General features: G+C 36.5%; 5 protein-coding genes and 3 pseudogenes across 7 annotated transcripts; 3 read left to right on the top strand and 5 right to left on the bottom strand.

Moving 5' to 3' along the window:
• Positions 1 to 5,819: 5,819 nt before the first annotated feature.
• Positions 5,820 to 6,585, bottom strand: LOC143630805 (protein DOG1-like 3; annotated as a pseudogene).
• A 6,246-nt stretch (positions 6,586 to 12,831) lies between these two features.
• LOC143634960 (cyclin-dependent kinase E-1-like) lies at positions 12,832 to 20,535 on the bottom strand. Its single transcript, XM_077102899.1, has 16 exons — positions 20,187 to 20,535; positions 19,424 to 19,534; positions 17,722 to 17,825; positions 17,602 to 17,644; positions 17,434 to 17,532; positions 17,280 to 17,349; positions 17,107 to 17,201; positions 17,000 to 17,033; positions 16,299 to 16,383; positions 16,123 to 16,200; positions 15,733 to 15,780; positions 15,156 to 15,188; positions 14,939 to 15,047; positions 13,987 to 14,220; positions 13,246 to 13,309; positions 12,832 to 13,079 (listed from the first exon to the last, which is right to left on the bottom strand). The coding sequence occupies exons 1-15, from the start codon at positions 20,415 to 20,417 to the stop codon at positions 13,247 to 13,249; spliced, it is 1,437 nt and encodes a 478-aa protein (XP_076959014.1). The 5' UTR covers positions 20,418 to 20,535; the 3' UTR covers positions 12,832 to 13,079; position 13,246.
• A 16,032-nt stretch (positions 20,536 to 36,567) lies between these two features.
• On the bottom strand, positions 36,568 to 38,788 carry LOC143634929 (pentatricopeptide repeat-containing protein At1g09410, mitochondrial pseudogene; annotated as a pseudogene).
• A 1,839-nt stretch (positions 38,789 to 40,627) lies between these two features.
• On the top strand, positions 40,628 to 41,252 carry LOC143630796 (CENP-B homolog protein 2-like; annotated as a pseudogene).
• A 6,765-nt stretch (positions 41,253 to 48,017) lies between these two features.
• LOC143634939 (filament-like plant protein 3) lies at positions 48,018 to 53,221 on the bottom strand. Of its 2 annotated transcripts, XM_077102895.1 has the most exons (5): positions 52,686 to 53,221; positions 52,307 to 52,602; positions 51,573 to 51,753; positions 48,505 to 50,024; positions 48,018 to 48,293 (listed from the first exon to the last, which is right to left on the bottom strand). In XM_077102895.1, exons 2-5 carry the CDS (start codon positions 52,418 to 52,420, stop codon positions 48,156 to 48,158), a joined length of 1,953 nt encoding a protein of 650 aa, XP_076959010.1. In that variant the 5' UTR covers positions 52,421 to 52,602; positions 52,686 to 53,221; the 3' UTR covers positions 48,018 to 48,155. The 2 variants fall into 2 exon arrangements, with proteins under 2 accessions (XP_076959010.1, XP_076959007.1); XM_077102892.1 differs by having other exon boundaries at positions 52,307 to 53,221.
• Positions 53,222 to 65,121: 11,900 nt separating this feature from the next.
• On the top strand, positions 65,122 to 65,968 carry LOC143630786 (uncharacterized). Its single transcript, XM_077099705.1, has 2 exons — positions 65,122 to 65,217; positions 65,279 to 65,968. Exons 1-2 carry the CDS (start codon positions 65,122 to 65,124, stop codon positions 65,966 to 65,968), a joined length of 786 nt encoding a protein of 261 aa, XP_076955820.1.
• A 5,067-nt stretch (positions 65,969 to 71,035) lies between these two features.
• On the bottom strand, positions 71,036 to 74,123 carry LOC143631991 (protein OPAQUE10-like). 2 transcript variants are annotated; one of them, XM_077100603.1, is made up of 7 exons: positions 73,986 to 74,123; positions 73,808 to 73,872; positions 72,786 to 72,877; positions 72,555 to 72,702; positions 72,338 to 72,469; positions 71,877 to 72,017; positions 71,036 to 71,551 (listed from the first exon to the last, which is right to left on the bottom strand). In XM_077100603.1, exons 2-7 carry the CDS (start codon positions 73,868 to 73,870, stop codon positions 71,528 to 71,530), a joined length of 600 nt encoding a protein of 199 aa, XP_076956718.1. In that variant the 5' UTR covers positions 73,871 to 73,872; positions 73,986 to 74,123; the 3' UTR covers positions 71,036 to 71,527. The 2 variants fall into 2 exon arrangements, with proteins under 2 accessions (XP_076956718.1, XP_076956711.1); XM_077100596.1 differs by lacking the exon at positions 73,986 to 74,123 and having other exon boundaries at positions 73,808 to 73,938.
• A 14,389-nt stretch (positions 74,124 to 88,512) lies between these two features.
• LOC143630776 (ubinuclein-2-like) lies at positions 88,513 to 95,674 on the top strand. The gene is made up of 11 exons (XM_077099694.1): positions 88,513 to 88,623; positions 90,162 to 90,238; positions 90,537 to 90,699; positions 91,629 to 91,728; positions 92,447 to 92,544; positions 92,642 to 92,728; positions 93,322 to 93,438; positions 93,753 to 93,863; positions 93,948 to 93,995; positions 94,111 to 94,209; positions 95,116 to 95,674. The coding sequence occupies exons 1-11, from the start codon at positions 88,513 to 88,515 to the stop codon at positions 95,353 to 95,355; spliced, it is 1,251 nt and encodes a 416-aa protein (XP_076955809.1). The 3' UTR covers positions 95,356 to 95,674.
• The last annotated feature ends 23,302 nt before the right edge of the window (positions 95,675 to 118,976 follow it).

The raw sequence follows: 118,976 nt of genomic DNA, 5'->3' as shown, positions 1-118,976 counted from the left end.
AAGCCCGCACTAGTTACAATTACTCCAAGAAATTTTCCTTCTTCCATTCCAAACGAACATTTAGCTGGATTCAGCTTCATGTTGATACTCCTCAAAGTTTCGAATGTCTCTTTGATGTCTCTCAACATTTGATCTTCTTCAATGCTTTTGATTACAAGGTCATCCATATAAACCTCCAAATTTCGACCAATCTGATTCTTGAATGCTATGTCCATCAATCGTTGATATGTGGCCCCCGCATTTTTTAGACCAAATGGCATCATTTTATAGCAAATGTGCCTTGATCTGTTCGAAATGAAATTTTGTCTTCATCTCCCGCTGCCATGCGGATTTGATGATAACCTTTGTAAGCATCTAAAAAGCATTTGAACTTAAATGGAGCCACTGCGTCAACTTTCAGGTCAATTTCCGGCAATGGATAACAGTCCTTGGGACAGGCCTTGTTTAGATCCTTGAAATCTGTGCATATCCGCCATGTCCCATTGCTTTTAGGGACAATAACCGGATTGGCGACCCAAGTCTGATATCGTATTGGACGTATAATTCCTGCATGTAAGAGGTCTTGAACTTACTCATTCATCGCTTTTGTTTGCTCCGGACCCATCTTACGCTTTTTCTGGACGATTGGTGTGAACATCGGGTTGACCCTCAGTTTATGTTCCGCAATGGTTCGCGGGACACCAGTCATGTCCGCGGTTGCCAAGCAAAGACATCAACGTTCTTTGTTAATAACTGTTTCAAAAAGGTCCTCGCTATCTCAGAGAGAGCATGTCCAATTGTTACAGTTTGTTCTGGGAATTTCTTGTTTAACACCCATTTCTCAGGTTCAGTCCGTCGAGTTTGTTTCAAAATCTTGCTAGGCTTAGAACATTCCGTCGCGAAACAATGGCGATTGACATGAATGATAGCCACTCCGGTACGAGTTGGAATTTCAACTGCGCCGTGTGCTGTGGAAGGATGAGCATTGAAATCTCCGATCGCTTCACGCCCCAAAATGATGTCATGTTTTGAAGTTGCTGGTAAAACTAAAAATTCGACTTCCTCAGTTCTTGAGTGGATTCTGTCACTTAGAGTGACCGGGAAGGAAATTACCCCTCGCGAGTGCATTACCTCTCCTCGAAATCAAGATACAGGAGCATGAATGGGCTTCAATCTCTCCTTATCCTCCTCGTCGAGTTGCTCAAAACACTGTTTGTACATGATGTCAGATGTACTACCAGTGTCAAAGAAAACATATTGGCAGCGATAGTAGCCGAAAAGAGCAGTGATGATTAAGGGGTTCTTGTTATTGGGACCCCCTTTAATTCACGGAAAAATCACTGGCTCATTTTTCCACTCTTCATCATCGGACTCTCGTCTCTTTCCTCTAACCCTATATCCGCCTTGGATCATATAAACGTTTAAGTCCTTGACTTGCTTTTTTGGCTGGCCTTGGTTATCTTGCATGGGAGCCTTACCAGTCCCGGGTTTTCCCCCTTTCACCAAATGTCGAAGTTTTCCGAACTTTATAGACGCCTCAATCTCACTTTTTAATGCATTACATTCGTTCGTGTTGTGGTCGATGTCATCATGGAACGAACAATGTTTTTTGGCATCGAGGAACGACCTCCTTGTGAGTGGCTGTGGTTTTCTGAAAGTCAAATTTTCTGTGTTGAGGATTTCGGCAGGAGCAATCCAATTTTTGGGACCTCGACTCGAGGGTCCCGCTTTGTTTTTGTTGCCAATGAGAGACCTTGCATCGAATGGCTTCGATACCTCTGTGTTCGGCTGCAATCTTGACCAGATTGGTCCCTTTGCCTTTTTTGTTGAGTCGTGGAGTTTGGAACTCTACTTTAAACTTTGGCTTTGAATTATTATACCCCAATGTTTTTTCAGTTCTGGCAAACCGCTTTGCCGCGGTCATGATATCATCTCATTCTTTGGCATTCCATCTCTTCCAGTTAGTGTGCGGATCAACGCATCACACTTGACATATTTGCGGAAGGCACCGCGAAGCATGTCCTTGCTTATTCCGCCGATGTTTAGACTCTCGTCATTGAATATGGTAATAAAATCTTCCACGGACTCATTATCTCGGCGGACAACATCCAAAATTTCTGTCTGGTCACGGTTATGCTTCTTTTGCTGGCTAAACTGTTGAGAAAATTTTTTCACCAGGTCATTCCAAATGGTAATTTGACCATCATGTAACTTTTCAAACCATTCCCGCGCTACCCCTGTTAGTGTCAATGCGAACATGTGACACCAATAAGGGAGCGTCCATCCACTAACACCACCCACCGCCACAAAATTTTGAAGATGATCACTCGGATCAGTCATTCCATTATATTTACCCACCGATGTAGGTATCTTAGCATTGACGGGGAAAGGTGCTGTAGAGATGCTTGCTATGAACTTTGATTTTTCGGCAAAGGACGTTGGGCGATACATTTTAGTGAAATCTTTTTCCGCATCACTATGGTACACATTATGACGGACTACATCCTGCAGGTGACTGCTTCTCTCCCACGGACGCATCCTGCTATCACCAGTATAAAAACTGAAGTCTCCTGGGTGATAAGTCTAATCATAGCTATCATACTCATCTACATAAGATGGTATCCGCATGTCCATTCGAGGACGAGGGCGTAGCCTCCGTACTTCACCAAACTCTTGCTCCGTCTGTTGACTATAACGGATCTGACTTCCTCTCACTGTTGGTGGAGGAGAAAGAGATCTCCGGGGAGATTCTTCATAAGTCAGAGTGCGGGCATGAAAGCGTTCGTTACGCACTCTACGCTCATATTCAGCTGCCAAACTTTCTTGTTGTACGCGGAGCCATTCCTCCGGGGATAGTGGTCCTCTAGATCTGGAATTATGTCGATGCGCTCTTGCCAACTCAGAATCGGCTGAATCATCCTCCAGATCCAACACTGAATGATTTCGGCGAGTGTCTCTCATAATTCGTCCGAGGTCACCCAAATTTGAACCTTCTGGTGTCATAACGTGCCCCAAATTAGTGGGAGTAGGTCCAGTTGGTGCTGTGACACGCTCGAGGGTACGACCACCTGGTGTTACATCGGTGACTCGTGAACCCGGAGTTGTGACACGTGCAAAAATATTTGAAACAAAACCTTCCGGTACTTCCGTGTTAGTAACACGTAAAGTAGGTGCAGGAGTTCCTGTCGGCCCTTCAAGAAGTTTTCTCATATTGAACGAACCAAAAAACCAACAAAACTTATGCAATTCTAACACCAAAACGGATGGCGCCAATGAAGAAACACGGATCCAATCCCCTAGTCGGGTCCTGGATCCAAAGGGTAGGATATGATAACAACTAACACAATATGAGTACCACTTCCCAAAGTCCAATGACCAGAACCTGCAAAACAGACACCGTCGGGAAGGACAAGAGGGGGGTCTTCCCGTAACCACCCTCCGGCGTGAGAATCAGTACAGTTCTAAAGAGAGAAAATACTAAAGTAAACAAAGTAAGTACAGCGAGAATATATGTTAGTGAATATGTGAGTGAATGAATACCTCATGTAGTTTGACGAGGTATTTATAGCCGAAGGATGTGAGAAGGTGATTGGGCCAGCTGTCCCTTTCTAGAGGATCTCAATAACCGTCTGGACGCGTGTCCCTTTGTGATAGGTTGAGCTATACGTCCTATGTTTATGGGTATAACAACCTTGACACGTGTCACCATTTGATAGGACGGATAAAACCCTGGCCATGTGCGCGGTTATAACAACCTGGCCATATGTCCTTCATTCATTGGCTGACAAGTCTCGTATTGCCCAAGGGAAACCTTCTGGAAGGTAATTAGTAAATGACAGCTGTCCGGAGGTATTGCCTCCTGGTCATCTCGTGCAGACGAATACTTATTCCCGCGGATGACTTCTGAGGGTGTCAGGATGCTTCCGCATGTGTCATGTGGGTGTTTCTCCCTTAGACAATTAAGCGGGTGGTATATGAGGGGTTCCTCTCCTACTCACGAATGGTACTTAAGGGAATTTGGACCTTTTTGATACCCTACCTCTATACAAGGGAAGTATCCCTAAAGGGAGGAAGGCTCCTCAATTGACGATAAAACCCTGTGGCTGTGCGTGACATAAACTTTTTTTCTTGAATTATATTTTCTAATAACAAAAGGGGTATCTAAATTCTTGTTTATAAAATGATATCTTATTCAACTCTTGAGTTGTCTAATTTATTTTACAAAAAAAATTTACATTGCGTAATAAATAACCGAGTACCAATTGTTGATCATACGTCATGACTTTCTTTAACAAACTTTCAACACAAGCAACAAAATCGTGAGTAGGAACTTAAACCAGTTGCAAATTTTTAAGGCAACAAAAAGTAATAACAACATGGTAAGACGTATAACCCACCAAAAATCCCATTTGCAAGAAACTTAATAAACCAAAGCATGCCATGTATGAGTTGTTAAAGTGGACGACATAAAAGTACTTATTAACACTAAACTGATGTCTTTCACGTATAACCAAACAGGACCTATCATGACAAATGCAAACAAAACACATGAAAAAACTATGGATGAGCAAACGGATCTGGGTACAGTTTCCGATGTACCAATCTCGAAAATCGTCAAAAATGGGTACTGCAACTAACACCAAAAATGCTTGCCACGATACGGTATATGAAGGAAGAAAATCGGTTTATGTCGGTGCCATACCGATCTTGAAACCTCAAAAGGTGGGTACCGAAAATAGTTGGTATGGTATCAGTTACCCGGTACCGGTACCGATACCATTTGCTTATCCCTATAAAAAACTTGAACTATACAGTTTTCAAAACCAGGAAACTTAATTTTCGATTTTGGTTCGGTTTGTGCCCAAAACCAATCCATGTCGACCAATTGGCACCCCTATCATCGTAAGCATGTTCTCTATGGTGGGGATATTGAAGCCCCTCCACGGTGCCATGTCAGCGCCAAGTGGGCACTGGGGACATCGAAGCCTTTCTCCATAACACATTCTGTGGTTTAACGCCCCTTGAGCGTCCCAATATATATATACACATATGTATGTATATGTGTGTATGAGAGAGGGCGAGTGAGATAGAGGGAATAAAAAGCTTGATGGCGCCGGTAGTTCCAAAGCCGCCCAGTACCCCCTCCCCCCCCCCCCCTCACACACAAACACACAAAGATGCCCCTCTATGGTGTTCCCCTCCAATAATACCCCTAAAAAGCCCTTCAAAGGCGCCCATAGCGTGAAGCCTAAGGGTGGAAGGAACGCCCTCGGATAGTGGCTTGGATTCGGCAATACCGCTTCAAGTGAATCGGGTTGGGGGTTGGGTTCACGAACCCGGAGTAGAAGCTGATGATTTGTGTTGAAAAGTATGTAGGGGTACTTTTGGATAATTCGGGACCACCACCGCAACCCTCTAAGTGAAAATGAGATGACACCGCATGGTTTATATTGGTTACTTTAAGTAAAAGTTAGGAGCATTGCAATTCTAATTCCTTAATTTTCCCTTGTAATTCATATGCTAAATGCACGTTAGTAAACATTACTTCCTCCGTCCCATTATAAGTGTCTATATTTAAAGAACACGAAGTTTAAGGTGGATTGAATGATTCATTTTTTTTATTACCAAATGACAATAATGCCCTTAAAAAATGGGTCCATCAATATTGTTTATTAATGTTAGTTGTGTGTGTTTAAGGGTAAACTTGAAAATTTACCAATAAATGATGAAAGTTAACACTTGTAATGAGACAAATAAAAAAGGAAATGTGGACACTTATAATGGAACGGAGGGATTATTACTTATTTAAAGCAAATGGTAATCAAAGTTACTGATCTTCAGATCAAAACTAAAATGAGTTATGATTAAATTATATACAAACATATAATCGAAATCAATATCATACACAATCAAATTCATAAATTATTAAATAAAAAGCAAACAATCTAAATCCAACAAATCACTCAAAAAATAACCAAAAGAATAATAATATCACGCAGAGTCACTCCTCACTATGTCACCTCTTCTTCCCCCATTCATGTAACCGGAGATGCAACTCGGCCGCAGCGATCAAAAAATACACCGCCTGAATCGGCGTCAACACCTCAATCAACGCCTTCAACGTCTCCATTCTCAACTCATCCGCCATATGCATCAACTCCTCCACATCCTCATTCTTCAATTCCAACACTCGCCTCACTCACACTTTCTCCCTCACTGTCGCTCTCTCCACTCCGCATCAGCTCCGACACCGCATTCGACAGCTCCACCATCGACCTGTCCGCCACCGACTCCTGCAGCTTCGCCAGCTTCTCCGTCAACACTCTCTCTTCATGTACCGTCTTCTTATGCAACTCATCAATTCGTTCCATCTGATTTGGCGCCAAATCTCCTAGATCGCCGGTGGATATGCCGCGAATTTGGTCTCCGAGTTTAGCTTCGAGCTGTAATCCGGATTTGGAGTAGAGTAAATGAATGGCTAAACTACTCCGCCATGCTGGAGTTAGCATCGAGATCGCGTCTCGTGTCTCCCATACGGATTTCTCTTGGTAGTACTGCTCGTAATGCTTTCTGGATTAACGGAACCAGTTGTTTTCCGTTTTCGGTTTGATTATGTATTTGTTAGCGGCGGTTACGAGTGGTAGTTGTTTTGTTCGGAGATTCAGTTCTGGAAGAATGTGTTGAATGATTCGTTGTTGGTAGTATCGGAAGAAGTGGTAGTAGGATTAATATTATGAGCTTCCGCCATGGAAAGCGATAGGTAGTGTGTAATTAGTTAGTTAGTTACATGGTGAGTGAATTTATTTATTTGTGATAGTTGAAAAGAGTAGAGAGGATTTGATTTTGTTGTGAGTGCAGTGCAAGAAGAATTGATTGGGGGCTGCAAGTTGAACACTTGTGCCCCCGAGTCTTATCCGCTAGCATGAATCCGGTGAAACCATGGGCGAAAGCTGTTTCTCAAGTTAACAACTGTTTTGGTCCTTTCATGGAATTTTCAAACCGTATGAGCCTCAGTTTTGGTCTTTTTTGCCCTCTATATGACACTGAATTTGTATGGATTTATGATTTATTCTTTTTGAATTAATATGTAATTGTTTATTTGTTAAAGTCGTTAATGTTTGATTATTCATTAATATTTGTTAGTGTTAATTTGTTCATTAGTGTTCCTTTATAGTAACGAACGAACACAAACGGACACGGACAAACTCAATTCCTTAATGAACGGACGCGGACAAAATTTTCGTTTGGTATAGTGTTCGTGAAGCCGTGAACCGTCCGACAAAAGCTTAACGGACGAACACGAACAAGATCTCGTCTGACTCGGTTCAGTCCGCTTACAGCCCTACTCCCATCCATCTCAGCTTCTAACCATGCTCCAAAGCACATCTCTAGGTGTCACTCCTCGCCTCCTCCTTTAGCTAACCAGGTAACACCCAATAGGCTAAAATAGATGGGTCCATTCACATTTGTAGTCAATCATATTTTTATTTATTTATTTTTGGATTTTTTTTAATATCTAGTTATAACACAACACTTGTTATAGAATCGGGTACATAGTTAAAGACTTAAAGCTTCTCTTGCTATAGAATTGGGTAGTTAAAGACTTAAAGTTTAGTCCTTTACATGACAGTAACATAATGCTTTGACCTACAAAACCAAAACAACAATCGAAATTTTAACAATAGTTATATCCAGTAAATCTCAAACCATAGTGAAGTTATTGATAAGGTCTAGAAAGAGTTGTCATCAAACTTTTAAATACCTTTTTAGCCCCCTCAACTTTAGAATGGAACTTTTATTATTTCAACTTTTGTCACAATACTTTTAGTTATACAATTTTCGTAACACAAACTTTTACCATAACAAATCGAACTGATACCAACCAAGTACCCGCTACAATACATGAAATCTTTTGAATTTGTAACATATTTAATGCGTTCTACCGCAACAAACGAGTAGATATGCTTGTTTATATAAAGTAATATTATAAATATATATATATATATATATATATATATGGGATGGTTCATGTGAGAAGTGATATTACATCGAGAAGTGCGAGAAGTAAGTGCGAGAAGTAAATCTCATCTATTGAATTTGTTTGATCAATGGTCATTACTCAACATGGCATTCTTGTAATTTAAGTATCCTCATTTTTAATGAAATTTAATACCAAAAGGGTAATTTAGTATTTTTTGTGTACCATCATTCAAAACAAACATGTAACTCATAAAGACAATTAAATCCCATGATTATAAGTTATAACCTCAATATGACACTCGTCAACACTCTCTTCCGAATTAATTACTTAAAACATATGCCATAAACAATTTTATTAATTAAAATGCATTTATTGTTTAAAACACAACTAATTACTACACAACATAATAATCAAAAAGAGTTATATTATTTCAAACAAGGAGAAATAATGTATACATACATAACTAATAATATTTTTCCTCCATAATAAACATAACATCATGCGTCACAAATAATTCTCATACACGGTTTCATAGTTACCACCTACACGACCAATAAAAATCCCTACACAACTGCATAGTTACTACGCTACACAACAAATCATAATAATAATCCCACACGGTGTAAAGTAATGACGTATATACTAAATGTGTAGGGACATATATACTAACTGTGTAGGGGTATCTTCTAAAATAAGGTGTAGGAATTCAAGATATTTGTGTATGTAAGTAAGCCTACATAAGTAAACCTGTGTATATACTAAATGTGTATGGATGTAAATACTAACTGTGTAGGGATATCTTCTACAACACGGTGTAGGAATTGAAGATATTTTTGTATGTAAACCTACGTAAATACACTTGTAGGAATTTATTACTTAAAACATATGCCATGAACAATTTTATTAATTAAAATGCATTTATTGTTTAAACACAACTAATTGCTACACAACATAATATTCAAAAAGAGTTATATTATTTCAAACAAGGAGAAATAATGTATACATACATAACTAATAATATTTTTGCTCCGTAATAAACATAACATCATGCGTCACAAATAATTCTCATATACAGTTTCATAGTTACCACCTACACGACCAATAAAAATCTCTACACAGCTGCATAGTTACTACGCTACACAACAAATAATAGTAATAATCCCACGCGGTGTAAAGTAATGACGTATATACTAAATGTGTAGGGACATATATACTAACTGTGTATGGGTATCTTCTACAATAAGGCGTAGGAATTCAAGATATTTGTGAATGTAAGCCTACATAAATACACTTGTGTATATACTAAATGTGTATGGACATATATACTAACTATGTAGGGATATCTTCTACAACACGGTGTAGGAATTGAAGATATTTTTGTATGTAAACCTACATAAGTACACTTGTGTATGAAACTTATTGTTATGTAGGATGTCATGATTATTATAGAGTATATATATTACTTTTTTAGTATTGTGTGAGATTATTATTGTTGTATAAGGTAATAACTATGTAGTTGTGCAAGAAATATTATTGGTTGTGTAGATAGTAACTATAAAATTGTGTATCAAACTTATTTGTGATGTACGATGTTATGTTTATGGTGGAGGACAAATAATACTTATGTATATTTATAACTTCATTTGGTTTTTTGAATGATCAAAAATATCAAAATTAAAATACGGATTTATATATAAAATAAAACAAATACATTGAACGTTTTATTAAAGCTTGATTTATTTAGTATAATTCAAAAATATTGAACTTGCCGATAAATATCATTTTGATAGTGTTCATAGAATCAGTAATTAGTTTTGAAAATATTTCTTAAATAATTAACAATGCTAATAAAACATTAAAAAATTAGTAATTAGTAACTTCTTATTAACAATAATTAGTTACCAAAATAACAAAACTAGTTAAGTTACTGATATACCCTTGTGATTAAATAAACTACAAATAAAAAAGGAAAATTTGTAATTGGTTGAAATGACTTCCCGCACTTCTCGTACTAAGAACACTTCTCGTATGAACCTAATCCTATATATATATATATATATATATATATATATATATATATATATATAGGGTAAGGATCCTAAGAGAACCCTTTGCAAATTGAGAACTTTGAGAACCATTTTGGACCACTAAAAACACCTTTGCAAAAAATATTTTAAAAAATCATAAAACAAAAATAATAAAAATTTTAAAAAAGTAAAAAAACCAAAATTCTTATATTTCATTCCGGTATCATTAAAAAAATAAAAATAAAATAAAAAAAATAAAAAAAACGTCGTATTATACACTTATGCTAATTTTATTTAATCTTTAGTTACGTAATATACACATATGTACAGTGTCACTTATCTTAAATTATACACATGTGTATAAAAAATCATGTAAATGTACATATATGTATATATTATACATATTTGTATATAATTTGGCTAAACCGAGTTTTTTTTAATGAAACCGGGATGTTAAAATAAGAATTTTGGTTTTTCATTTTTGTGTTTTTTTTTTATTCTATGAATTTTTTTATTTTTGGGTTTTTTGTGGTCCAAAATGGTAATCATGGTTCTCAATTTCAAAAAAGTTATCTCATGATCCTGATCATATATATATATATATATTGAACATATGGTAGTGAATAAGTATAATTCAAAACTTAAGCATTGTTATTGGAAGAAGCATAAAACATGAATCGAATTAAAAAACCGATGTATTAGAGACAAATCGACATTTATATTTGAAGTTGATAGAAAAGGTTAATTTTGATTGCAAGTGGTCCTTTTTTCATGGACACATGCATTATATTTCTAGTTTTGTCATAAGGAACGGCTATTTTGTATTATCTATGAACATATATATATATATATATATATATTATTTTAAGTTTTAAATATAATATATTGTCAACTCCAACCTGTATTAGTCTGGGATGCAATTTTTCCTTTTTCATCTTACGAAAGTTGATAGTAATTTTCTTTAGAGAATACGTACATGTATTATCTTGATAATAAAATTTTATAATTATATTGATTTGTATATAAACTTAGTTTAAACGATATTTATTTGACACTTACAAACTTAGTTTAAAGGATATAAGTTTGCAAATTGTATTTTTCTTAACCTATCTTAATTTTTTAAAGGCTCCTAATCTGTAGTGGAAAAAAACATATAACAATGCATGCAAAACATCTTCTAATAGCATATACATTTTTCCAATTACATGAAATATTATATTCATATAAGAGGACAAATTTGGTATAGAAGTATGTATAATTTATATATATGGGTGGATATGATATGGGTAATGGGGGTCCATTTGCGTTGGAAAAGGATAATTTAATAGCTTTGGTAACAAGAATCGAATCAATGTATTTGAAGTTGAAACTCAGAAAATAGCTCAACTTCAGATTTTGTCTCACGTGTGTGGGTGGATGGGTATATACTAACCACTATTCCTAAATTCAAAACCAACTACGTTAATAAATTATTATATCATTTTTGTTCCCCAGTCTCATTTAATGAGGGAAGAGAAAGAAAAAGAAAGGGAAATTATAACAGGAAAGAAAGATGGGGAAGGTAAATATGTGATTTTATTTCGTGTTCCTGAAAAATAAAGGAAAAGAAATTAAATATTTTAGGTGTTCCTGAGTTAAAAGGAAAAAAAAGATACATATCCTCTTTTTCTTTCCCTTCCATTGTTAAATGAGACGTGGGAACACTATTATATAAAATTAAACTCACTTTAATCACTAATACATGATTAGTTATTTGATTGTCAGTAGGAGTTATATCACCACAAAAATAAACAGTCTACTTGGCGGTTTCTTTGAGACCATAATGATGGATATTCCGTCGGTGATCCGTCGCCAGTGTTCGTTTATATACTAGAACATACTTTTTTTTAGATTAAAGGGACTTTAATGAAACGATAAGAGTGAGTCCCCACTAGCTACTTTATGTGTGTGTGCGCGCACACACACAAAAATGAAAATACTTAGATGAGGCCAATATTTTCATGACATATGCTTCCCAGTTTATAAAATCAAGTCATAGCTTAACAAATGAAAGATCAAGCACCAAAATTATCAACGGGGCAACCAACAGCTGTATGGTCGGTCCACAGCTAGACCAGGGGATCAATAGCGAAGTCACTTCCCAAAATCGACCAAATCACTCTTAGGTCCAACACTCACGGTCGTTGGTACCGTACCCCTTCCGAATGATCTTTTAACTTAAAATCAGCACTCAATTAAGCCAAGTACAATATAACTCAAGATCTGGATTTGGCATGGAATATATCGCTCATAAACATATTTTATAAACAAAAATATAAAAAACCATATTGTATAACTATAAATAAATCGAAAATTTTTAATCCAAAACTCAATCAAGTCAAGTGATTTATCAGAAATCGTAGAACATGGTGATTTTGTAGATAACATGTTGCATGATTTAGAAGAAAGTTGTAGATGTTTCATTTTCAACAACCATTAGACAAAAATAGATATTTCAATGTTTTTTATCATCTGAGGATGTTTATGAGATCCAACTTTCTCTTTCAACTAGTTGTCCCATGTGCTTCATGCTGGCTTATTCATACTTTCTTCAGTAACACCCTTCTATCAATTTGGCCTTCTAGCCTTTCCTCAACTTTAGTATTATCTTTTTAGTTATTATGTAATTTTTATAGTTACTAACGAAAATCATTTATCGGAGTAACATTTATTTTATTACTTACATACTTTTAAAATAAAGAACTATTATTTGTATTTAAAAAATAAAAATGACGTAGCAACGGAAACAATGTAAGCATCGGAAACCCAGTGAAGACGTGGTGCTGATGTGGCATGTTTTAAGTCATAAATGGATGAGCTTTTAAAGCATTTTAATACTTTGTAAAATGTAGAATGCTAACAAAAACAAAAACAAAAACAAGAAAAAGATGACGGCTAATGCTTTTAAATAGCGAACCCGAAAAAATGGGTGAGGAATTTACAACAGTGTCTTTATAAATAACATGACAACAGTATGTTTATAAATAATATGCAGTCTTGCATTATACAAGATCCAGCTAAAAAGTCAAGTCACTTGATAGATTTCATATTCCCTGCATAACCAACAGTCCAACACCAATAAGAAACATTCTTTTTACCATTTTACAAAGATACAGGCAGAATTGGACTTTTTTTTTTTTTTTTTGCATAAACTTCATCTCTGTTTGCACCATAGCCACAGTAATATAGTGATAGAAATAAATTGTAAGAAAATAATACCTTAAAAACGCCTTGATTTCTGTTGTGGATATCCAGGCATACCCATTCCATCCTTCCTTCTTAACTAGTTTCATAAGTAAACATAGAATAAATAATAATACATAACAAGATTGCATAAAATTAGTGAGGGCAATTTCATATACACACGTATAAACTTTGAAAATATCATACATACTCGTACAAAACTTAAATATCATATATGCCCCATACAAACGAGTTAATATATCAAGTACACTCAATTTGCTAAAAAAACGTAATAAATGACCACCCTTAGTTTTCTAAAACTTTAAAAACTCAAAAATGGCCATAATTAACTTCAAAAAAAAAAAATTATTTACCCATTTTTAGCTTCTTTTGTTTTTTTAGCCGTTTTTAAATTAACTTCTTTTTTTTTATTTTTACCCATAAACAATAGGTTTAAACAAAATATCATTGATGTTGATCAAAATTCAAATAAGAAATGTTTAAACAAATTTAATGGAAAGGGGTAGAATGGTCATTAAGGTATGAACGATATTTTCAGTTTTGATTGGATATGTATGAAAATTTTCACGTTTGTAATGACATATATGAAACTAATCCTTAGTTATGTTAAGCCCACGGGCCAAGTTTAGGTTTTAAGGTTTCTAGTTTATTTCCTATATGTAAGAGGTTCTCTATTGTATCAAATTGAATTCAATAATATTATTCCACCCTCTTGAAAACGAAGACAAATGACTTTTTTTGAAATATTAATAAAACCTGCTGCTGTTGTTGGTGGGGTTGGGCAGCAACACCCCGCTGCATAGGAATATTCGAGGGGTTCATTGCACCACCACTGCCCATAGCCGCCTGTGAGGCAAGATTATAGGCGGCCATATTTTGCTGCTGCTGCTGTTGTTGTTGCATCCTCATCCCACCAACCATATGGACCGGACGTCCAACGTTTCTACTCGCCATTACATGTGCACCCCCTGACATTTGGTTTCCTGACGCCTAATGAATAAAACACATAACATATTCACTCTTTTCTCTGCGTGTGAAGTTAAACAGAGATTATTGAAATATTAAAATGTAACAGTCTACCATTGTTTAAATAGAGAAAATATGAAACCCTAATCCTAAATGAGCCAAACTCTAATGGTGACTAACCCTGTAATGGCTAAGGTTAATATATTCTGACACTGCTCAATGTAGCTATTAATTTAACAACCATTCTTGATACACGTATCCCAAATGCTATATAATAAGCGAGAATAATGCTCAAAAACACTTGGTCTAAATACCTATTTGTTTAGACTAAAGTTTGATGCAAGAATAACTGGAAAAATGTTTTTCTGACATGACAGAATGCCCATTTAAAGAGCACATATTTATCTCTAGTGTAAATATATCTTTTTTTGAAAAAAAAAAGTTCATGATTTCCAATATGAAAGAGAGAGAACTGCGATAACCGAATAAACACCTGTACATATTGCCTTAAATGTGATGCATAAGACGATTATCTAATGTGAACGTATTTTTAAATTTAACTATCTACCAAAAAAAATGCCTTGAAAAGGAGTTAAATAGTTATTAAGGCATGCTCAAGCAAGTCAACAAAATAGAATGAAGGGTAATGCAGTCTTATATTCTAGTTAACAAGCAAATGTATTGCAACTGATTAATATTATATTATTATGTGTCACAAGAAAGAAACGTCGTATAAGCATACCTGTTGAGCAGGCTGAAGACTTGCTGTGCCCTCGAAATCTGTATTGGTGTCGACTGGACGAATGGGATAATTTACGACTTTCTCCCCAGGTTGAGGTGATACCAGTGAACTGACCAATTAAATAAATTTGCATTAACATGACAGCTACCAAACTATGAAACTGTTTGTCTTGATGAATATATATATATAGAAAGTTATTTTGAGGAAGATAATTTACTTGCGTCCTGGTAATGGTTCCATACGAAAATACCTACATGTAAGAAGTCAACAGATTTAACAAGAAAAAAAAGTAATAATGATGCCACAAACTAACAGCAAAAACAAAAATAAAAAGAAAGTATATTTTTCTTCAATTGAGCACAGTTACAAATAAATTAACTTAGTAGTAATTTAGTGTCATACTTTATCAAGATAAATAAGTTAAATGCACCTGTTTTTTACATTAATTATATAGGTACCACTGCCTTTAAATTTCATCAAGTAGATCTGAGGTCTAAATTTCATCAAGTAGGATACGTGTATGGTGAGAAGCTTTGACAAGGTATTGGTTTCACTAACTTTGTAACTTTAATTCATAATTTTACATTTTGTGGATTCATGGAATGTGAACTAAATGCACAAATTTTTTACTTTGATACAGAACTTTGTAGATATGAGACCAAGACAAATATAATTATTTCACATATAAAAACTGTGTATCAAAGTAACATATTTAGTGAATCAAAAAGTTATGGCCCCTTTTCACACGCGTGTGCGTGCACACGCAGAGAGAAAGAGAGAGAGAGAGGGCTCACTCGTGTTCAAGAGCTTGCACTGCTGTTATACGTTTCCGGGGATCATATCTGCAACGTAATAATTGACAAAAAGAATAGTAAACATATTTGAAAAGAAAGATTAACTGAATAAATAGGTATGCATTTAAAGCACACAAACATGTTAAAAATGAAAGTACACAACATAATAAAGAATGTCAACAACAATTAACTGAGACAGAAGTTACAGTAAAGTATTAGTAATGTTTATGCATGTGAAAACAAAAATTACAAATTGCCTCTAGCTTGCAATCATTTTGGCAAGTGCATATTAACAAGGTGTCAAGGTGTTAACAAAATACACATTTTAATATAAAATGAAGCATATTTCATTAAATGGAAATGTCATAAATTTTGAGAGATGTCACATACTCCAACATTTTACAGAGAAGATCATATGCAGGATTTTTTGGAGAGAGATGAACAACACTGTAAAGACCAGGACTGTCACTGTAAGAAACATAGATGCATGACACGTGTAAGATGGTGATCAGAATAAATAACATTATTCACTAACTCATGAAAATAATAGATAAGGAGGAACATACTATTTGTGCCCTTGAATATGCTGCTGATCTGACTGCCAATGTGGAAGGTTAGCAAGTGTTGGCCACTTGTCTACCGTTGGATGGCCTGAAATTATGATTGTAGCTTAGTATATACAAATACAAAAGAGAAACTATCAAAAGAAGAGGTATGGGTCAATAAAATCATCATCCAAATCAAATAAAGTAGGGATGTTCACAGTTCAGTTTGGCTGGTTTTAACAGAAATTTTGGGCTGAACCGCTTAGTACAGAACCGGCCAAAACCGTTCAGTTTTGGCGCTTTGCCCCGTTTTACAGGATCATACCATTAGATCTTCAAAATTCAGCAATACAGATTTAGAAAAAAAGATGACACGCTTTATTGTTTCAGTAATAATATAGTGTGAAATTGGTTAAACTAATAAATATACGTATTATAATCAAATATGCTTTAACGTATTATAATTGTTAGATTCTTATATGTGAAATAACTATTGTATTTTTATTAAAATTACATAGATGATTAAAAAAATTAATTTTATTACTATTTCGTCCGGGCCAGTTTACCCGGCAGGTTCCAAACCGTAAACCGAACCATGAAAAACCCAGTTTTCCAAACCATAAGTGAGCATATGCAGAATGACATCTTGTCCGAATTTGGATTCAGAACTTTAAAACGCTTTAGTGGGCTGTATCAGTTTACAATTTCATCTTTTTCCTTACCTAAAACCTTGAAAATTTTGTCGAGTTGATCAAGCTGAAGAAGCAACAACCCCTATTAGGAAAACACAATATTGATAAATTCTAGTGAGCATAGGTATGTATGTCACCTGGAAAGGATTTGGTGTGGCCTTTACTTCCTGTCCTTGGAATAATGGCTTCAACGTCAGAAGCTCCGCAAATATACAGCCAACAGCCCACATATCTAATAATAATCATATCAAAATATGCATCATAAATATCATAAAGCCAGTAACTTAGAAACTGCAGCAATGTTCCATACCAACAGCACTAGTATAGTGCTTTGCCCCAAGAAGCAACTCTGGTGCACGATACCATATGGTTACAACAACCTGCAAATAATATTCACACAAAGCACCATATTAGAACTAGATATTACAAATAAAATTAGAAAATAAGTATATTTCAAATCTTACCCCGTTATCAGACAACGGTTTTAGTGGTGCCTGATATATTCTAGCAAGTCCAAAATCAGCTATTTTTACAATCCCTTGTTCTTCTCCATCACCCATAACCTAATTTCTCCATTAAATTAAACAGTTAGAAATAATATATCAGTGGTGACAATATACACACATTCTTACCAAAATATTTGAGGGTTTAAGGTCACGATGCATAATCCAATTGCTGCATTTTTTTATTAAATGTAAGTGCTTTATCTATGGAGATTATGCATATTGAACAGACTCAAAAGTTTTATTTACCTGTGAAGATAATTCAGTCCATTAAGTAACTGCCATAATATTGACTTCACTGTGTATTGGTTGATCGCTTGGTTGACTTTGTCCCTGTGATGCCTAATAATTTCCTAATGTTTTCACACACAAAAAAGAAAACGAACTAGTTAGATGTCAAGCAGTTAATGTGACAGTAGTAGAAATCGCCATAAGTTTATCCAACGCAATTAGATCATACTTTTTACTATGGCTAAGAAACAATATTTTTGCAGCATCCATTTTATTAAATATATGTGTTGGCCACCAAGTATTCAATTTTTCACAAAGACCAATTATATATTGAAACTATTTTATAGAACTTGGTATATATAAACAAAAACAGCTGTACCCAGTAAATCCCACAAATAGCAAAAGCTATTGGTGGGGTGTGGGAAGAGTGTGATGTAGGCGGATAGAGAGGCTGCTTCCAGAGAGACCCACGGCTCCAAGGCAGGACTTGGTATTTATATGTACATGAATTCATTTATACCAATTCCATTAAAAAAAATGCTTGACGAGAAAAATGAACAATTTTACCTAAAACACCTTGACACCTCATCAAATTAAGAGTCTTTTCAACACTATTAAAGGCCTTATCAGCATTCAACATGTGTTTGGCTGGAATTGATATAAATGAGAATGTAAATATAGAGTTAGAGATCAAATCAAATTTCTATGTTTTCTTATGTACTATTAAATAAAATCAAACTTCATTTCTTATCAGTCCTGATATGAGCTTTGTTTAATGTAGAGTCTGAACATAGGCTATGGTAAGAAGTCTAGGGTGTAAACAAGCCGAGCCTGAGCTCCACTAGACTCCAGCTCGGCTCGTTTAACTTACAAATAGCTTGAGTGACAGCTCGTTTTGAGCTCTATTTCTAAATTTCAAACTCGGCCCGTGGGTAATTTTTGAAGCTCGAGCTTGGCTAGTTTCCTATTAATTAAATATTATATATATATATATATATATATATATATATATATTTATAAATTATAATTATTTAAATATACTAATAAATACTAATATATTACATTCAAATTACATAAATAATAGGCTCACGAGCGGCTTGGCTCATTTACACCCCTAGTAAGATTCACTTGTGATCATATATGGGTTTGAAACCTACTTTGTAAATTTGTTTTGTTCGGTAAAAACCAATAAAATTGCAATGTAAATATGTAACAATGAATGATTTGGGATTCCATAAAAGGACAAAAGAATGGAACAACTATGACTCCCTGTGTTAGAACTAATTTGTCAGATATCTTGACAAAAACGTTACATGGGAATTGAATTAATTATATAAGTAACTATCATGTCTGATCACTATATATGCTCAACCTACAGGGAAAACAGAAAGGGGGGGGGGGTTAATTGTAAATATAGAGTCTGGTGACTCAGGTTCAATACTATAAAGGGTAACTTAACTTGTATCAGGGATACAAGTCTATAACTACCTTGTAATACAATGATTTCTTTTGTACAATCAATGAATATCGTTTTGTCGTCTATTGCTCTTAAATACGCATATATGGCTGCCTTAGTAAAAAAAAAGTTGAATATTTGGTGCCATTACATACATAATCACTCAAGAGATACATGTATGATCACAATCAGAAAATATACAATACTTCAACATAAATAACGAAAAATAAGGCAGTAAAGATAAGTAGGTAAATAAACGCTCACATAGAGGTCATGCTCAGCGTAACTGAATGCCAGATATAGAGACATATCTATATGATTGATGTGCACATTCACCAACTTCACCACGTTCTCATGTGATATTTCCCTAAGCAGCTGCATTCACATTTTAACATGTTCATCAAAACATGAAAGTATATACAAAATATTATAATCAAAGAGCTGGTTACATTTACAGACTACTGTTTCATTGGGCGGGCATCCACATTAACTAATATAACAACTTGTAAACTTTGGATGTGAGGTGATTTCACAAATAGTAAAATGCTACAAAACATGAAGAAGCATGGACAAGTAGACAACTCAAAAGGCAACTTTGACTACCTTTATCATAAACTCATAATATTTGTTTTTCTTTAATATTATAACTAATTTTGAGCATTTTTTTTTCTCTTATAAACTTTTAAAATATAATGTTTTACAAAATTCCGAATACACCATTGTAATGTCCTTTTTTTCATCTACGTTTCAGCATAAATTTTATAACTTTCAGTATAAACTTTATTCAAAACCGAGCTCCCGCAGCACATGGCAAAACGCACAAGCCAGGCCAGATACAATACTAGTTTTTACTACAACTACCGGTGCGACATGCTTATTTCAGCTACATTCCAATATAAATTCTAATAAAAACCACTAATTTGGAAAGTATTAGAAAACCTAACTCAAGAAGTGTACAAACAAATCAACAACACGACTGATATGAAAATAATAATAATAACAATAATAATAATAATGTGAAATTGACCATGATTTCTCGAATTGCAGTGGGCGAAACGCCATCGCCGTCTTTGGACTGCTTGAATTTCTTAATGGCGATGCATTTGCTCCGATTGGACTTGATTTTGGCTAAGAAGACGAGTCCGTAAGTTCCTTCGCCGATTTTACCGATGAGATCGTACTGCTGCAACCACTCCGGCCGATTAGGGGAATTATTGGTGTTACTGTTACTATTATTATTATTTCCTCTGTTGCTCATTATTTTGAAAAGCCCTAATTTGATTGATTTAGGGCTGGTTTCGCGGGCTAATGGTTTTGTTTGCAGACAGACAAATCAATCGATGGGAAGAAGAATATTGTTATTGTTATGTTGTTATTTTGGGTAGGTGATACTTTTAAGTGTATGCTATATATGTGTCACTACGCATTCGGGTAGCCTTCACGGGTTATGGTTGCCTATGATTTAGTGATGAATTTGGTGAAATAGTTGGATGCTTAATGGCTATAAGTTGTTTAAAGGAGAGAATGGTTATTTTGTTTAACGTTTTGGTCTAAATTTTTCGAGTTAACATTCCTCAACGTGCGTATGAGGTTTAACGTTTTTACCTTTATTTTTCTTGTCTAATGGTTGTGTTTTGCTTTACGTATCAGTCTAACTTTTGTGCATTAACAGACCCAACGGACGTGCATGTTGAAACACGTTTACGTATGTTTTTCGTTTCTTATTTCTTATGTTTTACGAGTTTTTCTAGTGTTGGTGGTCGTTGGTGACAGTGTCATTGATGCTACTTGGCAAACCCCCCCCCCCCCTTCTTGCGTTGTTAAATGAGAAAAGTGAAAGTGTATTAACAAAAAAAATGCTTATTTAGTTTACTTGAAAAGTGTGACACAAATAAACATGGGTTAAGGTAGTTGATGGAAAAGTGAGCTGGTAGTGCATGATTGACGAAGTTACAGTATTTTAGAGGAACACCCCTAATGCCCTTATATGTGTTAAGCATAACGATCTACGAGTTAACAGGTTAAATCTGACACGAACACGACATATTTAGCCTGAAAAAAGAATTTTATTGGAAAGAAAGTTAGCATTAACCTTTTGAATCAAACGAAACAAAAGCAAGCTTACGTTGGCTCACTTATAAATTGAGTCATCTCAGCTTTTTAAACTAGTTTTTTTTTTCTAATGAAACATGAATCTTTGAGAAAAATTATATGATAGAGTATAATCATGTCACATTATTACATAAAAAAAGAAGGTAAATTTATCTAATATGATGTTTTTTTAACAACTCATACACTCTCTCTCACTCTACAAAACCTCATTCAGGAGATACAAAACCTTATTCAACACTTTGATACTGGCAGGCTTAAGACCCTTTGAATAATATAATGTTAATTATTACATCCACTTATTAATTGTTAATCTTTTTTTAAAACGCTAACTCACTCACTCTCTAACTCTTCTTTCTACTATCTAAATTGCAATATTTTTTCTACACCAAGAGACTTGAATCCACACCCCTTGTACACACTAAACATAGCCGATTCCAACATGTTAATTCCGCTAGACCAAATATCATTTCAGGTAGGATGGTGTAGATGGAAGGCAGCCACAAGTATATTATGCGACAAGAGTTTCCCAACTAAACTAAAGGGGAAATTTTATAGGGTAGCAGTTAGACCTGCAATGCTATATGGAACAGATTGTTGGGCCATCAAGAAGGCACAAGTGCGGATAATGGAGGTAGCAGAGATGAGAATGTTACGCTGGATGTGTGGGCACACAAGGTTAGACCGGATAAGAAACGTTGTGTTTCGACAGAGATTAGGGGTAGCTAACATATCAGACAAGATAAGAGAGTGGAGATTGAGATGATTTGGACATGTGAAGAGAAGACAGACGACGAACCCGGTTAGATCCGTAGAAAACATTACTATAGAGGGGAGGAGGGGTAGAGGACGACCTAAGTTGACGTGGGATGAGAGAATTAGGCATGATTTGATAGACCTAAATCTCTCAGAGGACATTGTTAGGGATAGGAATTATTGGAGAAGTAAAATTAAAGTTTAAGGACTTTTAGGGAGAAATGAATACCTTAGGGGCCTATATTTACCTTATTTTTGTCACACACCATTATGGTATTTTTTTTCTTCATATATATATATATATGTGTATATATATATAGTATTATCATTTTTTTACTACGTGCTACTATGAATTATACTATAGTTGAACTTCGATTTCCTTTTATATTGCCGCATACATATGTAGTCAAGAGCCGAGGGTCTCTCTGAAAGCCACCTCTCTATCCAGTTGGATAGAGGTACGGTGTGCCTACATCCCAGACTCTACTTACAGCTTTGCTGTTAGTGGGACTACACTGGGTATAATTGATATAGTATAAATCTAATGGTAGTAAATGTAACTATTAAAATATAATTAAATACTATATAACTTGCACTTAACGATAGTATTTATTAAAATAAATACAATTACCAAAGACCTTTAGTCTGATGGTATCTTGGTGTGTGAATGGTTCCCTTTTTTTCATTCAAGGGTCGAGTCCTATTGTTAAAGAAAATACTAATTGTAAATTAAGTATGTTGTCTTTTTGCACTTCAATATATAACTAACAACAATGAGAATTAAATGTTGGTATTTCATATATTATTATATATATTACGTAGATTAGATAGGTGTGTAAGTTGGTATTATAAAACATACTAATTGCAAATTAAGGTATCATGTCTTTTTGCACTTGAATATATAACTAACAACAATGAGAATTAAATGTTGGTATTTCATATATTATATATATAAGGTAGGAAGAAATAAAACATTCATACAATTATAATAGAATTAAGTTTCATTGAAAATGGCAATCTTCCTTATGTTATTGATTTTTACTTCAGGTAATTAACTGAAGAAGCGTGGATCGACTCACTGGTAGACGATCTACTTTCCTCGGGTATGATTATACTATTTCACCGATGGTTTTCTTGGATCTGGGTTCTTCCACCTACAAAATGAACAGCACCGTCAACTTACCCCTCAGAAAGGGACAGAGGGGTCCTCTTTGGGGTAACCCTCCGGTGTGAGAATAAGTATTTGTGGGAGAAGATAATAATATGTGAGAGTAAGGAATTTGGAATGTATTGCTTAATAGCTGAATACTCTGTAATTGGATGTTATATGATATGATTGAATGTAATTGAATATGATTGAATGTCTCTCCTTGTGGAGTTGATGCTGTATTTATAGTGCTAGGGTTTCCACTGATTTGGCTCAGCCTTGTTGGCCTCCTCCAATTGCTCTGCGCCACGTGTCCTCTGGGACACCTGGTGCTTTCTCATTGGTTATAATCACGTGGTAGCACATAGGTTTTGCTGAGTTGTCCACCTTTCATTGGCAGCTGTCAACATCAGCATATTCTTATTCCTTAAAAAGATACCTTCTGGAAGGTTGTCTGACGTGCACAATCAAGGTTGCCCTAATCCTGATTTGGATAAGGACGAGGTTGATTATGTGCATGTGTGATATGCGCCAATCCTGAGGATGCGCGAGGTCTTCTCTTTATTCTCACGCGCAGATGTTTCATGCGCAGATGTGATATGCACGAGCATGTGATATGCGCCGCGCGCTGATACGCCACGCGCATATGTGATATGCGTGAGCATATGTGATGCCTGGGCATATGATGCCTGAGCATGTGTGGTGCCTGGGCATATGATGCCTGAGCATGTGTGGTGCCTGGGCATATGATGCTTGAGCATGTGATGCATGAGCATATGTGATATGCGCCATGCGCATAGGTTTTGGCTTTGTGCCTTCATAGTGTCTTGATTTCAAGCCTCTTGTCTATATCTTGTGGGTTGACCCGCCTTGCTCGGTGTTGAGGCGGGTACATACCTCTTCAAGCCCCCCAGTCTAATGTGTGTCTTGTCTCGCGCGAGCGAGGAAAGATAGATATTGGACTTTAGTTTGTTCTTTTAGTAGGGGTTTGTCTTTTTCTTCTTATTATTCATCGTTGCGCGAAATTCTATCCTTTTGGTTGCAAACGAATCGTCCCTATACGTAGTTGGTTGTTGCTGACGTGGGCCAGTGATGGAGACGTGTCAGACTTTTCGTGTGCTCGAGGTGCTACAGTTGCCTTTCGTGTCCCCTCACATGCTGTCAGGGACACGTGTCGCGCTCGCGTTGGTCCGTTCCTGCGAGTGGTGGCGCGTGAATTCTGGCAGCAGCTGTACAGTTTCTTTTCGTGTCCCCTCACACAGTGTCATGTACACGTGTCGCGCTCCCGTTGGCTTACACCTGCGAGTGGGGGCGCGTGAAGTCCGATCAGCACCAATTCTTCTCTCTCCTGGGCCTATAAAAGCCAGCCCTTTGAGTTTTTTATCCTTCATCTTCTTGTTTATTATTCAGAGTTCATTTCTTTCTTTCCTTGTCTTCTGCTTACCTTTGTTCTGCTTCCAGGTCCCTGTTCTTCAGACCATCCTTTGTTCGTTGTCACAGTTGTATGTCTGATAGCTCAGACAACACAATCTCCCCCATCCATTGCCGTAGGAAATCGTTAGTAATGTCTACATTGAAGAAGACCGGCAAGGGGAAGAAGGCTGCTGAGGTCTCATCGGAGGAGGTAGGGAGGACCAAGGCCGTGAAGAGGTGGAATGAAATCCCCTGCAAATTGAGGCAGGCTGATCTTGACAGCCTTATCGCCTCTCAGGGTTTTCTCCCTGTGTTTGGCTGCATGTTGCCTGGGGCCGGGCAAACGGCGGCGGACCCGCCTACCGGCTATATATCCCTTTATAGCCATTTTTTCACCCACTGCAACCTTCGTCTCCCGATGACAAGGTTTGTGGGTGCACTGCTTAGGTTCTATGGGATTCATATATCCCAAGTCCATCCGTTTGGACTTGTGCGCATGACTCATTTTGAGTTCATGTGCAAATCTCAGCGCTAGGAGCCCACCCCTCGGCGCTTTCAGTTTTTTTACAAGCCCAAGATCCAAGACTCTTGGTTCTCTTTTGTTCCTCGCAGTCAGAAGGTGAAGTGCTCCACTGTTTCATTCAAGAGCCTTCATGACTGGTCTGAGAGGTTTTTCTATATAAGGGCTGGTGTGATCCCCATCCGCATGACCATGCGCGCGATTTCTTCTGCGCCTGCGGATGTGGGTGTCCTCAAGAACCCAACTGGCACCTGGGTTAATAAGTTGACCACTGAACCATCCCCTGCCAAGAACATTTGTGAGGATGCGCTGGTGGGGGTTGGTATGAGCAGGAGGTGGGCGGATAGCGCGCTTGAGCCCGTTATCCAAGTCGACGGGTTGTGTAAGTTAATCTCATTGCTTTACTTCTGCGCGATTATAATTCCTTTTGCTGATATCATTCGACTTGTTTTGTGCAGTCACCAAGGAGTATATCCACGCCGCATATGATGAGCATATGGAGGGTGGCTCCGTCGCGCTCGGCGCTGGGGAGGTTGGTTTCCCCGATCGCTTCGATGACATGTTCATCCCTGTTGATCTGGGATTTGTCTTCGACAGCGATGCGCGTGGTAAGCCTTTGTACTTATGCATTTTCCTTTATAATACCAAATTTTGCTAACACTTCTGTTGCGTGTATTGTAGATGCGCTCGAAAACTACGAGCTGGAGCTCGCGGAAGAGGAGGAGGAAGAGGAGGCGCCCCAACTAAAGCGTAAAGCTAAGGGGAAAACTGGCGCAGGGGCCAGTAAGAAACAGAAGAAAGATGTTGCCCCTGTTGTTCAGGATCCTCCTACTCAGGCGGGGGGATTTGGGAAAACCCAGGAGTTTACCACCAAGGTTTCCTTGTCTTCCCTGCCTCAAAACGTGGGCAGACCTCCTGTCCACCTGAGGCATGGTGCCACTACCTCCTCCCTTCGCGCGGCGGAAAAGGGAAGCGGTGTTGCGCCTTCGACAGGTATACTTTGCTTATCCTTTAAGTCTCTATGAGCGCGATTCTGATAGAATTACTAATGAATCTTTGCTCACTCAAATGTTTGTAGAGCCGGCGACAGCGCCACAAGATGCCGGGGCTGCGCCGGAGGTCGCTTCGAAGTCCCCTGTTTTACCCTCAAAGAAGGGTAGAATGGACTTCATGGCGATGTTCGCTTCGCGAACGGAGTTGCGCCAAGGTACGTATTGCGCTCTTATTTTCTGACTTTCTTTTAGATCAAGTCATGAACCATTTATTTTTGTTGATTTTTTCATAGAAGCCGTAGCTGGCGTACAAGCTGCTGGCGGCACTCCTGGCGCCGGTGCCAGCGCCGTTGGCTCTGCTCCTGCTCCTGCAAGCGATGAATCTCCCCTAATCGGGATTACTAAGGAGCAGGAGGCCGTTTTGCGCGCCGACCTGGCGGCGTCGAGACCTCCCTCACCTCCTCCTGCGCACAGCCCTCCTCGCGAGACCGATTTTGGCTCTAGGTCGCAGGAGAAAAGGCCTGTTTCCGAGGAGAATGAGGAGTTTGAAGTTGAAGACTCCGACCGCGATCGCGCCAGTCCTGCCGCGCCACGAGGCTTCGCGGCGGAGCCTTCTCGTGGGGCTGGCGCTGACTTTTCTGCTTCATCCCCGCAGGTATTTGTTCTTTTTTGCTCCGCTGCGCGGAGTTCCATCTTAATGTTTTGATGACTTAGATAATTGCTTTGTTTTTGCAGGAAGCCGATCACATTTACCGCCCGAGATGGAATATTACTGAAGACAGCACATTTCAGTCCATGGGTGTGTGTGCGGAATTCTGGGCTCATGCTGTGCCTCCATCTGAAAGGAGGTTTCAGGATGACCGCGCTCGCGACGACCTGCTCAACGATCATATGTTTGCTGGGTCGGCTTTCTTTGCTGCCTCCCAAGAGCTTCGCAATGATTACGTAAAAGTACGTGATGCTCTTGCGGAAGCCAAACAAGAGGCTAAGGTGTCTGCTTGGCATCTTTCTGATGCTCGCGAGAGAGCTGAGAAGCTCCAAGCAGAGCTCAGTGAGAACAGAGCCAGTGCCAACAGCGCCTTCGTGAAGCGCGGTCATGAGCTTCAGGCTGCGCGGGAGAAGCTTTTGGCGGCGGAGGCGGACGCGGCCAAGTACTCGCGCAGAGCGCGCGACTTGGAGCTGGAGGCGGAGGCGCGTGACCAAGCTCTTGTCCAGTCTATCACTGAAAAATTATCACTGGAGAGTGAGGTTGCGCGCCTGAAGAAGGAACTGGCGTCCGCGCAGGCCGAGAAGGATGAAGCCTTGGCGATGGCAGCGTCTAGCCAGGAAGCACTTGATTCTGCGCGGGCGGAAAAGGAAGAAGTCCTGGCGGCAGCAGCGTCCGACAAAGAGGAGCTAAAACAGACTAAGGAAACTGTTGAGTTATTAAACTCTCAGGTTCCTGCCCTCGAGACGTCTGTTGCTGGCCTCGCGCAGGATCGCCAATGGCTGATCTCACAGGGCATGACTCGTTGCGCTTACGCGATGAAATACTCAGACGAGTTTCAGGCCCTGGTGATAGATTGCAACGCTGCCGCGCGCTTGGTGGGCCGAGCTGAAGGGTTCACGGATGGTTATGAATATGGCATGTTGAAGAAGAACCCATCCGAGTACCCTTATCAGAGCGACGTTGCCTGCGCGGACATGGCCGCGATGGGGGAGAAGTATATGAATACTCCCATTCCCATCCTTGCGCAGGTATTTTATCCTTAATGAGATTACCTTGATTTATTTTCCAAGTCTTTTTGTACTCATATTTTTCCATATGATTTGCAGATATCCGCGCTTGCTGACCAGCCCGATCTCGCCGCGCTAAAGAAATTACTTGACGAGTGCGAAGGGGCTGGTGGCGGCGAAGATGGCGCGGGGAATGCTGGCGTTGCTAGCGGCTCTGGCGTGGCCAAAGGATCCGCTCCTGACACTGTTGTGCTAGAAGACTCCATTCAAGATGAACAACTTGACTATGGTCAGTTTGGAGATGATGAGGAGCAGGCTGCGCCAGATGCTGAGGGCGATGATGAGGATTATGAAGAGGCTGACGTCGACGTGGAGACTTGAGAAGCCCTTCATGTTTTTTATTTTTATTTGTAATCTGTATCTTATCTTGTAAACTTGTAAATTTCAATGGAATGAAATTTTGTTCTTCCCTTCTTCGCATCTTGCGCATTCCCCATTCATCTCTTTATATTGCCTGTTTGCTTTGTTGAATATAAGATATGCTTGCACGTTGAAATACTTAATCCTTGTCATATTGTAAGTGATTTTGACATATTGATTATGTTGACACGCGCCTTGGCTTTTTCATTATTCCTCTTTTGCGCGACGTTATCGCGCATGGAATTATGAGTTTTTTAGCCTTTACGTGTCAGTACGTGTTACTCAGATATCCATTACAGTTTCATGCGCGACCTCGACCTGAGACCTTAACAACTATGTTTTGGCATTCGGTTTGCCTTAGTTGTGCTTAGGTATTTTTATGGTCAGTCTGCGCAGCATGTAGGATGGATGTTGTGAGTGATTTGAGCTAAGGCTCACATTATTGGGCTAAGGCCCTGACGTTTTAGAGTTAAGACTCATTAACGCGTTTGAGCTTGAAGCTCGCGCATGTATGTTTTACTTCGTTTTATTTCTTTTTGATGTCAATACCATGTTGTCATATTGCTCAAAATTAATAAAGGGAAGTGTGAAACATGTATGCAAAAGGTAATAGAATTGGGCTAAGGCCCTGACGTTTTAGAGTTAATACTCGTTAACGCGTTTGAGCTTGCAGCTCGCGCATGTATGTTTTACTTCGTTTTATTTTGTTTTGATGTCAATACGGTGTTGTCATATTGCTCAAAATTGATAAATGGAAGTGTGAAACATGTATGCAAAAGGTAATAGATTCCACATTAAGAGAAGATAGCGCGTATCATTATTCATAATGGCTTAAAAAGCCTTGATTACAAACTTGACATTTTTACATGAAACATTTTCTAAGCTGTGCCGCGTTCCATGCGCGCGGGATCTTCTTTCCATTCAAATCTTTTAAAGCATATGCGCCTTTTCCCAATTCTTCTGAGATTTGATAAGGTCCCTCCCAATTGGGGGACATTTTTCCCGGGGGTATCGCGCGGCTAGCTTCATTGTTTCGAATGACAAAATCATTTTTCTTGAAGTGGCATTCTTTCACGCGCTGGTTGTAATATTTTTCCAGTTTTTTCTTGTATTTGGCTTCACTGATGATAGCCGCCTCTCTGCGCCCTTCAAGTAAGTTGAGATCCAACCTTCTTTCGCGCTCGTTATCAATCTTGCTCATCATGAGCACTCTATGGGATGGGCACCCAATTTCTGCTGGAATCATTGCCTCTGTTCCATAGGTTAGGCTGAACGGGGATTCGCCATTGCTGGTTTTGCTTAATGTCCTGTGTGCCCACAGGACATTAGGTAGCTCTTCGACCCAAGAATGGGATTCTCCCTCTAACCTTTTCTTCAGCCCATTCAGCAAGCTTTGGTTAGCGCGTTCCACTTGGCCATTCCCCTGAGGGTGATAAACTGAAGTGAAAATTTGGTTGATGCGCAATTCCTTGAGCCAGCTGGATATCTTCTTGTCAGTGAATTGCTTGCCATTATCGCTCACAATTTCCATGGGCAAGCCAAAACGGCATATGATGTGGCTCCATATAAACTGCTTCATCGCTTCGGCTGTGATTTTTGCTAGTGGCTTGGCTTCAACCCATTTTGTGAAATAGTCTACTGCCACTACCAAAAATTTTACTCGCCCTTGCGCTTGCGGTAGGGGACCCACAATGTCGATTGCCCATTTGTGGAAAGGCCATGCGGAGGTCACCGGAATCAAGTTGTTCTTTGGCCGCATGGTGTTTGGCGCATAGCTCTGACATGCTTTGCATTTTTGGATCTCCTTTAGAGCGTCCAAGTACATGCCAGGCCAATAGTAACCTGCGCTCATTGCCTTGGCAACCACCATGCGCGGGCCAGCATGTATTCCACAGATTCCTTCGTGTATCTCTCTGATCACGTAACTTGCTTCCTCAGCATCTAGGCATTTCATGAGCGGCCCAAGATAAGAGCGTCGATATAATGTGCCATCAAGGAGTTCATAGTTCTGCGACTTGTGTCTTATCTTCCTCGCCTGTGCGCGATCATCTGGTACCTTTCCCTCATTCAAGAATTCCATTATTGGAGTTATCCATGATGAAGGGGTTGTATGAGTTACAAGGACAGACTTCGCTACCACCGACGGGTTGCTCATTACTTCTACCCTGACATCTTTGCCAAAGTGATCAAAACTGGTTGATGCCATCTTACTCAGCGCGTCAGCAAATTTGTTTTCACTGCGCGGAATATGAATGATTCTGAAGCAGTCAAATTGTTCGATGAGCTTTTTCGCCTGCTCTAGATACAGAGGCATGGTGTTCTCATTGGCATCATAAAGGCCATTGACCTGTGCTGCTACCAAGTATGAATCAACATGGGCCTCCAGCTTTTTAACTCCGAATTTGTGCGCGATGCGCAGGCCAGCCAGCAGGGCTTCATATTCAGCTTCATTGTTGGTGCTTTTGAAGTCCAACCTGATGGCGTAAGTATATTCATGATTCTCTGGATCTACAAGTTTTAGGCCTGCGCCGGACCCTTCGTTGTTTGAAGCTCCATCAGTGAACAATCTCCAAACATTTTCTTCATCATTTGCCCGCGGAGGGTCTACCTCGCGCTGAGCTTCTTCAATTTTTCCTTCTGGAATTTCGGCGATGAAATCAGCTAAAATTTGTCCCTTTATTGCTGGACGGGGCTTATAGGAGATCGTGTGCTCTCCTAATTCCAGCGCCCACTTTGTCAGTCTTCCTGAGAGCGCGGGACGCCGCAAGACTTGCTGGATGTTGTAACCAGTCAGAACTTCAATGGGATGACCATTGAAATATCTATGAAGCTTGCGCGACGCGTGTGTTAGTGACAAAACTAACCTTTCCATGATGGAATAGCGCGTCTCCGGATCTGTCAGCACCCGACTCACATAGTATATTGGCGTTTGGATTCCCTTGTGATCCACCAATAATACTGCGCCGATGGCGCGCTCTCCTGCTGATAGGTATAATGTCAAAGTTTAACCAGGAAGTGGAGCTGTGAGCGCGGGCAGATTTATCAAACATTCTTTGATCTCACTGAAAGCTTGCTCGGCCTCAGGAGTCCATTTGAACTGACTTTTCTTTAAGCAGTTTCTCAATGTATTGACAAATGGGGTAGATTTGGTTGCATGGTTCGCTAGGAACCTGTTGATTGATACCAATCTACCATTCAGTTTCTGAACTTCTTTCATGGTGGATGGCGAGGGCATGTCAAGGATGGCCTCCACCTTCTCAGGGTTCACCTTGAAACCATCCTTGGTGACCATTACACCTAGAAATTTTCCCTCTAGTACGCCGAAAGTACATTTGCTCGGATTGAGCTTCATGTTAACTTCCTTTAGGCGCCCAAGGGTTTCTTCGATGTCTTTGAGCATTTGTTTCTCCTCCCTGCTCTTGATCACCAAATCATCCACATAGACTTCTAGGTTTCTTCCGATTTGCTCGCTGAAAACGGCATCCATAAGTCTTTGGTAGGTGGCGCCCGCATTCTTCAAACCGAAGGGCATTTTTGTGTAGCAAAAAACACCCTTGTCGGTTCTAAATGCGGTCTTGTCCTCATCTTGTGGTGCCATTTGAATCTGGTGATAGCCTTTGTAGGCATCCAGGAAACATTTGAGCTTGAATGGCGCCACGGAGTCCACCTTTGCATCGATGTTTGGGAGGGGGTAACAATCTTTTGGGCACGCTTTGTTGAGGTCTTTGAAGTCAATGCACATCCTCCACGACCCGTTACTTTTCTTTACCATCACAGGATTGGCTACCCACGTCTGGTATCGTATCGGGCGGATGATGTTTGCGCGCAGTAAATCCTCAACCTGCTCATTCATGGCCCTCGCTTTCTCATCCCCCATGACTCTCTTCTTTTGAGCAATTGGCTCTACAGACTTGAACGTGTTGAGAGAATGTTGTGCTAGGTCTCGCGGAACCCCAGTCATATCAGAGTGTTGCCACGCGAAGACCGACATATATGCTGTGAGCAACCTTTTCATTCTCAATCTCGTGTCGTCTGATATCGTAGCGCCAATTGTGATTTTTTGCTCCGGGAATTTCAGGTTGAGAATCCATTCCTCTGGCGCGTTTTCTGCCATTGGATTTTTCATTCTCCCCTCCCGCGGAGTACTTGTCACTGCGCACAAATGATCTCGGTATACAAAAGTTACACCTGTTGGTGTTGGGAACCCCAACGCGCCGTGCGCTGGTGACGGTATGGCGTTGAATTGGGTAATCGTTCCCCTACCCAAGATCATATTGTGGCAAGAAGTGGTGGGCAAGACCAAGAAGTTAACAACTTCGGCTCGCTTGTGTTTCTCATCCCCCATAGTTAGCTCAAATTGTATTTGACCTAGGGGATGAATGATTTCATTTGAAACACCAGAGATTGGTGCATTCACAATTTCAAGCCTCGCTTGGTCTGCCGGATCCAGTTTCCTGAAACATTGCTCATACATGATATCTGACTCGCTGCCAGTGTCCACCAGGACTTTTGACACTTCGTAATGAGCAATGTGTGTAGTGATGACCAGAGGACTGCTAATTGAAGGGCCTCCCCTGATTTTTGGGAAGATTACTTGTTGCTCGCGCCAATCTCCTTGGATTTGCGCGCTTCTTTTTCTTGAGGTTTGCCCTTGCCTTCCTCCCTCGGCTACACAGATTCTTTTGTACTTTTTGCTGGCAGAGGCTCCTTCTGGTTGTTCATTTTCTGGTCTTGAGTTTTTTACCAGGTGAGCCAGCTTGCCTGATTTCACATCCTTTTCAATTGCATCCTTCAAGTGGTGGCATGCATCAGTGTTGTGTCTTGTGGACTTGTGAAACTCACAGTACTTGCCACTGTCTGATGGTCCCTTGTAGTGTAGTGGCTTGGGGCTTTTGAATTGGACATTCTCAGTGGTTAACACCTGTGAAGGCGTTTTAGTGAGGGGAGTCCATATTCTTGGCAGAGGTCTGTTAGGATCTCTGCCGCCTTCCCTCTTGTCACCCTCCCCGCAATTACGAACATCTTTTTGGGGCTGGGGTGAGCTTGGTTGCGCCTGCTTTTCTGCGGAAGAAAAACTGGTTGGTTGCAACCTGGACCATACAGAGTTCTGTTTGCCCCTTTTTTTCTTTGCTGCGCGGTGACTCAGCTTGATGTGCTCTTTCTCTTGCCCTATCTTGGGCAATTTGTTTTTCATTTCTCGCGAAAACTCGCGATGCTTCCATTAACTTGGCCCATGTGGTGGGCATGCCATCTCTGCTTACGAGAGCTCGGCGGAGTTGATCACTGCGCGCGCCTTGTATAAAGGCCACGCGCAATAGTTGCTCAGTGATACCTCCGATTGCCAGAGACTCCTGATTGAAACGAGTGATGTAGTCTTCAATCGTTTCATCATTCCTGCGCACGCAGTGCATGATGTCATCAGGGTCGCGTGTGTGTCTGCGCTGCTGTACGAAGTGGGCTTGGAACTTTTCCAATAGTTCCTCGAACCCATCAATTTGCCCCGTCGGCAAGCTCTCGAACCAGACACGCGCCGCGCCCGTGAGGCAGCGAGCAAACATGTGACACCATGTTGGCATCGTCCAGCTCTCTAGGTTTCCCGTGTTGTAAAAACCTTGCAAGAAATCGTCTGGATCTGTTGTGCCGTCATATTTGCCCAAACCACTCGGCATCTTGGTTTTGTGCTGGATGGGAGCCTTCGCGATGCGCTCAGTGAACTTTGAATGTTTCACCAAGATGGCTGGTCTGTACGGTGTGGTTACGTCCACTTGCCCTCTAACTGGTGGGCTGTACGGTATTTGCAGATCCAGATCGGCTCTGGCTCCAGGCGCCATGTTCACGTGCGCGCGGAGCTGTGAGCCTCCTGCATGAGTATCTCGCGTCTTCCTCATGCTGTGTACTTCTTCATCACTGAACTCAGTGTGTGCAGTGTGAACAGAATGTCCTTCTTCCGGCGCGCGCGGCCTTTTTGTTCCATGAACAGTTTGCTTATCAAACGCTTGCCTTTGTGTTAAGTCGGCTAGCTTTTTCTGTTTGACCATCTCATTGTACTTGTCCATTAGACGCCGCTGCTCGTTTATGAGCCATTCTTTAGGATCATTTGTTTCATCTTCTGGACCCATTGGTCCTTTTTGTTTCGCGCCGGCAAGATTTTGTAACGTGAGATCGTCTGGAGGAGTTTCAGTCTGGCCGTGAGGAGTTGTGATGAAGGGACGGTTACTGGTGGTGCGCGTAGAATCACGCGGCCCCCTCAGAAACTGCTGTCCCTCATTAACATCCTCACGTTCAATATCCTCCAGAACTTGATCGACGTTACGAGCACCAGAAACCATGGTGAAAATTTGTTTTTATATATAGATCTGATGAGATCTGATTGCCGTTGTAACAGTGGATGGCGCCAATGAAGAAGCGTGGATCGACTCACTGGTAGACGATCTACTTTCCTCGGGTATGATTATACTATTTCACCGATGGTTTTCTTGGATCTGGGTTCTTCCACCTACAAAATGAACAACACCGTCAACTTACCCCTCAGAAAGGGACAGAGGGGTCCTCTTTGGGGTAACCCTCCGGTGTGAGAATAAGTATTTGTGGGAGAAGATAATAATATGTGAGAGTAAGGAATTTGGAATGTATTGCTTAATAGCTGAATACTCTGTAATTGGATGTTATCTGATATGATTGAATGTAATTGAATATGATTGAATGTCTCTCCTTGTGGAGTTGATGTTGTATTTATAGTGCTAGGGTTTCCACTGATTTGGCTCAGCCTTGTTGGCCTCCTCCAATTGCTCTGCGCCACGTGTCCTCTGGGACACCTGGTGCTTTCTCATTGGTTATAATCACGTGGTAGCACATAGGTTTTGCTGAGTTGTCCACCTTTCATTGGCAGTTGTCAACATCAGCATATTCTTATTCCTTAAAAAGATACCTTCTGGAAGGTTGTCTGACGTGCACAATCAAGGTTGCCCTAATCCTGATTTGGATAAGGACGAGGTTGATTATGTGCATGTGTGATATGCGCCAATCCTGAGGATGCGCGAGGTCTTCTCTTTATTCTCACGCGCAGATGTTTCATGCGCAGATGTGATATGCACGAGCATGTGATATGCGCCGCGCGCTGATACGCCACGCGCATATGTGATATGCGTGAGCATATGTGATGCCTGGGCATATGATGCCTGAGCATGTGTGGTGCCTGGGCATATGATGCCTGAGCATGTGATGCATGAGCATATGTGATATGCGCCATGCGCATAGGTTTTGGCTTTGTGCCTTCATAGTGTCTTGATTTCAAGCCTCTTGTCTATATCTTGTGGGTTGACCCGCCTTGCTCGGTGTTGAGGCGGGTACATACCTCTTCATTAACAATAACTCACTGTTACATATATTCATTTTTCTTTCGGTGTATTTTGTAGAATATTGCTCATTTCTTTTAATTGTTTCAGGTATTATGAACTTTCCTCAAACAACGCGTGCCCGTTGTGGGTGCCACCATGACTGGGAATGTAGAGGGATCGGCTGCCCGCGACATCATCCAGCTTTGTGTATGTTGTGTTCTTGTTTTTGTGCTGGAGCAAAGACACTACCGGGTGGTACCAATAAAAACACAAATAATGATGGCAACAATCAGCAAATCCAAATTCAATCCTAGTACACATGTTAAATGTTATACATGAGATCCATCACTGATAAAGATCGATGTATGCATTAAAATAATAAAGAGTGTTTTTACAATAACATTTTCACATAATTCTTCTTTGCTTTTTATAAAGACAATGGTTAATTGACAACCAAAAGTCAAAATTAAACCAAAAGTCAAAATTAAACCAAAAATGTTAATGTTATTTACTAGAAATGATTTGCATATTTATAAGTTATCAGTTAAAAACCAGCATTAACAAGGGATTAATTGAAAACAAATGGTAAAGTTAAAAATTACGATTGGTTTTAAGTTTTTGATAACTAAAACCACTTTCGCTGAAAAATCAACTACTTGATTTTTTGAAGGATTGATCGTGAACAGTAAATCACATACATGTTTTTTGAATTTATGGTTTTAACTTTGAAGTATTATTTTATGATTTCCTGGGTTTGGCGTTTATGAGTATGTAGTTCAACGAGAATATGAATTTTGATATTTAAATTTGAAAGTTGCCATTTACTATAAACAAGTTTGAGATCTTGCTCGTTGAGACGACTCGAACTTGATTCTCAAAGGAATTACTTCAGCTTCTTGCTAGAAGTGTTTTGTTAATTTTAATGTCGTTCCAAAAAAATAATAAAATAAATAGTCGATAATAAAGTAATGAAGATAATAAAGTAATGAAGAGCGCTATAATATACAAATAACAACAATTAGAATGTCTTAAAATACCCAAAACTGTGCACCCCAACAATTAATATTTCCTACCTATTTAACCCAACCAAATTCAACCAAAAATGAAACAATCCAAACTCATCATTTGTTACCAGTAATCCCTGCAAGAACAGAACCCATCTTTAAAATGATGGAACCTATTCGCATCCCTCAAAACAATCTCCCGACCCATCACTCGCGATATCAACTTAATAGCCGAATGACAATCCCCACAAACCCTCAGATTCTTCATCACCCTAATGGGCATCCCTTGTGGCACCTTCACCAGCCCATAAGCCACAGCTAGTTTCTCACTATGATACCCCAAACTATGCACTTTTTCCTCATCCTCCACATCATGCAACACAAAACTCTCATCAGGACAATAACAGGCTTCTTTCAACAACCCGCTTAAGTATTCCAACATCCCCATTATCAGCTGTTGCTCACGGTGGGGCCCGCTCTCCCCGCCTCTAAACATATGCACTTCATTCTCTATCACTATCCAACTGCATCCAGGTGATTTCTTTACATCATGTGCTCTCATTGATCTCCTTAGCTCTGCAACCGCACCCCATTTCCCTTTTGATGCATAAATGTTTGACAGCAACACGTATGGGCCTGCGTTCCAAGGCTCGAGCTGCAAAAGCTTCTTAGCTGCCACCTCAGCCATCTCAAGATTCATATGGGTTCGACAAGCACCCATTAACGATCCCCATATGATAGCATCTGCTTCCATTGGCATGTTATTGATTAACTCCATTGCCTCCTCTAACCGACCACCTCGACCCAGCAGATCCACCATGCAAGCGTAGTGAACGGTTTTCGGGTCAACCTGATACTTTGACTTCATTGACTCGAATATTTCACGCCCCTCGTTAATCTTTCCAGTGTAGCTGCAAGCTGAGAGAACTCCAATGAAGGTGACATCATCTGGTCGAATGTTTGAAGAGGATAGCTTTTGAAAGATTTCCAAAGCTTCTTCTGCTAAACCGTGTTGTGTGTACCCTGTAATGATGGAATTCCACATAACTATATCTTTAGTGGGAGATCGTTCGAATACGCGTTTCGCTTTAGACAAATCGCCACATTTTACATACATTGTAATTAATACGGAACCGACATACACGTCAGCATCAAACAAAGCTTTGACTAATTGACCATGAATTTGTCTACCATGATCAAGACTGGCCAAACTGGAACATACCGAAAGGATACTGATCAAACAAGGGAAATTTGGTTTGACTCCTTGCGTTTGCATCAACGAAAACAAACTCAAGGCTTCGAGTTCAAACCCTTTTCGTTCATACGGCTTGATCATTGCACTCCATGTTCCAACATCCTTCTCACTCATCTGATCGAATATCGATCTCGCTTTAACGACATCGCCATTCTGGCCCAACCCGAGTATCATGGCATTGCACGAAACCACAGACTTGTAAGGCATGCTTTAAAAAGCTCCACAGCTTCATCCATTCTTCCACTCTGCGTGTATCCCATCAACATTGCGGTCCACGACACCTCGTTTTTATTTGGCATCACCTCAAACAGTTTCCTCGCAACATCGACACGGTTGTTCTGGACATACCCAGAAATCATGGTGGTCCAAGTGATCACATTCTTGTCATTCATTTCATCAAACAATTGACGCGCTTCGTTCAAACGACCCGTCTGACAGTACCCACCAACCATACTGGTTTTCGCAACCACGTCTTTTACAGGCATCGCATCAAAAAGACTCCGGGCCTTGTCTATTTGATTGTCTTGAATAAGCCCACCCAACATGACCGTCCACGACACCACGTTTCTTTCGGGCATCCGCCAGAACAACGACTCCGCCTTTGAGACCAAACCCTCTTCGACGTAACCTCGAATCATTGCGGTCCAGGAAACGACGTTTCTGTCGGGCATTTGATCGAACACACACCAGGCTTCCTTTAACATCCTATTCTTGACATACCCAGAAACCAGACCGTTCCAGGAAACAGTGGTTCGTTCAGGCATTTCGTCGAACAGCTGGCGTGCTTCATTGGGTTGGTTGTTGTTGAAGTAACAGGCAACCATTGAGTTCCATGAGACAATGTTCTTGTCATGTAATCGATCAAATTATTTGACCAAGGCGTCCATAGCGTGTAATCTGAGAATTGGCGGCAACATTTGAGCAGTAGTGACGTCTACACAACAGAATAATACTAAGCATTGTGGATGTATGAGTCTCTTTGTAAAGTCGAACTATCCGAACCCAAAAATACATTAACGGGTTAAACAGATCTACCCGTGAACTCAACAGGTGGACACGGATACGGATACGACAAGTTTAGCTAAATGTGTGAGGATTCGAGCCAAACCTAAATTACAACTCATCATGATGTTCTTCGATACAAGGAAATTGGTTTTTAAACCTTTGGCATGAAATAGTTAAAAGCTCGAATACAATTATTAATAGAACTTACACCCAGAGAACATAAGAAATACATAAAATGAAACTTAAATATGCTAAGGAAACCATCCCTTGATAGTGTCAAAGTCGTCAAAATGTGGAAATTCATGAAGCATTAGTGAAGGCTCACTTATTACTTCGTAGTATCAAGTATGAGTCATATCATACTTCACTCAACTCTACCATCTTTCACAAAATTATGGAAATTGTCACCAATTCATCACTTTCCTTCATTTTCAAATAAAATAATAATATTTATATAACTAATTTCATTTAATATAACTAAGATTAATTTAACACAACTAAATTAAACTTAAATAAAAATAAAGTTGCATTCATTGAAAAAATACAAGAAATATAAATTACTTAATTTAAAACATAAAATAAGGAAAAAATTACTTAATTTAAAACATAAATTATTTAAATAAAAATAATAGTATACTCATTATAATTTAATGCTACACAAAAATTACCAACTCAAATTAGTTAAAAACATTAGTTAATAATTAAAAAAGAGTATGCATGTTAAATAAAAAAAGTATTAAACTTCGAGTATCCATTGTTGTTGGATAATCAAAAACATAAATATATTCAACAAATTTACCGGTCCAAGCATATGTTAAAGTTGTTTATGAGTCTAATAAAAATATTTGTTTTCAAAAACAAATCTGTTTTTATTAAAATTTATACCGAGATGTTCATTTAAAAAAAATTATACAAACCTGTGTATTTAGTTTTATCAAAAAATTAATAAAAACAAGTTATTGACTAAAATTAGTTAACCCACTTAAATAATTATGAAAAGTAAAAAAAAACATTACAATTAAATTATTAAATTAAAAAACATCACGCACACTTTCTTCTCAACTTCCATTGACCCATATTTCTTTGCAACTTTCTCATCTTTTCATCCTCGTCTTCTTCTTCTTCTTCTTCTTCTTCTTGCTTTTGTAATTTCTCCAAATTTAAGCTTGGATTTTTTGTATTTGGAGTTTGATAAGTAAACAGATTGTTGAATATATTAAAACTGGAATTTTTTTTATTGAAAAATGGGTATAGTTGAGCGGTGTTCTTATCGGCGAAAATTCCACAACAAAACTGCCGTTGGGCGGCACCAACAACACCGGGGCGGTGTTTGCCGCCGCCGGTGCCGCTAGCCATGTCATCACTTGAGCGGCATTTCGATGCCCACACCTAACAACCTTAGGTTGTAGTTGAACGTTCTATGTAGTCTGTGTTGCTGTTGAACAGTCAACCTACAGTAGAAACTCTATAAAATAATACACTTGGTACCACCAAAATTTATTAATTAAAAGAGTTATTAATTAATCGATAAATTAATAATTATTAATTTATATATTAATTAATATTTTATTAATTTATAGTAGAATACTTAGTTTACAAACACCTTTCAAGCTTCCACTTAATTATTGTATACAATGCAGTATATCAAATGAACGACCCAATTTGAAAGAAACCTTCAATCTCCCACCTTATTATGCTTCTTGTGTTCAATGTATCACTTTATGGACATTAAAAATATTTTCTATATAAATACAGGATCAAAATAGGTTAACACAAACAAATCATATACACAACATGGCTTCCCATCTTAAAGGTGTGAAAAAAACAACAATGACAGACGAGATTCGAAGAGCATTATGCAAGCACAACAAGGATAATCCAAGTCTCACTCAAAAGCAATTGCAAGAATGGGTTCATAGTAACTATGGTTTGCAGGTGAGTCAAGCGACAGTATCGAATACAGTTAAGCGGTCTTTCGAGTATCTCTCACTTGCTCCCGAAAGAGGTGATGTTAAGCGATACAAACCGGCAAAATTTCCTGACCTAGAAAAATCTCTCTATGAATGGATTCTTCAATATCAAGAACATGTGAATATGACGGATGAACTAATAATCGAGAAGGCGAAAAAGTTCATGAAAGATATGTGTCCAGTGGATACTCCAGACTTACTTTTTCTATTGGTTGGCTTGGAAAGTTCAAAGCAAGATATGGAATTAAAAATTTCCGGCGTTTTGGAGAGAGTGGATCTGTTGAAATGGAGGGCATGGAGAACAAATTAAAATCCATAAGAGACAAAGTTGATCAGTTTGAAATGAAATACATCTTTAATATGGATGAAATAGGTTTGTTTTTTATCATTTTATTTTATATTTTGTACTTTAGTGATGTAATTACATGTTTTGATCTGAAACAGGTTAGGTCTTACCATGCTAAGGAAAATTAGAGACGAGATTTAAATCAATACAATTCATCCACATGTCCTTCTACTAGTTTGTCCACCTAGGCCTCCAACTCACCATGTTTCCATTCTCATAGTGTCTATTATGCTGTCACATGTCATTGACCACACACCAAAAAAACTTATTTAAACCTTAACATTTTTCCACCATAATCATTTAATATTTCTCTCTCTCTCTCTCTCTCTCTCTCTCTGCTTACTAACTCCACCATTTTCAATATTCCAGTAATGTAGATCAAGATTAATCGTTTTCCGGTAACGTTATATATTATACTCTACTGGCCAACAATGTTATATGATTTTCCGGCAAGGTTATATATTTTTTTCCCGTAACATCATATTTTCTTCCGGTTATTGTATATCTAACCTTTTTATCTTTATTTTCATTGTTAACTGGTATTTTTAAATCAGTTTAGGTTCTAAATCAAAAACGACGATGAAGCTAATATTTCTACTTATTTACGTTTTTCCGGTAAGCATTGACGATAAGTTTTTCCAGTTATGCGTTATACCTATAACAATGATTGTTTTATATTTGTTTGAAGTTTTATATTTTCGTGTTTTTTTTTGTTTTACATGTTATTCTAGGTTCTAGATGAAAATTCGGTTCATCCATCGACGGTATCATTATTTCGTTTTTCCGGTAAGCTACATTTAAATTATGCGGTTATAAATTATAATTATAATCTTCCATAATATCAATGTTCTAACACAACTTTCTTATTTCAGGTTATTTACCCGATTGATTTACCGAAGATTTCATTTTACTTTGTTAATCAAAATCGAAGATACCATGGTTATTATCATTATTTGTTATTTTCCGGTAAGACATTCAAATTTTCTGGTTAGAAATTAAATATCAAATGCTCAATAATATCAACATTAATATTCTACTTTATAATTTCAGGTCAACATCCAGACTGATACAAGATCATTTCTCTTTAAATTCTACAAAAAAATCCAAGATACCATGGTCATTCTCACAATTTCGTTTTTCCGGTAACACCTTTAAAATTTTCCGGCTATTAATTATAATTCAAAAATCCATAATATCAATATTAATTTTCGATTTTATTATTTCAAGTTATTGTCCGACTCATATAATATAATTTCACGGATCGAGCATGACTTTATAAGATGTATATATATATATTGATGTATATTTACTTTTTTGAATATTCATGTATATTCAATTTCATAAATTTTAGTTAATTGTAAATATTCATGTATATCGGAGATACTTTGATGTATATTTTTTTTCCGGCGCGTTAATAAATGACTCAATTAAGTATCCCATTAATACAATTTAGTTAGTTTGACTTTTCTAATTTGTTTAAATAACCTAATTAACATGAATATTGTAACTTATTTGATTGATTGATTTGTTAGATGAGATTGAGAGTTATAGATGGTCAAATTCAAATTCAAATAAGTTATGATGGTCAAACTCATATTTATAGTATTTTGTTACTGCCATTTATAATATAATTATTGTATTTCAAGTCAAATTTTACCCAAGTTAAATTTAATCAATCTTAACGAATTATAAATTAATTTAAAATCATTTCACCCAAGTCAAATTTAATATGAGTTTACCGTAATTATATATAGTTTTTTATATCATAACAACTTAATTTGAAAATAATTAGTCATAATTTACATAATAATAAGTTCTCTAAAATTAATGGTTCATAATCGATACATAATAATAAGTTGACTAATTTATATTTTACATAATTAAGTAAATGAAGATCTCGAATTTGTCTATGGTATTTCTCTACAATTTTGGTATATGATTTAAATTTGAATTTCTTATTAATGTCTTATAAATTGTTTGACTAACATTTACATGGAATATATATCAATAGGTTTCCTATTTAAACCGTATTTTTATTTGATGAAGTTGTCCTGTTTATACATAAATCGTATTTTTATTTGGAATATATATGTTTGACTAACATATTAATGTCCTGTATATACTTTCTGACATTTTTGTATATCCAACTGTTTTTCCAATATTATATTTATGTGAACAAAAAATTCTAATTCAGATTATGTTAAATTTACAAATTATTAAAATTATAGTTTACAAGTATGCTATTATTTATATTTTTGTTATAAAATTGCAACTTAGCGTTCATACTATTACAAATTCAATTTTCGTTCTAAATATTTTAAAAGTACTACTTTCTAAAATAAATTCACGAAACAGAATAAGATTTCAACATCTATTATGCAATGCAAATCAAATTTTGCATATAATTTAACCTTTAATTTATAAGTAATGATTCATAATAATGATTTGACTAACATTTAAATGGAATATATATTCTTTTTACAATAATAACTTATAGGGTCAAGTTATTCTACAAAGGGGATAAAAAATGAGAAGTGTGAGAAGGATTATCAACCATTGGATCAAATCTCAACAAAATCAATGGTTTAAAAAAGGGCGGTGGCAGTTTTGTAATATTAGAGAAAAACAAGGGAAAACGCTTAAACCTCAAAATCAGAATACAAACGGTTCCATCCATAGTTCTTCATCACTTCTTCTACCATTTTCTTCATCTTTTCCTCTGAACATAAACCGTTCCATCTCCATTCTCCGATTGAAATCTCAACTGAACCTCCTTCACGAATCAATGGCTTCATCTCCGACGGCGCCAATCGAACCTCCGACTGAATCACCGTCATCGGAGGCGACACTTCATAATTCGTTGCTCGAAAAAACAACCTATTGACACTGAAAAGAGAAAGGAAACAAGCAAAAATGTTCCAAAGAAGCGAAATACAACTTCAAACAACGACGATACATATTAGGTATTATTTTTCATTGTGTCTAACGTGTCTTATTGTGTTATTGTGTAATATAAAATCATTTGTGTGAGTGTATAAACATTATTATGTCATTGTTCAGTTAGACTATTGTGTTATTGTGTGATATACGATCATTTGTGTGAGTGTATAAACATTATTGTGTCATTATGCAGTTAGACTATTGTGTTATTGTGTGATATAAGATCATTTGTGTGAGTGTATAAACATTATCGTGTCATTATGCAGTTAGACTATTGTGTTATTGTGCCATATAAGATATTTATGTGAGTGTATAAGCATTATTGTGCCATTGTGCGGCTAGACTATTGTGTGAATATGACACAATGGAAACAGAGTCTGGTAAATATAAAACAGTGGAAACAGAGTCTGGTAAATATAACACAATGGAAACTGAGTCTGGTAAATATAACACAATGGAGATAGAGTCTGAAACAACATTATTGTATCATTATGCAGTTAGACTATTGTGTTATTGTGCATAAGATGAGTCATGTGAATATGACACAATGGAAACAGAGTATGGTAAATATATGGTAAATATAACATAATGGAAACACAGTCTGGTAAATATAACACAATGGAGACAGAGTCTGGTAAATATAACACAATGGAGACATAGTGTGGTAAATATAACACAATGGAGACAGAGTCTGAAACAACATTATTGTGTCATTGTGCAGTTAGACTATTGTGTTATTGTGCATAAGATGAGTCATGTGAATATGACACAATAGAAACAAAGTATGGTAAATATAACACAATGGAAACACAGTCTGGTAAATATAACACAATGAAAACAAAGTCTGGTAAATATAACACAATGGAGACAGAGTGAAACAACATTATCGTGTCATTGTGCAGTTAAACTATTGTGTTATTGTGCATAAGATGAGTCATGTGAATATGACACAATGGAAACAGAGTCTGGTAAATATAACACAATGGATACAGAGTCTGGTAAATATAACACAATGGAAACAGAGTCTGGTAAATATAACACAATGGAGACAACATATTACACAATGTCACAATGAACAATAAAAAAACACAATTAAAAAAACCCACTAATTTTTTTTTATTTTTATATAGCAATATGATACTCATATTAAAGATAAAAAACGCTTATTATTATGATAAATTTTTTTTAAAAAAATAATGTCGTATGGAAAAGTTATGAACATTTTAAAATGATGGGGGAATTGACATGTGCCTTGCATGTGGAGAGAGAAAGTCAACAAATATGGGTTATTACCTTAATGCCCTTTTCATCAATTTTTATTTATTAAAATTTATCTCAGCCATTCAAATTCAAATCTAAGATCAATAGACTATATTCATTCTCACCATTCTCATTTTTGTTGTCATTTGTATTTTAACTTTACCCATAACTTATATACATTTAAATTTTGATTATAGTGTTAAGGATGGTATTTGACTAACTTTATTAATGTTCAACTGTTACTCATTATTAAATATGTTATTATGGTATATTTAATTTGTATACTATTGTTTTATTATATTTTCAGGTGGCGAAGTAAAATGAGTTTCTTTTGATAGAATGTTTGAAGAAGTTGGTGGTGGTTTAATATGAAAGAACATGTTTAAGTCTTTTGTTGATGTTTTTTGGTTGTTCGATTTACATCAACTTATTGTAACTTTTAACTTTTAATATCTAGACAATGTAAATTGTTAACGTTTTGGTCCGAAAGTTTGAAGAATTTTTGTGTTGCTTGAATTTGTTGTTTAAATTTATTATGTTTATTGATATGTTTTTCACCCGTATGTAACACGGGCTATACCATAGTTATAAAATAAGAGAAAACTAAATTATAAAATATTAGGCAATACCAATATGGAGAATTGTTCCCATCGGGAGTAGAATCCAAAAAATACTTAGAAAAAAAATACAAATGTACCGTGGGGAATAGGGTTCAAACCAAGGCCATATGGATTATATGTGAGTTATTTTTCTAGTAGAGCACGGTTATATTGTGTGCATTCAAAATCAAATTAAGACTTTTATATAAATTTTATATAGCTTTTCTAAAATTTGGGGCTTTAAAATTTATGGGCCTACCTTTAGTTTGTAACACATTTGGGCCGGCCCGGGGCGGAGAACAGTGGTTCGTAGATGAATGCAAATTGAACATTTTGATCTAGCCAATATTTGAGTCTCTCTTTGCCCTCTTTATTGAGCATGTTAAAGTAGGATATCCCCACCCTCGGGCTACATAAAATAATAGTGGTGTAACATTTGTTGTTTAAAATAAAAAATCTACAATTATTAAATTATGATGCAATTTAGCATATAAAACATTAGCTCAAATGGCCGAGAACATGATGGATGACCCGGATATCCCGGTTTTGAATCCTGATTCCGACCGGATTTTACCAGAGCATTAGAGCATTAAAACCTGTCGTGCTTTCAGGCAGGGTGAGCCAACTGAGTTTTACCAAGAACGCCAAGCCAAACTCGGATGCCAGCGTGGATCCCGATTATGTCAACATAGTTGGCTTGAGTGGGGTGGCGGAACGCGACGTGTTCGTGCAGTGAGATAGCTTAACTGTGAAATTCACCGTTCGAAAAAAAAACCTTCATGTTTCATTGTTGCGTATGAATAGATGGCATCAATTTGATTATACAAGTCCAAGTCTCTTGTAACTTCAAACTGTAGGGATCATGTGCAAAATTGGAGCTTTTGTGTAATTGTGTACGTATCATGCTAGATGAGTTAGATATGGTGTAATGGCATAATATAACATCAATAATTTTGGTTGAAAATCGGCATAACTATTCAAATTTATGTGCTCGGATGTCTTTAATAAGGCGTTGATGTAGAAGCAACTAAGCGAGTAAGAGGAGGTTCATATGTTTGTATGTTGATGTTGTTGGGATTAGAACTTGTCCTGTTAATAGGTTATATGTTAACGAGTCAGAAACAGGCTGGAAATTAGAGATTTAGTGTACAACAAAGAGGGTAGCGTAGGCTATGCTACACGGTTAACATTGAACCAGCGTACATTACACCAGTCTGTCGTAGCATATGATGGACCCTGTTTTTGTGTGATAAGTTGCTTCTCTTACACACATTTTCATTGCCAGGATTACACTAATATACTAACATTTCCATTTTGTCATGGTTTAGAAAAAGCTACGCAATGACAAATGTGTCCATGATCAAGATCTCTAGTCGTATACTAACGAAGGGCAAACTTTTGTAATCCACTTATGTCTGTTTGGCAATATAGCATTGAATTAATAAGAGGTTTGACTGTAGCCTCTGAATCATACAACATGTCTTGAAAACTTAACCATTAAGAGGCTCAATGAGACATTAAGCGATGTAACCAAACACACTCTACTTCTTACTAATTAAGAGGTAGTCTCTTAATGGAATTATTAAGAGGCTACCAAACTCGTACTATGTTTTGTATAGTTATTATCAAGTATAAACTAGACTTGAAATGTATTTTTTTAAACTATTAAATTGTAACTTGAAATATATTTTTAAATATTTCTTCTACAGACCGAGCCGAGCCCGGAGCTCAAATTTTCAGGCAAGTTTCAAAACTGAGCCGAGACCAAATTTTCAAGTCAGTTTCAAAACTGAGTCAAGCCCGAGCTTGGCCGGGCTCGTGAACAAACCCTACACAAAACACATTTTGAAAAGAATGAGCTCTAATTCCAATTTCAAAGAATTTCACAAACCAAACGGTCCTCCGATATTCCAATTCATGTTAACTTCTCACAAAAGACCCTTTTGGACGACGGGTGCGAACCAAAGCTATATAAAAGACAACCTGGTTCGAACGTTAAGTAAACACCAAAAATGGCCATGAAATGAAATCTTATCTATGAATAACAAATCTTTTGAAATACTTTTCGTATATGGATGAATACAACGTCAATTTACAAATCTTAATATTTGATATTTTGTATATAAAAGTAAACAACTAAACCAAACAAACCAAAACATGTTTACTTACCATCATTTTGCTGGTTGAAATTCTTGCAGTCTTTTAACTTAAATAAGTCTACTGAATTCATTTGTGTCTATCAGGAAGTCTTCAAGCGTTGCAAGCGTTTTTAGTTGACGATTAAGAGACGCGATTGTCTTCTGGCAATCGGCAAATTTAGTACCAGCCAATGCTAGCTCGTTATCCTGTGTCAAAATATTAATAACCATAAATCTAGAGTTAGTTAAATTGTTAAAAGTAGTAAACTCGCATATTTCTTTAAAAATTTTGCGACATAATTAGAACGTATATGAATCTTGGTTAATATTTAATGATTATTCAAAACTTGATAAATTGACCCCTACATATTTAGAAACACTCCAAATAATGTTACACTTGCTTATCAAGTAAACTGACCTGTTTTATCATGAACTCGGAATCTCGTATCGCGGGTTTTGGGGGCTGATTTTCACGTTGTAATCGTGAAATCTCACCTTCTAATTCCCGAGCTTTAACTCCCAATTTATTTGATAACGTGCGCTCATTCTCGACCTCCGTTTCTAAAGAACCAACTTTCATATTTAAAGATTCCAACTCGGTTTCTAATTCTCGACACCTGGCACTCATCTTTCCCGACAAAGCCCGCTCGTTTTCCGTCTCGGTTTCTAAATAATCAACTTTCCGAATCAACGATTCCAACTCGGTTTCTAATGCCCGACATTTGGCCCGTTCCGTTCCGATCTCGGTTTCTAATGTTGTCACACGCGATTCTGCCTCAGTTTTCTTATTATTGAGTTGACTTAGTTGACTTTTCAATTCCGTCACCTCCAGATCGGACCTTTTTATCCGTTCTTGTAACACATTGACTGTTCCTTTGACCGATTCAAGTTCTTTCTCGGTTATTTCTCTCGCATCATTCGCATTGACCAACAAAGCTTCAAGTTTGACCAACTTTGACTTTGCAACTCTGACCTCGTTTCTCGAAGTTTCGAGCTCGTTTTCACGCTCACCCAAAACAATCTCCATTTTTTTAGTGTCGAGTTGACTTTTTAACTCTGCCATCTCTAGATCGGACCTTTTTACCCTTTCTCGCAACACATTGACTGTTGCTTTGACCGATTCAAGTTCTTTCTCGGCTGTTTCTCTTGCATCATTCGCGTTGACCAACTTTGACTTGGCAACTTTGAGCTCATTTCTTAACGTTTTGAGCTCGTTTTCACGCTCACTCAGCACAGTCTCCATTTTCTGTTTTTCCAATTCTACCCTTTTCAAAACATCTTCAATTTCCGCCATTCGGTTTTGTAAAGAATTTTTTGAACCACTATCGGGTCGTCCAACGAGTCTTTCCATTTCAAGAAAATCATCCATTAGATTAATCCCCCTTTTGGGCCCCGTTTGGCTACTTTCAAACTCATTTGTTTCCTTCAAATCGTCACTTTCGACAACCGATTTCTGATTGTTATTATTAGCTAATGCTTTTTGAAGGGCTGCGTTTAACCTCCTACACTCGGCTTCAAATTTAGCTGCTTTTTTCGCACTTTCTAAATGCAACTTACTCGCCTGTTCGGCCGCTTGGTTACTCAATTCCCGTTCAATAAACCTTAGCTCTAACTCTTCTGCCATTGAAGCAAGCTCAAGTTTTAACGCATCGATAGAGGCTGAAGATGAGCCAGTTTTTGTTATTTCAAGTTGTGAATGAAGGTCGGAAATCTGGTTTTCAAGTGCGGTTTTTGTTTTTTGAAATTCGGATGTTTTGTTTTGGATAATTTCTTCGATTTTTTCTTCGTTTTCTTCACGTGTTTGTCGAAGCTGTCTTAAGCATTCTTTGAGGGCCCCATCTAGATGACAAGCACGGTCTTCGAGGGTTGAGTTTCGAAGGGTTAAAACTTCGATTTGTTGTCTTAAAGATAAGACTTCAGTTTCGGCCTTTTCCCAACCTAATATTCAAGAATAAAGTTAGAAGAAGATGTGAATTACTTTAATATTTGCACATGAATGATAAATGATGAAGCAATTTCAATCAAATTTAGCTAACAACGTGTGAATTTGGTATGTAGTTTATCAAAAACTAGGAGGCAAGCGAGCCAAGTTGCTCGGGAACTGCTCGATATCAGCTAGCTAAAAGCTTAAAATTGAGCCGATCTTAAACGAGCTCGAGGCTAATAATAAGTTTGGTTAATAAACGACCAGAGCTTCAGTTATCGTGCTTGAGTTGACTAGCTAGCCTATAAAAGCCTATTATATATATTATTTTGTTTAATACATTATATATATATATATATTATGTATAAAGTTATGACAAAAATAAGTAATAATATATATTTTGCAATATATAAAATTAAAATTAAAAATATTAAAAAAATAATTATAAATGTATATAAGTTAGCTAATACATAATAAACGAGCCGAGCTCGAGCTTTAGATATAGATCTCCAAACGAGCCAAACTCAGTTAGTTTACACTCTTATCTCAAACAGCTCAAATACGTAAAATATAACAAAATAAGAAAGAGGTTGTTCGTTTTCTGAAAAACTAGATGATCTTTTATACAATTTAGTTTTATTGATCATAATTAATACACATATTGTCTATTAAATTCACCCGAGCTCGGCGGATCGTATACACACCTATCTCAAAACAGGTCAAATAGGTAAAAATAGCACAATAAGAAACAAGTTGTTCGTTTTCGAAAAAAACTTGGGAAGATTTTTTATACGATATAGTTTTATAATCATAAAAACTTATACATATATTCTTTATTATACGCCCTGCTTGCGGTGCGCGCATATAATGTATATATGTGTGAACCCTCGGGTGGGCAAAAGTAAAATTGCACTAATTTTGACGTTATTTTACTAATCTCGTGAAAATAACGTTAAAAGTGGCGGAAGGTTAATCAGGCATCATGTGGTGGCGTTGATAGCCGAAAGACAAGGGCACATGCACCGATCAGCCGGTGTCCCGATGATTGAGTGCTATGTGCCTTATGTCCAAGGCTTGATGCAAAACTACTATCGAGCCGGGGGTCTCACCGGAAGCAGCCTCTCTATCCCTATGGGATAGAGGTAAGGCTGTCTACATCTTACCCTCCTCAGACCCTACCATAGCATTGCTATTGGTGGGATATACTGAGTACGATGATGATGATGATGATGATGATATTCTTTATTAAAGTCATAGAGATCATCAATAAAGTGTGGCCTATCAACTGTATCTGACCATTCGACCTTACTAAAACTAAATGTTTTGACCCGTGCCCATTTTATATCATTACCCAACTTGTCTAACTCGCCCGGTTTTAACAAGACTCGTCTTCTTAAGGGAAACAGACTAGCAGTTTGACTTTTGAGGTCAAATAAGAAGTAATTTAAACTTCAAATTCAGAATTAGTTCTTCAACAGATTTTGAAATCTAATTCAAAACTATTTAACAAAATAAAATATAGGAAAAGTAATTGTGACAAAATAGGTAATGATGTTGTATACCTTCAACCGCTTCTTCTGCTACCTTTGAGTGTTGTTTCACCAAGTCTTCTTTGATGCTAATATTCACAAGAGCTTCTGATAACTTTTGAGATAGAGTCTTCACACTGCCCTCGAGTTCTTCTGGTTGTAATTCAGCCTTTGATGTCACTTCGGGCGATTGAAAACTTTGATTTGAATATATCTTTCATGAATTAAAGTAACAAAATATAAGATTTAATCAACACCAAATAAATATATAAGACAGGTATATATAATTTAACTTCTGAGTCAGAATGCATTTTGTAAAAGACACTGGAAGTCTGAATATTAGACAAACCTATAACGGGCCCGTGGGATAAGGGCAAGTACACCCTAATAAATAATGACTAGTAACAATCTAGACTTAACACATGTCTACCAAATCTTAAAAGTCAAAATTGGAATTTGATTTCGAGACGAATGGAGTAGGTTATTTACATATTCATACTTAAAGACGCCACGCATCTTTCCATAAAAGGTAAAGATACAACACTAAATGGTCTCGCCTCGTGTGCGAGTCATAGTAGTGTTACATAAGTGAATATACTTTCGACTTTTGCGAGTCAAACACAAATCTGCTGCTATTCAAATTCAAAGTCCATATATAAACCAATTCATCAATATATGGTAACCTTTGTATGTTGCAAAGCAATTAACTTTATGGCGAGTAAAATCATAAATTGAAAATGAGAACATGATAGATGAGTTGAATATACCTGATCATCAGAGAATCTTTCAGAATGAGAAGAAATGGATCCGCCTGAGCTTTCGGTCTCTCCGGGGCTCTTCTCCGATGACTTCCTCCGCCATAACCAACTCCGGCGATCCATTGTTTCCGGCAATAGATTAAAAAACAAACACTAATCCCCCCACACACTCAACCTCACACTTCATCAACAATTTCACCAATATTGATCATCCAAACCCAAAATCTTCAACAAAACTTGAATTCCATCAAAACCCACAATCCAAAACCCTTAAAATCAAACCCCTCCAAAGAAAAAAATTAAAACTTTTTCACATAAACAAACACTTACAATCAAAACCCACAACCCAAAATCCTTAAAAACAACCCCTTTAAAGAAAAATGTAAACTTTTTCACAAAATCAAGATTAGGGTTTGTGCATCCAAAAATTGGGAACAACCCTTTTATAAAGATTTTATATAATGGAAGCTTGAATACAAACCCTAAACTTAAAACAGACAAAACCCCCTAACAGAATAGCTACCAGAATTGAATTGTAAGCAAAAAAGAAAAAAAAAACAATTTTTTTAACAGAAGCCCAAATGGGGTTGCTGAAATCTGTTGATCTTGAAGCTTTGCTTACAATTTACTCACCATACCCATAAGTAAATGCTGCAGATAGATCTATTGTTATTGTTGAAACAAGGGGTTTTTGACAATTAAGTTGAATGATTAATAATTATTAATTAATATTATTATTGTGTAAGGTGTGATTGCCACGCCTTGTGTGGTGTGTTGTGGGGTGTGGTGAAGCACATGCAGTGCAGGTGTTAAAATTGACAAAGATGAAGAAAGCTGACACCCATTTTTCTTTCTCTTAGACCAATCATCACTTTTGTGGTGTGTACAATATCATGTCACGAACAACTCCTCACCATCTAGGTATCTTTTAGGTTGTATTTTTCTTGGATATTGTCTAACCAAAACCATAATAATAATAATGGTTTTTAGTCATTTGATTTTGTATAAAAAAAGAGATTACAATTTGTGTCTAGGTGGTTCGTATGCGGGAACATATTAAGTCACTCAAATTTAAAATGAACCGGCTGATCCCTTATAGTTTTTTGGTGGGACAAAATGCATCTCTTCGCTTGTTTTCTGATATTAACGGCTTTAGTTTGAGAGTAGTATAGTCTTTTCACATATATAATACAAACATTTCTTTTTATCACGTTCACATTTCCTGGTTCAATCACTATGCGTACCTCAACTTCCCCCACTATAAAAAAAAATTCACTCATCCACACCACCGTCCCTCCGCCTTCGTCATCACCTCCTTCGCCGCCTCCATCATCGTCCTCGATTGCCATCCTTTGACGTCGTCAACTCGTCATTGACACCCATCTACGCTTCCATCCCCACTGGCGCCTACATCAACGTACACCCTCCAGCTTCACCGTCGTCGCTGCCTAACTATGACGATAACGTTTTCTTCTTATCCCTTCAACCCTTACCACCACCACGAAACATCGTTCACTGTCATCACTATTGTTCAAACGGAATCTGTTACATGTAACATATAATTTGGTTCGGCTTGATTAGTTTTGTTAATAAGGTACGGCTTGATTAGTTTTGTTAATAACTCTTTATTAGTGTAATTTCATGAGTTGTCGGACTCGAGGTTTTTCTGCCGTCTCTACCAACCTTTCATTACATATCAGGGTGGTGTTGAGTTATTGGCTGAACCTGTCATTTGACATCTGGTGGGAACAAGCATTAATCGAGTAGGTGGTAACCATGCACAACATTGACGCATAATTATGTCTAACCGTGAAATTGATCAAGGTTTATTTTTTTGCATATCAATTGTGTTTTTGTTTATTAAGGTATTCTTTAATCCTAGTTTTCCTTGATCAGTTTCACTGTTTATGATCGGTTTGTATGTTTATAATATAATTTAGCAATGTTCTAATGATATGGTGTTTGTAATATAATTTGCTCATGTTAGGTTTGTTTTTTGATGACTATGGATGATGTTGGATGGTTAAAATGTAAATGGCTATAAATTTGGAGGAAAATGTATACAATGGGATGCAAACCGCATGCTTCCAAACTAGAAAGATTCAATAGAATGTGATATAAATGTACACAAGTCATTTCGGATTTTTTTTTTTGTTTTTTTTTTACGAAAAATAAACTGAATGATGCATGTTATCCCATCAGATAACTACGGAGACTCAATCGGTTCATTTTAAATTTGAGGGTCTCAATAAGGTCCCGCCCACATACCACATGGACGCAAATTGTATTACTCTAAAATAATGTTTGAATTTGATAGTTTGGCTCTAAAATGTATTTAATTAGAAAAAAGTAAATTAGTGTTTACTGTTGCATATAGTTGAGTTATTGAAAATGGAATCCACTCATGACGCATGAGAAAGAAAAAGATATCTTATATGACCAACGTTTTTTATACCTTTGAAATTTATAATGAGTTTCGTTTTTTGATTGGACTTAAAATCACCTTTTTTTCCCTTATCAACTTGGTTATGTGCATTATTGTCCCTTATCATTGTGTTGAAGCAACAACTTTTCACATAGGGGTCAGAGACTGACGATTCAACACAAATAAGTTGAGACGCTAAGTTTCTCCTTAAGTATTATTAAAAAAAAGGTAAAAACATTGTAAAGTGGAAATGTAAGATAAGGGTTTTAGTGTATATTACAATTTACAAGCATCCATGGATTTGTCATTAGCTTACAATTTATGTTCCATTCATCAATCCTGATAATATAATTACTAGCTTGGTAATCTCATCCCCTATAGAAACCAACTGATAGTTTGGTTTGTGTATTTGTTGAATTCTCCCACCCTAAAGATATTTTAATATATATTTCATATCTTAATTTGTACACCAAAATGAGTTGAATTTCTAAAGATAATCATGGAATATGCTTATATAATAAATTAGTAATTAGTTTTGGAATTGACATTTTATATTTGATTGATTGATTGACCAAGTATTCTTTATTGTTCAAAACAAAAGTTAAATGGAGACATTAACATTAAATTGATGCTAAAATGTCATTGTCGTTATCATGCGACAGCCTTCTATTCAACTCATATCCATATTTCCTGCCATTTTACTTGGCTTTTGTTTTAATTTTGTTTATTACTATTATTAATTATTACTTTATTTTATTACAATAATAATAATAATAATAATAACAATATTAATATCGATGATGATAGGGTTTGAGTCCAAATTCAACTCCTGGTTAATTATGTTTTTGATGGCTTAAAAAATGTTTGGAACCTTCATATTTGGAATAAGCCATGCACACAAAGAGAGAACAAAAGGATTTTGTTAATGTTCTACTCAAATCTACAACATTATAATAATTACTTCCAGTCACTGGTGGTTAACATGCATGAAGTCTTCTCATATAGATTGCTTAACTTGTTTCATAGATAACCGATTATCTAATAAATTTGCCAAACAAATTGCCAAAATCAATGTGTGTTCATTTGTTTCAATTGCCAATGAATCGAGGTGAGGATGGAGAAATCACAATACTAGAACGCTATATGAGTGGATTACTTAAGTCCGTTTTTTTTAAGAAAAAAATGTTCGACAACAAATTTCCCGGCTTCTTTTTCTTCTTCCTTAGACAATAGATTGTGTACTACATTGACAACGTAACTACAATGATAACATGTCGCTTTATGCAAGTCTTAAGCGAGACAAAGATTAATTCATAGATTCAACACTAGAAAAAACTTATTACCAAACCCTTGTATTTATGATATTGGTAACTCAATGAATATGAAAACAGTGTGCATGCTCACAAATTAGAGTGTTATGAAACCTTTATTCCATTTTTAGTGACCTCAATATATGTAGTTGTAAAACTAGAGAACAAAATCAAGTGTGTATGTGTATGTGTTTACATAAGTAAGTCGACTCCTCTGAGTTGTTTGAGAGTTGCTAGCTTGACATAGCAACTCGACTCCTTGAGCTGTTTGAGAGCTACTAGCCTGACATAGTAACTCGAGTACTCGACTCCTCTTAAGTTGTTTGAGAGCTGCTAGCCTGACATAGTAACTCGACTCCTCTAAGTATGCTTTTGCATCATTGACTGATTTCCGTGTTCTACGGAACGTGTGGCTTTGATCATTTAATTGTACATAAATCCATAACTCTTCCACCACTGTATGTTTGTATGATGATAAACACCATGCCATTCATCACAACTAAAGCCAAAAAAAGAAAATGAATAATTAAAACAGTTACTAATTAAAGATATAACTAATCAACTTAATCCTTCTTGGAGAAAAGAAGTTACCTATGCCGCCAGAGAACGTAATCCATCGCCGCCCATATGACAATTTCACTTGCCATTCACCATTGGGTGTTTCCTAACAAAAAAAAAAGAGGAGTCTCATTATTTATGTACAAGTTGTATATATGTATGTATATGAAATTACACACGTGCACACTGGACTTTATAAACATACAAAACATTCATGTAGAAACATAATTTTTTTTCTTAGGTACCATATTGGTTGCTAATTTTGTGATTGACACATGTGAAGTCTTTAAATTTGAAACTGAACAAATCCAACAGTTAATTATGCACATATTATGATTTCACGGGACCCACCGATATATTTGCAGGCGCAAATATATAGGGGTGTGAAATTCTGACACGACCCAAAAACTTGACATGAACCGAACACAAAATTCGCTGGTTTAGGTTCGGTATAAATGGGTTCGGTCGTTCTGAGTCAGTTTCAAGTCAGACCCGAGAACCTGTTTTACTAAACAGATCAGGTTCGGGTCACCCAACAAGTTCGCGGGTTGACCCATAAACCCATTTTATAAAAAAAATGTTTTATGTAATAAATTAATTGGTTGAGTATCTTATGCCAAAATGTAAAAGAAAATTGACATAAGATTATGTAATTAAAAGGTAACTTTTTATACTAATAAGTGTTTCTTGGTGTAAAACATAATAATAAAAAAATATAAATAAAAACTTTCAGGTCAAACGGGGTCATGCATCTTAAATGATTTTCAGGTTCAAATAGTGTTTATGTTGAACCCACCATTACAGCCCTTTATCACCCTTAACTGCAAAACTCGGACTCAAATTCATAGTACGTTGGGTAAGGGGGGGAGGGGTGGTGGATGTGATGAAATTTCTCGTCACGCACCCCACCCAATCAAATGGTGCTACATCACCAACCCCAAATCCATTACATGTGATGGTTTTTTACTAGGGGTGGTGGTGTGTGATAGAATTTTTTTGTTTTTGTCCGATGTCTCGTGTTTATCGTGTTTACCTTTAGCCTTCAACACTCTCACACACACATATACATATATACACCCACATATACATATACATATACATACACTCACCATCATCACCGTCTACCAATTACCCCAAATTCTCACAAACCCTAATCTCACCACCACCACCACCAATTGCCGGATCCAAATCCGAGATCCAACCCGCCAATTCATCCTCCGGCGACGAAGCCGAACACTCATCCGACGGATCCGAATCTGACCCACCACCACCACCACCACCACCTTCCGATCAACCCGACCCGACTCCCACCAAACCCAGATCCAAAACCCCAATTCAATCCACCAACAAACGCCCCACACCCACCTCCGACATCGATTCCTTTGATCCCACCAAACGGGTCAAAACCCACCCGGTTTTTTTATTATTTAAACCCCCCCTCCCAACGGCTACTTCCCCTCCTCAACGGTCATTTTTGCCTTGAAAAACCCACCATCACTTACGTGATGGCCATCACTCAACCATGCCGTCATGCGCGTGATACATCACCGGTGGCGGCGTTGAGTGATGCTATCACGTGTGATGGCTCTTCTTCACGCAGTGCCCCGGGTCCCCTAATAGTAATTCGGTAATACCTACACTAAGATATAAAAAGGTTTTTTTTTTATTTCTCTTTTGATACCTACAAAGGGTAAAAAATTGCATGGGCCTTAAAGCCCTTAGTTATTTTTTAAAGCTATTTGGTCGTCACTCACAAAAAGATTTGTTTTTTCTCTCTCTTTTGATTTTTCTTTTATTTTTTATTCATTGGAAAATCACATCTTAATGACTTAATTTAAATTAAAATCATCATAAAGTTACATAAAAATTGATGTTTAATTTTGCGATGGAACTTGTCAATCATAATTTTTTCAGAAGATAGCAACAATTCTCGGTTGTGTATTTAAGCCATGCTAGGTAGGGGGTGTTAAAAATTTTTGATATCGTATTTGAAGTATTTGAAAATACGAATCGAATTATTTGAAAATTTGGAAATCCGAGTTAGCAACAATTCCCGTTAGTGTATTTAAGCCATTCCAGTTGTGGATGTTCGAAAAAATTCGAATCCATATCCAAAAATCCGAATCCGAATTATCTAAAAATTCATATATCCGAGAATCGATATATCCGAATTCTCTGATACATATATCAATCTTGAAAATTTTTGAATATTCAGATTTCCAAATTATTCGAATTTTTTTACTTATTAAATAATAAATATTATTTTATATATTTTGTATAATTTTCAAATATTTTGGATACTTCGAATAATTTTTCAGATATTTCAGATATTCAAGAAAATTTTAAAAATAAAATCTTTATATAATGAAATTTTCAAAATTCGGATATCCGTTTGAGTATCCGAAACTAAAAATTCTGATATGTGGTTTTGAACAACCCCCTAATTCCAGATACCACTCTCTAAGTAATTCAGATGGCTTAGATTTTACCTTTTTAGAAACTCTATGAGCAATCAACATGTTATTTCCACCAAATTGATTAGCCAAATCTGCATATAATGTGAGATTACAAGATTAACACCAAATCGAACATTTAAAATGTGCAAAACAAGTAAAAGAACACAAGAACCTAAAAAGTTTAAACATTTCAAATAAGAAACCAAATGATATCTACTACAAATTCATTTTTGATTGTTTGGCGTTATTTTATTTGATTCTTAGACCGATCCAAATTAGAATAGGTCTATGTTACATTATAATCAACCAAATCTATGACTTCAAGTCCATGAAAATTACTTAAACAACAAAATTTGCATAACGATTCTTTTGAAAAAAAGCATATGAAGCAAATCAGATCGGATAAAATAAAATAAAAGCGCTTACATCGCCAATGATTAAGAAATACCATCTTTAGAGTTAGGTTGTGGATGGGTGGGTGCGGCGACGATAAGGTGGTGATAAGATATGTTTATATAGAGACTAGAGAGCGTGTGGTTACCCTAATCATATTTGCAATATACACCCTAAACATATTAAAAACTTTCATTTAGAACCCAACTATTATAAAAAATTACATTTTGATATGTCATGATGTCACACCCCAAACCACGGCCTAAGTGTATGACACATATGTTGGTACCACATTTGTAAATAAATCAGAGTTATGGTTTAATAGCGGAAGTCTTGAAAACATGTGGATTTAAATATAATATTTACATTCACAAAAGACGGGATTAAAAGTTCCCGTTTAATGTTTGAAAGATTACTTGTTTAAGTTTTACAAAACCACCGTTAACATTATATTAAGTTTAACAAAAAGATCCGAGCCATCGGATATCTTAAGCACTTCGTCATCCCAAGCTCTAACTTTGATCTCCTGCAAAATGTAAGAAAATACGTTAGCAACGAATGCTGGTGAATATGTTGACGCTAAAAATATTTTTTTTTACTTAATTACCCCTCGAGACTACGTAGGTCTCGGCCCATCGTGGCCTAGGAATAAGTAGGTTAAAACAACACAATTCATAAACTCAAGTTTCTACACTCGGACCCCCAGCAAACACCGCATCGTTCGACTAGTTGAGTGCGTAGGTAATACTCCCCGCAGGCAGCGTAATTGTGACCAGGTGTGATGTGGCCATCACATATGTAAGGATCCATACAAACGTACACGATAGCCTGAGCCCAGTGTTTATACCCTTATTTATAAATGTTTTAGAGACACATAGTCTCATGTAAATCTTTTTCATTTAGCATGTTGACTCGTTTGAAAACAAGTTTATAAAGTTGGGGCGTATTCACCTTTTTCGATTTGGATCGGCTTCAAACACCGTTTGAGGGTCTTTCCCGTTGCCTCGCAACTATAGTACGAGCATAACCTTTTGTTAGTCGGATATACAATCCTGCTTAAGACCTTTAGTCTTTTATAATCTTTACCTCGATTATTTTACTTTAAAACCTTTAGTTAAAAAATATTTTTTTTATAAATTAAAAGTCTTTTTTTTTTAATTTATATTATAAACCTTTAGTTTATTATTATAAAACCCTACGTTTCTTTTTCTTTAAGAAACGTATTCTTTTATTTTCTTTATTATTTAAGAATAGTTATCTATTACTTAAATAATATTTCTATAACAAAGAATCTAGTATATATATAATCTCACACATATATATTTATTAATATTCCTCATTCTTTTCTTTATTTTTTTATTTGTTATATTTTCTTTTTATTTTATTGAGGTATCAAGTATAACCTCGACTTAGGATTTTAAGCCTTTATAATATTTTATTATTATTTTATTCGGGCATTACGCCTACCTTCACTTGGCTTACACAAACCTCAAATACTCGAGCAACACCTCAACACCGTTTCACCTTCTTTATCTTCTTGATCAAACTTTCTTCTCGTCACCCTTTCCTTGGCATGCAACATAATGCACACCAATACTTCGCCACTCGTCGGCACGCATTACGAGGCTAGCCGTCATGATGTCGGGGATGGCAATCTCTTTCTTGATTGGGACGTCGGTGGAAATGGCACGAATTACGAGGTAACTGGCACGAAAATCGAGGAATCGAGGCACGAACTTCGAGGTGGATCGATGGTATGATTATGGAATTCTAGACTCTAGAGAGATGTTAGAGAGAGAATTGTATGTGTGATTTGAGGTGTGAGAGGCATGAACCCGTAACCCTCTATTTATAGGCAAACTCAGGGTCCCATCGCGATACGCGATAGCCCTTTGGCTAAGCCCATCGCGTATCGCGACGTAGGCTTTCCTGGTCACCCCTTAGACTTGCCATGTGGCAACACGTGGCAGGCGTTGCGCCACGTGGCGGACGTGCTGCCATGTGGTGACACATGGCGACCGTTGTGCCACGTGTTGACACTTGGCACGCCACGTGCTTAGTGTGTCAGACAACCCATCGCGTTACGCGATGGGTCTCTTCTTCTGATCCATCGCGTATCGCGATGGGTCAGGAAAACAGAATTTTTAATTTAAACCCTAAGGTTTGAAATTTGACAGTTTTGGTCCCTCGACTTAGAAAACTTGACGTTTTGAACCCGAAACTTTTCACGATGTTACACATGATGCAAATTATGTTCTAAATTATTTTAGTGATCTCATATCTTAAAATACAATTAGATTATCTTTTGTTAATTTCATATTTATCAAACTAAATTTCATAGCATTCACTATACCCATTCTTATAACTATTAATATGTGATCTTTTCCTAACCCAAATTAAGTGTGAAACAATTCCACTATGTTTTTTTAAAACAATCATTATTTATATGGAAGTGTGTATGTGTAGGGATGTGAAAGAACCGGACCTCCGACCATCCGATCAGCGGTGTCCGCCGTCCATTTGGCGATAAGTTCGTTATGCTCGCCCATTTAATAAATGAACCGGACATGAACAAAAAAATCGATCGGTAAGCTTAATGGACAAACACGAACATAAACCGCGTTCGTTCAAAATAGTGTTTGTGAACGTTCAGTAACGTCCATTCATTAGGTTTGTTTATGTTTGTCTGTTCGGCAATGTATAATATTTTGTAACTAATATGTTTTATTTATTAGGTTTTCTTTGAGATTACCCAGCCCTCATCGCTCATATATAAACCAAGTGCAAAATAAAACAAAATCTAATCATTTATGTTCGTTGTTCATTAGAGTTGTTTATGTATGTTTGTCCATTAATGTTCACTAATGTCTATTAGTGTTCATTTGTCAATTAGGGCCCGTTAGTGTTTGTTTGTCTGTTAGCGTCTTACAATATTAACGAACAGACACAAACTGACATGGATAAACTCAATTCCTTGTCCGACAAATACTTAACGGACACAGACACGAATTTTCGTTCGGTAGAGTGTTCGTGAACCGTCCGTTGTCCGACAAATACTTAACGGACAAATACGAACAAAGTCGTGTCCCTTTTAGTTCGGTTCGATTCGTTTACATCCCTATGTATGTACCTATGATTTTTCTTTATTTGTTATTTAATTACATAAAATAATAATAAAAATTCATATTAAAAGATAGATGATATGACTTTTAAGACCAATTGTGTGACAGTGTGAGAGATGCCTAGCCGATTACTTCGCATATTCATCACTTGACTTTGGGATTTGTTTATTTGACTTTCTTTTTTATTTCTGGTCATCGCATATCAAATTGGAATTGATACGTGAAATATTCAAAGTTTCAATGTGAATGCGTAAAATTTTCCACTCTGAAATCAACAAACTAAAACTTTAGCATTATATGCAAAATTGCAGCTAGTATAACTCCTTTTCCTTTTTAGTAATCTTTCTTGATTTAGTCGGGTTGAGATAAATGATATCATGGATCGACGCATTCATAAGCTAAATATATGCTTTTGTCGGATAGTTTGTTTATAACCATGCACATGACTAGCTGTCACTGCCTATCAAATGCCGTCACGTGTCCAGTCAGTTCTAAAAGAGGACAGTTGCACCAATAATATTATTCCTTTAACCACTGGCTATAAATACTTAACTCATCATCATGAGGTAAGGATTCACACTTCACATATTACATCAATCACAAGTATGTTCGCTCTCTCTAAGAACTGTACTTATTTTCACGCTGGATGGTGGTTACGGAAAGACCCCACTCTTGTCCTTCCCGTGACGAGCTCACGGTGGTTATGTTTTGCAGGTCATCGTTGTCGGAGTTGTTAGATCCGAACTCTTGTTAACCTATATCCTACTCCATAACCTATACCCGATGGAATCATCGATCTAACCTGTTCAGGTTTAGATCCGTGCTTCTTCAGTTGCATATATAGTTTGTTAGAAATATTAAACATGGTTTTGTAGATTAATTAGACAATATTTGGGGCTGAAAGTCAAGCTTGGAAAATCTTGATCATGGAAACCAGCCTATTGTTGAGGATTAGACCATTCTCATTGATGAACAACTTTGGGTAAAAAAACTATATAAAAAAAAGCCTCAAATTAGGCCGAACCACTTGTGAAAACAACCTAGCTTGCCCACCACTTGTATGGCCACATGTCAATAGAGTATTGGTTCACATTATAATTTATTTTTCTCTTTCTTTTCATACTAATTAATTTTAACACTCAGATAAAACTTATTATTTAAACAATCTAACACTTTTAATAAAAAACAATTATTATTAATAAAAAAAGTTGTTATATTTATTTAATAAAAAGTAATGAAGTTTGGTTTGCTAATGAGTGTGAAAAATTTGGTTTGGTTGGATTAGGTTGGTGGAAGAGAGAAATTAATTTTATAATAAAGATTGGGTTGAGTTGGTTTGTGAATAGGAATGGTCTTATATGTATTTTTGACCGACGAAAAATGTTGAATTTTCTAGCCTAAAACTTTTTCGGTGACAATCAACTAACAGTGTTAGGATTCCGTTAGTAGCAAATCGTTGGGAGCAAATATGATAAATGATGAGACCGCCAGCAGCTAGCTCGTTAGTTGAGAAGGTGGATTGGTTTGCGACTAAGGCTTCATAGCATTCACATTAAGGGTCGCCATCATGGCTTGATTGGTTTGGTGTGTTCCTAAGAATAAGCTTGGAACGAGCTTCATAAAAATCGGGTAGAATGGATATTTGTTAAAGAATCATGACAATCCCCTTGTATCGCTCGTTGAGACCAGAACCTAATTGTTCGTTAGGCACGGGAGGGTTAACATTAGCCAACTGATCGACTAGGACTTTGAATGCTTGACATTACGCCAAGATGTTGTTGAAGTCGCAAACGAGTGGTGGATAGCTTGTGATTGATATAGATGGCAGTTTTTGTTGTACTAACTTGAAAATAGAAGGGGTCTGCTAGAGATACACCATTTGAACAATTTACACACCACTCCCCCGTCTAATCATAGGCCTCATACGCAACGTATGCTGACATACGCAACGTATGGAATATTAACTTAAGTTAATCAAATCAAGGAAGCTATACGATCATATGGAAACCATGTGAGTCATATGCTATTGAAACTATACGAGCCATATTCTTTTCTATACAGTTCGTATTATATGGAAGACGAGACGTATAAGATTCCATACGAAGCATCATAAACTTATGAACCGTATAAGAAAGAATACAAATCGTATGCATATAGGTGTTTGAAAAATCATGAAACGTAATTTATACGAACTGTATAGGAAATAATACGAAACGTATGATGGAGAATCTTTAAAATTGTACAACTACTTTTGCAGGAAGCGTGAACCGTGTTTCAACAGTTAATCCATCAATCTCTCACATATATTTATGTTTAATTGATTCTTTGATCATATTGTAAGACGAATATTAGGTATAAAAAGAATCTTTCAACCATATAAATTGTGTGATCTCATAAGGTTTTTTACCCACTTACTTCTTTGAATGAGATAAATCTAACAATGAAGTCTATGTATATTTTACTCACTTCTTTCTCCCCCTTCATCCCTTCCAAATGTTGTTAAAAATATTACCAACCTAAATTTATTTTTCCAACCACATTGATAAATTTCTTTGATGAAATGCATAATTTTGAAAGAAGTTTTGTGGAATCCGATGAATCTTTCGCCACCGATTTTGTGGAATCTGGTCATTTTTTCGCAACCGAACAGGTACAGGTTTGCTATTCATGTTTGTATTACGTTATCCTGTTATTAACAAAAATGAATCTTATTTTAGGTGTTTATGTGTTTCGATGAGTTAAAACAATGGGCGTACAACACCAGACTTAACAATGGCTACGTGATAGTGACCCAAAGGTCTAAGACAAATGTTGCTGGCGACAAGAACAAGGTGTTTCTTAGATGTGATCGTGGTGGTGTATACAAGGGGAAGGCAACTGTCAGACACGTTGGTGGTACCAAGAAAATCAACTGTCCATTTAAGTTGATTGCAAAGTACCACAAAGAGGAAGATGGTTGGAAACTAAAAGTTGTGTGTGGTTCACATAATCATCCGCCTGCTATATATATGGAAGGCCATGAATTTGTAAAGAGGTTGAACCCTACGCAAAAAGTTTTGGTTAAGGATCTGACAAACCAGAACGTGGATCCCCAAAACATTATATCAATAATAAGAAAACAGGACCCTCGTTGCGTGTCTACGGTAAAAAAAGTATACAACGAACAACAAAGGCAACGAGTATCCCTCCATGGTAATAAGTCTCCGATTCAGGTTCTTTTCACACTCCTGGCTAATGCTGGTTACCTTCAAGAGCATGAGGTAAATGAATCCACTCACAAGTTGGTGAGGCTATTCATCGTTCATGAATTATCGTTCCCGATTTGGCGTGCATTCCCGCATGTGTTGTTCATAGATGCAACATACAAGACAAATAGGTACCAAATTTGCCATTTGTTGAGATTGTAGGTGTAACTTCTACCCGTAAAACCTTTTGTGTAGCTTTCGCTTTTATAAGTGACAAAACAGAAGATAGTTACACATGGGTCTTAAGCCAACTAAAAAGGACGTTGGACAAGTGTATGCAACCACGTGTCATACTAACAGACAGGGAGTATGCTTTGATTAATGCATGCCAACGGCAATTCCTAGACGCTCAAATGTTACTGTGTCGATTTCACATATATCAATATATTACCAAGCACCACAAGCAAAGTTTTCCACTTGAAGAAGACCGGGAGGTCTTCCTCCGTAAGTGACGGCCCATACATTACAAAGATTTCAATTCTTATAAAGTAAGGAAAGGCACCGACAACATATGTGGCGGCCCATGCCTTACAAAGATTGCAAAATCTTTGGGTTATACAAAAGATATAATGTGGCTGTCCTCCATGACTGTGTTCCCTCCGAAGGAACTCGACAAGAACACAATTACACTCATGCGTATTGCCGATGTTTTTCCCGATAGTGGTCTGCAGTGGTCCTTGCGGCCAGGACTTTTGTGGTTTCCGGGACAGATGCTAGAGGTGGAGGAGCGGGATATAATAGTTGCAGAGCTGTTGGCGGCTCAAAATCAGGGGTTGGGGAGCGATCAGGTATATCGTGAGGCAGTATTTAATTATATTTTAATACTAACGGTTGAAAATAAACATTTTTTATGTACAGGTTCATGGGCCAAATGCTGGTCAGGAGATGTCGCTTGTGCAAGGGCATATGCAGGGACATGGACAGGTATATGATCAAACATAAATTGTTAAAATTTAGATGCAAACCAAATAAAACCAAACAAAACCAAACCAAGTTACTATTTAAGGTTTACTTTAAATTTTATAAAGCTAATTTATAATATTGTTCAAATTGTTGTTCAAAACTTTCTTACATTTAAATAAATAGGTTATTTATCTGTTTTACATTTAAATATGTGTGTGATATAATATTGTTCAAAGGTTATTTGTCGGGTTTCGGGTTTTCACATCAGGTTCGAGTTTCACTGTCTTCCCTACTTACATTGTCATCCTAACGTTTATGTACTTCTTCAGGGGCCACGTGTCGATGAGGGGCAGTCGCACGGCAATGCCGGGACGGTGAATCAGGATATGCGATTAATTAATATGGAGCAGCGTATGATAAGGATGGAGAGGATGATAGAGTGGTTTGTTAGAGACAGGAACGGTCCCACTGATGATGTTCCATTACTAGGCCTGTTCACGAGCCGAGCAGAGCCCGAGCCAAGTCTAGCTCGAGCTCGAGCTCGATAATTATTCGAGCTGGCTCGGCTCGAGCTCGAATCTTAATCGAGCCAAAAATATGAGCTCAAGCTCGGTTCGGCTCGACTCGATTTGGCTCGATTTTGAAAGTAGAAGAAGATTGATTGATTGATAACAATAATAACAGTAAAGAGGAATTAATTAACATTGTTTAAAGTAGAGGAAGATTGATTGATTGATAACAATAATAACAATGGTGAGCGGCTGTTTAACGTTGTTGTTGTTGTTGTTGAGCGGCTGCGGCTGGTAGTGGTGACCGACGGTGGTGGAGACATGTGACTGATGAACTGATGGTGGTGGAGAGGAGGTCCGATTTGTTGATCTAGGGTTGAAGAAGATGAAGGCAGAAGAGGCGCTTGTTAGTTCTGTAGTTCTAAATTGTCATATGTGAAACAAATTTAGGGTTTTGTTATTATATGGTTATTTTGGGTTCTAATTGTATTGGGCTACATGGATATTCAATTGAGAAAAGAAGCCCATATATTATATATTTGGATTTTGGACTAGATAATTATATGCATGAATATATATATATATAATAAATTAAAATAAAATAGTTCGAGCCTATCGAGCGAGCTCGAGTCGAGCCGGGGCTAGCTCAGGCTCGGCTCGTTTAGAAATCGAGTCGAGCTAGGCTCGGCTCATTTACAATCGAGCCGATTTCGAGCGAGCTTTCTCCGAGCTTTTTTCGAGCGAGCTTCGAGCCATGAGCTTTTTGAACAGCCCTAGCCATTACGTGATACCCCGGCTCCGCCAAAGGAGTTGCGGCCGCAGGAAGAGTCGGGCTTTCATGATGTTGGTGATGATGCTAGCGATGACGGTAGTGATGATGTAGGTGATGATGGTGCTAGTGGTGTTGGTGATGATGATGATAGAGGTGACGGTGATGATGATGATTTTGGTGATAGTAGTTACATGGATCATGGTTTATAATGATGCCTAGTATGATAAATGCACAATTTAGCCATTATGGTTTATCTTTTAAAGTTGACGCACGTAATCATTATCTTTTTTTTGTTGTATGTGTGGATTCTAGTAATTTGGATGGATGTAGTAGTAATTTCCTTTTCAAATTATGTTGGGGTTTGATGAATGTTAATGTTTTTATTTTTATGTACTTGTTATACAACTATGTGAGTTTAGTATTTAGAAATGTTCATAGTTTCGTCTTTTTTAGGTCAAACCCAAAACCGACCCAAAGTCTTCACAATTGAATGAACATAGCCTATGTTCGTGTTCATTCATTTAGTTAATGGAACGAAATTCCTTTCTCATGTTCGTCATATATTAAACGAGCAGACATCATCGAATGGCCCGTCAAACAGTTCGTCAAACATTCGGTTCATTTACAGCCCTAATTAGGTTACACTTTGTTCTCCAGTAGAAGCAGGCTGCAAAATTCATTGACATGAAAGTAATTATTTAAAGGGATCATTGAATTAGTGTTTTAATGTTCTTGAATTCAAGCTAAATCATTTAAACCATAATTATTGTCCGGTTTATTCATCTTTAGATGTTAGTTATGTCAATAATTGATCACTGGTTCATGTTTCTGATTTTACCAAATAAACCATATTTACTAACTGCAAATATTATTATTTGCAGTTGAACCAAAAAAGATGTCCTAGTACAAGAAGCTCACATGCAATCATTATTGTTGGAGACAAAGCTTACGCCTTTGTTTTAAATGGTTACAAGTAAAACTTATTTTGTTACACATTCAAATACGAACCGTATACATTTTAGATGATTCGTATTTAAGCTACGAAATGTATCCTTTTTATACGAAGCGTTTATTTATTTTACTTAAAAGTTGTTCATATGAATCGTATGCTTTTCATATTATTCGTATTGTTCATACAAAAGCCATATGGACCGTATAACATTACATACGAAGCGTTTATTAATTTTACTTAAAACTTGTTCATATGAATCGTATGTTTTTCATATTATTCGTATTGTTTATACAAAAGCCATATGAACCGTATAACATTACATACGAAGCGTATGATGTCTGAAAAAGTATTACAGCATACGCCAGCATACGCAACGTCGCGTATGCTGTGCATACGAAACGTATACTGAATGGTGTACAAATAAGCCTAGTTAATAGGTATAGATGGTGTGCCCGTGGAATTTGCCAAATAGAATTGCAAGAATCTAGAAGTCTACAATCATGAAAAAGGATTTGCAAATTGTACTAACCTATATGGAGTTATGTTCTAAGAACATGGAAATTATTTCACTAATATGTAAAAGTAACACTTAATGTAACAAACCTATAAATATTCTCAATCTCTAACTACATGATCATATATAAATATAACATAACATGCTATGTAAACAAGTATAGTTTTCTTACTTTAATTATTGTATTGCATTGATATATCTCAAGTATAGAGTCATTTAAATCTCAAATTTGAACTTGTCAACAGGATATATCTTCTTTCCCTTATCTTCTTTCCCTTTTAAAAACTCTACTCCAATTGACTTCCATTGAATCTGACCTGATTTGCCATTTGTATTACTATTTCCATCACTCATGTTCCTGGATATCATAGAAAAACAATCATTATTATTATTATGATACATATGAGTGTATAGAAATATAGAATGAATAAGTTATTAGTTTTTTTGTGGAGAATGAACCTGAGGTGAAACAAAAACAAAATGCCAACAAGGGCTGTGCCTTTGGCTACTGTTTTAACCAATGGCGCCATGTAGCTCGGCCTTTTCTCCCTCTTCTCATTTTTGTCTTTTAGTTCATCCTGCATACCATTAAGTCTTGCTTTTCAGAATTGTTGTGTTACGCGACAAATATTATTGAGGGGTCAATTGTAATTGTTGAATAGCATGGGGGCGGTAAACTTGAACTGAAATCAAACAAATTCGTTTGGGTGTTTTTGTGAATATCAGTATGCTACAGCAGTATTGAATTGGCGGGCATCCATTTGATACAGCCATCTATAGCTAGAAAATGAAAAGATTCAAAAATAAAGACGGGAGAGGCAAACTGCAATTAAATGGTAGTTGACAAACGTGCCCAAACCCGAAAATGGGACACGCATTCGAGTATGGGATTGGTTTTAAAAAAATTCACGTGTACCAGACACATGCATACCCGTTTACCCGAAACATACCGTAAATATTTTCTTTGCATTCTTATTTTCATTTGTGCTAGGGGTGATAAATAATCTACTATTTCACTAACTTTAAGTTATTATATTTTTTCTAATTTTATCGAGTAATAAAAATATATAAGCAAGATATACAGAATCCCGACGAGTTATTTTAACAAACTAACAAGTATACCCAATGCCCCATAGGTAATTACCGACAGATACATGGCGAGTATTGGGCCCGGTTTTGGGACACAGTTTACAATCGGGCATGAGACTGAGATTACCAATACCCGTCCCATTGCCATCCCCGAGGAATTATATCGATGTATGAACACAGCTTATCATTTATATTATAAATAGCTACTAAAATAAAAATGTATGAATATTATGTAACGTTTAGTATAAGAACAAATGGTCACATACAATTTACTTTTCTTATTATGTAATATTTTTAATCATTAATTAAAAAATTAAGATATTAACTTTAGTTATCATTACTATTTATAATATAAATAGCAACTAAACTATAATACGTTATCAGAAAACAAAGTGAGGAATTATACCAAGGACATGAAGGTACCTTACTAACAGCTTTACTCGTATCTTCAGCATCAATACAGCTATCATAACTTTCACTAAATTTAGCACCTACATGATCATTAAACACATCATCGATGTTGTGACTCGAATTTGGATAATCTATTTTCATAAACTTGTCATGCAACTCGTTACCTGCCACGTTTTCTTGCAGACTGTCTGCAATGTTTGTGACATCATCCTTAACCGAGTCATCAGACTTAGAGTCAAAGTCAAAGTCAAGCACACGGCCCAACATGCGGCTACTCGGTGTTACGGATGTGAACTCATCGCCTATTATAAATCCCGATTCAAAAAAGTTTGAAAACATTTCCTCCAACTGATTCTCATTAACATACTGCAAGAGAACGGATCTTGGTGTATGTGCAACTTTATAGAGTTCTTGGTTGCTGACATCAGAATGCTGAGCCAGCGTGTACTTATAATCAACCGTGTTTGGTGATTCTCCTGATTCTAAATATAGAAAATCCACAGACGAAGTGTCTGAAAATTGGCTTTGTTCTTCATCAGATTCTTCAAGATGTGATGACTCGTCATCTTGTTCAGGTGATGCAAAAATAAGTTTTCTACAGAGAAGTTGAAAAAGAAAACTTTTAGTTAATTAAATTTGAACATATTAGGCGAAATGCTTGGGTGTAAAAGGTCAAAACAGGTCAACACTCTTTTTTTTACTACCTTTGTATTTCATGAATAATTAATATATATATAGGGTAGAGAAGTAGGGATGTGAATTTCTGACACAGCACGAAACAAACCAATAATAAACAAGCAGAACTTGATCTTAAAAAAGACTCGCGAGTCAGCACAGCTCGTTTACACCCCTAGCTCCCGAGAAACTGATTGTAAGGCCTAAAACAGAGAGTTTTTAGTTCTTGTATGAGACTAGAATACCTGCCTGGATTTCAATCTGGCATGTTTACTTCGTCCGCAAGTAACACTCGACATAGAAGATAATTCCAAGTTTCTTCTGATGCATCTAACTGCATCTGTTGGCATTGCTACCGTGTTGGTCACAATGTCAAAATCCGGAACCTAACACAACAAATTAAAGAAAGTTTAACATCATGTAAAGATAATGTTAAAATCTATTTCCAACTTTGTATGATTATATTTCTAGTAAAGTATATTAGGTCGGTTTTGGGCTCAAACTGAACCAGAAACTGATAACTTGTTTTTTGAGTTTTTGAAAACCCTTTGGTTTCGGTTTTTTGGTTTTACCAGACCTGCTAAAATTTTTGGCCATAAAGTTTTTTGACCGAAAGTAATTAATTTAGGCCCAAATCTTTTGTGGGTTCGTTTTTTTTTTAGTTTTTCGGTTACACATCTTTGAACGAAAACATAATATAACTTACATTTAGTTGTTTAGATCTAGCCTTCATTGATAAAGATCTTATACAAATGCATACTTTCCTAATATTCCTCTTTTCCACAACATCAGATGGAGAGAAAAGATCTACACTGTTTAATCCCATAACCTTGCACACCTGCAACAAATTAATTAAAAAAAATGAAGTTTAAATTGCATGTAATAAAGAAATAAAACCATATTACAAGTTTTAAGAAGCTCGCCTTTAAAAACGAGTCAACATTTGAATAAGGTCTATATTTCCCACTTCTCTTTCGCGTATCAACGGGTACAAACATGCGGGATTTATAACTTTTGAGTTCCATGTATTTAACCAACAACATGTTCCATAATTCTTTAGAAACTTCAAACCTGTCACGTCAAATACTGTGAATTTGACTTCAAAATGAAAAACGTTAATAAAGTTGTGGATAATATAAAGGGTAAGAACTTACAGAAGCTCTCCATCAGAAAGTAGATCACCTATGCTTAATTGATCATCAAATCTTGTGTGCAGCACTTCTTCAATCCATATTCTTGCTTGAGACTAAATTATATATAAACATCAAACAATAAGTTAAATCACTTAGAATATTACAACAACTTTTATGACGATGTCGTGTAATTATTCATAAAATATATGCATCAACTCAGCAACAATTTTATATATTACATTTCCAACATAACGTTTAAATTAGAAAATTTTGGACCTACAAACTTAACAACAAATATGTCATTATTTAAACGGCATGACATCTATATTCTTGAAATCAAAAGTGGACAGTGGACTCCGATTTAAACAATTAATTACTCCAATTCATATGAAACTTTTTGTAAGTTGTGTTATTTTAATTGTTTTTATGTATTCATTTCTCATGAATAAGCGAATGAGAATTATCGGAGAATGGACAGTTAGAACTAATGAAATAAATTGTTGGAAATGAAGAGTAGATAAAAAAGTTTACATCTCTGAAATCAAAAACAAAAACAAAATTATTTAACTTTATATTTTAACACTTTACATCTCTGAAATCAAAATATTAACTTCTTACGGGTTAACAAGTGTTGATCTGTTTAAAAAAACGAGTCATGTTAGCCAACCAAAAACCTGTTTTTTCGTGTCACCTTCAATGCATATATCATCTAGTTATATGAGTGTATATCTATATTAAATAATTCCCTGTTGGTATGCTCATATTGGTAATAAAAATAGACAAATCAGTAACTAAAAGCTGAATTTAATCTCAATATTTTTACAGAAAATTAGACAAATTCAATAAACTCATTAGCTGAAGTCAAAACACTAGCAAGTAAATCAAACTCAAATTTATACAAATGTGGTTAGTGTTCAAAGATCTACACCAATTTTGCAACTGAAAACTGTTAAGTCTGACCACAAAAGTCAACAATTAATTTCCCCAAATCAAGAACTCACTGCGGACATAACACAAACACTTGGTGGGCATAAAATAATTACCTGTAAGAAGACATCTTCAAGCTCACGGAAGCTGGGTGAAGAAGACAAATCATCAACAGCCATGGCTAATACACCATCAATCAATGATATTATTCAAAGATTGAAGTGGGTTTCAAATAAAGTCATAAAAGACTCGTTTTTTATGTTAATTAAAGAACAAATAAAGAGAAAAACGTACGGAGTATAATAATAAGTTTGTCCACATGTTCGGATAGTCCGGCTGTTTAAACTCATCCATGAACTTGGTGGCGCCAACATCACTTGTTACTACAACCAACCATCGTCTATGGCTGTTTTTGTTCCAAGTTTCATTTTTTTTATATTTGTTTATGTTTTAGAATAATGTTTTTGACTCAACTAATTATGTAATGTGGACTTGTGATTTAATATGTTGGTTACTTAAAGTAATATTTTGGACTTGATTGAATAATTTTTTAATTGAGAACTTATGAAGTTATGATCCTTTGTACTTAAGTAATTAACTAAGCATTCACATGAAACAATTATAGATTCACCTCTATATGTGTTTTGTAAGTATTAATTAGTCGGTTTATGGAAAAACCTAAGCAACATGTGTCCTTAGTTATTTCTTTAAAGCTTTTTTAATGAGTGGTTCCCTAATTAGGGAGAAGCTATGCTTCACGGGCCCTGTGCGGGTATATGAAACCCAACAGGTACACCGTTGCGTCATTGTGACTACCCGTTAAAAGATACGTCATCGAGTTGTGACACCTATGGTATTTTGTATGGAGTGAACGCTGAAGAACGCTATAAAGCAGTTAGATTTTTAAGAAAAATGGACCATTTAAGTACTCATACTTTTCTTTTTACCATTTTAATTCGTCAAAATCATGAAGTTTTTACCAATATTCTACACACAAAAAAACAACATTTCTCTATAGATTCACAAAAATCAAAAGTTGGTGCAAGCAATAAATTTTGAGGAGTTGCTGACGGGTGGTCCATGGGACAGCCCTTAAGTGATATAAGACCGTTAATAACCATGCATACAATCGGTTTATTTTGTGGAATTATTTGACTATGATTATTCATATAATTGCAGGTAGGAGAAGATAGAGGATGTAATTACGAGAACGTGGGCGAAAACGGTGAAAAAAACGGAGTTGAAACGAGAAAGTTATGACGAAAACAAGGTGGCTGTGTTAAAAGCCACCGTAGCTTACGGTAGCCACCGTAAGCTACGGTGGGACCTGATGAAAATGGTCATCGTATGGCAGTTTTAAGCCACCGTAGGGTATTTGGAAGCCACCGTAAGCTATGGTGCAAAATTTGACGTGAGGTCGAAGACTCACTCAAAAATAAACCGATTACAACTATTAGATAGCGATAAGCGGGTATCGAACACATGGAGTTTATGGAAAGTGCGTTACCAAGTAACTTTATAATTAAACTAAATTAAGCTAAATGCAAAAGTAAATTCAAAGATTTGGTTGTTTTGATTAACGAAAAGAACTGAAAGCAATTTAACAAGTTTTAAATCAATATGAGAAAATATGTCCTCCCTCGGTTTCAGGTTTCCATGAATGTTACAGTTGATGTTTAAACTAAGTTCGTGTTTATGTAAATGAATGCGATAAATGAAGATCAAGTACTTGGATTATACAACGCAAGGTGATCACTCAAAAACCAATTAGTTTATTTAACCTTAAATCCCTCCCGAATAATCTCGATTACTTAAAGAACCAAGAACTGACGGTTTGGAACACAAAATCGATAAACTAATAATCTATCAATCAATACATAAACACCATAATAATGAAATCAATAAGATCAAATATTATCTCAGAAATCGTCTAAACATTCAACCAAACATAAAGGAGTTTAGCCGAGCATGATTCGGTTCATCATTCCTTCGATTATAATTTGCATATGAATCAAAAACGAGTCTTTAATGATTACCACACTCAAAATAATGTTATTTCACCCCAAAATCGCCTCTAGGTCGCTCTAGGATCAAAAGATATGATAAGGATCCCAAAAGCCGCCCAAAAATACAAGTTATAACGTTTTTACGACTTTCCTCATCAGGTCTACCGTAAGCTACGATGGCCACCGTAGCTTACGATGGATTCCAAATACCCTACGGTGGCTTAAAACTGCCATACGATGACCATTTTCATCAGGTCCCACCGTAGCTTACGGTGGCTACCGTAAGCTACGGTGGCTTTTAACACAGCCACCTTGTTTTCGTCATAACTTTCTCGTTTCAACTCCGTTTTCTTCACCGTTTTCGCCCACGTTCTCGTAATTACATCCTCTATATTCTCCTACCTGCAATTATATGAATAATCATAGTCAACTAATTCCACAAAATAAACCGATTGTATGCATGGTTATTAATGGTCTTATATCACTTAAGGGTTGTCCCATTGACCACCCGTCACATTCCCACACTTACTCGTTGCTTGCCCTCAAGCAACACCTCAAACAACAATTTTCTATTACATTCAACTTGTATCCACCAATCTTACCATAATTCCGGTTCGGTTAGGGTCCCAATTCATACCTTATTCCCTTATTTTAATCGGGTGCACTAGTTCACTTGATGTTCCATTTAAACCGAAGATTTCTAAACAAACCTAACATGCTTTCGGCTTACCTATACATAGCACACATTTACACAATAACCTTTCCTTGGTGATCATCCGTAATTCATATTTAATCAATTCTCCTCGCATACGCTGGTACAATCATCAAATCTCCACCTATGTAAAAGCATTTGACATGAATACAAATCAAGATGGTCTTAAAACGGGTTGTAATGGGGCCAAGTGTAAGGGTATGGAAGGGAATATTGAAAGTAGCTCAAGCGACCCGATCCGACTTATTACAAACAAACTAAGAAAACAATGAAATAAACAACTATAAACATCACTAACTTATATTTTCTTTTTCTCTTTTTTTTTTCTTTTTTTTTCTTTTTTTTTCACTCAATAAATAATACTTTGAACTATACATAATCATTGCAACTCTAATACAAGTTTTTTTTTTTTGATGAACTAATATAATACTTGATCATTACATACAAGCATGATAAACATAATGCTTCACATATCTAACTGATAAATACTAAAACAATTACATAGAAACCTATTAAGTCAGATCGTTTCGCAATATAACACCGGGGTAGATCAAATAAAAGAATAGGCCCAATAAGGTTTTCTAAAGGAACCCAACCCCCCTCCCCTCACATAACCATCCTCATATGTATAATATATGAGGGCCCAACCCCCCCCCCCCAAAACCCACACTCTCGCTCATCCAGACGAGGCTTAACCTAAGTGTCTCTATCACTTTTGCACTCATGCCAAGCTAAGATCTCGAAATGCACTAATTGTACAAGTTCTATCGGAGAATATCAACCGTCTCACCAACCAATACTTCCTCAATTCTCAAGTGTAAACGAACGTGTTATGCAAGTTATTACACCGAACACATGCTAACATTGGTTAGAAAACTACATAATCTCCTTTTTTAGGACTATTGGTTTTTATTGGTCCCAAGTCTTTCATTTTTGCCGGCGCTGGTCCCAACTATCACTTTAACTGCCAACGGTCCCAACTTTCACACATGTGTCTGCCACCAATCCACGACTAACCGAGTACTAACTCCGTTATGTTTTAGATGACGTGTCCATCCTACGTGTTAAAAAACCTTGACGTGGCTGCCTGCGTGTATACCCAATCGATCAAGAACAACCCCAAATTAAAACCCTAATTCAATCATTGAATCATTCGTTCATCGAACAGTGATCAATCAAATTGACCAGCACAGGAGTCAAATCGAGTTCATCGAACAGTGATCAATCATTCGAGTTCGATTCTTTAACCATTTTCAACTGCTATTATTCAAATCATCATCACCTTCACTTGAATTCAATTAGTTGATCCAATCACTCACGATGCCTTCAAGAAGACGAACGCTTCTCAAAGTCATCATCCTCGGCGACAGCGGGTCAGTTATTTCATTTCGCCTCTTAAACTTGAACTGTATTAGGGTTTTGTACTTAATTCGAGTTCGATTTGACTCCTGTGCTGGTCAATTTGATTGATCACTGTTCGATGAACGAATGATTCAATGATTGAATTAGGGTTTTAATTTGGGGTTGTTCTTGATCGATTGGGTTCTCGATCGATTGGAGATATCGATTTGGGGATTTGTATTAAATTGTCATCTGATATTATTATATATTCAAGGAGGAGAAGGGTTTTTTGTTATTAATATACACGCAGGCAGCCACGTCAAGGTTTTTTAACACGTAGGATGGACACGTCATTTAAAACATAACGGAGTTAGTACTCGGTTAGTCGTGGACTGGTGGCAGACACATGTGTGAAAGTTGGGACCGTTGGCAGTTAAAGTGATAGTTGGGACTAGCGCCGGCAAAAATGAAATACTTGGGACCAATAAAAACCAATAGTCCCCTTTTTTAAAACAACTAGGCACATGTTATTTAGGGAATTGTGACCATAAAAAGGGACCAAAACTTTACCCCGCCATTTTACCACTTTCCGTTTTCTTTAAACACACATTAAAAAAAATAAGTTTTTCTGATTTTTTAATTTTTTCTTTGATTTTTTTATATGAAATTTTTCAAAACAAACAAAAATTTCCTCATCCCCACACTTGGGATACATTGTCCCCAATGTACGGTTTTGAAAAAAAAATAAAAACAAAGACACTACTAAGTAAAACTCTACTTCCTTCCATGAAAAACCCGGGTTGTTCCCAACACAGTGTCGAAGAGAAATCCATAAGAATTCCCCCACACTTGGTTTTTGCTAAGATGGTATGCTTAAAATACCATTAATAACAAACAAACTAGAAATTATAATGCAAAATGAAAATAAAAATATACAAAATGTACAATTACCACCTTTTTGAAACTTCACGACATTGAAGGTGGGTGACTGGCCAACACCCGTGCAGCCTTCTCGTTATTAGCACACTCTTTTTCAAGCAACTGTTGCCAGTCTTCCGGTAAACCAGGGTCGGGCTCGAACATCCTCAATCTCCACCCTGGATCATTTAGGTTAGGTGGATGTCTCACTTTCGTCTTCCTTGGTCGGCTACCTTTTTCTGACACCTTCTCACTCTGTTGATATTCAACTTCTTTCTTCTTAACTAACTGTCAATCACAAAACACTCCACTTTCGTGTGATCCTTGCTCAAGGATACACACTTGTTAACAAAATCCGCCTTTAGGCTTTCCTTGTCAACAAAAGAGTCAGTATTATTTTCAAATAATAATAATCGTTTATCACGATTCCCACACTTTATTCTCATTGTCCCCTTAGCACAATCAATCACTGCAAGTGAAGTGGCAAGGAAGGGTCTACCCAATATGACTGTGGGCTGCGTGTTAGTTACATTTTTAGCATAATCAAGTACTAAAAAGTCAACTGGGTAACAGAAATCCTCCACATGTACCATCACATTATTAATCATGCCTCGGGGAAGTGTATGGGTTTGATCCGCTAAAACCACGGTGGTGTTTACTATTTGTATTGGACCAAACACATACTGATCATATAAACTACCGGGAATGATGCTAACACAAGCTCCAAGATCTAGCAGTGCCCGATTAGTTTTAAATTCACCAATTTGGATTGATAAAAGGGGCACTCCTGGGTCTTGAAGTTTACTCGGGATAATATTATTATCATCCCTCTCATCCCTTATTTTGGTTAATTTGTCATTTAAACATTTATCACAAGAACAATTTTCACAAAAAGATGTGTCATTCGGTTGTAATTCAGAGTTATTTTGAAAAATTGTTTCATAATTAACCACATTTTCAATCTCATCACTAATATCTTCTACCACTCCCTCAACAAACTGTGGTGTTGGGTCAACTTGAACACTAGAAATTTCAAAATTAGGTAAAAGACTTACTGCATTGATATGCACGTTGTTCCCCTTCTTTAAACTCAAGCTGTTTTTCTTCAAATTCGCCACATCGGTTGCAAGTTGACCCATTTGAGTGGTCAACGATTGGATGGCTTTGTCACGGACTTCATCCTTTTGCATGCGCACTTCATCAAGTTGATTTCTCCTTTGCATGTCTTGTTGCATCAACTTCAACATGTCCATAACCTCATTTCCACTCGATGAACTTTGACCCATTGACCCACTTTGACCACCACCTCCTTGACCTTGGAACCCTTGATTATTCCCGCCATGAAAATTACCTTGGTTATTATATTGTTGGCGAGGAACATAATTGCCTTGATTTCCTTGAAAATTCGGGTTAGATTGAGTGGCCGGGTTTCCATATCGAAAATTCGGGTGATTTCTCAACCCGGGGTGGTAGGTGTTGGAGTTCATGTTGTAATTTCTACCACCTCCCCTTTGAAGTGCATTCACCTCTTCCACCGGTGCTTGACCTACCGTACATACCTCCGTTGCATGACCCAACTCGTTACAATTTGTACAAACATCGATTACTTGATTAGTGGTTTGTACATTTCCTTCTTCCACGGCTTGCACTTGCGGTCTACCAACCGCCGGTCTTGCTCTTCGTCCGGTTTGAGCCTTTCTCTTTGATGTAACCGCCATTTGTTTCAAATACGCTCAATCATCTTGTTCATAATTGGTACCAAATGTACCATTAGTGATCGACCGCAAATCCCGTTCATCCTCCATACTCAACCCTTTATGAAACGCATTCAACAATTCCCATAAAGCAATACCGTGATGAGGACAATTTTTGATCATCATGTTAAACCTCTCGAATGCTTCATGAAACATTTCCCCCGTTTGTTGTTGGAAGGTTCTCAAACTTCTTCTCGCATCATTTGTCTTTTGGGCCGTGTAAAATTCTTCCAAAAATCTTTGTTGCATTTCGGCCCAAGTATAAATAGACGCGGAAGGCAAAGTGTAAAACCATCTCTTTGCCTTGTCTTCCAACGAAAACTGAAATAAAACCAACTTTACCTCATCCAATGTAAAACCTTTACCTCCATTTGTGTTGCAAATGGAGTCATATGCCTCCAAGTGGAAGTACGGTTCCTCTGTTGCTAGACCCTTATACTTCGTAATTCTTTGAAGTGAATTTGTTCTTACTTCAAATGTCCTCCCTTGATGATTGAGAGGAATAACCACCGGAGATGGATTATTAGTAATTATGGGTCGGAAGTGGGCTTCAACCCCCATAACCATCTCTCTTGCGTGCCTTCTTGGTACCCCCATTGGTACTCTTGGTTGACCCATTTGCCTATAAACGGGTCTGGGCTGCGCATATTGTTGTTGAAACTGTGGATCTTGAGGTTGCCCTTGCGGTTGTTGGATAATTGGCTGCGGTTGAACTTGTTGATTCACAACAACCGGTGGTTGTTGTTGAGCTTGTTGTATAACTGGTGGTTGCACGTTTTGTTGGACAACCACTGGTTGTTGTTGAGGTTGTTGTTGAACAACCGGTGACTTGTCTATTAAACCCTTGCACCGATTTCGGATGTTGCCATTGACCAATGGCCAAATTTCCCGGATTTACCCTTTGACTTCCATCACCTCCCGTGTAGTAACCTTCCGCTTCATACCCCTCGAATTCACTGTCAAACCCATATCCATATCCGTCACCTTGTGTTCTTGAATGTTGCATAAAAGGTTGGGGTTGGTATTGGTAGTTTGATTGCGATTGTTGAATGGGTGGTCGTTGATATTGTTGAGATGATGATGACGCACCAAAGTTAGGAAAAAAGTTGGTAATAGGTGGCAATGTGGATGATGTTGCATAGGTGAATTGAGCAGGGATGGGTTCGGTTGTGTGAGGTGGCAATTCACTTGATGTTGTAGGTATATTAGTGGTGATTGGTAGAGGTGAATTTGGTGGAGGTGTAGTCGGGACAGGTTGACCCGAAGTGGGAACTGGTGAATCCATGTTGTTTGATGCGGTTGGAGAACCAAGAAGCTTATTCTCCCTAACTAAGACTCGTTTTCTTCGAAGTGTTATGTCAATCTCGGGATCAATAACTAGCGGTGATGACCTGTTAGAGCTTCTAGTATGCATACACCTGTAGGTACCTGCACACTAACACAACCAGCGTAAACCCGAAAATAACAAACCAAAACTACTAAAGCTAACACACGTTGCGCACCACTCCCCGGCAACGGCTCCAAAATTTGACGTGAGGTCGAAGACTCACTCAAAAATAAACCGATTACAACTATTAGATAGCGATAAGCGGGTATCGAACACAGGGAGTTTGTGGAAAGTGCGTTACCAAGTAGCTTTATAATTAAACTAAATTAAGCTAAATGCAAAAGTAAATTCAAAGATTTGGTTGTTTTGATTTAACGAAAAGAACTGAAAGCAATTTAACAAGTTTTAAATCAATATGAGAAAATATGTCCTCCCTCGGTTTCAGGTTTTCATGAATGTTGCAGTTGATGTTTAAACTAAGTTCGTGTTTATGTAAACGAATGCGATAAATGAAGATCAAGTACTTGGATTATACAACGCAAGGTGATCACTCAAAAACCAATTAGTTTATCTAACCTTAAATCCCTCCCGATTAATCTCGATTACTTAAAGAACCAAGAACTGACGGTTTAGAACACAAAATCGATAAACTAATAATCTATCAATCAATACATAAACACCATAATAATGAAATCAATAAGATCAAATATTATCTCAGAAATCGTCTAAACATTCAACCAAACAAACATAATAAACCTTACAATCTGAGGGAAAACATAAAGGAGTTTAGCCGAGCATGATTCGGTTCATCATTCCTTCGATTATAATTTGCATATGAATCAAAAATGAGTCTTTAATGATTACCACACTCAAAATAATGTTATTTCACCCCAAAATCGCCTCTAGGTCGCTCTAGGATCAAAAGATATGATAAGGATCCCAAAAGCCGCCCAAAAATACAAGTTATAACGTTTTTACGACTTTCCTCGTCAGGTCTACCGTAAGCTACGATGGCCACCGTAGCTTACGGTGGCTTCCAAATACCCTACGGTGGCTTAAAACTGCCATACGATGACCATTTTCATCAGGTCCCACCGTAGCTTACGGTGGCTACTGTAAGCTACGGTGGCTTTTAACACAGCCATCTTGTTTTCGTCATAACTTTCTCGTTTTAACTCCGTTTTCTTCACCGTTTTCGCCCACATTCTCGTAATTACATCCTCTAACTTCTCCTACATGCAATTTTATGAATAATCATAGTCAACTAATTCCACAAAATAAACCGATTGTATGCATGGTTATTAACGGTCTTATATCACTTAAGGGTTGTCCCATGGACCACCCGTCAGTTGCTCGAAAAGAGGTGGTTCTAACTCGAGAGTAGGTGGTTCAAGGTTGACTCCAAATCAAAATCAACCGTAACAAATGTTTACACCACACCCATGAATGTATATGTTCCAACTATATGACCATCCGGCAATTCCAAGACCTCTTAGTCTAGTTGCATTGTGCCAATATCAATACCTTTTATAAGATTAAATGGCATCCAACTTGTTTGCAATGAGAAGCCCAACTTTTTGGTTACCACGTAGCTATGAGGAATGTCCCCTCCTAATTTATGATGATCGTGAAGCTATGAGGAACGAGCCTCCCCCAAATTAATTGCTGACCTATCACCTATGAATATATGAGCCTCCCCCAAATTAATTATGATGATCGTGAAGATATGTTTATATATGTGCTTTGTTTTAAAACCCTATTTTCCTCTCCAAGTCAACTCCTCGTCCGTCACTTTTCTTTTCTTTTATTTGTTATGGGCCTGTGACTTGAGCTACTTTTCAAATATTACATGACCCATAAGGCCACAAATTCATGTTATTTGATGTTATTGCCCAAATCAAACGTAAAGGTGTATGTATTAATGCGAGTATAGCATAATGAGCCATTGGGATTGGGCATGGACGACTGGGCCAGTCGAGTGTATATAATAACCTCTCACTTTAGCGGGAGATGAAAATCTCACCACTCCAACCGGGAAATCCAGAAGAGAGAAAGCACACAAAGAGGTTCAAATTAACCATAATTCAATAATTTGAATTCATCTCAATATACTATATATTAACATATGTATTTTAATTAAAGATAGTGAATAATAATAATAATTCGAACATTTACTCGTTGGTCTCAAGTTTAGTAAAAATACTTATATTTAACTCATATTCTCATTAAACCTTTAAACATTAAATATGAGCCAAACATGAGTTATAATTAATAAAAACCTAGCTCAAAGTGTAGGAAATATATCTATAATAATAATGTGTATAATTGAGACCACATCAATCACTTTTTAAACGAACAAATGAAGACCACTACAAAAAAAAAAGAAGACTTAAATGAATGACTCACCTCCTTAATCATCCAACGAGACCGTGATACCCCAGTTAAGTGTAAACAAAGGACCACGATTCCTAGCAAGCCCTGTTCGGTGAAAACAGAAGCGACACTTCTTAAACGAACAAATGAAATCCCAAACGAGAAATGATGACCACAACGAGTAAATGAAGATTAAAAGAAGGGACTCAACTCCTTAATCATCCCACGGGACCATTATAGCCTCGTTCAGTGAAAACAAAGGCCCGCAAGTCGATGCTAGCCCCGTTTAATGAAAAAAGAAGCGACACATTTTCAAACGAACAAATGGAAGCTCAAACGAACAAATGATGACCACGAAGAGTAAAAGAAGAGTTGAATGAGGGAATCAACTCCTTAATCATCCCACGAGACCATGATAGCCCCTCGTTCAGTGAAAACAAAGGTCCACAAGTCGTTGCTAGCCCCGTTCATTGAAAACATAAGCGACACTTTTCAAACGAACAAATGGAATCCCAAACGAATAAATGATGACCACGACGAGTAAAAGAAGACTTGAACAAGGGACTCAACTTCTTAATCATCCCACTCGACCATAATAGCCTTATTAAGTGAAAATAAAGAATTACGATTTGTTGTAAGCCTCGTAATAAATTCAGTGGCGAAGCTTGGACTGAAACACCAGGGGGCCAAGCTCAAAATGTATATAAAATTTCACAAACAAGGGGGGCGGGCGGGCTCAAATTTTCGGTCGAAAAGGCTAAACTTACACTACGTATACAAAATTTCGGTCAAAAACGGCTAAATTTACACCACTGCGTAAAAAAACATGGGAGGCCGGGGCCACCCCGGGCCCCAACTAGAGGTGGACAACAAAACCGGTTCCTGGAACCGGTTCAGTGGAACCGAACCGGAACCGAACCGGTTCCTACCCGTTTTTCGTAGGAACCGGTTCGGTTCCGTTTCAACCCGACGATCCGGGACCGGTTTGACATTTTTGGAGGTGGACCGGGTAGGAACCGGAACCGAACCGGAACCGGTTCGGAACCGGTTCTAGCCGTTGGAGTAGTTCTAGCCGTTGGGAAACGGTTTTATGGCCGTTTTTTGACCGTTGGGGTCAAAAATGGCCGTTTTTTTTGGCTCCCCAAACACCCCACTACTAGTATAAATAGGTATTTGGTGTAATGGGTTCATCACAACACTCAAAACGCAAACCCGAACGCAAAAAAATACAAAAAAACGCTATTACAACGTTCTGAGTTCTCTAATCTCTTGTTTTCTCTTCTTCTATATTCATATTTGTTGTTATGGCTGCCTCACAATCATCGGTTGGTCAAGGTTCCACCGCCGGACCAAGTTTCGTTCGTATTGTACCTCATAATCGTAATCAAGAGATTTGGTGCAATTGGGATTTGGTTGAATTGAGTGACCATTCATTGAAGGCTCGGTGCAAGTTTTGTGGGATTTATTTAAACCCACTTTCGAATTCAAATTTGAAGAAACACATCGAAAGACCGTATTGCAGGGCGTTGAAACAGAACGTCGAGTCGCAACAAACGCAAATGGATAGTGAAGGCGGAATATTTACAAACCAAATTGATCGAGTTCAAGATCGTATGGCGAAGTTTGTGATTCAAGAAGCTTTGCCGTTTAGCCACTTCGACAACCCTCGCTTAACCGCCATGATTCGAGATACGCTTCAACCACAATACACTCACGTAAGTCGTCATACTCTTAAACGTTATTGTTTAAAATTGTGGAAGAAGGCCAAAGAGGTACTAATTGCATATTTTGAAAATATAAATACGGGAATAAACTTAACTAGTGATGTTTGGTCGGCTCCACATGGTCTACCCGAATCTTATCTTAGTGTCACCGCTCATTGGGTAGACCCGTCATCGTGGGAAATGATGAAACGCACCATTGCTTTCGAACTCTTTGAGTATCCACATACGGGAGATAATTTGTTTGAAATTTTAGATTATGTTATAAAAACTTATAAACTAGAAAATAAAATATTTTCAATTGCATTTGATAACGCGTCGAATAATACATCGGCGGTTGATAAATTAAAATTAAAATATACGCCGATTTGCAATGGTGTATTTTTTCACTCAAGGTGTGTTGCACATATCATTAATTTAATCGTGCAAGACGGACTTGCTTCGGATGAGGTTACATCGGTTATAAACGATTTTAGAGTAATGCTACATGAAGTTTTTAAGAAAAGTAAAAAAAGACAAATGGATTATAGAAAATTTTGTAAAGATACGGGAAGAAAAGCTTTGGGAGCTAATTGGGATGTACCTCATCGATGGAATTCCACTTGCATAATGTTTCAAAGTGCTTTGAAACAAAGAGAAACTTTACAAATGTTTCATTCTAGTCTTGCCGAGAATGATTTGGCAATCCCCTTTTCAAATGAGAAATGGGAAATTATCAATGACTTATCGACTTTTCTTGAAGTTTTTAAAACATCAACTACGAAACTATCGGGAACGTATTATCCGACAAGTCCCTTGGTTCTTTCGGAGTTATTTTTAATCGTTAACAATCTTAAAGAATTTGAAAATAAAAGTCCAATGTTTTCAAACATCATATTACCAATGAAGTTTAAATTAAAAAAATACTTTCTTGAATTGCCACCGATTTTTACTTGCGCCGCCGCTTTAAACCCAATGTTAAATGTTACGGGGGTTGTGTGTGATAGACGAAATTTTTTCAGCCTTAGATATGCATGAAGTTGACCCAAACTTTTCAACAGAGGCACAAAATGATTTTAACTTGAATTTTAAATTTATGTATGACTTTTATATAAATAAATATGGGTCAAACATACACATGCCTACGCCGGGGGGGTCTTCATCAAGTTCAAGTGCTACTAGAGTACGAGACCCCATGATTAGCCTTATGAACACCGTTCGCAACGTAACGGCTAAAAAACAAAGGGGTAACACCCCTTCAAGCGAACTAGGAAGGTATAGTGCATATGATTTCTCTACCGGTTTATCCGAAGAGGAATATGGCACTTTTGATGTTTTGGCTTGGTGGAAGGTAAAGGAAAAAACCGAGTTTCCGATTCTTGCCACCATGGCCCGTGATTTACTAACCGCCCAAGCTTCTACGGTAGCTTCGGAATCTGCTTTTTCTCTTAGTGGCAGGGTAATATCGGTGAGAAGAACAAGACTGAATTCGGAGTCGGTGGAGATGTGCATTTGCTTGAAGGATCACTTGGACTCAATCGATCGTGTTCAACACGTAACCACTCTGGAAGACGAAACACCACTTGATGTTCGAGTGCACGACGAACAAGAAGGCGTTTCTACAAGTAATTCTGATGAATAAGTCGCCACTCAATAATTACGACGAACAAGAAGGCTTTTCTAGAAATAATATGTCACAACTTTATATTTATAAGTTTAATGTTTTGTTAGTTTGTTTTTGAATATTTTAAAACATGTAACCTTTTTTTTTTGAACTTCTTAAAGTAAATAAAATGAATTTTATGTTAATTGTTTTTTTATTTAACATGTTATACAAATACGAATCGTATAACACCGCTCTTGATTATAATTCAGCATTTGACTTGCGTAAGCCAAAAGACTATAATACATAGCAAACCCAACAAATGTAACACGATACAGATTTAAGTTCACCATTACACGATACACGATACAGACTAATCAATTCAAACACGCTGACACTCATAGCATTAAGTTCAATATGTTGTTTACCATTGCTCTGTGGGTGAACAACAAAAGTAGCATGAGCCTCTTCAGAAATCAGAAGAACACAAATCATCACCTACACAAGCAGCGGAAACGAAAAACGAAAAAAAAAATAATATTTTACACTGTAACCGGTTGGAACCGGTTACAGTGTAAGAACCGGTTTAGGAACCGGTCAGAACCGGTTCCACCGGTTCCGGGTCCGAGGGTTGAGGAACCGGTTCGGTTCCCTAACCGGTTCGACCATGGAACCGGTTTAAACAGTGATGTTGACTAATGGAACCGGTTCTGAACCGGTTCCGGTTCCTTTGACCAACTCGATTTGATCACCTATAGCCCCAACTATAATTCGGCCATGGTAATAATAATAGTAATAATAATGTCTAAAAGTGTAATTCATAAATATATAAAGTAATTTTGTCTGGGTACAAATGTCCATAAATGAAGTATGCTGGCAAGCACCAAAACTGAAGCGACCAATCTTGTCCTAAATCTTGTCTTTAGATCGATCAGACCAACTACTGCACCTTGCTTTCACTCACCTTAAACTCCACTCCAAGTCATTTACCCTCACCTAAGAGTAACAAACCCATCTCAATAACACAATCTTTATCAATTAATCTATGTAACCCAGAAATCATATTATTAATCTCAAACTTTCTGCAATGGATACTGACAGGAAGAGGTTTGAGATAGAGTTGAAATATGGTGAAACTACAATTGTTTCATGGCTTCAACTTCTTGAACATTCTACTGCCATTCCACCTCACTCCCTGGTAACATTTCTTTTTTATTTATTTTTCTGGTTAATAATAATAATAATAATAATCTGATGATTGTTTTGTTAATAGTCTAATGTTTGTTAGATTTATTCAAAATTTGTAGCACCTATATATGCTATGCCTGAAATCAACAAATTCAAAATACAGGAACATTATTTAATTAGTGATTTTTATATTGCACCTACTGGTTAGAAAAGAAAAATATGAACTTGATTTAACAAATTGAACAAAATCTGGCATATATTTATTTTCAGGAAAGTTGCACTAGGATTTTTTTTTTCTGGTGTATATTAGTATATATAAAGATTTAAACTTGGCTCTTGCGGCTAGTTTGAAATTCAGCTAATCCGTAAGCCAACGATTTGGGTGTAATCTTGGGCAATAGGATTCAGTTGCTGCAACAGAAGTTGCTATGATCGATTTTAATTATATTTAGATTAGGTCTTTTTTTATTATTGTAATGATACTAATTTCAAAGCCTACTTTTCCGCCAAGGAGAAATTTAAGCAATTTTGTGCCTTGCGCTTTTGACTACCTACTTAAGGATATAAAATGTTATCTAGAATTAATTTGTAAGTATTCTATGGATATCGGGCCATCACGTACATGATGCTAGCACCTTCGCCTCACACTTCGGCTTTGAGAAGTCGAGAACCATAAGCGCCTCATGCATTTTATAACCAAGCTCACCGTACAAAAGTGAGCAGTGACCTAACAAATAAAAGGCAATAGAATTTTGAAACTAAACGAACGACATCTAAACATGATATTAAATCACTTTTTACTATATAGTGAACCCTTTTTGTAGTAAAGAGTAAAGACGTTTCCTAATTGAAATATCACATATAAAAAAGCAGGTTGAACTTCTAACAGCCCACCCGCTTCCATAGAACGATATTGGGGGAACGCAGACCTAAGTGAAGTGGTCATATTGGATCCTTGGGAACCATCACACCGTCTTATGGTTATGAGTTTTTGGGATATCCATCCTTAAACCGTACTCTTTGCTTATGCTTAAAAAATGATGCCTCCTATAAATAGCTAACATTTTCTAATCTAGTAAAAGAAATTATTTACATTTTACGCATGCTGTCAAAAAATATATATTCTGCTGATTAAGTCTAGTTTGCTGAACTGGAATTAATATAGGTTTCAAATCTACAGAACACATTGGTAGGAAAATCGACATAGGATCATGTAAACATATAGGTTGTGACACACATGGTAATTCAAGTAGTTATATATTATAACAAGAAAAAGACTAGAAAGTTATCACAGTTGATATAGTTGTAGAGCTTCTACCTAATTTGCTTTTAAATTATTTATTAAAATTCTTGCACTGCTTGCAATGTTTCTGTTGTGACTAGCAACATAGCTAAAACTAGTTATTCTTTTCTTCATGTTTTATGATACACTATTATACTTAATTTGCTTCTATAATATATGGAGTAGTACGAGTGCAACTATTTTAGTCTTTCAGTATACAGTAATAGGATTCACTCTCTTAACTATTATTTCCCTTTTTTTTGCAGAAGCGATTTCATGAAGAAGACGGGTCAAGAAGCAACTGTTCTAATATCATTTTTAAGAAAGAGAAGGATGATCAAAAGTGAGATCTTGCAAACCTTTTATACAGTTTCCTAGACTTTTTGGTAGAATAAATAATAGCAATATGTTTTTATCTTCAATGTTCTTTTATCAAACCATTTCCTTTGAATAATAGCAATATGTTTTTATCTTCAATGTTCTTTTATCAAACCATTTCCTTTGAGAAACTACAATTGCTATAATAGTATTGTCACGAGTTTCTGTCTTCATAATTAACCGAACTTAAGAGGCAATTTTTGTTACAGAAGTTTGTAACAACCAATCAATGATGTTCTTATCTTTGTGATGTAAATTGCTAGTTATAGATCAAAAAAGCAGACAGTTATATCAGAAGCCACAAAAAACACAAAAAATGGACACGCGAGGGTTCGATCGGTACGCCTAACAAGCGAACAACATTCAGTTAACAGTGGAAGAATTGAGCTTCCTGACCTGAACATGCCTTACACAATGCAGGCAGAAGTGAGTATATACTTTAAACACACAAGCACATGTGCACCCAAGTACGTTCCTAGTCATTATTATTTGGTGGATATGGAATACAGCAGCCCGGGGTGTAAACGAACCAAACCACCCGTGAGCTACTCGAGACCGGCTCTCTAAAAGCTCAAATCGAGCCGAGCTTAAAGGAGCTCGAGCTGGCTCGTGAGCCTAAATGAGCATATTATTTGTATATATTTTTATTTAATATACGTATGTATGATAATTATTATTAATATGTATAAAGTTATGATAAAAATAACTAAATAATATATAAATACACACAAACATATATGTATATATATAATTATATATATATAATGTCAATATATAAAAATTATAATTAAAATATACATAAAAAATAATCGAAGATGTATATAAATTAATTAATAAATGTTACATGAGTGAGATCAAGCTTGAAAAAAAGCATACTCACAAGCCGAGCTCGAGCTTGAAAAACTACTCACGTTGAGCTCGAGCTCTGGTAAGTTAAATGAGCCAAGCTTGAGCTCTTGTTAGTTAAATGAGCTGAGCTTGAGCTCTTGTAAGTTAAACAAGCCGAGCTTGAGCCTAGTCGAGTTGGCCCGGCTTGTTTACACCCCTAATTGAAACATGTGGTTTTTACATAAGATGGTTTTTAAATGTGCACTTTAAAAGTGATTTATGTAAGGATATTGATCAACAACAATAAAAAGATTATCATTCTCAAACGATACATGATATTAATTTTACTTCAATACCCATGTTTTGTCACTATTACAAGGGTATTTGGGCATTTGACTGTAAAAACTGATACATGAAACTGTAGCTCAACAAACCTTTTAGCTTTATAGCAGCAATACGGTATAACATATTTATATTGTGTAAACTTGGATGTGTACTTACATTAATATTAGGTTTGAAATTAATAGAGTATTTTGCCAACATATATCAAAGATGAATCTTACAATATGGTGAATGAGTCAGCGCTTGAAAGTACCATCATGGAGTTAGAGACAATGGCTGCAGATTGTAAGGCCATTCATATTTCAAATAACTAATGTTACCTCTTAATGTAAAATGGCAATATTCTTATTTTGTGGGAATTTTTCAAATGGTTATTAATTTTATGCCTGTAAACAAACACGAACTGAGCATGTTCGTGTTCATTCATTTAACTTAACGGAACAAACAATCGAACAAGAACAGTTAAATGAATGGGAGGTTTCTTGTTCATGTTCGTTCGTATAGAAAATGAACGTTTTCGTGTTAGTTAATATTTGTTCGTTAAAAGTATAAAAAACGGTTCACGAATGTTAACAAGCGAATATAACTGATCATATATGAACGAACATAACTGAGCAAAAATTAGTTAAAAGTAATGTTAAAAACAATGCGTTGGGCCTAAAAGGTTTTAAAGCTGAACTATGTTGTAATGGGCCAAAGTTCTTTTAATGAAAATATTAATGAACGTAAAGGAACTTAAAAAACGTAAACTAACAAATGTTAACAACTTTAAATATATGAACATAGACAAACGTAAATGAACGAAACATGCGCCCATGTTCATTTATTAAGTAAACGATTGTTAAGAACTTCCTGAAAAACGGTTCACGAACTGTTCACTGAACGTTTGGTTCGTTTACAGGCATACTATTAATATAAAATCACAAATTCTTGTTTTTTGGAAGTTTTCAAACAATTTTTAATTTAACGGATTTTGTGTTCTTTATTTTTTGATTTTTCGCAGCAAGACGTCTGCATGGTGATGTTGAAGATGCAGTCAGAACTAAAAGCAGATTGCCTCGGGAACTTAAGAAAAAGCTTGAGACTGTTGCTAGATTAGCGGTACTTAAAACCATTATGACATTATTTTATCACATCCTTTTATGTTGATAATAGCACAAGAAGAATAATTTAATCATATTTTCGGTTTGGGTTTAAGCATTCGAGGCATGGGAGAATTCCAGATGAATTGAATATGCATCTTTTGAGCATTCTTGGGCATTGGCTGAAGCCAAGAACATTGAAGGTATTCTTGAAAACTGTGACATTTTTAGTACTTTCATTTGAACGACAATCGTTGAAATGGGTAAATTCAGCTTTTATTTGAAAGCTGATGGGTTACTTTCAAAAATCCAACATACTTTCTCATTTTTCATGAAAAATTCCCTCAACATAGTTTTGGAATATAAAAGTCGTGGAACATGTTAAAAATAATGCAAAAAAGTCCATCAACCCAAGTTTGCTATAATAAAATCCCTATATACAATGCAAAAGGGTCGATCGGTTGTTCGATTGTGTTCTGCGGGCCTTTTCAGGTTTTTTTTTGGCATGTTCAGACTTATATGCCAAAATTATGTCGAGGGACTTTTTGGTGAAAAACGAGAAAGCATGTTGGTTTTTTACAATATATAATTATATAAATATTTCTAGAAAGGAAATGGGTCAAATAGTTAAAATGTCACCCAAGGTTTCTTCTAGACTTTACAATCTCCTATGCTTTTTTGTGCAAAAAATGTGGTCATTATAGGTTAACTGTATTTAATGTATAGATTATATATATGGAAAGTAAACAAATAGAGGATTGACCGGTCAACCTGTGTATTACTGTTGTGTGTATAGAGATGGTTGAGGGATATGGTTCCATCTGAAATATCAGCATGCGGAGGGGATGCTATCGCATTCGGTCAGATTAAAGAGGAGGTTATTGAAATGATCAAATTGAGGAACCCCAGAAAGGTAAAAAATTTATATTAATCAGCACATATAAACTTGGTTCAAAATCAAGGCTGATATGTAAAAGAGATGAGAGAGATGCAGCTTTTGGTTGTACATAAAGCTTATTTGGCTGTACACTTATGCGTTATAAAACCAAGCCCCAAACAAACTACAAGAGTTGTTCCAAGAGGCTTAAGCATAACACAGTAAAGGACATTATTCAAATTTTATGAAATAACTTCATTTTCTACATGTTTTACTATTTTCAAAAGTGCAGCTGTTGTTCATCATACTTTTAATTCTGTATACACATAAAATCTAACTTTGCGAAACAGGATGGATCAGATAACGAGGCTATGGAGTTGCATGCAACTTCTAAAGCAAATTACACCATGGACCATGAAATGGAAGATAAAATATGTGATTTTTATGACATTTATGTTCAGGTAATATAATCTTACAAGTGCAGATGATTTTATATTGTTACATTGTAAGTGATATATTTTCATGAACCATGTTAAACTCAACAGGGTATGGATGAAATTAAAAGCTCGGAAATACGGAAGTTCTACATTCAGGTATTTGTTTAATGATCGAATTGCAACAAAATTAAAATTACTTTGCTGTTTTGTGACATTTGCTCAATATATAAATGGTCATACATATTTAATATTATTTATTTATATTGCCAAGCTTGCGGCACTATGGCCAAATGGGACCATGGATAACCATGGAGTAAGGAATGCAATTTGTAGTTCCAAAGAACGCCGAAGAACCGCTTTGCAAGATAAGGTTTGTGGTTTCTTGTTTGTTGCATAATCTGTCTATCAATGATATTTTACCTCTGTTTTTATTGCAATGCCATAAAGATCTAGATTATATTAATCTTTGAAAATTGCATGAAGTACCCTTTTGGGTTTCCTCTGAAAGTAGGATTTATTTTAATTTTTAAGTTAAGATCACCTCTTTCCCACTACCGTCTTAATAGTGATGGCCTTTATCTGATGCACAATATATCTTTATTTTGTCCTTGTTTTTTAAATTTATTTTAGCTATCTGAAAATATTTTTAATATTTGCTATATAATGAACTAGGATGAAAACAAAAGGGTACTTTTGGGGATACACTTGAGTGTGTGTTTGTTAAAAACTAGGGTTATGCATGGGTCGGTTTTCGGCTCAAACTGAACCAAAAACAAAAAATCGGTTTTTGAGCTTTTGAAAATCGTTTGGTTTCGGTGTTTTCGGTTTCTGGTTTGGGTTTGGTTCGGTTTCAGTTTTACCATTTGGACTTGAAACTTTTGGGCCAAAAAAAAAAGGTTCCAAAATAATGAATTTGGGACTAAAACTTTTGGCCTGAATCTTTTTGTTGATTAATAACTAATTGATTATTATGCATCTGAGCTAAAATGGATAACACTATTTATTAAATTTTTTATAAATTACTTAAAAGTTTAAAATAATAAATGAAAATCTGTAAATCGGTTTGTCAGTTTTATTTACATGCAAAACCGAAACAGAACCAAAAATTCGTTTTTTCCGAATCATAAAATAAAACTGTCGATTTTTCTTTGGGTTCAGTTTTTCAGTTACAGACTGGTTTTTTCATTTTCACGCACACCCTTATAACTGCAACTCCATAAAGACATCTGTATGGATTTAAATATTTAATGAAAATTTATCGTTTGACCATGTTCAGGGAAGTGAAAAGGGCAAGCGAAAGACGTTGATCACTGCATGGTTGGATGATGATCTCCATGGAAAAGCTAAGTTAGTTGCTGCCATGGTAAATGACACAAATGCCCCTCTTTTAACTTTTCTGGACACTTCTGTCCCTGGCACGCCTGAACTAAACCAGAATCTTAGTGCACCAGTAAAAAGATTCAGCCCACCGTCAGCAGGCTCCTGTCAGTATCTTTCTGATCATAATAACCGATAATACTCTTCAAAGGGTAATTTTGTACATTTGCTTAAGCTCTTCTGTAGAGGTTCTCAAAACAGAAGAATTGTAGAAAGGTGCATGCGAGTTGCTAGGTGGTTTTCACGGAAAAAAGTTGGTCACAACGCAGATACTCTCGTCAAGTTTGCATCTTACTGTTTGAAGATTGGTTTTGAACAACTTAGGAAAATGACTTTTGGTTCAATGTTAAAAGTTGGCTAGAAAAGCAAAGCTCATTGTCATCTTAAGCTAGAAATGATTGTAAAGATTATGTGGACGTCTGTTAGTGGTTATAGTTTATGTTAAGCTATACTTATTTTTGGCTTCTTAGGCCTAGGGGTATACCTTAACGCCTATGGTGTTAAACTTGAGTTGGCAAGGGTTAACGGGTGGCATACCACTCCTTTCATGGGTTAAGGGGCGTTAAATGCAAGGTGTGTTAAAATTTTAACGAGCTTTATATTCCTCTACACGCTTACATTAAATAAAGAGAGGTAAGGAGCGTGACTTTATTCACACAAGTATTATATGCATGTGTATGTGATCTTGTTACTGATAGCATGTAGGTAAGACAAGCATTGCTTGGTTTGAGTCCGTGGTGAATTTTTCATGCAAGCACAATTGATTGCAAACTCAATAGATCCAATTTTCGTTTTAAAGTCTTGTTACATTCAAATCCTGGCCACAACAACAAAGAACGTGTTAGGAGTCGAAGACCAGGGTTTTCATCTGATCGATGCTCAAGTCAGTGATTTACACAACATAATCAAGAGTGTATAGCATGTGTACGACATGTAGGGATGCAAGTGAACCGAACGCTCGGCAAACTTTTTGCTGGGAAGTTCGTTCATTGACTAAATGAACGAACACGAACAAAGGCCATGTTTATTTAATTGTGTTTGTGAGCGTCTGATGAAATGTTTGTTTACGTTCGTTAATGTTTACTCATTGAAGGTGTATATATATATATATTGATAAATGATCTGATACAATAGGTACGCGACATTGTAGAACGTTGATTTTCTGGAGCCATAATTCACAATTACACTCATTTGCCCGTCACACTCCCTCAATCCATCTCCGGCCACCACCACCCGTCGGCATCAACACACCTCCTCCAGCATCGCCGGAGTCGACAACGAGGATCCGACAGCTCGCCGGAAAAACACGAACGTCGCTCCCCTTGTTTCACAGGTTTAATTTAAAGAATTGTATTTGAAGCCAGTTGATTGGTTAATCTTTGAAATCGATTCAATTAATCATCAATTTGAAACTTCAATCGATCAATTTTGAGTTTTGAGTGATTGGTTTTAACCTTGAATGTATCAGGATTTAAGCCTGAACGTTTTAAGGTTGGGAATTTGGCTTGAACGTTTTTGGCTTTTTAATCTTGAACGTATTTCACATACCTAATGTACGTTAACGCACCCTATATATATATATATATAGGATCATGATCATGAGAGAACTTTTTTGAAATTGAGAACTATGAGAACCATTTTAGACCACAAAAAACCCAAAAAAAAAAAAATCATAAAATAAAAAAAACACAAAAATGAAAAAAGTAAAAAAAACCAAAATTCTTATTTTAGCATCCCGGTTTCATAAAAAAAACTCGGTTTAACCAAATTATATACACATATGTATAATATATACATATATGTACATTTACATGATTTTTTTATACACATGTGTATAATTTAAGATAAATGACACTGTACATATGTGTATATTACGTAACTAAAGATTAAATAAAATTATACATATGTGTATAATACGACGTTTTTTATTTTTATTTTTAATTTTTTAATGAAACAGGAATAAAATATAAGAATTTTGGTTTTTTTACTTCTTAAAAATTTTTGTTATTTTTTGTTTTATGATTTTTTTAAATATTTTTTTCAAAAGTGTTTTTAGTGGTCCAAAATGGTTCTCAAAGTTCTCAATTTGCAAAGGGTTCTCTTAGGATCCTTACCTTATATATATATATATATAGGGGATGGTTCAAAAGAGAAATGACATTATTGCAAGAAATGTAAGAAATGAATATGGACCACTAGTTTTGTTTTAAGTTTTAAATGTTTAAACCTAAATAAAGAAACTATTAATTATTCTCTATCTTCAATTAATATAACTAATAAACCATAATACTTATTTATTTAATTAATATAACTAATTAAATTATTATAATTAAAAAATATTAAGAACTCATTTATTTTTATAACTTACTTTTTGTTTCTTAGATTTTTATCCTACACAAGTATAATTAAAATTTCTTTCTATCTAAAACTAATTTCTTCCAACTCAATATATTAATATCCATCAACACATACTTACATTATGATGAATAATATCAAAAAACAATGTTACATGTGTTTGTATTAGATATCAACAAAAAACATACAACCTATACAATAACGTATAATCTACACTTGTTCTAAGAATAAGACAGCATATAACCTACACACAAAAAACATTTAACCTACACACAAAATTCATCATCAATAAAATACACACGCACACGAAAACATATAACCTACATACAAAAAACATATAACCTACACACGAAAATTTTATCTTACACAAATACAATTTATTCATACATTAATTTCTTTTCAAAACCAATTTTTTCAAACTCAACATATCAATATCCATCAACACGTAGCTACATTGTGATTAATAATACAAAAAACTATCTTACACATGGTTGCATTAAATGTCAATAAAAAATATACAACCTACACAAAACATATAACCTATACTTGTTCTAAGAATAAGAAAATATATAGCTTACATACGAAAAACATATGACCTACGCATGTATAGGGTATGTGTATCTTTGTGTAGTTTATATAATTGTTGATGTCGAATTACATATGTATGTTATATGCTTTTTATATGTTGTACGTTTTTATTGCTCAAAACAAGTGTAGGTTATATAACTTTGTGTAGGTTGTATATTTATTGAACTTAAATACGTTGATATATGCTAATATATTGAGTGGAAATTATTTTTTAATATAAAAAATAGTATTATATGAATAAATTGTATTTATGTTGAATAAAAAGAAGAATGTGTAAATAAAAAATAAAACTAAAGTAGTGTTTTTATCTTTTTAATTATTATAGTTAAATTAGTTAGATATATAATTAGAGATATTTATTATGGTTATATTAGTTGTATTAATTGGAGAGAGAGAGAGAGAGCATTTATTGTTGCATTTACATCTTTTTTATTTATTTTCAAATATTTAAAACCTAAAATAACACTAGTGGCTCATATTCATTTCTCTCATTTCTTGCAATAATTTGATTTCTTTCTTAAACTTAAACATATATATATATATATATAGGGGATGGTTCAAGAGAGAAATAAAATTACTGCGATAAATGTGAGAAATGAATATGGATCACTAGTTTTATTATAAGTTTTAAAAGCTTAAAGATTAATTAAGAAAACTATAAATACATCTCTCTCCTCATTTAATATATCTATTAAATTAATATAACTAATCAAATTACTATAATTGAAAAATATTAAGAATTCATTTATTTTCTATCCAATCCTACACAAGTACAATTTATCCTACACAAATACAATTTATTCATACGTTAAAATTTCTTTCTATCCAAATTTCTTCCAACTCAATATATAAATATCCATCAACACGTAGTTACATTGTAATAAATAATATAAAAAACTATTTTACATGTGTTAGCATTAAATATCAACAAAATAAAATACAACATACATAAAAATATATAGCCTTTACTTGTTCTGAGAATAAAAAAACATATATAACATACATACAAAATTCATCATCAATAAAATATACATGCACACGAAAACATATAACCTACACATGAAAACTTTATTCTACACAAATACAATTTATTCATACATTAAAATTTTTTTCTATTTAAAACCAATTTCTTCGAACTCAACTTATCAATATCAGTCAATACGTAGTTACATTGTGATGAATACTACAAAAACCTATCTTACATATGTTTGCATTAAATGTGAAATATACAACCTACACAACAACATATAACCCACACTTGTTCTAAGAATAAGAAAGCATAACCTACACACGAAAAACATATAACATACACACGGGTAGGATGTGTATATTTGTGTAGTTTATATAATTGTTGATGTCAAATTTAATATGTAAGTTGTACGCTTTTTTCTATATGGTACGTTTTTATTGCTCAAAACAGGTGTAGGTTATATACTTTTATGTAGGTTGTATATTTATTTATATTTAATGGACACATTTGTATGACATTTTTTTTTATTATTTATGACAACTAAATTAGTGTTTTTATCTTTTTAATTATTTTACTTAAATTATGTAGATATATTAATTAAAGAGATATTTATTATGGTTATATTAGTTGTATTAATTGGAGAGGGAGTGTGTATTAATTTATTGTTACATTTATATATTTTTCATTTATATTTAAACTTTTAAAAGCTAAAATAAAATTAGTGGCTCATATTCATTTCTCGCATTTCTCGTAGTAATTTCATTTCTTTCTTAAACTTAAACCTATATATATACATATATATATTAATGATTTTCTTAATCTTATCATTTTGATTTAACATTTAAATAAAATTATTAACTATAAAACAAACACAGTTATTGGATTTTCATAATCTCAAATTTAACCTATTGGCCGAGAATGATTTCAACTGAAAAAATGTTTCTGATAGTCCAAACTTTAAACCTACTTTCTTTCAGGAATATCATACTAACTGAAAAGTAACCCCATTAGCTTTTTGATGACATGAAGATACATATAAGGTTGTTGGACGAAAATAAGTTGATGGTTTGGATTGTGAGATAACATTCCTTCAGTTAAGATTAATCCCGACCAATTTGTCAAAGTTGGGATTACTAAAATCAAATGAACCAAACAAATATATATGAGTATTGATTACTTTATATGTAAATTAACATGTGAATACGAATGTTACTAAAATACCAATACAAATTTGATACCCTAAGCGAATCATTACACCGACAATGACAATTATCGGTTAGCCAACTTTTGTGTTCGTTTGTATAAGTTTGTGAATCGTTCAAAATAAAACTTGGTAGGGGAGCATATCCTATCGTAGTGTATCACACCACACTATATCAAATCATATTATATTCATATTGTATTGTATCATATATGTTATATCGCATATCATATCAAATCATATCATATTACACCACACCACACCACATCACATCATATCATGTTATATCCATATCGTATCGTATCATATATAATACATCGCATCATATCATAAATTGCATCATATCGTACGTAGAATATTACAAAATCACATATACACCCCAACACAACGTGCTAATGTTACGGTTATGCTTTGTTATTGGATTATGACATTATATTGTATTGTACCACAAAATACATTTTCCAATTAAAAAGTTTAAAGAAAAGCAAGATTAACGTTTTTATTACAAACCTTATACAGACAAGTTTACGGTAGAAAAAGGGTTATTATTCTACATTTTTTAAGAATTTAGTTAAAAAGTTAAAAAATAAAATGTTCTTATAAAACTGTCTTCAAATAAAAGGTCATTTGTAATCTGAATTTATGATAGAAAAGACTAATTTTAAAGCTCGCTTTAAGAACACAAATATAATAAGTCACCATGGAAAAAGTTTTCCTAAATTTTGTTAGTTGATCCGCTAACGTGACTCTTTAATATAGACTATCCATATATGCATTTTGAATGGAGTCAAACAACAAAGTCATTGGTATATGCATTTTTTACTAAAAAGTTTAGGCCAATAACCTTCCAAGGTATTTTGATAAGAGAATAATTTAATTTCAAGAAAAAAAGAGTCGAGTTGGAAGTCAAGTAAGAAGGAAGGAGGCCAGCTCCCGAAAATGTGGAAGTCAAGTAAGAACGAAGGAGGCCAGCCCCAGAAAATGCTCCGCACCTGGGTTCTTTTGTCATTGGGGCTTACACCTTGTGACTCATTCATTCAGAGAGCGTTCTAGAAAGTTTCCAAGTGATTTGGGCCATTTAGTCAAATTTTCAAGAACCATATACACTATTGGGCCTATTGGCCTAATGGCATTTCTACAAAGAAACAAATCATTTATATGATATAATTAAGATAAATGCAGAATCAAAAAGTTGTTCTGATGCACTTGGGCCAGTTTGGGACTAAGGTCGGCCAATGCCCAAATGCTTAACCATATGGTGTCGATCACAACTCACAACCCATTAACACCCATATTCTTACCTTAAAATTCTTTAATGAGAGCAAGTTTAATGTTTTGGTCTAACCTTAGAATTAATGGTTTAAGTTGGGCCATAGTAGGCCCAATAACCATTAAATTACTATTTTAGGTCAAGCCCATAACAAACTTCATCCGGTATGACTTAGGTATTCTAGTAACAAAATACCACCTAAATTATAGATAAATAACCCATAAGTTATACCCTTATTGGAGATCAGTTATCAACTATCGATGCAATAAAATTTCCTCATTTAGAGACTTTGGTGTTTACCTGGTTTTGATAGTACTTCATTATTACTACAAATGGTGTCTCAATAATCATCATATTCTTACCACATAAGGTTAAATGTTAAAGTTAAACTAATACATATCGTAAACATCCATTAATTTGCATCGTGACTAAGCTAAGTGAACGTTCCACCTTTGGATAGGATGAATTAAGTTATTAGCCTAAATAAGTGTTTAAATCAATGTTTACTAAATGATTAGTTAGATTGGTTGGTTCATAACTGTCGATGATCATGGAAATGTTGTTTTCACATGTTGTCCACTTACATGACTTATAATCATCAAGAAGTGTCTATGATATCATAGCAACAACAGCTATACCTTTTTTTTCGTTTTCGTTATCTAGTCTGTTATCTTTTTCATTTTACGATAAGTCGATAATCCATAGTGCATGTCTTGTAATCTCCCAACTTATTATATTTGCAACAAATCACATCTTTTTTGTTCCTCTTGAACTTTATATACCCTTATCTTCGAAGCGCCTCATTCATTTATATTAGGGTTGGAGTAGGGATACGACCACACCAATGAATCTAGCTAGTAGGTGTCATCGCATTTTAACTCAATATCGTGTTTCACTAAAAGAAGATTCGAAAGATCTTTCATGGACATATATAACGCCCTTCCTACGTATAAAACTTTTAGTAAGATCTTTCTTTGAGAATCGTAGCTTACCATCTATCGATGCAACTTGGATAGAGTCGATCGATATTAGAAGTTAGGCCTAAATTAAGGTTAATGCAGATCTAGATACTCTACTATTTTTGCTTATTTAGAAAACAAAATTGTTTTGGCCAAAAGTGTACTTTGGAGGGGCCAATTTAAAAATATATACTAGGGTTAGAGTAGGGATACAAGCACACACGCCACTGTTAAATAGAGACAGCGGCTGAGATCTCAGACACACTCCAATTATTACATTAAAATTCATCTCCAAGTCATCGTGTTTAGTACTTAGCGGCTGCAATGCATGAAATTGTCCGCCCACAAATATCCTTGATGTAAGCAAACTTTTATGTTCCAGTTGTGTATCATTTTGCCTAAGAAAATCGTTTTTCAAAATCATCGTGTTATCAATCGTTCTCACTTCTGCTAGCTAGTTGCATATTCAATCTTAATCAATCGAAGAAAAAAATGTCAATTTGTATAAACTGATCTTTTTGCATTAAATTTATTTGTTACTCACTCTATATGTACTGAACTGATCTTTTTGCAGTTAATCTGGATCCGGTTATAACATGTTGACCGTTCATAAGGTAAAAACCTCCAGCTTCTCTATAAACTGACCTTTTTTTGCATTAAATGAAATTTTTGATATGTAATCATAATCATATAGTTTATTTTTACTAGTGGTGTCTATCTCAACCTTCTTATATGTGAATGCTTAAATTGTCTTTAATATCAACACTGACAGTCTGAACAGATATAATTGATACTTGATTAATTTTTTACAAGAATATTTTTTTTCAAAGATTTTCAATTTAGGTCCCATTTGGTAATTGATTATGTTACCTTTGATCAATGATTTTATTTTATTCTGGTGCAGTGTGTATCTTATAGATTGATTATTTGCGTGTAAATCTAATCAGTACTCTTGTATTTGTGTGTAGCAACCATTAAGAGAAGGGTGCAGTGCCGATTAGGTGATTATAATGGAAATGGAGTCTCTTTAGTTTATATAGGTTGAAAGTGTACATGGGGTTGCCCTAATCATGTTTGCAATAAACACCCTAAGCATTTTAAAAACTTTCAGTTAGGGAATTTACTTCACATGTATTTGTGTATGTATTCTAGTGTTTTGTATATAAGGTTGTTTGCATTCTGTACTTTTGAATTTTGAGTTATGAATTGTCAATTTTTTATATTGTATATTCAAATATTGAAAAGAATCTTATTATGTTTGAGTTTTGAATTACGAATTTTCAATTCTTTATATTACACGTTCAAATTCTGAGAAGGATGTAAAAATAAAGGACAAAAATGTGATCTAGGACAAAAAAGGATGTAAAAACTGAAGAGTTGAACTTGGTTTGAAAATGCTTAAACCTGAATCGATCCTGTTAAAACCCAGTTACAAACCTTTGGAACCCAATTCTTTCCCTTAAAATACAAGTTTCAATCTGAAGTCTGAACTAGTTTGATTAAAACCGGGTTTGACTAACTTTATTTAACCAAATTTGACCGGGTTCCAACCTAAACCTGTTTGGGCCCTAGAACACGATTTGTGGTTTATTATTATTATTTTTATAAGAATGTGAAAGGTTTAAAGAAAGAGACATAACTTGTAATAAATACATAGTTATTGTATAAGATGTTTAGGTAATATCGCTTTCAACAAGCCTTCAATCAGGTGGTTAAGGGGTTTTCCGGCCCTTTGAATTGTTGAAATTCTTTCTCAGGATTCGAACTTGGATACATTGTGATTGAAAACATTGGTAGATAAAAGATAATATTTGGAAACTCCAACTTATTTTTAGAAGCTACTAATTTTGGGTAGTAGCTCACTCTATTTGCAGTAGTTAATCAGGGTACTCACAAGTAGAGATAATGACAACCTAAGTAGGGCCGGACCTAGGCTACCCCTCAACTTTTCACCGGTTTGTACAAATTTTTATATGTTTTGATCGGTTTTCGTATTTCGTTACCCCTGAAAAAATATAACGTTACCCCTGGTTGTTAAAAGCCCAACCAAATTAAAGCCGAAACTAATTAAAGTACAACCAAATTTAAGTACAAACTAAATAAAACCATTTGTTTGTTTTACCCTTATGCTTAATCGCTTGGTTTAGGCCGGACATCATCATTCAACAAAACAAAGTTTCATTCAGCCGTCGATTACACCCCACACTGCCCCGACTCCTGCATGCTGTAGTCGAGTAGCCAACGGTCGGTGAAGGACCTTCAGTCTCTCACTCCCTCGTCCGCATTTTGAATTCTACTTGTTCAATTTATGTATTTTTCTACTTCTACATAAATTGTAATGGTTTATTTGTATAAATTGTTAATTTAGAATTGTTAGTGGCAATTAAATAATTTTTTTTAACATTGAACTTTTAGTTATTGTTGTCTATACGATTTGATCCTAAGACCTACCCCTCCAAACCTAGGTGTTTCAAAGGCTATGCTTGGCAATGGAGCATCACCCCATTGATAGCAATTGAATACTTGATTGTGGTTTGTTGGATATTCGGATAATATAAATTGGAAATTGTAATTGATTAGGTGTCACACCCCCATCTTAGGCCTAGGAGTGCGACTCGATAGTTGGTACCATATTTGTAAATAAATCAGAGTTACGATTGTTAGCGGAAGACTTTATAAAACATAAGGATTAAAGTTGTAAAATATTTACATTACAAGAGTCGAGACAAAAGTCTCGATTGGGTTTACTTGTTTATAAGTTTAACAAAAACATCATATTTTATATTTAAACAAAATTATCCGAGCCATCGGATTCTTGAGCCTTCGTCCCTTAGATCTAATCTTGGTTACCTGCAAAATGTTATAAAAATACGTCAGCAACGAATGCTGGTGAATATGCTGACGCAAAAACATTTTCTTTTACTTTGTTACCCCTCGAGGGTTACACATGCCTCGGCCCATCTTGGCTTAGGAATAACAAAGTTAAAACAATATCATTATAAACTCGAGCCTCTACCTAGGTCACCCCAGCAAGACACCGTAGCTTCTCGACGTACTTAGGTACCATAAATATACACAAGGTCATTCTCAGTCGAACATACTTTGGTTCGGCCCATCGTGGCTGGAGGTCGTGACCAGGCGTGGTGCGATGTGCCCACCGCATTTAACTACATATGTAAGGATCCATACAAACGCATACTACAGCCTGAGGGCTAGGCTTTTACTCTTATTCATAATGTTTTTAGAGACACTTAGTCTCATGTAAATTTTTACACATAACACGTTTATTTATTTGAAAACAAGTTTGTAAAAGTGGGGTGTATTCACCTTTGATCGGGATCGGTTTCCAACATAGTCCTTGCGTCTCTTTCTTGTTATCTCGCACCTATAGTACGAGTATAACTATTCGTTAGTCGGATATACAATCCGGCTTAAGACCTTTAGTCTTATTACCTCGATGAACCTTTAGTTCAATAATCTTTTACTTTAAAACCTTTAGTTTTAAAAGCAATATTTATAAACATTTAGTTTATTATAAAAACCCGACGTTTCTTCTTCTTTAAGAAACGTATTCTTTTCTTTATTATTTAAGAATACACATTATACTTAAATAATAATTATAACAAAGAACTATAGAACACATATATATATACATATTTCTTTTCTTATTTCATGTCTTTGTTATATTACTTTCTTTTTATAAACATCGAGTATAATTCCGACTTAGGGTATTAAGCCTTTAAGATTATATTATTATTTTAGTCGGGTATTAAGCCTTACCTTTCCTCGGCTTAATATTTCCTAGATACTCGAGCAGCACTTCTACGCCGCTTAGCCTTTTCAACCCTCGTCTTGATCACCACTTAACTTTGGCACGCAAATCGAGACACCAACTCTTCATGGCACGCACTTCAAGGTGATCGTCGGGATGTACAAACAACACCACCTTCTTGCTCGGAACGTCGTCGGGGAGTGGTATGAATATCGAGGTATAGCACGTCTTTCGAGGAATCGGGGCACGGTTTTAGAAGGTGGATCGTTGGCACGAATTTCGAGGTGTAGAGAGAGAGAGAGAGTAGAGAGATGATTGTATGCAGGATTTGGGTGTGAGTTATGAAGACCCCGGACCTTGTTATTTATAGGCAAATTTTGTGACCCATCGCGTACCGCGCTCGGACCCTGGGGACCCGTCGCGTACCGCGACGTAGGTCTGATGACGCAGACAGTAGGTCTGCCACGTGGCAGACGGTGTGCCACGTGTTGACACGTTGCAGACGTCGTGCCACGTGTTGGGACACGTGGCGACCGATGTGCCACGTGGTGAAAAGGTGTCAGATGTGTCAGGCCTCGTCATCGCGGTACGTGATGACGTAGGCTCAACAGCGATCGCGTACGCTGTTGACTCTTTCTAGAAACTTTGACCAAGCGCGATGGGCTTGTCTTTTGTCCCGTCGCGTACCGCGATAGGTCAAGAAAACAGATTTTTCATTTTAGCCCTTGGGGTTTGGAAGTTGGCAGAATTGGTCATTTAACTTTGGAAACTTGACATTTTTGGCCCAAAATTCCCGTGATGTTACATCCTCTCCACCTTGAAATAATCTCGTCCTCGAGATTGCTTTACGAGAACAAGTGGGGGTATTTCTTTCTCATTTCGGACTCGAGTTCCCAAGTATACTCGGGTCCTCGTCGGGAATCCCATTTTACTTTAACGATTTTCAATGTTTGTCTTTTGAGTTTCTTTAATTTCGAATCTTCGATTTGAATTGGGCGTTCAACGAATTTTAAATTCTCATTAATTTCTACATCTTTTAACGGCATTGCTAAGGATTTGTCGGCTAGACATTTACGCAGATTCGAGATATGGAATACATCGTGTATCCCTTGCATTTCCTCGGGCAGTCGCAATCGGTATGCGACGGTACCAATTCATTCAAGTACCTCAAAGGGTCCAACGAATCGAGGACTCAACTTTCCTTTCTTTCCAAAGCGAACTACGCCCTTCCATGGCGAGACTTTTAAAAGTACTTTGTCACCAACATTGAACTCTAACGGCTTATGTCGGACATCGGCTTAACTCTTTTGGCGAACACGTGCCGTCTTAAGTCGTTCGCGGATTTGAATAACTTTGTCGGTAGTTTCTTGGACTATCTCGGGTCCAGATAATTGATTATCTCCAGTTTCAGACCAACACACGGTCGTTCTACATTTTCGGCCATACAACGCCTCGAATGGTGCGGTTTGAATGCTCGTGTGATAACTATTGTTATACGAGATTTCCATTTGGGGCAAGTGGCCATCCCAACTTCCACCTAAGTCTATCACGCAAGCTCGGAGCATATCTTCCAACGTTTGAATTGTCATTTCGCTTTGCCCATCGATTTGCGGGTGATAGGCAGTGCTAAGGTTTAATTTTGTACCAAGCGCTTGTTGGAAGCTTTTCCAGAAGTGAGACGTAAAACGACTGTCTCGATCAGAGATTATGGACAACGGTACTCCATGTAAAGCCACAATGTTGTTAACATAAATACGAGCTAATTTGTCCATCGAGTACGACTCATTGATGGGTATGAAATGTGCGGACTTTGTTAATCGGTCCACAATTACCCAGATTGCATTATGTTGTCTAGTCGTCTTAGGGAGTTTGGTAATGAAATCCATAGTAATCAACTCCCACTTCCATACGGAAAGTTCGGGTTGCTGAAGCAATCCCGAAGGCTTTTGGTGTTCAGCCTTGACTTTCAAACACGTCAAACATTTCGCAACATGCGAAGCGACATCCCTTTTCATCCCATTCCACCAATAGTTTGCCTTGAGGTTATTGTACATTTTTTCGCTCCTGGGATGCATCGTATATTTAGACTTATGGGCTTCGTTTAAGATTTTCTCACGCAATCCTCCAACCATTGGTACCCAAATTCGGTTTCCCAATCTAAGAATACCATCATCACCTTTGACTAACGAGTCAATGGTGCCATTACGTTTTTCATCATAGATTTGGTTTTCGTTGATCGCTTGAGGTTGAGCGGATTTGATTTGGTCAACAAGATCGATTTGAAGTTCTAGCCTTAACGCTCGGACTCTTTTTGGCTTCTCGTGCTCTTTACGACTTAAGGCGTCAGCCACAACGTTGGCCTTACCTTCATGATAAACTATTTCGCAGTCATAGTCGTTGAGAGTCTCCATCCAGCGTCGTTGGCGCATGTTGAGTTCCTTTTGATCGAAGATGTGCTTTAAGCTCTTATGATCAGTGTACATGGTAAATATTACTCCATAGAGATAATGCCTCCATATCTTAAGTGCGAAGATTATGGAGCCTAACTCTAGATCGTGAGTCGTGTAGTTCTTCTCGTGTACTTTCAATTGATGAGAGGCGTAAGCGATTACTTTCTTTCGTTGCATCAATACACATCCCAAGCCGGAATGAGATGCATCGCAAAAGACAACAAAATCTTTGATACCTTCTGGCAAGGCCAGTATAGGAGCTTGGGTAAGCTTTTGTCTAAGTATATCGAACGCCTTTTGTTGCTTTGTCCCCCATTCGTATTTGATGTTCTTTCGAGTCAAGGAGGTTAGGGGAACAGCGATTCGAGAAAAGTTTTCAATGAACCTTCGATAATAGCCGGCCAATCCCAAGAAGCTTCGAATCTCGGTTGATGACTTTGGGATCTCCCACTTAGAGATAGATTCAATCTTAGCGGGGTCTACTTGAATTCCATTAACGTTGATGATGTGACCAAGAAATTGCACCTCGTGCAACCAGAACTCACATTTCGAGAACTTGGCGTACAATTTCTCAGTTCTAAGAATTTCAAGTAACGTTAGAAGGTGATTTTCATGATCGACCTTAGTCTTAGAGTAAATTAATATGTCGTCGATGAATACGATCTCAAACTTATCTAAGTAAGGCTTACAGATACGATTCATCATATCCATGAACGCAGTCGGCGCATTAGTAAGTCCAAATGGCATAACGGTGAACTCATAATGGTCGTACCTTGTTCTAAAAGCGGTCTTTGGAATGTTTTCGGATTGAACCTTGAGTTGGTGATAGCCGGAACGAAGATCGATCTTGGAAAAAAAAAGCTAGCACCTTGAAGTTGGTCAAACAAATCGTCGATTCGAGGAAGTGGATATTGGTTCTTGATCGTAACTTTGTTGAGAGCTCAGTAGTCGATGCACATTCGCATAGATTCGTCCTTCTTCTTGACAAAAAGTATCGGCGCTCCCCATGGCGATGAACTTGGTCGTATAAATCCTTTCTCGAGTAGCTCGTCAAGTTGTTTCTTCAGTTATTTCATCTCGGTTGGTGCGAGGCGATATGGAGCTTTGGCGATCGGAGCAGTGCCGGGAATGAGATCGATCCTAAATTCTACTTCACGATCGGGAGGAATGTCGGGGAGTTCGTCGGGAAAGACATCGACAAGGTCGGAAACAACGGAAACGTATTTGACTTTCTTGGGTTTAGATTCTTCGGTGACGTAGGCCATGAATGCTAAGCATCCTTGATTCAAACACTTGTTAGCCCTTATCATAGAGATTATGCTAACTTGGCCAGCGTCTTTATCCCCTTCGATTCGTATGGTACGCTTGTCAGGGGCTCGAAGTTCAACGGTCTTGCTATTGCAAAGGATACGGGCATGGTCGTCGGATAACTAATCCATACCCAACACAACATCAAAACCAGCAAGAGTCATAGGTAGCAATTAAATAGGTAAAACGTAACCGGCTAACAAGATTTTTCCGCTTTCTAAAGCCTCGGAGATTTTAACAATTTCACCACTAGCGGTCTCGACGCTTAGAGTTCTATTAAGTTTGATTAAAGGTTCGTTTAATAGACTACAAAACTTATAATCTATAAAACTTAAATTGGATCCAAAACAAACAAGACTCTAGCATAGGCATTGTTAACAAGGAACGTACCGGTAATGGTTTATGGTGTGTCGGCCGCTTTCTTGGTATCCAAGACGAAAACTCTTGCATTGCCCTTCTTGGGCTCATTCTTCTGACCGCTACCATCCGCACCACCAGTCGCGGGCTTATTCTTGGGGCACTCGAAGCTAAGGTGTCCCATCTCTTTGCAGTTATAGCAGGTCATTTTCTTCTTCCAACAATCGGCCGTGGCGTGGCCGAGTTTGTGACATGACTCACAAGGGCGGGGAGTTAGATGGCATCGACCCCTATGGTATTTCTTGCAAGTTTTGCATTGTGGGATGCCGGAGTTGAAGTCAGACCTTCGTTGGTCGACTCCCTTACCCTTGAAACGGGTATTCCCTTCCTTCTTCGTATCTTGTGTCGACACGACCCTTTTATCCTTTTCTTTGTTGCGGATCATTCCGCCCATCAGATACCCAGCCAACTCCATCGCGGAGTCAGCAGTTTGTGGAAAGTGCGACCTTACCATGTCACGGATCTCTCGTGGTAATCCCCATATGTAGCGTGTAACCTTGATGGATTCCGGGTAACCAGCTGGGGCACCAAGCGACAATATTCGTGGAATTTGGTGTTATACTCACGAAGGTTTGTTCCGACAACCTTGTGAGATAGGAACTTGGTTTGGATTTGGTCTGTTTCATGCATCGGACAGAATTTTGACATTAACAGCTCCTTAAACTCACTCCAGGACAAACCATACATTACCTCCCTTCCTCTACTCATGATTAGTGTGTTTCACCACTCTAATACCTCGCCTTTGAACATTAAGGCGGAGTATTGAATCTTCTCTTCTTCCGAACACTTGCTAGTAATCACAATTGTCTCCATATCTTCAAGCCACCTTACAGTCGCGATGGCTCCCTTATCGCCGTGGAACTCCTTTGGCCCATAGTATTTAAAGTCTTTGAACGAACAACCACCTATTTTGAGCCTCTTGAATTCTTGACGAACGCCATTATCAGCGTTTGATTCATGTACACTCTCATCCACATGCGAGGGTCTAGGACGGGGTTTGGAAACAGATTTTCGGGAAGGGTTTGCCGAGTGAGAATGTTTTGTTTGTCTAGATTGGGACCTAGCCATGGATCCTTCCCTAACTGCATCTTTAATCATCTTTTGGATTCGATCCATAAATTTTTCGAGGATTGGATCTTCATGTTCTTTTTCGAGTCCTTTTCCTTTTTCTTTTTGTTTTTCGGCTTCCTTTCGGGAAGCCTCAAAGTTATTACTTTGTTGAGACATATTATCTTTTTCTTTTCGTTTTATATCTGAAATTTAACGAATGTTCTTTTATTAAACACACATTTATTTCAACATTTGTATATACCATACACGGTATATACAAGGATTATTACAACATACACATATATATACATTTATATCCGATGTATATATATTCTTATCCATACATTATTCAACACATTACACATAAACTAGATTACACACATAAACTTCATTTCTTGAAATACGCCATCACCACCATCACCTCAGTCCTTCAAAAACTTCTTAACAACCCTCATCAGTTTGTTGCATCTGTGAAGAAGCTTCTCTCCTATCTTCTTCTTCTTTTTCCCTTCTTCAACCACCTTCTTCCTCCAGTCATCAGTCTCGTGCAACGCGCGATCCAGGTGTTCTTCATATGACTGCGGAATAACGTCAGGGTATCCATATTGTGGCGGTGGGTCACAGTAACCCAGCATCACCATCTCGAAATGGTTTATTGGTTCAGGATACGAGACGTAAGTCTGATCAGTTGCAAGGTAGAGGTATGTCTTGGCGGCTTGATTTTTCTCACGAATCTCATCAGCTTGTTCTTGAAGTGAAGGAATCTTTCCTTGAAATGGCGGGAAGCTTGACGAAGCCTGGTTCCTTAGTTGCTCCAGATATTGAACATACGGATCGACGGAACCATAACTTGGGTCGTGGGAAGTGAGTGATCCACTCATTGATATCTCATTAGGGTTATCGGGATTCTTTTCTTCCGGTTCAGACTCTTCTACAGGATCCTCCTCTTCGGGATCCTCCTCTTCTTCCTCCATAGGCTCTTCCTCCTCTTCCATATACTGGGTGGTTTCGTTGGTCATCGCGGGCATCTTGAAACTCTCGTAAGGCATCGTCACCCTCATCCTTGGTTTGCGGGATGATCCTTCGCCATTGTTGGGTTGTGAGTTGACTTCAATAGCGGTAGAGCTTCCAGTATGCCACCTTCGTTGGTCGGAGTGGCATTGCATCCAGTCGGAGGATGGGGATCTTGGCTCTTCCTTGATTGGTTGGTTTGAAAGGAAGGTATAGGATGGGTGTGCATCTGAGAAATATCCGGTGGGAAAGTATTGCGGAACCTCCGATAGTTGGTAGGTAGGGATCTCCGATGAGTGATACGTCGGTATTTCGGATGGATGATATATATGCATTGTGGGTGGATGATAGCTAGAGTGTCTTGAGGGTTTGATTCTTGGTGGTGGCGGACTATCGGGTAATTTAATTGGGCATTGCTCAGTCCCGGGGAAGTATATCGGTTTGGGTCGTTCAATGTATTGGTCTCGGCTGAAGAAAGCCTCAAAATAATCTTCACTCATGACGTATTTTGGGAATTTGTAGTATTTTCTTGCTCTTCTTGCTTCACGATCATAATACTCCATTAATTTCTCATAAGACATCTTTAATGGGTGGTTTAGAATGTAGAGAGGGAAAGAAAGGGTTACCAACCAATCTTATCCCTATTCAAATAAACAAGTAAAATATTTTCCTATGCTTGGATCGAAGCTTGGGTATTGTTTTATGATACCCAATTCGCTAAGATCGATGGCTCTGATACCAACCTGTCACACCCCCATCTTAGTCCTAGGAGTGCGACTCGATAGTTGGAACCATATTTGTAAATAAATCAGAGTTACGGTTGTTAGCGGAAGACTTTATAAAACATAAGGATTAAAGTTGTAAAATATTTACATTACAAGAGTCGAGACAAAAGTCTCGATTGAGTTTACTTGTTTATAAGTTTAACAAAAACATCATATTTTATATTTAAACAAAATTATCCGAGCCATCGGATTCTTGAGCTTTCGTCCCTTAGCTCTAATCTTGGTTACCTGCAAAATGTTATAAAAATACGTCAGCAACGAATGCTGGTGAATATGCTGACGCGAAAACATTTTCTTTTACTTTGTTACCCCTCGAGGGTTACACATGCCTCGGCCCATCTTGGCTTAGGAATAACAAAGTTAAAACAATATCATTATAAATTCGAGCCTCTACCTAGGTCACCCCAGCAAGACACCGCAACTTCTCGACGTACTTAGGTACCATAAATATACACAAAGTCATTCTCACTCGAACATACTTTGGTTCGGCCCATCGTGGCTGAAGGTCGTGACCAGGCGTGGTGCGATGTGCCCACCGCATTTAACCACATATGTAAGGATCCATACAAACGCATACTACAGCCTGAGGGCTAGGCTTTTACTCTTATTCATAATGTTTTTAGAGACACTTAGTCTCATGTAAAGTTTTACACATAACACGTTTATTTATTTGAAAACAAGTTTGTAAAAGTGGGGCGTATTAACCTTTGATCGGGATCAGTTTCCAACACCGTCCTTGCGTCTCTTTCTTGTTATCTCGCACCTATTGTACGAGTATAACTATTCGTTAGTCGGATATACAATCCGGCTTAAGACCTTTAGTCTTATTACCTCGATGAACCTTTAGTTCAATAATCTTTTACTTTAAAACCTTTAGTTTTAAAAGCAATATTTATAAACCTTTAGTTTATTATAAAAACCCGACGTTTCTTCTTCTTTAAGAAACGTATTCTTTTCTTTATTATTTAAGAATACACATTTATTTAAGAATACACATTATACTTAAATAATAATTATAACAAAGAACTATATAACACATATATATTTACATATTTCTTTTCTTATTTCATGTCTTTGTTATATTACTTTCTTTTTATAAACATCGAGTATAATTCCGACTTAGGGTATTAAGCCTTTAAGATTATATTATTATTTTAGTCGGGTATTAAGCCTTACCTTTCCTCGGCTTAATATTTCCTAGATACTCGAGCATCACTTCTACGCCGCTTAGCCTTTTCAACCCTCGTCTTGATCACCACTTCACTTTGGCAACCAAATCGAGACACCAACTCTTCACGGCACGCACTTTGAGGTGATCTTCGGGATGTACAAACAACACCACCTTCTTGCTCGGAACGTCGTCGGGGAGTGGTATGAATATCGAGGTATAGCACGTCTTTCGAGGAATCGGGGCACGGTTTTCGAGGTGGATCGTTGGCACGAATTTCGAGGTGTAGAGAGAGAGAGAGTAGAGAGATTATTGTATGCAGGATTTGGGTGTGAGTTATGAAGACCCCGGACCTTGTTATTTATAGGAAAATTTTGTGACCCATCGCGTACCGCGCTCGGACCCTGGGGACCCGTCGCGTACCGCGACGTAGGTCTGATGACGCAGACAGTAGGTCTGCCACGTGTTGACACGCGACGGACGTCGTGCCACGTGTTGCCACGTGTCGGGACACGTGGTGACCGGTGTGCCACGTGTGGACACGTGGTGAAAAGGTGTCGGACGTGTCAGGCCACGTCATCGCGGTACGCGATGACGTAGGCTCAACAACGATCGCGTACGCTGTTGACTCTTTCTAGAAACTTTGACCAAGTCCCATCACGGTACGCGATGGGCTTGTCTTTTGTCCCGTCGCGTACCGCGATAGGAAAAGAAATTAGATTTTTCATTTTAGCCCTTGGGGTTTGGAAGTTGGCAGAATTGGTCCTTTAACTTTGGAAATTTGACATTTTTGGCCCAAAATTCCCGTGATGTTACATTAGGGATTTAGGGTTTATATGTAAATTGAAATTGATTATGAATTTATGTTTCCTTTAAAAAATTATGGAATTTAGAAGACGAAACAACAAAGTCTTATTAGCAATATGTTTAAATAAAAATTACAAGAAAATGATGATATTGGTTCAAATGGCAAGTTAAAAAAACCAAAAAAAGAAACTATTGTATGAAATATCTTTAAAATATCCGGTTATTGTATGAAAAACGATAAAAAAAATATATCAGTTATATTGTATTAAATACGGTAAAAAAATTTATTTTTGAACGTTACCCATAAGATTTTGGTCTAGATTCGCCACTGAACCTAAGAGCATGTTCACATCTTAACTATCATCTCCGTAGTTCACAACTCTCTAAAAAGCTATAGTAAATAAACATTAAAAATAACTAAACTAAAGACCAGGGTCGGCCCAATCATTTTGGGGGCCTAAAACGAAGGAAAATTTTGGGCCCCTTAATCCGTTATCAAGAGTTAGATCGGGAGATCAAATTATAATTTTTTGTTTTAAAAAATTATCAAACAATTGTCATGTTTCGTATATAAAGGTACGATATTTTCAGTTTCAAAATGAAGTTTGATATATGTATAATACAAGTCAAAGGAAAATATATATATGCACCCTTCATTTTATTTTTAATTTAGCGAGTAACTTGTTTTGTACATGAATTATGATTTGTACATTAATTATAAAGTTTAAATATTTTATTTTTAAAATGTATGGGATTTATACAATTATAAGTTCAAGATAATATATGTCCATAAACAATAGTAAAAACAACCGGAATAAAGAAAGAAACAAATAAATTAAAAAGTTATCATGAAAAACTAAAGGAAAATTGGTTTTTATTGATCCCAACTAACGAATTGGTCACTGATGGTCCCAACTTTTAATGTATTTGTTCCTAACGGTCCGCGACTAACAGAATCCTAACGCCGTTAGTTTTCAGGTCGCCGGGAAAACGTTTTTGGCCGGGAAAGTCATTTTTTGCCGGAAAACACCACCTGAACACCGCCACCACTACCAATTGACTCAATGCCAACCAACCACCATCACTTAAGTACCATCAACTGATTCCGACGATATATCTAGGGTTCCGACGACCTCAATAATTATGGCTTTTACTAGAAAAAGGTTCCTAAAGGTACGATACAAAGTTACCATGATGTTTAGGACAAAATTGTTGAGATTTCAGGAATAAATGTGTGTTTTCTGGGCAATAGCGTTTTTCCTGCGATCTGAAACTAACGACGTTAGAAATCTGTTAGTCGCGGATTGTTAGGAACAAATACGTTAAAAGTTGGGACCGTCCGCAGCCAATTCGTTAGTTGGGACCGACAGTGTCCAAAAGACGATAGTTGGGACCAATAAAAACCAATTTTCCAAAACTTAAATAAAAAATGAATCTATGGTGAAGGAATCGAACCTGCGTGTAATAAATTAGTAAGAAAGGTGCAAGGATATGGAATTACCCACTGTGCTAACACACAAAACTGCTTTATTAACCGATTAATTAAAATTAATATGCAATTTTGTGTACATATAAATACCTAAAATATTTAACGGAGGCCCTATGTTTTCGGGGTCCTAACTAGATACACCTGCTAATACTATAGGGTTGGCCCTGCTTGATGCCTGCAAAGGAAAAAGTATATTTTCAATCTAGTCAAGAACCGGATCAATGTTGAGCCTTCATAAGAACTTTTTTCTAATTTTTTTCTTGCATGTCAAAGATTCCATTTTTTAAGTACAATGTGAAACCCAATATCATAGTGTGATTTGTTTTTATTATTATTGTATATTATGTTGTAATATATCACGATCGTATTGAGATCATGTAAGAGTCATTTTGAAATTGAGAAATTTAAAAACTATTTTTTATCAAAAAAAAACACTTTTTAAGAAAAATACAAAAATTAAAAAAAGACATGGAAATAAAATAACTAAAAAACCAAAAAAAATTATTTTCCATCTCGGTTTTATAAAAAAAATATAAAAAAATATCGGTTTAGCAAAATTGTACATATATGTATACTACTTATTTTTTAATTTTATACATGTTACTCTCTATACACATATGTACAATTAAGATAAATGATAACGTACATATCTGTAAATTATGTAAATCGAGATTAAATAAAACCATATATATGTGTATGATTTGCTGTTTTTTTTAAACGGAATGGAAAATAAATTTTTTTAGATCTTTTACTTTTTTAAAATTTTAGTTTTATAATTTTTTTAACATTTTTTAAGATGATTTTTTGTTGCTCAAAATGGTTCTAAAGTTCTCTCAGGATCCTCATTTTATCACCATAAGTTAAATTGTTTAGTTTTATAATTTTTAAATATTTTAAAAGAAATTTTTGTAACTAAAGATGATTTTTAAGTTCTCAATTTCAAAAAGTTCTAATTGCTTAATTAGGATCCTCACTTTATCACCATAAGTTAAATTTTTTATAATATTAATTTTTAAAGTATCATATGGTATCCAACATAATTTATTAACTTCATATCATATCATATCATATCATATCATATCACATCATATCATATCGTATCATATAATTCCGTATCATAACATATCGTTTCATATCGTATCATATGACATCATATCGTATTGTATCTTATAAAATCATATCTTACAAGATCATCTTATATTGTATTGTACTGTATCAGATCATATCATATTATATTATATCATATCGATCATATATATATGGTAGTATCATATGGCATCATATCACATCATAACATACCATATCATATCACATCATTCCGTATCTTATCATATAGTATCATGTCGCACTGTACAACACCATGACATAACATACAATATCATACCATGCCATACCAAAGCATGCCACAACATATCACATCACATCACATCACATCACATCATATAATCTTATCATATTATATAATATTACATCGTGACATATTACAAAATTACATACACCTCAACATAATATGCTATTGTCGTTTTAGTGTTATAGATTTTGCTTTGTTATAAGGTTATCATTTAAAACATCGTATCGTACCACAAAATATGCTAGTGAAATCAAAAGTTTAAAGAAAAGCATGGTTTACATTATCACAACAAAGTATAAACGTACAGAAAAATTTATGGTAGAAAAAGTGTTATTATTCTACATTTAATTTAGGGAGTTAGTTAAAAAGTGAAAAAAAAAGGTAATAAAATGCTCTAGGAAATATTTCATTCAAATAATAGTTTAAATTTGCATTAAGGATTTATGATAAAAAAAAGCTAATTATAAAGCTCGCTTTAAGAACAAATAGCAAAATAAGCCTATGAAATAAAAATTTTCCTAAATTTTGTTAGCCTGCTAACATACACATTGATATAGACCATACACCATGACCTAGTAAAGCCACATCGTAAAATGTATGGGATTTATACAAATACAAGTTCAAGATAGTATATGTCCATAAACAATAGTAAAAACAACCGGAATAAGATAAGAAACAAATAAATTAAAAAGTTACCATGAAAAACTAAATAAAAAATGAATCTATGGTGAAGGAATCGAACCTGCGTGTAATAAATTAGTAAGAAAGGTGCAAGGATATGGAATTACCCACTGTGCCAACACACAACA

Source organism: Bidens hawaiensis, unplaced genomic scaffold (genome assembly GCF_021521415.1).
Source record: "Bidens hawaiensis isolate Kalapana, Puna unplaced genomic scaffold, B.hawaiensis_p1.1 tig00000512_1, whole genome shotgun sequence".
NCBI classification, from domain to species: domain Eukaryota; kingdom Viridiplantae; phylum Streptophyta; class Magnoliopsida; order Asterales; family Asteraceae; genus Bidens; species Bidens hawaiensis.
The sequence above is the reverse complement of the archived record's forward strand: the minus strand, read 5'-3'. Positions and strand labels throughout refer to the sequence as shown.

What these genes read in the sequence shown, in the direction of transcription:
- LOC143634939 (XM_077102892.1), bottom strand. Translation starts at nt 52,420, where the DNA reads ATGGATCGCCGGAGTTGGTTATGGCGGAGGAAGTCATCGGAGAAGAGC. An exon ending in AAAGATTCTCTGATGATCAG is followed by an intron (nt 51,754 to 52,306) that starts GTATATTCAACT and finishes AATTCATGAAAG; the next exon opens with ATATATTCAAATCAAAGTTT. An exon ending in AGCAGAAGAAGCGGTTGAAG is followed by an intron (nt 50,025 to 51,572) that starts GTATACAACATC and finishes CTTGAATATTAG; the next exon opens with GTTGGGAAAAGGCCGAAACT.
- LOC143630776 (XM_077099694.1), top strand. Translation starts at nt 88,513, where the DNA reads ATGGATACTGACAGGAAGAGGTTTGAGATAGAGTTGAAATATGGTGAA. An exon ending in AATTGAGGAACCCCAGAAAG is followed by an intron (nt 93,439 to 93,752) that starts GTAAAAAATTTA and finishes TTTGCGAAACAG; the next exon opens with GATGGATCAGATAACGAGGC. An exon ending in TTTATGACATTTATGTTCAG is followed by an intron (nt 93,864 to 93,947) that starts GTAATATAATCT and finishes TAAACTCAACAG; the next exon opens with GGTATGGATGAAATTAAAAG.
- LOC143634960 (XM_077102899.1), bottom strand. Translation starts at nt 20,417, where the DNA reads ATGAGCAACAGAGGAAATAATAATAATAGTAACAGTAACACCAATAAT. An exon ending in AACCGTTGTCTGATAACGGG is followed by an intron (nt 17,350 to 17,433) that starts GTAAGATTTGAA and finishes TATTATTTGCAG; the next exon opens with GTTGTTGTAACCATATGGTA. An exon ending in GTGCAAGCTCTTGAACACGA is followed by an intron (nt 15,189 to 15,732) that starts GTGAGCCCTCTC and finishes TCTTACATGTAG; the next exon opens with GTATTTTCGTATGGAACCAT.
- LOC143631991 (XM_077100603.1), bottom strand. Translation starts at nt 73,870, where the DNA reads ATGGCTGTTGATGATTTGTCTTCTTCACCCAGCTTCCGTGAGCTTGAA. An exon ending in TTGAAGATGTCTTCTTACAG is followed by an intron (nt 72,878 to 73,807) that starts GTAATTATTTTA and finishes TATATAATTTAG; the next exon opens with TCTCAAGCAAGAATATGGAT. An exon ending in CCAGATTGAAATCCAGGCAG is followed by an intron (nt 71,552 to 71,876) that starts GTATTCTAGTCT and finishes ACTTCTCTGTAG; the next exon opens with AAAACTTATTTTTGCATCAC.
- LOC143630786 (XM_077099705.1), top strand. Translation starts at nt 65,122, where the DNA reads ATGCATAATTTTGAAAGAAGTTTTGTGGAATCCGATGAATCTTTCGCC. An exon ending in TCGCAACCGAACAGGTACAG is followed by an intron (nt 65,218 to 65,278) that starts GTTTGCTATTCA and finishes ATCTTATTTTAG; the next exon opens with GTGTTTATGTGTTTCGATGA.